Source organism: Ambystoma mexicanum, chromosome 7q (assembly GCF_040938575.1).
Source record: "Ambystoma mexicanum isolate Mex_15411 chromosome 7q, UKY_AmexF1_1, whole genome shotgun sequence".
NCBI classification, from domain to species: Eukaryota; Metazoa; Chordata; class Amphibia; order Caudata; family Ambystomatidae; genus Ambystoma; species Ambystoma mexicanum.
The window spans coordinates 1039174680-1039318858 of NC_090941.1; the positions used below are offsets into that span (position 1 = coordinate 1039174680).

The window sequence follows — 144179 nt, forward strand, 5'->3', positions numbered from 1 at the left end:
AAAGGGGAAAACACTTCTGCAACCACCCTAGACCAAAAATACTAAACAAGGGGAGCGGGTGACACCCCCGCAACACATGTTCAGTATTTATAAAAATCGATCGAATAGTACTGCACGTAATTGGTCAAATTGTAACATTCGATAGATTTTTGTCATCAAAATGGGGAGTACTTTGAATAGAATCGCTCTCCCGACAGTGTTCTGCAAGCTCCCAGCGCCTTTCACAGGGACAGGCACTCTAGGTGCCTGCCGCTGTAAAATGTGACCCAAAAAATGCATTTTTATCCTGTTTGAGGAACAGAAATGCAAGCGACTCAGCAGCGGTTCATACCTTAAAAGAAATGCATGACAGGGTCAGGAAAGACCCTGTCATGCAGTGGCAGCCCCACATCCCGTGCGCGTAGGGTTGCCTACAATTTCTGCACATTTAAAAGTGCACCTTGCTTGGAAATGAGGGATGTGCTTTTAAATTGACAGAAACGCCACTTTATTTGATCAAGGAGGTGAAAAAGGCCATCTGAATGGGCGCGCATATAAAATGTGCCCATTCATGTGTCCCTTGTGGATTGGGCTGCAATTTTTGGGGCGCAAGTGATTTCATTTCTTGTGTAAATAAAAACAAAAAAAAAAAGTTGAGCACCTGGCACCCTGAGGATTCTTTTTTTCAAAACAGTAATTTTTGCAGATTACTTAAAAAAAAAAAAAAAAAAAAAAAAATTTTTTTTTTTTAAAAGATGCTGTTTTTGCACAAAACGGCCATTTTTGCGGCATTTTGCGCAAAACGGCCGTTTTCGCGGCATTTTGCGGGATCGCAAAATCGCAATAAGCTGGAGGGTCTGAGTGGCTTCATGAGGAGTGATCAATATTGTTGGAAAGAATTCAGACACCTACTGGTTGGGGTGCAATTTTCAGTTGTCAATCAGCTTCAGAAAGACAGAAGTGGGTGGAGTCGATTATGGACTTTGGAAACGTGATTGGTCTAGAGGGATCACATGTATGTATAAACCCATGAAACACAAACTACAAATTCACTTATGTTCTCATGGTTAATGTAGTTCATTGTCAGTTTTATGTTGAATTAGTTTATTGTTGGCTGGTAAAGAGTAGAAGTGAGCATAATCCTGTGACCTCGGAGTCTTTAATAGAACCATGACTAATGAATGTGTTGAAAATCTGTATTCTGTCTTTAAATGGTTTATTAAAAAACGATATAAGATAACTAATCTAAAAAGCCTAACAATGCAAATATGTATTCTATGCTATGTTTATTAAATATGACATGTTTATGAGATGAATAAATGCATAACTCATTTACAACCGTTTTTAAAAATCGTGTTTATTGATTGTTACAGAGAAAGGTGTGTTCGTTAAACAGGGATTGCTCCGTTCCAAGATGGCGGCCTAGTGCAGTAAACATAATTACTTTTAAACGGGTTCATAGCGATTTGCCGGAGTTGACTCCCCCTGACGCAGGGTATGGCGCGGCAGCTGACGCTTGCAAGTGACCGCCTCCTTTCCTATTTCAATTTGGTGTCGACTTTGGCGGGAGCCGGCTTCAGACGTTGTTGTGCCGGTGGCGGGGTGACAGCGGCACAGTACATGTTCTGAGAGCAGCTACAGCGGGTCGCACCACCATTGCACCGTCCCCGCCCAACCCGGCCGAGTCACTCCACCGCCACCAGCGGGAGACCCGTGCCGCCGCCGCCGCAGCAGAAACCGATCAGCAGAGGTCCCCCGGCCAGACTGCGGCGCAGCCGTCTGAAGAGCCCACCGCAGACATGCACGTCATTAAAAGAAGTAAGCGCGCGCGGGCGAACGGCCGAGGTAGCCCCGCGTTGACCAACCAAAAATAACCTCCTGTCATCCGTGGGGTTTTCCCGCCCTTTCGTTCACGAGCTGCAGTGATGGTCGTTGGGAGGGGCGCGTGCCGCCAACCGCCTCCCTCGCGCCGCCAACCGGCTCCCGTGTTCAAATGCTTTCTGCTTTCCCGCCTGCTCCTCTGCAACGACCGTACGACGAGGAATTGTTCATACACAAAAAAAACACACAATGATCCTGCTCTCCTCCTTGTGTCTGAACGCGTTGGCTTTCAGACTGCCCGCAGTCGCCGTTTCACCGCAATTCAGCCCGAGCAATTCTATTATCAATGCCCTTTTCATTTAAATGTCATACATGTGTGTGGGGGGGGGGGGGGGGGGGGGGGGGGGGTGTTGTTGTCATGGTCTTGTGTAACTCCTGCCGGCGCAGAGCGGGGCTTTGTCTCCTTGGGCGCGCAGCGGCGCAGGACTCCCGAACAAAGCCTCCCAAGGGGATGCGCAAGCCCAAAACTTGCTCCCTGCTTTGCGTGCCTTTACCCCAGCTGACATTCCCTCCCCCACCCCCTATGCATTATTTGCCCCCCTATACAACGTGAATAAAGGCTGCACATATCCGTTTAAGAGTTTCTTTGGTATTCCTAAAATTGTAAAGCAGCAATGATGATTACATTCATGCTCCTCATCAGAAAAAGTAAATGGGCCAATATAATGTCTTTACAAAGACCGTATATCTCAGCAGCAGCTGGACTTCCCCTCAATCTGCCAAGACACATCGTGTGTGTCATGGTTAGGGAAAGTTACATTCCTACCATTAAATAATATGCATTCACTTTTTTTGTTTTAAATGCAATACTTTTTTTTATTAAAAATTTGCCTTTCATTTGAAAACCTTAAGCTTGTTACAAGAAACTGTTTTTAAAAGCAAAGAAAGGGATAAAGAGAAATATTTTTGATTGGGAAGCAGGGAAAATGTGAGACAAACGAAAGCAGAAATAAGATGAGGTAAAATCTCCAAGTTCTACTAAAATTGGTATCTACACAGGCCTTGAAATTTTGAAAGCAGCAATGCTTAACAGACGGGGGTTCTGGGCCAAGCCTTTTCTCCCAGGATTTCAGAATGCAGGCCCAGAGTGTAGTGATGGCCTTAAAACTGGATGCCCGCAGACAAAGGATTGCCAAGTGCTCGGTTTAAGTCACTTTTTCTAGTAAAACATTTCTTATTTTAAATTCGGCCAGGCCCAAGTCTGGTTTATAAGGAATGCAGAGAGTAAGAATTGCCCCAGGCCGCATCTGCATCTTGGTCTGATTTGCACAAGTTGGAAGCATTCAGTTGCACTGGATTTTAATCTGTCGGATCAGATGCATGGATGCCCTGTTCTTCAAATTCCATTCTGGGATTTTTTTCAAGCCCTTCCGTTTTCATCTAGCTTTTTCTGTTGATTCACACTCAGTAAATGATTTCTTCCAGAATTCCTGCACAAGCGGAGACAACCTGCCCCGATGTTTGTCGCCTGCGTGGAAATCAGTTTGCGCTCTTAAAATCTTAGGGAGGACATGCACTGACCTTATTGGCAAGACCTAAATAACTGCAAATGAAGTGCAGACTGCTTTGCTTATGCGTGTCTGCAGAACATGGTGCGTTTCGTTAAAGGAACTTTTCCCCTTCAGTGGCAAATGGCCATTTTCAGTGGACGGTCTGACCATTTGACAATGCAAACATTGAGGCGTAGTTGGTCCTATACCCCAAATCTCCCCCCCCCGTCCTCCCTTAAGATCTCTTCCACTTAAGGGTTAATATTTTTTTAAAAAACTGCTTTGCTTTGTTAGTGCTGTAGGTGACGGTATAAACTTAAATGAAGCATCTTGCTGAAACTGCTTGTATTTAACTGAAGTTCTTGGGGGACTGCTGTTATTTGCTAACCCTAATGTTGAGGCTCTTGATTGCTGGAATTATACAGTAATTTTCTTTTCTCTTTTAGATGGCCGTGAGGAGCGTGTCATGTTTGACAAAATTACTTCCCGAATCCAGAAGCTCTGCTATGGGCTTAATGCAGACTTTGTTGATCCTGTAAGAACTTTTTGTAATACACTTGTGGCTCCTTGCATTTTGTAGCGAAATACTTTTTCGGAGCTGAGAACCAATGAATCTCAATTGCAACTTGCACCTTGTAATGTCTGAAAAATAGTTCAGAGCGTTTTTATACAGACGTTATCTTTTGTAGCCATCATGCAAAACTTTTTTTTGTTTCTTTAGGCCCAGATCACCATGAAAGTAATACAAGGCTTGTACAGTGGGGTCACAACAGTGGAACTAGACACGCTTGCAGCAGAGACGGCTGCCACCCTCACAACCAAACACCCAGACTATGCCATTTTGGCTGCAAGAATTGCAGTCTCCAACCTGCACAAGGAAACCAAGAAAATATTCAGTGGTAAGCTTAATGATGCATTGAAGGGTCCAGATCCATCATGAGCCTAGTCTATATAAAGCAGGGGTCTGCATCCTGCAGTTTTCCAGTTGGTTTGCACAAAGCCTTTCGTGATTTTGCATTATTGACTAGTCTTGCAAGGGCTATTATGAGTTGTCAAAACAGCTGGGAAGCATCATTTTGCAGAGCTTTGATTGAAGGCTATATTGGCAATGTAAACCTTGAATCAAGTATTTGTAGCCAATCTGTACATTACGTTGGCGCATGTTATAATTGGGGCATCACTAGCCACCGTTGGAACATGTTATAACTGGAGCATTGCTAATCACCATCTTGTCTGAGTTCTTGTGAGTCTCAGTAGGTTTTGTATAAACCAGCAAGCTTCACTGGCCTACTTGGCTTTTGAAACGTTGAGAAAATGGCCTGAGTAGCAAGCCGTGGCAGTTTTACTGGTACCTCCCAATATTTATAAGTGGCCCAATATTTTCAATCAGCGATTTAAGAACCCTTTCTTGCGATTATTTCATTAATTAACACAGTAAACTTTCATAATCCTGCAGCTTTCTGGTTGGCGGATTGAAGCATATCTGAACATGTTTTGATTGAATCAGTTGAATTAATTTCTCGTTATTGTACCCTACTGCACATTTACCCTTTCACTGTCCTTGGAACACGTATATCATTGGTTCATTTTTTACTTGATTTTTTACTTTAGAACGTCATCAGTCCTGGCATTGAAAGGGCTGAAACTATACTGGCGGTATGGAAATACCACAACTGATTGTCCAAAAACACCATATGCATCTCAAGGAGAACCATGTACACCTCTGAACACCTGCTGAAGCCAGAACTAAATGGCAGCTCGAGTCACCCCAGGGCCAAAATGGGATGGTTAGATGCGCCCCTTCCTTAGTTACCACATGTGCTACCATGGCACATCACATCAAATGTTGCTCTGGCACGGGGACCTCAGAAGAAGGCTGACTACAAAAAAAGGTCAGAGCCAGGAAAAGTATTCGGTGCCCCATAAGAGGTAAAACAGAACATATCACTCAGATATTTGGCTCTTTCTATTCTCCACACTTGTAGCACAAATTTGAGGGCCCGCAGATTACTTGACTTTTTAGCATCAGCTGAGATTTACTCCTGAGTTGCATGCTCCCTTGACACTCCTTCTATAAGGACCTCTAGAAGATATGCATAGGCTGTAGTTAGTATTTTCCAACACAGACGTGCGCTTGCAACTCGGCCATAAAGCCACCTTTGCTGCTTCATAAACTGAAGCCTTTTCACAGGCTGAGCTGCAACAAAAATACACCTGCTGGAGTTCCCACTAAATTCAGTCTGAGGTAGACTAGGCCTTGTTACTATTATCAAAGATCTGAACTGTTTTGACATCCTTTTACTATGGAGAGGATTCAGGGGGTGAAGGAGTGCCATTTCCTAATCATGTTAATCCCACTTTCTTCAAATAACGTGCTCCAAGATCAAACTCTTAATCATATGATTAAACGGACATCTGTCGTACATGCATACATAATATACAGACATAAGCATGTGTGGCCATCCTGCAAAAAATATTTCTTTGGGCACCATGAAAGTAAAAGGTGTTTTCTGCTTGCCCTCCCAACCTTTGCCCTGACTCTTAGCCATTGTGAGCTACAGTAGAGACTGGGGGCACCCTTGCCTTTTCCCCTTTCTCGTTCTAATACAGTCATCTTTAATTTCTGGCTCCAATTTGCACATTTTCGTGTTTGTCCATTGGTACCCGCCCTGCATAAACATTACTTATTAATGGGCTAGTAGATTTTGCAAGTCCTTAAACAGGTTGCCTAGACACCTCCAAGAACGTTTTGATTCTGATTCCAGCCATCCCCATAAATTGCAGTGAAGCCCTGATTACCTATCGAGGTTGAAAGGCATAACTGCATGGCTTTTGAATTGTTATGTTAGGCTTTCCTCTATAGCGCTTGGTCGCCTGAAGGCGGCATGACGCTGGAGAGGAAGAACCCGGAGCGCAAAACCATAAACCATTAGAAAAGATGTGTTTTAAGTCCTTCCTTGAGTATTTTTCAGTTCAGTGGGTAGCTTGTTACACAGCTGTGCTGCTACAGAAAAAGCACGTCCACCAAGCCGAGCACGGCAGAAAGATGGGACACACAGCAAGCCAGCCGACTTGTTTCTCAAAACGCCTGGGAAGGTAGCGGGAGAATTTAGTATGCAAATATTGCACCCCCTGTCCATGCAGAGCATGGTGCACAATAGAGTGCCTTAAATTTGCGTTGGGCCACTGGTAACCAATCCAAACAATGCAGAACCAGAGATATATGGGCACCATAGGGTGATTCGCCACAAAAGCTAGTTCTGAAGACACTGCATGCGGAGCATCAGCCCCTTGGGCTGTGCAAGATGGAGTTGGAATAGTCCAGCTGACTGGATATCATTGCAGCCACAACCAGTGGCCGCAAGGAAGATGGTATGAGATGGAGGACTTGTCTCAGAATTTTCAAGTGAAAGACAGATGATATTGGGCATCTGTCGATAAGGTGGACGTCATAACTCCCAGATTCTTTACATTCGCTGTGGGAACAGGAAGGGAACCCGGGCAAGGTCAAAAGGTCGAGATCCATAGTGAAGGGTCGCAAGGGGAACAGGAAGGGAACCCGGGCAAGGTCAAAAGGTCGAGATCCATAGTGAAGGGTCGCAAGGGGAACCAAACGCCTCCGTTTTGTCACCATAACTTTAGCCAATTAAGGCCCATCCACTCCCCCCACGAGTCGGGCACTGATGCAGGCACAACGACACCTCAGTCCGGTCCTGATCTAACTGGATCAGGATCTGGGTGTCGTTGGCATATGAATAGCACCTGACGCCGCAAGAGCGGATGAGGCACACTAAGGCCCAGATGTATATATTAAAGAGAAGGGGTGACAAAGCGTAACCCTGGGGTACACCACACGTGAGATTGGGGTTTCGAAAGAACAGGAGAAAGCAAGAGATATCTTTATATTGTCCAGGCAATGTAACTAAAGAATGAAGAAGAGGGTGGGAACTTTTCATGGGTTTTCCTCAATGTTTATTGGCGAGTCAATATGGCGAAGGACTTCGACTTTACAAATTCTATAACTAACCTGATTGATGCTGTGTGAGTGGTGCAAGGAGTTAATATAGTGTTGTGACCTCAATATTAAATTGTTGGATAAGACTAGGACAGTGTGTGATGAAGGGATGGAATGTAAGGAAAGAGAATGAATGGATGCTGAGCATGAAGCGACGTGAAATGCACTTGATAATGGTCAGAGGGTTCCTGGTTGCCCCTATTTTATCTCCATCTTAAGGAGAGTTTTGAGAAGTGTGTGGTTAGTCCCCAGTCCATCAGTGATCATGACTTACTGACCGTATGTTTTTGGGGTGTAGGAGTTGGGGGTTTGTAGGATGTAATGGAAGAGGTTGCATTGAGGAGTTGTGGGTTTCGTCTAAGATTGAAAGATTATGAGGATCAATGGACTACAATAGCAAGTGCTGATGTATCCTGGGAATACGGACTATAGGGGTCTCCTCAAAGAGTTCTCTAAGCCAGTTGTATGCAAAGGGGATTTGCCATGGTCAAAGCATGTATATGACCAGGATCTAGTTACAAAAAGAAAAGGTATACACAGAGCATTGAAACAGATAAGGGGTGACTCCGGCGCTTGGAAAAAAGGATAAGAAAAATTCGTCAGACCTATAAAAATTGGTGTAGAAGCGCACATTTGCGTCTCCAGCAAGACGCTGAGTGTATGCTTCAAGCGGTCTGTAAGAAAGACTCAGAGCTACATGGGAGTTAATCAACAATGGTGTATTCCGCCACGAGAAGTCCTTGGTGATGGTGCATGAGAGAGATTGGATCAGTCACTACCAATCCCTGTTCTCTGATCCGGGTGAGGGTCTGGCTACTCCCAAAGTCATGGGTAGGGATAGATGGAATTTTGCTTTAGATGACCATGATGTAAGCCTTATGATTGGAAAACTGAGTTGTTTCCCGTGCGGCGGGACCTGATGGGATCTTGAATTATGAATCAAAGAAGCCCAAAGACCATTGGGCAAGTGTTGTGCTAATGATGTTTAGACAAATCATGATTAATAGATCCATACCGGAGTCTTGGAAGGAGGCCTTAATTTTTCCCATTTTTAAAAATGGTGATGGGTCTGATCCCTATTGCCCTTTTGGATGTGATGGGGAAAGCTTTTTGAAACGCTTCTTCTGCGCAACCTGAAAAAATGGGCGGAAGGGAATGGAATTTTGGATCCTAGGCAAACGGGTTTTGTAAAGGGAGTGGGCACCTCCTTAACATCTTCCTATTGAATTTACTAAAAGAAAAGAGCTTGGAGAAGGGATCAACACTGTTCTTTGCCTTTATAGACCTCGAACAGGCGTTCGATGGTGTATTGAGGAATCATCTGTGGGCAAAACTGCATATGTGGGGCTGTCCTATAATTTTCACCTATCAAGGCTTGAAACGGGTGTGCCCTTGCGCCACTCCTGTTTTGCCTATATATTTCTGACTCGGGATTGTCTCAGGTGAATGGTCGTGCCTTTCTGCCGACAGTTAACGGAGCCCATATTCTTTTTGCGGATGACCTGGTCTTCCTTGATTGTACCCCCATAGGACTTCAGTGTCGTCTCCATGCTTTTGAATTGTACCTCAAAAGTAATGGTGTGAAAATTAATGCGAGGAAATCTAAGATTCTGCTGATGAAGAACGCAAGATGGGAAAAGAAAGAGAAATTTACCTGGAGTGTGGGAGGAATCCCCTTAGACGGTGGATTCAATAGTTTACTTGGGGGTTACTGTCAATAGAAATGCTAATGAGGTTGCTCACTATGACTACCTATGGCAGAGAATGATTCCTTTGGTCAATCAGGGCAGGTTACTCCACCGTAAACCTGGTAAATTCACGTTAATACCGATCTTTACCAGCAGAAGGTGGCACAGATCCTAACCTATGGAGCTGAGGCGGTTTTCCGCCTCTCATATGATTGTTGGGAGAAATTGGAGGGTTATTTTTGGAACAAGATATATCTGCCAAATGATCTCCCAATGTGTACAACTATGTTTGCATTGAGACTCTAGTCTCTGGAATCATTGGTAGTTAGGAAGATGGTATCACTATACAGGAAATGTGCCTTGGAAAGTGTTGAAAAACTATTTAAGATCTTGGCATTGGATAAGGTCAATTTGAAGAATGGCGTAACAAGGTGGAAGCCTTTCTTTGGGATAAGGATGTGTCAGTAAATGTTACTGTATAATCCAATCAGTGTGGTTTTGCTCAGATTGGATTACCACTTCAGATCATTGTGGTGGTCAGGGGGGGGTTCAGGGTTCAGACAATGTCCGTTGAGTTGGGGAGTTGATACACTTCCGAAGTTCATGATCAAATTCCCTTTATCAAAACATCGTCCCCTTCTCAGATGTCGTCTACACAATCTTACACGCGAGAGATCTTGTTTAAGAGGAAAATGGCAGAGGTGGAAAATGCAAACTGTTGGTATTGTATGAGTATCTGCCAAGTGCAAACCTCGGAGCATCTGGTAATTAACTGTGAAGCTCTGAGACCCGAGCATTCTTTCTAGATGAACTCTTATGGACAAAATCGGTGGGGAATGGTGGAACTGGATGTTGGTGTTCAGCCCCGCTTGGTTATTGCTGCTATGAAAATGCTTGGTGCTGTGCTATCTGATCAGGAGGGGAAGAGGGAGGGAGGGTGTTAATGGAATTTTGGACGGATGTTGCTGGTTTTAACTGTCTAATGGTCTGTTTTTTGGGGGTAATTAATGGGATGGATTTTGCTTTAGCTCAGGGATAATTTTTGGAATCGAAAGGCTAAAGGTTTATTTTTTTGGAGTAGATTTTGCTGTAGTTTGTGGAATTTTTTTGTAACCAATGTTAAAGGTTAAGTTAATAATTTTATTTATACATATTTGACTTTTAACCAATAAACATACCCAAAAAAAAACAGGCTAGAACTTGATTGGATTTACCGACTTGGGCCAGTCGGGATAGCTGGGTGAGATGGTCAACCGTGTCCAAGGCTGCTGATGGGTCTAAAATCAAGGCTCAGACCCTCCCCACCCCCCTGCAAAGACTGGAAGGGGGGTCTATACTTCTGCTCTCTATATGGTAGAGGAGAGGCACAGAGGACCCAAGCCAAGATTCTCTAAGGTAGCAATGGACGAAGGCCTGGCTTCTCAGGAGGTGATGCTGGCTGGTTCTTAAGTAGTGTGTAGTCCCCAAGCCCCCACAAAGGAATGTCCACACACTATTACTGAAAACAGTCTTAATATTCAAAGGTATGTACACTATCACAATAACACCTTTGTACTCAGAAATCAACAATGGCAAATGTATACAATTCTAAAGTGGTACCACCAATATTATCAGATATCATTAAAGTGCATCAACTATACTGTCAGAATGTCGCACAGATCAATAACGAGGAAACCAGCAGTAGAGAAAGGAGGAAAAGCAAGATGGTTGAAACAATAGGCAGATTTCTGGCCCCTACCACTAGACAGTTCTGTGAGGAGACCCCAATCTCCTGGGCAACCTGTAAAATGAAGATATAGCACAAGCCCAGTCCATATATTGATCAGTCTTATTTTCTCCTATGTTTTTACCCTCCCAATGTACCTGGTGGAGCAGAGTTCTTCGAAGAAGCGTCGATGGATCCTTCTTGAGTGGCCCCCTTAAAAGCAGGAGCCACGGATCGTCGAGAGGCATCGAAGGTGAACTTGGTGTCGATTGAGAAGTTCGAGGGTGCCGAGACCATGGTGTCGATACCGACGGTGTTCGTCGGCGACGTCCTGCGAGGATGAGGTGTGCAGGGCACCTCGGCGTTTGATAGTTCTGGACTGCAGAGTTTCAGAAGAACTGTGTCCCATTACGGGCGTCGAGTCGCCGAAGTCTTTGTGGCCTTCAGGTGGCGGGAAACCCACTGACGGATTCTCGTTGGCGGCCTTGACTCTCTCCGGCAGGATAAAGCGGTCGTCAGTGCGGACAAGGGAGTCCTTCGATTCAAATGTTCTTAGGCAAAGGAGTAGGCGGCTCCGGTCGTCGGCGGCATTGCGTCAAGCGGTCACCTCTTCTGGGGCAACACGACTTCGACAGGCCTCCAGCGGTTACACAAACCTGCGAACCCTGGTCGACGGCAATGGACTTCGGCGACGAAGTCCGGGTGCTTCACTTCGATCTCCTTGGCTGTCCCATCTCCGGTCGGCTGCCTTTCAAGGGTCTGACTTCCAGGGAGCTTCGGCGAAGGTCAGCGGTGCTCGATGGTCCCTCGGAGCACGGGAAGAGGGCCCCTTACCGGGTCCTCTCTCGGATCAGTCTTTGATGAATTCGGCAGCTTTCAGGTCAGGTCGAAGCAAATGCAACAGCAAGTCTTCTTCCAGCTGGGCGTCGTATCGGCAGTTCCAGTTACTCTTCAAGTGTAGACGCAGCTTCTGAACAATTTCCAGTGGTGAGAGGTACCCAGATATACTATCCTGTCTCTCATCCACACTGCTGGGTCACTCAGCAGCCAATCATACAGAAGGGCATTCATGCAGTCAGCTAATCAGGCACATAGTGCATTCAGGCCATCCCGCTCCCTCTCACACTCCAAGGAATGTGGATTGGGACAAGTGCCCAGACATTCAACACTACACACTGCATTCAGGCCAGTTTCGGGCAGGGCTGTCTGTCTTTGTGTCTCATACCAGAAACCAGACCGCCACAACAAGTGCATATTGGTCACACTCCATTCACCCAGGTCCCAACCACAGGGTGTACCCACAACATAGTCACTGGGAAGGCTCCAGCCAGTCTGGACTGGACTTCACAACACCATATATGGAACTTCACCCAACAGCCAGTCAGGGGGAAGGGACAGTCGGGGCTTCCCAGGACTTTGGGAAACAAGTTAACAGGCAATAGAAAGCAAGAGGCCACAGGGGCCATCTTGTTTTCTATCAGGAATCAACTGATTCCAATGGCAGGGCCTGGGTATCCCAAAATGGAGAATACTCAGAACGCCTGTCAAATTCAGCATGGAGCTGCCACCAGCCCATACCCTGCTCTGCGGGCCACTCACAGGTGCCCAAAAACATACACTAGGGGCACAGGGTTGTACCCCCACCCATGGGTGCCATAAGGGTATCCCATGCGTCTGTACACCAAACCAAAAGCAGGAAGAGCTGCACTGCCAGGAGTCCCACATGGACTCCTGGGCAGAAAACAATACAGAACACAAATGAAAAAAGGACTACAGGATAAGGACAGGGAGGCCCTGTCCCTCCAATGCATTTCCAGCTTCATCACCCCCTGCCCCCCACCTGGCCATGTCCTGGACAGAGACCAGGATGCTCTCGGTACCTCTACCTGCTCGAAAGCCAGACTGGGCTGGGTCAAGACAGTCCGATGTTTCACGAAAAGAAGACAAGAGTGGAGACCACTGATTCCAAGAGTTTTATGAGAGCAGGAAGTATTGGTAGGCTGGCAATTAATGGGTAAGGAAGAATTCAGCTACGGTGTTTTTTTTTTTTTTTGTTTGTTAAAATATATATATTTTTTTTATAGTGGAATTACCATAGCAGCCTTTAACGGGTTGAATAAAGACAGGAGGTGTTGACAGCCTCAGTAATCGCCCCTAAAAGTTCAGATGCAATCTCATGACTTAATGGCACAACATCATAGCGCGCACTCTAATCTGCTGAAGGGGCTTAAAAGAAACCCCTCTTCAGAGAAGAGGTGCTGCATGGGGTTTAATTGCTGCATCCTGAGCAGTATAGGTGGGAATCAAAACACTGGCAGATTGTGTTCATGGATATATTTGCCAGAATCAGTTTTTCTAATGAAAAACTGGGATAGGGAATCGCATAACTACTCTGTTGGCTTAAAAGTTGGAGAGGATAGAGACTTAACCACTGAAAAAAGGGTTTTGGTCTGACCCAGAGAAGTTTCAATTTTCTGGGCGAAGTAGGAGTTTAGAAATATATATATATTTTTTTTAGCTGCTATGATTGCAGAGTAGGCCGTGGACCTGGCTTTACACAGTCCTACTGTACTGACTTAGATCTTGCCATGGGCTGCTTGGCCACACTGAAGAAATATGCAGCAGTTTCTTGCTGTGGTGCCTTGACCATTACTAAACCACATTTCCTGCAGAGATTAATGCTATAGCTTATAGGAAATTGCTCTCGGGGTCCCACTTTCACTGCTCTGGTAGTGTCCCAAGTATATAACAGATTTTCCCTTGGGATTTAAATATTCCATATTAAATATGGGTTTGATGAGGGCAAACCTAACTTTGAGAAGCAACGGAGTGCTTTTCAGAGGGAACAGAATAGCTTTCCAGCAGGTGCTAGGATACAAAGGATGGGTACAGCGTGGTGGCATCTAATGGCACAGTGGGTGACATGATGGACTAGGTGTTGAGGAGACTCCTTGACTAGGTCCATCTTTACTTTTCTGAATTGTAGGCACGTGGGGGTGAATTTGTGCTGACTGGGAGGGAGGTTCCATCGTCTTGGCGTAGACAGAGGTCCTTTCATGCTTTGGCGGATTTTGAGTCTGCACATGTCCTGGCTTCTGGTGGTGTGCTGTCCACCGCAGAGTTTCTCAGTGAGATAGCTTGGTGACTGAGGGCGACTGCCTTATAGATTCGTGGGTGCAGCGAGACCTAGTGAGGGCCGGGGTGATGTGTTTTTGCGTAGACCCTTGATAAGGTGTGCGGCTGTGTAGGACACTTCCCGGACACAATGGAGGACTGGAGGTCTTTGTGTAGGGCATTGCCCCGATCCAGGTGGGATAGGACCATTGCTTGAACGGTGGGTGTAAAGCTATCCGGAGGCAGGAAGGGCTTCACTTTCTGTAGGTGGGAGAGCTGATGCCAAGCGGTCTTGAGTTTTCTTAGCTGTGCATCTTGAAGGAGAGGTGTTTGTAGATGTGGGACCCAAATAACTTTGGGCAGGAGGTGCGCTTGGGTGTGAAGCCCTCAAGGTTCATGTTGGTTGCCAAGTCTTAAGTGCTTGGTGGTGTTGGTCAGTAGGAATTCGGTCTTGGAGGGTTTGAGCTTCAAGTATGCACTAGACCTGCAAGACTCAAATCGGTGAGAGACTGGGTTTAAGCCTGGGGAGGTCATTGATGTAGCCGATCTTGAGGTTTAGCTGTTAGTCGTCCACATCAGTGACTGTGGCTGTTGTGTGTGTGTGGGGCTTGGAGGGTCTCCCAGTGACTCCATGTATAGATTGACACTGAGTGATAGATCACTGAGGAGTGGATGGAACTGTGGGACTCCACAGGTGATGGGTAGCATTGGCAATATAGAGGAGTCCATCTGAACAAACTGCTGTTGGTAGGCGAGGTAATACTTGAACAAGAGTAGGACAAGGTTGCGGATTCTCCCCATCCCCTCCCGCCCCCACCCTTCATATCACCATATTAGCTGATGTAGGGTGTCTGGGAGCGCCCGGTGGTCCACTGTGTCAAAAGCGGCCGAGAGGTCGAGTAGCACCAGGAGGCAAGGGTGGCTGTCAAGAATGTTGAGGGCGTTGTCAACCACCTTTATGGTTGCAGTCCCCAGGCTGCATCCGGATTGCTAGGTTTGGAGGCGATTGTTGGTGTTGCTGCAGTTGAGCGGCTACTGTTTTCTTGGTCTTCCCTAGAAGGGAGGGTGGGGGTACGGGGGGCGGGGAGGGTGGTGAAGGGTTGCTTAGGTTGTCTGGATCCAGAGTGGGTTTCTTTAGTAGAGGGAGGATTTGTCCCGTTTTTAGGATTGATAGCAAGGTTCCTTGCGTTAGGGAGTTGTTGTTGTTGTTCTCCAGGTAAAGGGCTTCTGCAGGGATAGTCTTGAGAATGGATGCTGGGAAGATGTCTGTATACGATGTGGCTTTGAGGGCGGCCAGGGTTTCTACCAGGTCCTCTGTAGTGTCTAGAATTTTGTCAGGGTGTGGAGATTTTGCAAAGGTGCGTCTGTGGATGCAGAGCTGGTGTCTATGTGCTGGCAAATCTTTTATTGTCAATTACGGTGTTGATGGCAGTGGACTTCTTTGGTGTGTGGTATGGCAGGGTCAGGTAGCATTTTGATGCAGTTTCTGACTGCTTTGAAGAGGGCTCGGCTGTTGTTGGCTTCTTATGGTGTTCTGATAGTAGGAAGCCTTGGCTGTGTTGGTTGTCAGCATTTTGCACGGAGTTCCTTGAGGAGCACCAAGTTGAATGTGGTTGTGGAGCGGCACCCAGTTTTATCTTTCCTGATGAGACCTTTGTTGAGTTCTTGCGTGTACCATGGTGCTGAATGTTTTGGCATGCAAGTGCATTCTTTCAGAGTTATCGATGGCGGCCAAGATGGTGGCGTAGTCAGGTTGGTTGGGGGTGTTTGGTCCATGTGAGGTGGAGGTTGGCAAGGTCTTCCTTGAGGGCTTTCATTGGGAAGTTTTTGAAGAACCTGAAGTGATTCTGCTGGGAGCGATTGAATGGCGTGGTGTGCAGGATGTTGAATGGCAAAGCCAGGTGGTCAGACCAGTCAAGCTGAAGAGGAGCGCTGTAGTGGAGGGAAGGCAGTGCAGTGGTTGGGTCAAGGATGTTCCCCCCCCCCCTTCTCTTGCCTTGGGTCTTTTGTGTGCTGTGGGAGGCTGAGGGGGCAGAGGATAGTTTGCTTCATTGGTTTGGTGGCCTTGTTGACTGGGCGGTTGAAGTTGCCTAGGCAGATGTTGGCATGTGTGTGACAAGGTTGAAGTCTCCAATGAAGGCAGTGTTGGGTTTGGGTGGTCTGTAGATGAGATGGAAAGTGACTGTTGGGGAGAAGTTTCAGTTCCTGTGCTAATTCCTTTTAACCTGAGGCCCCCAGCACTTTGCTGGACTCTGGGCTTTTTTGTTTTAATCTTCCAAGTGAGTGGAACATTTTACCACTAATTCTGTTTCTGTCTGGTTTTTTTTTATCATTTTATGGAGTTTGGTAACCTTCATATGCGAATACATGCTGGTGTCACCCAACACCCTCTGTGCACTGTCACTGGGAAGTCCCCTGGACTCCATGTTTGAAATACATTTTGTTGAACTACAGTTTCCAAGAATTTCTTTTGTTGGTCCAGCACGCACCACCCTATGTGGGTTGCAACTCCTCATGTAACTTTTTATTTTACAACTGACTTACTTAAATGGACGGTGGCAGTGGTTACTTTCTACTACCTTTTCGTGCTGAGCTACTGTACAGCACCCATGGCTGACCATTTTTTTTCATTATGGCCCTGGTTTTCTTTTTTCGACAGTTCCTTCTGGGCTTTTCCTCTATCCATTAGAGTAGATTTGAGTCCTTTGTGAGTTTTGCCTTTTGGTGGGCTTCAGCCCTGAAGTCCGCTCAGGCTCCAGTGTGTCTGGGAAGGCAGGAAGTGAGGGAGGAGCCTGAAACATCACTGCCCTTTGTCTGTAGGTATACCTGGCTGAAACCAGTTCTAACTGGGCGACTGGCTATACAGCCTGCCACCATATGATTGACTGCTGAGTGAAATGAATGGGTTCCAGCATAAAAGGCAAGGATTTTGGAACCTCAGGTAGTCTACCACTGGAACAAGGAATCCGAAGCAGAAGACTAGCAGAGATGCTAGCAGCACCTTTTGGGACCGCAGAAGCACTGGTGAAGCCCCTCAGCTGTGCTGACCCAGTTTTCAAATTGACAGGAAAGACCTGCCAAAGATGACTTCCTCTTAGGCTGACCAACTTGTCCGAAGACCTTCATTCTTCATTTTGGGCCGTCCCCTAACATCCTGCGACTTTCCCAGACTGTAGAACACCAATACCCGGGGTACCTGGACCATTATCGAGTGCATAATTTCCCAAAGATCTAATCTGGCTGAACTTGCAGCCATCCGTGTGGACCTCCAGAGGCAGGAATTCTTCACCAAATGCCCCTCACCAGGGTTCTGGACCAAGTAAGCAAAGAGAATCCAACCGGCAATGTTCGTTTTGTCTTTGTTCTGAGAAAAAGGCGCCAAAGCAGCTGAAGCGAGCTGAATCCATTGCTGCTGCTAACCACTTCCGAGGGCTGCTGCAGAAGCCTGCCAAAGGTCCCCCGTTGTCGTCACCACGACCAAGGAGCAGGAATCTGGGTCTGCATTGTTGACGTAGAAGGAAGCCAGTTACAATCTCTTCACTTTCAAGGTACGTGGGGCTTGGGTTGTAATGGCCTTGTGCCATTTTCAGTGCTTCCTAGTTTGGGAAGTGCTGTTTTCTAAGTCAGAGTTGACCTCCACTCTTCTGTGCAGGCCTAGTTGACCTCTTCTGTGCAGGCTTAACAGCCTCTGTGCTAGCAGAAGGCTCCCCCTGAGCGCCTGTACTTCGTGAACCATTGACTGCTTAAGTAACATTTCCTCTGAAGATCTTCATCAGAATTGGACTGTCCTTTTTTACTTTGGCTGTGCTGGTTACCCAAAAGTTCATCTTATCCTACTGGCTTTAGCAATGCCTGGTCCTCCCATAGGTTTTAATTGTGAACACTTTTATTGCTAGGAACCAGACAGCCTATATCCTTCTGGAGTGTGCTTGTTAATTATTTGTGTTCAGTTTAACCTTTACTTCCTCCTTCCTCAATTTTGCAAAATGAAGTGCTTTTACTGACGTCGCACTGTGCTGGATATGTAAAGAATAACACAATTTACTTATTGTTCCTCCTTAATTGTTATCCAAATTGAATGTTCTTGTTGGTTGCTGCATTTTAGATTTGCAGGTTTAACTTGTTTAGATATAACTTTAGTGCGTGTTGGTTGGTTATCTGTATGAACTGATGTCTTTGTACAGCTCGCTTAACTCTCTTCTTAGATAAGCCTGGCTGCCAGCCTATATTAAGAGTTTCGTCCCTAATAAGTCCTACACCAGTTGGACTTTAGGTACCTAGCACTGTCCATCGGGTAGAGTGGGAAGTGGCAGGAGAGGACTTGGAATGTTGTTGACATAGTCTGGTGCAGGACCACGGTCTCGTGGTGACTGAGGCCTCTGCCTGTCTTGTCTGTGTTGGATTCTGTAGAAGTACGTCTAGGATGTGGGTGTCGGCCAAGTCTTTGCGATGAAGATGGCGTCACGGTTGTGTAGCTTTGAGGTTGGCGATGTCTGCTGCGTGGGTGATAACTGAGCAGACGTTGGCAACCATTTTGTGCCCATGCTGATGGGCTTGAGTCTGATGTGGGTGAAGTTGCTGCTTTTAGGAGTCCATGAGGACTCTTTTTTTCAACCCATGCACAAATGTAGCCCTTTTTGAAAGCTATTAATACCTGCTAAAAGTGAGTAAACTGTTTGCAAAACGTTCACTGTCTTCATTGAAGTAGTGTAGTTCACAGGACTGCATCCAAAGTTCATATTGCTACCTTCTCCCTTCTAGCAGAGACATGGCTGCAAACCCTATCTTTTTAACCTTCTGCTATTATCTAGAGAACTAATTAACCAGACCAACACAACTTAGTCAATTAAACCCAGGGTTACTGTCTTGCAAGTAATCCTGCCCACATAGATCGTATTCTGTATACACCAGCCACCCTCTGGGAGAGGTGGGACGCATCCCACGAGGGGTGAAAACGCTCCATCGCAAGGAATGTTTTAATAATAATTTTCAAGGCGGCAACATGTACATATATTTACATGTTCAGTATTATGTTGATTGGCGTCAAAGAGTGCACACACATGGTAAGCATCCATATCTTTTTTTTTCTGTATGAGGAAAATGGTATAATTTGACTCTGTCCTGCTTTTTACCACCAACAGGGTGGTGAAGAATTTTCTATTCTGTGAACGAAGATCCCACCATGGAGATGGAAAATGTATAATTGTCGCTATTACTTCATAAACATGATGGCATGCACTTTTATTCTCATGTTGGCTCGGTTGGTGGAAAATAGTCACTAGATTACATGTGATACAAGAACAGCAAGGATGCTTTGATGTGACTAACTTCTCTTACCTCTGTGTTCCTATCTTGTGTTCTGGGCACACACCATTCTGTTTGAGCAGGGAAGCAGCTTAAATGTGCTTTCCCAGGTAAAACATGAAAAAGCTAGATAAATCTCACTTGCTCCTTCCAAGGTTTGACTCGGTGTGTAACTTGATCTACCCTATGGATTTGTTTCTTGTTGGGTCACTAGAATGAATTACAGACAAACCACTTTAGGTGGGGGGAGATTTGGTTGAAGCAGCTTGTGAGGTGATGCTTAATTCTGCTCTTTGTCAATAGCAAAGAATTGCTACCTGCCCCATTCTTACAATCTGAAAACCTTGTTTAGTAGTACGCACTAAATATTTCTGATTAAAGTCTACACTAAAGTGGGTACTTGGAGCATGCGCTATTGTTGAACAGCATTTATTGCAGCCTGTATTAATGTTTCCTGCTGAGGTGTTGGGGAGAATTTTCACTTCTGTGCTAACTTTTTAGAGACCCCCCTGCCCCCCCAGCTCTTTTGCTGGACTCTGGGCTTTTTAATTAACTCCCGATTGGGACTTCTCTTATGTGTTTTCATACTAGGATGTTTTACTGTTAGGGTAAACTCCATATGCGTCTGCTGTTTGCATTGTGACACAGCACCTTTTGTGCAGTGCCACTGAGGTCCCTTGGACTTCTAACTATTGAACAGGCATTTTTGTGGGTGAGCTACTGTTCCCAGGAATAGTAAGATAACTCTTGTCTGTACCTTTTTTGTGGGTCCAGCACACACTACCCTATGTGGAGTGGTCCTTGATCCCACTTGTATTTGTGTATTGTTTATAGCGCTTTAATCCAAAGCGCTTTACAGCTTAACAAGGAAACATCGAACATAGAAGCAAACAGTGTACATGAATCAAACCAGAAAAACAGCATGTGGAACAATTTGCATTTGAGAAGGCAGAGGAAAGGGGAGGGAGATGAAGAAAAGGGAGAGGGCGAGAGTAGGGAGTAGTAGGGTGGATGGAGATCATATGGGAGACGAGTGAAAGAAGGGAACAAGGAAGAGGGTATTGGGAGGAGAGGTGAAAGGTGTCAGGGAGGAGAGTGAAGTGATTTCAAGGAGGACCGGAAGGAGAAATGGGTGGAAATGTAGGGGGGCAAAGAGCTGAAGGGAGCAGAAAAGAGGGACAAGGAGGTGGGGGGGACAAAGTAAGAGATCAGCAGAACAAAGGGAGCGAGAGCAGTGTATAGAATGAGAGAAGAGGTAAGGAGGGGCAAGGTCATGAAGAGATTTAAAGGCAAGACAAAGGAAGTGAAATTTGTTGGGGAGTGGAAAGGAAGCCAGCCTAGGTTGGAAAGTGAGTTGGACTCATAGGGAGAGAGAGCACGGATGGCAGTGGTAGAGGGATTTAAGGGGGGCAAGATGGGAGGCGGGGAGACCGAAAAAGAGAGAACAGTAGAAAAGGCGAGCAAAGATGAGGGAGGACATCAAGAGCTTGGTAGCATGGAAGGCGAGTGGACTTTACGGATATTAAACGGGTGGTAGCGACGTGTGAGAAGTAAGGGAAATATGGTGAGTAGAGGAAAGGAAAGACCAAGTAGAATCCTAGATTCCAGGTGTGGGTGGAAATGGGAAGATTAGAAGGGGGGGGGGAAATGGAAGAGGAGGAAGTGTTAAAAGGGATGAATAAGACCTCAGTCTTGTCAGTATTAAGATAATGAGATGACATCCAGTTTTTAATGGCGGTAAGAAAAGGAGAGGAACAGCTGAGTGGCATCAGCGTAGAAATGATGAGAAATTCAGAAAGAGGAGATGAGGAGTGAAGAATAAGGGGTCTGAGGATGGAGCCTTGGGGAATTGTGGAGGTTTGACCGCCCCAAGAAACGGTGAATGAGCGGTGGGAGAGGTAGAGGAGAGCCAGTTAAGGACTGAGCCTTGGAGGAAAGAGTATTGAGAAGGGGTGATCGACAGTATCAAAAGAAGCAGAGAGCTCAAGGAGGGGGGGGCGAGCAGTAAGGGGGGAGTTGAGGACATGGGTAAGAGCAGAGTCAGTGAAGTGTTAGGGCGGAAGCCGGATTGAGAGGGGGGAAGGAGAGAGAGAGAGGTTGGCGATGAAGGCTGAAAGTTGAGAATAGACTAGTGTGAGTAATTTAGAGAGAAGGTAGAAGTGAGATTGGGCGAGTTGGATGCAAGAAGGGAATTAGTAGAAGGCTTAAGGATGGGGATAATAGTGGCGTGCGAAGGCAGTAGGGAAGGTGGCCGTGGAGAGACATATTGAAGGTTGGGTGGGGGAATAAGAGGGGGTTGGGGGGGCTAAACCTTGGTAATAAGGGTGGGGATGGGATCTGAAGGGGCGGCAGTAGGGTGGGATTTAGTTAGAGGAGAGAAACGTCAGATGGAGTGATGGGAGAAAATTCAGACATGCAAGTTGAGGGGGAATGCAAGGAGGAAGGGGATGGGAGTAAGGAGAGCAGATGATCGTTGGGCAAAAAAGAAACATTTCAGAGGAAGTTAGCAAAGTCGGGAGAAAGAGGGGCTGTAGGAGGGGGGGCGAGGAGACGAGGGGTTGAAAGATACGACGAGGATGAGAGGCTTGGGAGTGAAGGTTAGAAAAGTAGGAGCGTTTAGCTGAATTAAGGCAGGAGTCATATAGCGAGTGATAAGGTTTGGTTAGGGAGACTGGGGATTTGAACCAGCAACGCTCAATACTGAGGAGACGCCGCATGGCTAGGAGATGAGGGAGAGCCAGGGATAAGAAGGCTTACAAGTAGGATGGAAAGAAGAGGAGATATAGTTGATCGAGACTATAACCTTTTTGGTGGCGGTGTTTGGTTTTCATTTACTACCTTCGTGCCATGTATGTGCAGGCTGATTCCTCAAAATGGACCCTGTCTTTCTTGTCGGTTCCTCCTGTGCGTTTACTCTGAATCGGGTTCGAGTCCTTTGTGCATGATGCTTTTGGACCTGAAGCCTGCTCGTGCTCCATGTGTCTGTAAAGGCAGGAAGTGAAGGAGGGTCCCGAAATGTCCTTGTCTCTAGGTGTGCGTGAGTGAAAGCAGTTTTTATTTGCTATGGCTGTGAAAGAATGTGAACTTGCTTAAGGCAAGGTTTTTTAGACTAGAGGCAGAGCTGACCACTGGAGGACAACATCTGACGCAGATGTGAAGACTCCAGCAGCACCCTCCTGGACAGCAAAGTGTCTGGAGAAGCCCTGCAGATGTGCTGACCCTGTTAATGTTTCGACTGGGAAGACCTGTGCCGGACACGTGGACCGACCAACTAGCCTTGGGACTCATTTTTGCGCTACCTCCGACTTGCTGTGACTTTCCATGGCTGCAGAATCCTAATGCCCGGAGACCCCTGACTATCATTAACTGCATTGTCTTAGTAAGTGCGAATCCAGACAAAACTTGCGCTGAGGAAAAGGTACCAAAACCGCAACAGGATGCTGAATGAGGGAGAATCTATTTCTGTACCGCCCCCCCCTCTCGAGGTCTGCTGCAGAAGCCTGCCAGACGTCCTCCCTTTCGTCACCACGACCAAGGACCAAGAACAAGGGTCTGCTACACTGCAACATGACGGCATCCAGCTGGAATTAATACTTCAGTTCACAGGTACTGTGGGGCTTGGGATACATCTACCTGTTTGCCGTTTGCGGTGCTTCCTAGCTGGGGAGTACTTTAAAAAAAAACAGCTTGTGCTTCAAAATGACGCCTATTGAGCTTCTGTGATATTTCTATTTGAACTATTGACTAATATTTTCTAGGAGCATCAGAACTTTGAATCGGCCCATTGACCTTGGCTGTCCTAGCTCCCTAAAGGCCACCTTCCGAACCTATTGGTTTTGGCAGTGCTTGTTCCCTTACAATTTACAATTGTTGAACAGTATTGCTGGGCTAAGACTGCCTACACCCCTCTGGAAGAATCTAACTGTTGGATACAAAATATCTTCTGATCTAACTAATGTTTCTCTCCTTAACTCCATATTGCAATGGTGATCAGTTATGACTGACCTCCAATGATGTCCCTGAATGATGTATAACCTATGAGAAGTTACTCTCCTGCTTTATTGCTCTAGTTAATTTGAATAGTAACTTTGGGATTAATGTTACTATTGCTGTTTTTAAAGATTGTCTAATTATACTTGTTTATATAAATATTTATACTATAGCTTAGTTTTATGGGATACCTGCATTTACTGATTTCATTGTACAGCTCTATAGCTCACATTACCGCTTTTAAGATGAGCCTAGCTGCTCACTCGAATTAACATGTGTAGTACAGGCCTATATTAAAAGGTGGGTTACCTAATACCAAGAGCTGTCTTGTAAAGTGCCACACCAGCTGGACTCTACAAATTACCTAACATGAGGTTCTTAGCCCTATGAGTAAGGTGACTCTAGTTTTGGTGCTAGAACACACTTTCTTTTGTAGGTTTGATTTTTGGTTGCTCCGATTCCATGTTTTTGTTTTTTTGCAGATGTCATGGAGGACCTCTACAACTACGTCAACCCACTCAATGGCCGCCACTCTCCCATGATTTCCAAGGAGACCCTTGATATTGTCCTTGCCAACAAAGACGTAGGTTGCATGATTAGTACTTGTTTTCTGTCCATCCTCGTTTACCACTTAGATGCTGAATAATGGATGTTTTTCTGCACAACACTTTGAGGTCGTGCATTGGTTTTATTGTAATGTTCTACCATTGACAAAGTACCCTTCTGTAAGTGCAATGTATAGGAAACAGTCACTCTTATTGCAAACCTTTGAAAGCAATGTATGCCACTGTTCCTGTGCATTCCAGACTTCTGTCAAGTGGACATAATTTTAGAAACTTGGTGATCTTCCCAGAATTGTGGGGGGCACGAGGTTTTTTTGTAGCCCCAACATATAGGACAAATACCGTTTGTGATCGCCACTTCAACAACCATTAGCACATGACTTGCCTAGAAAGGACGTTGTGTCCTCCACGTACATGACTGACTTGTCCCTGGAATACTCAGCCTTTTTCAAGGGCGTCATCGTTTTGCTCATCTTCAGTATTGCAAACCACACGCCATGTAAACTGCACCCTTCCAACTACTTCCCCTCTGTCGTGCCCACTGCTTTGCTGCCTTTCCCACTGTCTGGCATTCGTATTTCCTCGCTGCCCCTAACCTTGGCTTCCAGACCACAAGCCTTGTCTGGGTTGCCTCTTATTTGGCTAGTCTCATCTCGTATAGCAATGGCAAATCCTCTGCCCCAACCACTCGGCAATGTGTGGTGTCTGTCTCGGATGCGTCATGCTCGAAACTCCTCCTTTGTTGTCCCTCGTCCCATGTGGCTGGCACTAAGCTTCTTTTTTCCCCCTCAGCCCCTTTCCCATGAGCCATCTACATGCGATTTGGTACCAGGTGTTGATGCTGCAGTTCCTGAAGTTACACTTTAGGCTGAAGTGGCGTACTTTAGCAATCTAACCCTGCTCTCTATACTAGACCTTAGTAGACTGGATTACTGCTCCACCCTCCTTATGGGAATACATGCCCCATTATTTTGTGCTAAAAGTGCCTAACTTTTCCACTGCATCCTGTATACTAATATTTTGTAAAGTTCAATAAAACTAAACCCAATTCACCACACTGCTTAGTGACTGGCTGCATTTAATAACTGTATAGTTGGACTAATCCATGCTTGCACCATTATTCATACATGAAACTGTATTAGTAAATTTGCGGACTAAATTAATGCTTCATCTAAGAAACCGGCAATGCACGCTAACCCAAAGGGTTGGCCATACCATGTAAAACTATTTTGTGTCAGTTAAGATGAGTAACAGGTAGTCGTCAACACCATGGAACCATCCTGGCACCTGTTCACTCCCTCCTGCCCCAGACTGTAAACTTGCACTACTGTAAAAATGCATTTGTTTACTGAGCCGAGGTGTTTGCTTCCCACTAGCTCATTGCTTCTTTGACTTCATTAGTTTCTATATACTATAAAATGCATGTGCTCAACATACTCTTTACCGTTTTACCCAAAGTGTGGGTTTGGGGTATGAAGGAGTAAGAGCTGGTACTGAAATGAGTCTAAAATCTGAATGGGTACATATTTAGTAATATTCCTCATTGGGAGAGTCTTAGCATTTAGACTCTGCTTGTTGCTAAATATACTATTGAGTTTAGTGACCAGCAGGTTTTCTGTTCCCTTTACATTTTTTAAACACTTTTTAATGTATTTCTTTAAGCGTCTGAACTCTGCCATAATCTACGATCGAGACTTTTCCTACAATTTCTTTGGGTTTAAGGTAAGTAGCATTTCAATGCCTTTCTGGTGTGTTGTAGTTCCTCTGCTCCTAAGTTTCTTTTAATTACTAGTCTTCACGCATGTTGTGCTATGTCTGCATGGACTATACTTCCTCGTATGTTGGCAAACTATTTCACTCCCTTTGAAGTCGAAAGATATGCTGTCCCTGTAGCCCATTTTGTTTTGTGTACTGGAACACTGGTTTAACCAGAGTCTATTATTCACAGGTTGCCAAACCAAATAAATGCAGTGGTGGTTGGAAATGAGTGATAATCAAGTGTTGCACCCTTCCTCTCTTTGCCTCTGCCAACTCCCCCCCCCCCACCCCCTTGTCCCCCGAATTCCTTTCAGGATTGTTAAAGCAAGGCAGCATAGCCTTGTTAGTGTGACTTTTTTTCTCCCCTTTTCAGTGTGGGGGATGCCCAAACTTTCTTACTGATAACTTGGTGTGCTTTTTTACACACATACTCAAGTTATGCTTCCTCTTTCATGTAGAGAACTGTGGTCTTTCGGAAAAGTACTTACAAGCAAGTTAAGCCTATGTCATCCAGCTAATGGAATGTTTCCAGACTAATTCAACTTCATTTCTATTATGTGCGTCGTGCACAGGTCCCAGAAGATGGGAATATGAAGAGTAAAATGTGATCTTCCGATTAAAACTCATTACATGTTTCTGGTGACGTGTACTGCTTATTTGTAGAGCTGCATGAATGCTGCCTGATCTTGGAACTGCCACAACATCTGTATCAAAACTTTGCATTTAGTACTGTCAAGGTGGGTGTCCACTATCGAGATTTGGGTCCCGTCACCTACCCTCTGTTGCCAGGAGCCATATCCATCTTGGTTCGATTGTCTTAAAACCACAAACCCACCTGTACTTGCATGTGGTGGTATTCAATGTTGAAGCTATGCCTTAGAATGTTTCCCCTCCCAAATCTGGTTGAACCTACTCTGATCGACGAGACTCTTTTGAAGTGACACCTACTTGGCTATGCACCCCAATTTGCAGAGAGAAATGGCCACATAAAAGTACTTAAGCACTTGCTAAGCATCTTAATTTGGTACATTGAATCCTTTTAATTGTGTATTCTGATAACGTTTCGTACATGTGGTTGATGGGGCATTTTTTCTTTTTATAGACTCTAGAACGGTCCTACTTGTTGAAAGCTAGTGGAAAAGGTGAGTAAGATTTGTCACAGCTCTGGGGGGACGGCGATGGGTGCATGCTCTGACCTGACTAATGACTCTTGAGCTTTGCTCTGCCATGTAATGAGTTTCATGTCAGACCGTCATTGTCTAAAAGTGCCTAGAACCTGTCTGTGGACAGAATGGAAAACCTTTATTCAGTGGTACCCTATGAAGGAAAGGTTGGTGTTACACAGGTGTGTAGTGGCATCCTTTGGACCTTTCCCACCAGAAGGGTTTCAGTAAGCGAATATTTTCGCCTACTTTTGTTTGTTTGGCTTGATGCTCCTAATGCCACCCCCTTTGTAGGGCCTAGTCCTGCCAGTTTAGCCTCTTCATGAAACTGATGCTTTTGCATCACCATTTCAGTTTGTGGGTTACTGTAGCACACTGTTAGCGTAACTCTTGGTCACAGATTATTCCTTTACAAAGATTTGGTTAATTGGCTTCCTTCTGGAGCTGTCCTTTGTTGGCTCTTAAACACGCTGAATATAGTCCTTTTTGGATGCAGCTTGTGGTACTAGGTCTTCACTTTTATGAGCCCCATTATTGAATCATTAATTGAAGCTATACAGCATTGTTCCCAGTTAGGCAGGCACTATTGCAATTATGACATTTTGGTATTGGCTCTTTGTCCAAATTATGTATGCACATTTCTTTTCTGCTTCTGTAGTGGCAGAGCGTCCTCAGCACATGCTGATGCGAGTGTCTGTTGGCATTCACAAACATGACATTGAAGCTGCAATTGAAACCTACAACCTTCTGTCGGAGAAGTGGTTCACTCATGCATCCCCCACACTCTTCAATGCTGGGACAAATCGCCCACAGCTATCCAGGTAACGATTTTTCTACTCCAACTTCATCTAACTGATCTTGGATATTATGTTTTTTGTAGCCACAATTCTTGCACCTATTTACAAACTAATTTTGTTAATGTATCCCAGGCTATTTGTTCTCATGGCTTCCTAGCGCTACACAACTTGGCTTTTTTTATTTATTTTTTATACCACTTTGTGACTGGAGGTTGGGTTCGATTTTCATTTCTACCTGTGAGATACCCAGAACCTTTTGCTGAACTTGTGCATTCTTTTTGACTTGTTCCTTGAGTTGGGAACCTTCACCACTCGAACATATGGGTATCATTTTGCTGGCTCTTCAGTGTTTTTTGAGATCCTTTCCTATGACCTTTTTGCACATCTACTTTTTACTGTGGCAGCACACAGCACTTTCTGTGCTGGGTTGCCCCTTGGGCTTACCTTTTTGTTTTCTCTTGATTTACTGTGGGTGAACTACTGTTCCCCAGGGTAGAGGCGTATTTCCATCCCCTTTATATTTTGAGAACAGACCAGCCCTGTTGGGTAAGATGTGAATACTCTTTTCCTCCTCGCCTCTTGTACTCTTTATGGGTGACCTTTGTGTATGGATTTATAGTTGCCTGTAACTTTTGGGCTTTGGCTGGGTTGCACCTTTGGGCTTTAACTCGGCTGGACTGCTGTTCTCAATGGGATTTCCAGCCCCCTGGAGTGCTGGGGAGGTTAACACTATCCTTCTCATTGACATTGCAACGTTTGTTACAATAGCAAGTTAACTTAATGGCTGGTAGCAGTGGTTATATCTTAAGGACGTATCACTCGCAGGCTCTCAAATGAGCTGTATGTCCAGGGGGGTCACCATTCTGCTAAAATGGTTGTATCCCTTTTTTTGCCTTTTTAAGTATACTTGTTGAGTCTTCCTCTGCCGTTTTAATTGGGGGAGGTGCTGGTTGGTTTTGTCTTTGGCGGGAACCCTTTGTTTCGCGCCGAGGCTCCAGTGTCTGGGAAGTCAGGAAGCAAGGTAGGAGTCCAAAACTCTGCAGCCCATTGTCTTCCAGTTTGCCAGACATGATTGGACAGCCAGACGCCCCTTTCTGTAAACCGCATGGTGAGTTTGCAGGTGTTATGCTGGAGTTTCTGTTAAGTGGTCTGATTCTGCAAGCTGCTAAGTCGACCACTGGAACCAAACCGAAGAGGAAGAAAATATGGCTAACAAAGTCCAGCGACTGGAGTGTGCTTTGTAATCTAACCTGGTGTAACCATTCCTTCAAATTGACCTGGTGTCCCGTAGACCACTCCACCCCCAGAGGCTGGTGGGACCCACTAGTCTCAATGTGCATTTCAAACCATCCCTCGACGAGCTGTAACCTTACTGTGCTGCAAACCGCCAATATCCAGGGACCTCGAGCCAGTGTGCGGTGCATGGTCTCCCGAAGATGATTCATGCTGACATGCTGGACCTCCAGAGACATGATTTGATTCCCTGCAGTCCCCTCACCAGAGTACTGGGTGGAGAGAAGAGCATCAGATATTCGTTACGGGTACCTGCAAAAGGGCGCCACATCTTCAGAGCTGTTAGAAACCTCGAAGAATCCTTTGTTGGCAGCCTCTCCTGTCGGCAGGGACCAGATACTGTGTTGCTGTCGCAGGAAGGCGGCTCATCTCAAGCTCTTTCTTCGCTCGGGTATGGTTTTGGCTTCATTAATACTAACCTCGTCTTGTTGCTCCTTTGACTTATTTATGTGTTTGGGAGTTTGCCCATACCGTTTGCCTAGGCCAAACGCTGAAACACCTATAGGGATCCTTCTTTGAAGTTCCTGAACACTTTTCACTAACTGAAGCAGGTACTTGTTCGAGATCCTCTGGAATAGACTTTCCTGCATCTGAACCCTATCCTTCTACAGCTGGATTTTAGACCTCCTCTAGGGTCCCTCTTCTACCTGTGAACTCGTGCTCTAGAATGGGGAGGTACTTTAAAAGAAAAGGCTTCTGTCTTGAAAATAAGTGATTTTTATTCATGAACAGAATAAGTTGGTGTCCTGAAGTTACTGTTTGTTGCTTTTGAATCGCGTTTCACTCTTCAAAAGTTATTATGATGGTACTGTTTTATTATTCTGAAAAGCAGTGTTAAAGCTTAATAGGGGTTGCCTCCCTTGACTAGCAGAAGTGTTCATTGGGTTTTGCTATCCCTGATTTGCTTAGTGCATATTTAAAACCATCTTGGCGTGATTACTTGTTACAGTTGCATACTACCCTTCTGAAAAGTATATTGGTCCTTACATTGAACTGCTGATGACCTTTCTTAAGTCTGCAAGAGTTCTTAAACCTAGAATTGTATCCTACACTTTCTAAAGGTGTCCTTGTTTAAACGGTCTATTCCTGTATTAGAAATAGTCTATATACCAATAGTTATACTGACCCAGAATAACTCCTGCTCTTCTACTGTACCGTTGGATTATGCTTACCCTGAATTGCTTTAATGCGCTTCTAAAATAGTTTAGTAGGTTGTTACTTGTCCATGAGTCGCTTACTGCCCTCTGAAAAGTATCAGTTCATGTTCTATCTCTGAACTGTGTGCTACAAATTAACAGTTGTAGAAGGATACATGTTTTAAGTTATATACTTGTGGTGTTGGTTTAAGTGATTCTGGAAGTGAATAACACTGTTCAGACCAATCGTGTCTGCTTCCCTTGATACTCACTGTATTCTAAAAGTCTGACTAGACAAGAGGTGGTTTGGGGATGGGGGGGGGGAGATATGGTAATCACAAATGTACAAAGAACTGCTATAATGACCTTGTGACAATCCTACAATGCAAGTGCACAACTAGGTGATGTCAAAGGGGTGGGAAGTAGAGGGGCAAGTGCTGGTAGGGCCGAGGTGGCCAGGGGAAAGGGGGGGGGATTGAGTGTGGTGGACAGGGGACCAAGTTGAAAGAGTCCGGGTAAGGGTGCCCGAGGGCAAGTGCTCATTGGGTGTGGGGGTGCTGGTCTGGCCCCTGTATGACTCTTTAAGGGACCAGGCCCCAGTCGCAGCAGCCGAGAGTTTAGCATGGGAGAGGGAAAGAGGAGAAAAGGAAAGCCGTTTCTGTAAGATCTGGCCCAAGTCGGGGATGGAGGGGCCAGCCGAGGAAAGTAGTCTATCTCTCTATCTGCTTGGAGAAACGTTTGACCTGCAGAGTTGGAGCAGCAGGCACCAGACAGTCTTGTGGATGATGCATTCATTTGATCCCTGCTGTCACCGGGAGCCAGTGGAGAGTTTTTATGGAATCGAGAAATGTAGTCCCTGGGTTTCAGGCCAAGCATAAGTTTCAGTCCTAGTCTGGTTAGTTGAAGGGAGGAAAGATGCACGTTGAGGAGGCTGAGAGGCTATTGCAGTAGTCCAGCCTAAAGAGAACCAGGACTTTGTAGACCTTGAGCTTCTGGGGGAAGGTTAGCAAAGGTATAATGCCCCTGCAGAGCTGAACTTGGCAAGGTCTATGATGTGTGGAGAGGAGGGGTGAGGAACCAAGAAGTCTAGCCAAAGAGTGATGTGGGGACACGAGGAGCGGGCATCCCAATGAGTAGCATCTGTCTAAGGCAGCAATCTTTGGAAGAGCACCATGCCCGAATAGTATTCGGGTATGAAGGAGGAATAAGAAGGGGAAGACACCCTGAAAGAGCTGTCTGCATAACACTAGAAATGAGGGGAGAAAATGGACCTCTGAGGTGCCAGGTAGATGTTGAAGAGCCATGGCGATAGGATGGATCCCTGAGGGACGCCACAGGTAGCGAAGAGGTGGAGAGAAACGGACCCATTTGCACTTGGGAAGGTTTGTTAGAAAGGTCAGCTAGGCCAGTGCCCTGTCCTTGATGCCTGGGTATCATGGCGACTTAAGAAAATGTTGTGGTTGACTGTCAAAAGCAGAAGAAAGATGAAGGATCAGAACAGAGGGTCCAAGTTGGTCTTCATGGGTGTTCAGCACCATTTTGGTGTGGAGGGTCAGTTGGGGATGACCAGCTTTTCCATGAAGGAGGTGATGGAGATGGGGCGATAGTTAGCCTTGCAACACATTTTTTTTTTTAGGAGTGTGCACAAGAGGGTGCTTAAGGGCTGAGGGAAGGAACCTGTGGCAAGAGCAGTTGCAGAGGTCAGCCAAGGCTGGGGTGAGTGGCAATGTTGGCTTTGATGGTTCTGGAGGAGCAGGGTAGGACCTGTTTAGAGGAGACTTTCATAGAGCAGACAACTCTAGATCTCTGGTGCAATGGGAGAGGGCATTGGGGGCTGGGGGAGGGCAAAGGTCTGTGGTTGGGGGGGTGCAGGGGGAGCAGGGAACAGTTTGGAGGAAAAGTGGGAGGCCAGTTCAGAGCACATGGCCGTGGAAGAGTAGGAGACTGCAGTACGATTGGCAAGTTCCTTGCAGATTAGCAGTGTTATTGGTGGCTCCAGAGATGCAGGTTTGGACATGTGCCCTCTTATTGGAGCAGTGGCAGGCCAGTTTGTCGGGGGTGAGCTAGATGTTTGCCACTTCCCCTCTGCCACTGTCATTTGAAAGCAGTTAAGTCGGAGTCCTACCAAAAGTTGCATTTGGAGTCAGGTTTCATGCGGATCCTCATGACTGGGCAAGGATGTCTAGGGTGGAGTTGGAGGTTAGTTGGAACAGAGTCAGAGGAGAGCATTGAAGGGGTGGAGCAGGGATGAAGGAGGAAGCAAACGCAGCGACTGACGCTCACTTCATGGGTCGAATGACTGTTGAGGAGACTGGCAGGGTAGGGGAGTGTCAGTGAGGGTGGTCTGCGATTAAAGCATCCAAGGTGTGCGCTAGTTTTACTCCTGAATAGCGTAATTACATTCTTAATGTTATATTGGGTTTGACTCCCCTTGACTGGCTGAGGTTTGTTTTTATGACTTATGTTCTAGTATGTACTTGACCAAGATTTATATTGCCTACTTGTATGTAAAATTACCTATTTTTACAATACTTGGTGTATCAGTTTATTTGGACCATATATATATGCTACAATTGCCTTGTAACAATCTACAGCTTTCGCTCCCTCATAAAATGAGCCCGGTTGCTCGGTCTACGATACCGAATGTCTTAAGATTTGTATTGCCTCAATATAGTTTTATGAAGCCCTCATTTGGACGTTAGAATGACTGTCCTACAACCCCCACGAGTTCTGGGGACTTTCTCACTACTCCAGTAACATTTCAGTTGCTGTGACAAGCTAACTGCTGGTCGCAGTGGGCATACTTTAATGACGTTTGTGTTAATATTGCACACAGGCTGTAAAACAAGCTGTGGTAATGCGCAAAAGGGTCACCATTCTATTAGAATGGTGGCTTTTCTAAATGTTGCTGTTTGTATTGTGCTTGTTTTGTCTTGGGTCTTCTGCTGTCCTGGGTGGGGGAGGTCCTGGTGGAAGTTTTGTCTTCGGTGGGAACCCTTTGTATAGACTGAAGGTAGGAAGGGTAGTGAGGAATCAAAACTCTGCAGCCCTTTGTCTTGTGTGCCTGAGCGAAACCAGTTTCCCACTGGGGTGACTGGCGGTTCCATCTGCCCCTTTCTGTAAACTGCAGGGAGAGTTTGTCGAATTTGTGTCTTCCGTATAACTGTCCAATTCTGGAAGCTGAAAGTCGACCACTGGAGCTGAATCTGAAGAGTAAGATCAAGAGGAGACGGCTGTAGCTGATTCCAGCGACCAGAGATGCCGGCTATGTAACCAGAGCCTCTTCTGTCTTGAAGACAACCACTCGGACCCAGTGACTATTGACCTTTTGGTCATGACGACCTGCAAAGCAAGCCATCCCACGACATGTGGGCTGCAAACCGCCAACATCATGGCACCTTGAGCCTGAGTGCTGTGCAACATCTTCAGAAGTCAGATTATTGCTGAAATCTTGGACTGCTGCTGGACCCCTAGAGACCTGAATCCCTGAAGTGCAAAGTGCTGGACTGAGAGTGAACCGAATCCGACCGGCGACAACCATTTTTCATCTGGTACCTTGAAAAGGGCACCAGAGCCACATGTAGCAATGAAGAATCCTTTATTGGGAGCCTTTTTTGTCGACTGCTGCAAGGTCCCATCCAGTGTCCGTTCTGTAGTCACCACAACCAAGAATCCAGAGACTGGGTCCTGTGCTGCTGCGTCTGCAAACTTCTTACTGCGGAGGCACTGTCTATGCTTGGGTAATAAACTTAAAGCCTTGTCGATCCTGTGTGGCTGAGGGTGGGATTTCTCCCGTGCCGTTCAGCCAGGTCTAAAGCTGTAACGCATCTAGGGAACCTTCTACAAAGTCCCTGAACACTTATTGTTCGAGATCCTGTGGCGCTCTGACTTTCTGCATCTGAGCCCTATCCTGAACCGCCTACTGTTGGCTCCTGGACCACCAGGGTCCCTCTTCAGCCTGATATCACGCATGCGTTATAAGTAACTGTTGCAAAGTACTTACTTGTAAAGGTGTTGCACACAAACGTTTCCTCAAACAGAATAAGTTGGTGTCACTAAATACTTAACTTTGAGTTGCTTGTTGACCCTCTAAAAGGTTATTTTCTTTGACTTGTGTTCCACTGAAGTAATTGATTTGGTATTTGTTATTCCTGAAACTGAATAGTGTGAAGGCTACCAAGTGTTTACTCAACTTGCTGCTGCCATTCTAAAAGTGTAACATTGGGTTTTGCTTACCCTGAACTACTTAGTGCCTGGTCTAAAACGGTGTTCTCACCTAGATTTGCTTTTTGCCCCTCTGAAAAGTATTTATTTACTGCCCTTAAAATTGTGTTCTCTTCTGAAAAGTATAATTGGTAGATTCCTGTAAAAGTTTGACCAATAAGCTGCTACCCACCTTGAATAGCTTAGTGCCTTCTAAATGTGTATCCTGAGTTTACTTCTACATGAATAGCCAACTGCCCTTCTGAAAAGTGTGTACTTTTTGAACTGTTCTAAAAAGTAATTTGAGTAACTGTTTACATATGTTGCAAGGTGTATAGTTGTAACAGTGTTGGTATAACTAGTGTTCCCGAGAGTAACACTATAGGTTACCATTAGGGTCTGCTCCCTTGAATTAGTGTAATTCTGGTTTTACTCTCCAGGAGTAGCATTCTGCATCTAAATGTGTATCACTAGGATTTACTCGCCTTTCAATTCATACGGCTATTTTAAATAACATTTATGCTTTAGTTTGCATACCGTTGTGTTGGTTTTATAATTGTTATGAATGATAATAGTACTTGGCTTTCCAAAGAGGTCGCTTTGCCTGTGTATACAATAATCCATTATTTATACGATAAATCGGTGTTTCTTTGAACCCATCTACAGCATGTCTCGATAAGCCGGGCTGCTGTCATTGCTGCCAACGTCTAGGTGGTACAGCCTTCTAAGAGTATTGCCGTTTCGAAAGTCCCTGGGTGGACTTTCGAAAACTGTCCTTACTGGTGCAATCTGCCACAATGCTTAAATTGTGCTTTGTTTGGTTACAGTGCAGCTGAAATGGAAGCCTAGTTAAGAACAGTCTTGACTAGAGGCCAGGGCCAGAGAGGAGAAATGACTGATGTAGGGTTTCTGAACTGTGAAGCAACAGCTTGCATATATGTGGAGTGTGATAGTTGAATGGGGCTTTCTAGCAGTATTCCTGCAGCCAAGCCATTTCTTGACTGTTTTGTTGTATTTGACATTGGAACCTAGTTTACAGTATATAAACACTAAAACAGTAAGCAGAGTAGTTTCAAATGTGGGTATTCAGGATTGGTGGTACATCGTGGGTGGTGCGCTCACAGCCCATGATCTTTTGTTTGGACCAGAGGAAGGAACTTGAGAGTTGGGTTCTGCATAGGACCCACATGAGCAGAGGGGATGGGTGCAGTTTGAGAGCATGCAAGTAACCAGGTTTAGTGCTTTTTAGGGGGAGGAACTGGTCCTTTGGGGATAGCGGGTGTAGCAGGTGTACGATTACACTGAAGCAGAAGTTGAACAGTGTGTCAAATATGCCCCTACTAGGGAACCAGGGTTCCGGGTTCTTCTCCCGCCACCTTTCTGTTCATCCCTGGGGTTATTGAACACACTTCTTTAACCAAAAACACATTACAAGCCACAGATGCCATAAGCACATGTGGTAGCCCTGTGTACTTTGTATTGGCTTTTCTGGCTTTATTGCTTTATCTCCCCACCAAGTTTAATCTGAGCCAAACCTCATTGGTCCTGTTTTTGTGTGCTGCCTTAAGCATGCTCACAGTGAAAGGTCTAGGTCTGTTAGTCATGTGGCTTGGCTGGTGTCATTTTCTACATTAATCAAATGGAGGTTGTTGCGTCAGAGACCTGGGCGTGTGGTGGTGGAGGTGGTGTAACATGGCAATCTCTCGTCCTTCTTTTCGATATGAGAAGGTGACCATATTTTGTCACTGGTCCCTTTGATGTCCAGATATCTGATTTGGTAGGGGTGGTCTGCCTCTCAAAAGACCAGAATCAAACACTCTGCTCCTTATTGCTGAAGCCCAACTGCATTGCTGGACCCAGAAGTGTCCCTATGCTGCCAGGACACTGAAGGCTCACTTTAACCAACCTGACCATATTCACTACAGGCAAATGCTCTGGTTCAGTCACCTAGAAAGCTACAGAGGCCATGCTGCCTCAAATCCTGTGACCACACCTTAATGGCTGGCTCTTCAATCTTTTTCGTGGGGGGTTTTCACCAATCTGACCATCTTCAGATGCTGGCTGAGGGTGATGTGGGAATCCTGCATCGCTGCTGCTCTGGAAATTGCCAAGAATGGTCCAACCCAAGCAAGTGCCATCTGCATCGGTTTCTGGAGTCTACACTGGTGGTTAAAACGTACGTCTACCAAAGAACCCAAGAATTCATAGAGCATTGCCTGCTAGACCAGGCACAAGTTGGCTTCAGACCTATGTGAGGGACAGAATCGGCTCTCCTCTCAATATGGGACGACCTAAAAACAAACGCAGACTCAGACAACAGCACCGCCCTGATTCTCCTTGATTTGTCTGCAGCCTTCGACACTCGACCACGCCATCCTCATAAAGAGATTAGAAGGACTAGGGATAACAGACACTGCCCTACTATGGATCAAATCCTTCCTAACCGAACAAACAATATGGATGAAACGTAAATCCAAACCCAGAGTCTCCACGTGCGGAGCACCACAAGGATCATCCTTCTCCCCGCTTCTATTCAACATCTACATGTACCTATTAATCAAACTCGTCAAAAAACACTGCCTCACATGCTACAACTACGCCGACGATACTCAAATAATCTTCAACATACAAGACACCCGAGAAGAAAACGCCACACTAGAGAATTGCCTTCGTGACGTACTCAACTGGATGAACCTCAACCATCTCAAAATCAACCCAGGCGAAACAGATAATGATTGTTTCAAAAAAGGGAGGAGACATCAACTACATCCCCTGGCCAAGAGAGCTCGGCACCACACCAGAACCATCAACTGTAAAAAACCTAGGGGTCCTGATGGATAAACCTCACCCTGGAGCCACAAGTAAACTCAGTAATCAAGAAATGTTTCTTCCTCCTGCGAGCAGCAAAAAGGATCCTACCGTTGAAACACTTCATCATCGCTCTGATCATGTCCAGAGTAGACTATGCCAATAGCCTATACCTGGGCATGCCCGAACGACTTCGAAAAAAAAAAAAAATTCAACGCATAGAAAATGCAGCAGCCAAACTCCTCTTCAAGCTACCCAGAAGAGAACACATCACAACCGCGCTTAAAATACTACACTGGCTACCGCTGAAACAGCGAACAAAGTTCAAGGCCTTGTGGATCACGCACAGAGCAATACACAAGGCGCAGAATTCCTAAGTAACAAACTACGCCTACATCAACCGACAAGAACACTAAGGTCAAGCACCGACATATGCCTGGAAACAAAACCCTACAACAGAAAAACTCGGAGGATCGTCTTTCTCTCACCAGGCACCCAAAACTTGGAACGACTTACCTAAGAATATACAGAATACAACAAACCACCTACCATTCAGGAAACTCCTCGAATCATGGCTGTTCAAAGCGTAACCAATATGAAGACGCACTAGAATGCCCATACATTAAAACAATGATGAAAATGACTCCAACCTCGGCCACTCTCAAATTGGACAAACACTCAAGCCAAAGAACCAACCACTCGACAGAGCATAAGACATCATGGAAAACTGCCACAAAGAAAGGCTACAGAGACTGACCACATACCTAGACCCAGACGAAACCTGACTCTCCCGCTCGTACGTACCGGACGAACACACCCAGACCGGCAGACGCATCTAGATGGACGTTGGCCTGAGTCACATCTGGATAGGATCGATTGAAGGATAACATGCCCGCGCCTAGAAAAAACATGAATTCTAGCATGTGCCACACTCGGAGCCGTGAACACCAGCTTGCGTGGCGTGAGTTAGCTTGCCCACACCTGGACTGATCTCTTATCTAGACGCGGCGCAGGCTAGTGTTTAAAGTGTGAATGTTGGCACGACCACACCTGTATGGAGCCCTAAACATTGGCCTGCGACGCGTCTAGATGGGAATGTGAGGGCCAACAAGTGCCACACTCCTCAGAACTATGAGTGCTAGCATTGGTAAAGGTCAGGTAACCCACTAACCTATATAAGCTCATACTCATCTCACTCAAACATCTCTTGCACCACAAGCCGCACACACTTCACAACACTGCAACAACACAAGCCGGAACAAAGGCACACGCGGACTGACTCCGATCCGATACCCGCACCAAAGCTCAGCACCCAGTGTATACTGAGTTGAAGCTGCCAACAGCACACCACTCCTCTCACTATGCTACTCCCTTCTTCAACCTACTAACCCATACCACCTTATAGTTTACAGATCCGCCTGAGCACCAATTCCGTTGGTGACGGTGCGCGGTTAACATTTAAAACCCATGTATGCATCTTGCAGTACTGCTTACCTGTGCCACACTATTATTGTCCTGCCTCTCTGGTGCCACGAGTCAACATTTTTCTTTTTGGTCTTCTCTGGGCCTCTTATCTTCATGACATTTCGAGGCTCTTCCGCCAGTAGAAAAATACTTGGAAGTACTTCTCTCCTGACAATGCAGCCCTCATTTGCAATACCGGCCCCTCTTCTGAACTGGGATGTCCGAGCAGACCAGCATTTTAAGTTGCTGCTTCTTTTTCATCCCCCCTGTCCTGGGCAAGGAAAGGGGTTGGAAAACTCCTACTTCCTGCCCAGACCCTCAGGAGCATAGGTGGGAGCACCCAAGACAACCGCCAAAGGCAAAACACAAATCACACACAACACTCCCCCCGACCCCCTGAATGATTGAGTTAATAAACTACCACGCTAGAAATGGCAAAAAAAGGAACCCCCTTTAGTTAGTACTTGGGTGCCTCTATTGTGCACCACCGGGACTATGGCCATAGCCTGTGGTAGAAAAATAACTCAATAGTTGGTACATAACTAGGAGGTTGTCTGTGATAGTCACAGGAGCAAAGCGAAGAGGGTGGGGGGGGAATTCAAGGTATCCCTTTGGCAGTCCACATGTGTGCCATCTCTGACCATGATTTGCGAGCAATACTAGCTCTCTATCCTTAAGAACTGTAGTTACTCTAGGATGAAGAAAATCTTTTAGGAAGACCCAAAGGTTCCCAGCAACGCTGCCCATAAGGAGCAGTGTGCTGCTATAGTAAAATACAGATGCCTTAAAGATATGTGGGGAAATATATACTCTATAGAACATAGTTCCAAAAGACAGCAAATGAGTGGAAAAATGCTCCACTCATTCAGGATTAAGGAAAGGTCTAGAAGTCCAGCAAAAATGCTGTGGGTCTCACTAGGAGAAGGGATGAAGCATCTCCCTAACAAGGTGGGTATGGAACCAGCATAGTGCTGATCCCATGTGAAGTGTCTGTTAGCGTCTGGTACTGTCAAAAGCTGCTGAGATGTCTAGGATGTTGTGGGCTTTGTCAACCATCTGTATGGTTGATATCTCCGTGCTGCATCTGGCTCTGAAACCCAGATTGGTAGGTTTTGAGGAGGTTGTTGGTGTCCATTGGTTTCTGCAGTTGCGCGGCTACCGCTTCCTCAATCTTATCTAGGAATGTAAGGTGGATAATGGGGCAATCGTTACTAGGTTGTCTGTATCCAGAGTGGGCTTCTTTAGTAGAGGGAGGATTTGTTATGTCTTTAGGGTCGATGGGGAAGGTGCCTGGAGTTGGCGAGCTGTTGCTGATTTCCAGGTAAGGAAGGGGAGCTTCTCCGGCGAGGGTCTTGATAGTCTGTATATGATGTGGGTTTGAGGGCAGAAAGGGTTTCTAATGGGTCCTCTGTAGTCTTGTGTGTGGTCCACTGTGTGGGGATTACATGAGGCGGGTCGTGAGGCGAGTTTGTATGAAGAGGTGGTGTCAAAGCTTGCTGATTTTGTTGCTCAAGATTGATAGCGTGGATTTGATTGTGTGGCATGGCAGGGTTGATCCAGTGCTTGACCATGAAGGCTCTGCTTTTGTATGACACTGCTTGGTGTTTTGATAGTAAAGGCCTTGTCTGTGTTAGTTGTCAGCGGGTGCCAGGTCAGATGTTAACATGGAGCGGTGCTAGGTTTTCTCTTTTCCTGGCTCTATTGCTGAGGTTGAGTTCTTGCATGTACCAGGGTGCCGACGGTTTTGGTTTGCGGGCACTTTTCGCATCAAAGGCTGAGAAGCTGGCGTTTGAGTGCTTCCAGTGGTGAGTTGCAGTTCACCAGTAAGTTCTTGAAGAACCTGAATATTGGTCTGATGGGTTTCCCTGGGAGTGTTGGCTGGGGGTGGTGTGCAAGATGCTGAAGGGCATGGCTAGGTGGTCAGACCAGTCGCGCGGGAGAGTGACTGCAAGGCCTCCACCTGTCTTGTTCTACTGGTGTTTGCTATAGTTTGGGATAAGGACGTTCAGGATGACACTTTAATTGCATTGACTTTGACGAATTCGTGGGACGTTAAGGGTTTGCAGGACTGAAGGTGCTGGACAGATGGGGAACTTCAACAGCTCTACGCATGCCTGCCTGATATCTTCATTTTCAGTCTGTGTTCTGCTTCTCAAGTCCCAATTGGGCGCTAAGGTTCTTTCGTGAGAGGCCCCTACATTTGGCTTGCTCTGGTAAAGGCCTTATGATTTCCATCAGCTGTATCCAGGTTGCACCCAATTGGCTCTTGCGGGCAAACTGCAGAGAAGGTGGGCCTGTCCTGCTGCCTCCCTATCTGACCTTCAATTCAACGTGCGTGCAGCATCATTTGACCCAACTCTTATGGGGCAGGCAGGGCTTGTGATTTCCCTTCAGATGCTCACACCCGCATAAATCCTCCCCTTTCCTCTGATTGCCCCCATGAATTAAGTGGTTATTTAATTCCTCCCCCAGGAGTCAAAGATCGAATTATTTCCTAGTTTCTTGAATGGACCTGCACCATTGTTTGACCCCCTATATAGTATTGTAAGAAAGTGAGTTAAGAACCCCTGTAGCTGCGTGCACAAATGTTATTAAAATGGGTAAATGTATATACATTTTATAGGCATGTGATGGGAATTAACAGTTTTTTAAGTGTTCAAATGGAAATGGTTTTATGACTGTGCTGACCTGTCGATGTGTGGCTTGTATAGATGTCTCGTATTTCTAACTGGGGGGGGGAAAAACAAAACTGCACAAGTACTTGAATGCAAGAAAGTGGGCATTGAAAAGTCAAAATATTTTACCATGTGTAGAAACACCGTTTTCTGTGTTTCCATTTATGAACATCTTATGGCTACGCCCCTTAAATGTTACTGGCTCGATGTCTTCTGGCTGCCTTGGGTGTTTTGAGCCTGGGTAGGGGGGGGGGGGGGTGGCGTAGGCAGTGATGTTTGGGGGGGAGGGGAATTCTGGCTGTCTGCTCTCCAGGTGTGTTTGGGTGAAGTCCAGTGGCACTGTGCTTCTGACGGTCCCTGGTCCCACGTGTATGCAAGCTCTGCTGGGAGGGTCTGTGCTCATTTCAGGTCTTAATTTCTGGCCTTCCTTTTGTGCCAGCTTAGTAACATCTTTACCTTTGCTCTCTTGACACGCCCTACCTTTCTTTCGAACTGTCCTGTACATCTGCATTTAGTGTTCTAGGATTTAGAAATCCGAAATGTCAACAAAAAAAATGCTTGTTCTGTGGAACATGGCACTCATTTGAGCCCCCCCTTAGGCCTTTTGTGACGTTCAATCTTAACTCATATTTGGTTTTAAGTTGGAAGCCTCGATGCTGGGCTCATCTTAAAATAGTGGTGATATAGGGAGTCGACGCAGACTGGTAATTGAAAGATAAAAGCATTTTGCATTGGTTAAACTACTGATAAGAAAGCCAGGGCGCTGTATGCATTCCTTATGATACATGCAGCAGCCACACGTGTGCGTCTGCATCTGTGTATCTGTCTCCTTCGGGTGGGAAGGGCGGCTGTGTGCTGCTCACTCTGGGTGCAGTTTCTGGCTCGGCAGCGGAAGCCTGCGGCGGCCCAGCGCCAATCGTGTCGCTGGTACTGAGGCAGCAGCCGAAGGATGCTGGAGCCAAGATAGACCGGGCAGGCGGGCGCATGCCTGCGCCCATTAGCAACAGTAACATGCAGCGCCCCGAGAGGGCAGTGGGCCTGCATCCTAGGAAGTGCTCGGGCGTGACCAGGGATAGCGCTCTGGTTCCTTCCTGTGGCTACGGATCCATGCACGCAAATGTAACTGACGGCGAGAAACATCACCTTGCCTTCACCTGCCCAGAGGCACAGAAATGTCTCACTTTATATAATATGGGGCATTCTATGCTGGTGTAACTTTGGCTTTGAGTAACATTCAAGGAATACCGAATAGTTGGGTTATCAGCCAGATTTCGGCCAAATACTTACTCTAATTTGATATTCGGTACACCTCTAACCAATGTCCCCAGGTCCTAAAACGCCACTAACCTGACTTATGGTTTGTGTTGGTTTAATTTGTCGCCCCTCATTTTGTGATGAAGTGGTCTCATTTATAAGATTACGTGTGCTTTAATGTTGGTGTATGAAATAAAAATGTTTTCCATGGGACTGGTTGTAGAGTAGAGCAATGTGTTCACGATGAACTTTTTTTTTTCCAAGCTGTTTCTTGCTATGTATGAAGGACGATAGCATTGAAGGGATTTATGACACGTTGAAACAGTGCGCTCTGATCTCAAAGTCTGCTGGCGGGATTGGCGTGGCTGCAAGTTGTATTCGAGCAACAGGAAGCTACATTGCCGGAGTAAGTATATGGTGTGATTTTCTTTCAAATTTTCAGTGAAATGTTTTTGGGTGCAAGGTGGATACACAGTCGTGCCTCTGGTAACAAAATATGGCCTTCCTCCCTTTTTAGACCAATGGAAATTCCAATGGCCTTGTCCCAATGCTGAGAGTGTACAACAATACAGCTCGCTATGTGGATCAAGGTGGTAACAAGGTAAGTTAATTTTGCATGCATGTTGCTTCCCATGTAGCATCCCATCAGCTTGGTTCCCTCTTGCAATTACATTATTTTAAATGCTGGCACTACTGAAGAATTAATGCAATAAAATTGCTTCTACCATTTCTGAAAAGGTACACAGATGAGCTGAAGGAGTGGATGGTACTATGTCATTGGTGGTCTATCCCTGGCAATGCACTGATTAATATTGGCAGGTAGCCACTCTGCAACACATCCTCGGCTTCAGAGTTCTTGCGTTTTTTTTTTCTAACTGGGTTTGAGCTTGTGGCTCCTGAACAGACTAGTTTTATTGGCGTTATCTGGTGTAACACACTAAACACTATGGATGTAGTGTGGATCTTGGTAAGATATCCCGGTGGTTTGTCAACTCCCTCACCCCCCATCCCCCAACTTAGTATCAGCCTGTACTAACTCAGGATGTTGATCGAGTGGTAGAGCAGTCAGGCGTATCTTAAAAGGAAGACCTTGACCACCACCTTGGTCACATTTTACCGAGTCCTACAACTTGACTTTCCATCTTTCCTCTACTCATTTAACATCCCTCTTTATATCAATACGACTTATTTATATTCTCCACTTCCTACTCCTCCCTCTAATACTTCTGGTTCTACTCTTGACCTCGTCATTTACAGTTTCATTTATCTGCTCTTCCTGTCTACTTATCAGATACTCCCTACTTTCGGCTTCCTTGCTCCCACCTACTCCTTGTACCTCCTGCCTCTCCTCAACTAAGACTTTCTATAGGCGTGACCTACGCAACCTCAACTCCTCACATTTCCATGATACCTGTCATCTCTCACACTTTTCTACTCTCTGCGGATGAAGCAAAATATACTCTGCATGTCTTGCTTCTAGTCTTGATCAACTTTACCCTCTTTCAGCCCATTCCAAATCTACCCAACCCTGGCTCGCTTATTTCTCTTCTATGCGCTGTCTCCTTCCCCACCTTGAAAGGCACTGGCGCAATCTCTGTTCTCCTGCCCACGCTACCTATTTTCTTCTCATGCCCTCTACGATAACTGTATAACCTGCTAAACTCACTGTTTCTCTGATCTTCATAGTCCATCCACTCATCCTTTACGTCTTTTTCAAACTTTAACTCTGCTTCTTTCTCCTCCTACACCTGATCTGTCCAATTCATCCCTGTCTGGATATGATCTTGCTAATTTCTTTAAAGTTCACTCCCTACGCCAGGATATTCTATCCTCACCTTATAACTCTCCCCCCTTTTTCCAAACACTCTCGGTCCTTATTCATCTTGATATGTCTGCTCTTGACACTGTGGATCACTCTTTGCTTCTGGATTCTCCTTCTTTGGTCTTCATGGGTCTGTTCTTTCGTGGTTTCATCTTACCTATCCAACCGTAATTTTGCTGTCTGCGGGGTGGCAACACCTCCCCATCCTTTTCTCTTGATCACGGTGTTCCTCAAGGGTCTAGTCTGTCTTTTTCTATTTTCCTTATACTTTCTTGCGCCATTATTTCATGAGTATCTCACCATTTCTATGCTGATGCTCTGCTCTTTCTATCCTTCTCCGCTGACATTCATCACTCTCCTGCCTCGCTGCCATCAAATCCTGGATGACCTCTCATTTCTTCACTTTAAATGCTGGAAAGACTGACTTCTTATTCTTTCCCGCCAACACCCTCATGTCAAAACCTCGCCCCCCCCCTCTTGTGTTTCTTTTCTCCCTCTAATCTTTCTCCCACTGCCCGCAATCTTGGTCTTTATTTCGATTCTAATCTCTCCTTTGCCCATCTCCCTTCCATCCCGCGCCTGTATTTCATCTCTACAATATTAAGCCTGCCCTTTCCTTACTTTTCAAGCCACAACTTCTTGTCTCTTCACTGGTCTTCTGCCGACTATTCTGTTCTTTGGTCTTCGCTGCTCACGCCTTGCTCCTCTATCATTCTTCTGTTTGCTCGCTCTTCTTTCTTACTGGTTCTCAATTCTTCCTTACATCTCGGCTGCTTGTCTTTCTAGTCTCGGCTTAAATATAACTTTCTTCAATCTCTTTACGGACTGCTCCTGACTTCCTTGCATCTCTCCTTATTTTATTCTCCTTCTCGCGCCCTCCGCTCTGCTGGTTTTTTGTGCCCCCTCGGCTCAATCCCGCTTTCGTGCTTTCAAGATCCTTGCCCCTCTTCACTGGAACATGCTCTCTCTTCGCTCTTCCTTTCTTCTGTTCCGTTACTCTCCTGCTTCAGTCCTCTGATACTGGCTGTACATGAACGCTGATTTGCATTTCTGATTTTATGTACTGTTCGTCCTATGTAAAGCACTTTGGACAAAGGTACTATATAAAGCACAAAAATAAAAATGTGCTATAGAAGTACACTGAATCCAGCTGGACAGGCACATCAAAGAAGCAAATAAACATAAGTATATATTATTGTTACACCAGAATGACTTTAAATTTTGACGTTTATACTAAAACACTTAAGAATTTTGGTTTGAAGAAAATGTTTGTGTTGGATTCTCCGTGGTGTTGCAGCTCTGGACCATTTCTTGGACAATGGACAGGATCTCCTAGCAGTCTCAAAGGAGGACCTGTAGCATGAATTCTTGGTTCACTCTGGTTTTGGCGCCTTTTCTGCAGCACCAACAAAACACGGATTGCCCGGTCAATCTTCGCTTCCTGCAGTCCCACGTTCTGATGCTGAGTTGGATCGATCTCTGGAGTGTCCTTATGGGTTCAGCAAAGATTTGGAACAGTTCGACCTTCCACAACGATGCACTCCATTGGGTACTGCAGCTCTGGAAACTCCTAGGATCTCCGGAGATGGCTTGTTTCAAAGTGCCTCTTGGGACTGGTTGTTCCCACCATCCAAAGGGAAGGAACCATCCTTCTGTCGCACAGAACACTGTTGGGACAGCAGTGGTCGCGTCACGGTGTTGCAAAGGGTCTGCGGGCACCTCTGGTCTTTGTTAGGTAGAATTTTCAGTTTAGTGCTAAATTCCTCCCACTAGAGACACCCAGCTCTTGCTGAATTTTGCGACTTTGTACTTCTGTTTGTGTGTCTGACAAACTCCATAGGCATCTTTACATTGACACACTGCACCTTCAGTGTAGTGGCACAGGGAAGTCTTCGATTTCCCAAAGGTTTAAATACCTTCTCTTGGTGAAACTGTTTCCAAGAGCAGTGAAGTGAAATTGACTTTGTAACTTTCTAGACCCAGCACACACAATCTTACATAGGGTGCTGGAGGGGTTACTTAGTTTCCCCTTTGTCTAGTTTCTCATGTAACATTGTTGTTACCCTTTCTGCAATTAATGGCTGGTGGCAATGGTTTACTTTTTACTACCATTTGGGTTTTTACCGCGGGGTGCCATTGCAACTTTGGTAAAGCACCCATGGGTGACCATTTTGGCAAAATGGCCCGGTCTTTTTTTGCCATTTCGTGTTGGAAAGGTCCTTCTTGAGATTGACTGTGTGCCAAACCAGGTTTGGTCCCTTTGTTTCCTTTGGCGTGATTCAAGAGTGAAACCCCCTCTGCCTCCAGTATGTCTGGCAGGGGCAGGAAGTGAGGGACGTGCCCGACACTCCCTGTGCTTAATCCCCTTGGTTACAGGAATGCACCCACAGGTGATTGCCTGCTGGCTGTCCATCGACAGCCACCCTGCTGTGTAATTGACAGCTAGGCTGGAATGAATGGGAGAAACCTGCTTTTAAGGCGAGGCTGTTGGCTTGGAAGGCAGTCGACCACTGGACGAAGGAATCCCAAGAAGAACTTGGAAGAGACGCTTGCTGCAACTCCTGGACCGTTGGTTTGCCCGTTGAAGCCTTGCTGCTGTGCTGAAGCTCCGAATTCGCCTCAACTAGAGAAGCCCTGCAAGGACGACTTCTCCCTTTCAGTTGGTGGGACCAATCAACTCCATAAACCCGTCTGGACATCCCCCTCGGAACTGGCTGTACTTCTGCTGCTGAGGAACACCAGATTGTGTGCGTTGCTTTTAAGTCGGCCCAGAGTGCCAGAAAGAGCCTCCGGTCTTCCCTGAAGCAGGAGTGACCAAGCCTGAGCCACCAACAGACTGCTAGACCACAGATGCAAGGAAAGTCCAGAGCAGTATCGGAGAACACTGGTGTTGCTATTTACTGTCGGACGCGAGGAGCTGAATCGAACTGTCAATTGCTGCCGCTGACCTTCCCATTGCAGAGCAGTCCCCAGATCTCCCTCCTATCCCCACGACCGAGGCGCAGGAACAGAAGCCAGGTGGAACAATTTCTTCTAACCAGAGCTACTGTAAAGTCTAAGAACCTACCTCTTGTTTAGCCTTACTTGCTCACAGTAGAGACTTGTCTTGGTTACCTTGCAGAGTTGCTATAGCTTTGCCCCTCACAAGCCTCCCAGCTTGTGGCCCTTCAAGCGTTTTTAAAAAAAATATATATTTTTTTTCTACAAACATTTCAGGACTTTTTACCTACCTGCAAGATCTTCAGCTCTCCAAGGCATTGTGCAATTAACATTGGCTGTCCTGACTCCGAGGGACCCTGCTTTACCTCTGACTCTGTGCTTTAACCCTTTATTTACTCTGCATTGGAAGTGTATTGGAAGGTTTGACTTATTTGTTAACCTTTGTTTTTATTCCTTTACCTTTTACACCAAACTAATGTACCATTGAAATCAATGTCCAGTGTCCTACCTATTAAGTCACCTGAGGGAGTAGGAAGTGTGCCATCCCCAATGGATGTTTTAGAGAAACTGTTTTGAAGAGTATTGTTACATATATTGCTCCCTTCTGAAAGGCTTATACAACTTTCTTTTTATCAAACCTTGAGTGTATGTGAGTAACTGTAATGTGAAACTGTCACATTACTGCTCACATTGACCGCTCCTGAGATGAGCCTGGCTGCTCAGCCACACTAACAACCTGTGTAGTTCAGATTTAAACCATTGGGTCCCTATTGCTAGGAGGTCCGGGTTATTGTAGTGCACCCAAAGGGTACTGCGTACAATTTTGCCTACTCCTTCACTTACTTTAGCTTCCAGTGGTTGACTTGCTTTTCACTACAGAAGCCTTGTCTTGTATACAGTTCCAGCACAAATTCCTATGCAATCTCCCTCAGAATTTTACAGAAAGGGGCGTTTGGCTGTCCAATCTGGAGAAGGGCGATACTGGGTATCCCTTTGGCAATACACCAAAGGTGGATACTGGGTATTTATCTTTTAATATCCCCAAGTAACTGCAGTGGGATAATCTTAGAGGACCATTAGGATACCAAGCAACTTGCCCATAAGGAGCTGTGTGCTGCATTAGAAGAATACAGATGCCTTTTAAGAGCTATGGAGTAGACAATAGTACTTGTAGAACACAAAGTACAGAGTTCCAAAAGACCAAGCCCAAAATAATGAATGAGTGGAAAAAGGCTCAAGCTTATTTAGAATTTAAAGAAAATGGGGTCCACAGAAGTACAGCCTAAAGTGCTGGGGGGAGGGGCTCACCGTGCTGGGGGGCTCACTAGGAGAGGGGGATGTAACATAATAATAATCTCGCGAACGGTTGTTTTTGTCTTTTTAGCGGCCTGGTGCATTTGCCATTTATCTTGAGCCCTGGCATTTTGATGTCTTTGAGTTCCTTGACCTGAAGAAAAACACTGGGAAAGAAGAGCAGCGTGCCCGGGACCTCTTCTATGCTCTCTGGATTCCTGATCTCTTCATGAAAAGGGTAGAAAACAACGAGGTGAGCTGCCAGCAATGCATGCCCATGCAGTTTTATTTTGACTAGTGCAAGCAACTGTATGAGAGTCTGGAGTGGTATAACTTTGTTACCTTTCTGTTAGGATTGGTCCCTGATGTGTCCCAGTGAGTGCCCAGGACTAGATGAAGTTTGGGGGGAGAAGTTTGAAGAGCTTTACGAGAGGTAAGTTAATAACTCCCGAGATGGCCAGGGTGGACTGTATTGCTTTGTCACCTTGTAACTTAACTGGGGTTTTGGAAAACTCTACAAGCAAGGAATGTCCGTCTTGTAAAAGACTTGAGCCAGAACATCAACCAGTTCAGTGAACCTTTATTAGTGTATTGCTGCTATTTAGTATGGCCGGCTATATAGATATTTTTGACAATTTAAATACTATGCTCCCACTGCCAACTTATTTTTGAAGTCTTGTATGTGTATGCGCAGGTCTGCCTTTACTGCAGCTTTTTGCTGCTAGATGTGCTGTAATGAGTGGATTCGTCAGTGTTAAACATTGTACAGGTGATGGTTTGTCTTTCATGGGTTCTGCCTGGGTATTTATCCACTTTCTAGAATCCCTTGAATGTTCTTCTGAAAGACATGAAACATGCCAAATATGAAAGTGGACACCCTCCCTTTTTCTTTACCTCCTGACCTCCATTTATATATACCAGTACTTAGAGAAGTGTAATGTTGGCTTGTAGGTATTGAGTTGTTTGAAAAATTACAATCATGAACAATTGCAGTGTTTTCTGGAAAACAAATGTATTCCTCTTAGAATTTCTGATGAATTAAGTACTTTGGAACTCCTGGTGTGCTGTGGGGGAAACTAATCTATAATCTAAGAAGATTCTGAAGTATCCTAAGAACGTACATTGCATTTGTTTTATATGAAAAGGAAAAACTGTCCAAACCTGTGAGTAGTGTTTGCTACCTTAAGAAAAATGTATAATTTCCTGATTGACACTTCAACAATTGTGATCGCTTCAGAAATATGCATCTGTGCTAAGTTACTACCTTTGGCAGGGAGCTCTACATAGAGCCTGTTTGATGAAATATAGTAACATGGTGTAATGGACAGCTAAATTCTGCTGATTAAGAATGTAGTTTAAATCTCCCAAGACACTTGAGTGCTGTGAAATTGGGGGGCGGGGTGACACTAGGAGTGCCATTACCCTCCGTTGGTAAATGTCGATTACGTCTGGCCTCAAAACCCTGTTTCTATTTGAGTATATGGCTGAGCTGGAAGGGTTGCGCTTAGAAGCTGACTCATGCAGTGAATGATTATACCTTGCTTCCCTTCTAGGTATGAGAAGGAAGGACGAGCTCGCAAGGTAGTGAAGGCCCAGCAGTTGTGGTATGCAGTCATTGAATCTCAGACTGAAACTGGCACTCCCTACATGCTTTATAAAGATGCCTGCAACCGAAAGAGCAACCAGCAGAACCTTGGAACCATTAAATCCAGCAATTTGTGCACAGAGATTGTGGAATACACTAGTGACTCTGAGGTAGGAAAACCTAAAATTGAAGGCAAAGCTATTGTTACAAAGTAGAAGCACTGATAATTGGCACATGAAACCAGAAAAAAGCCAGAGGCTACATTTTGGAACTGGTACTAGTTCAGTGTTCATCAATTGCCAAATTGTGTGATTTAGGGCTAGTTGACTTGTCCACTACCTGCCATTGTAGAGTCTGTTAACAGGCCTGTACGGTGTACTGTTTGAAAAAAATATCCTGTTCAGGTGGTCCATTAAACTTTCTTGGTTATGGGTTATTCATGGGCTACTGGCTGCACTTCATCTACCTCAGGAATTGGTATGGTTCATCAGAATCTCTACTGGTGCGGAGGTCTGGAAAGTTAACCTTGGTGTCTTCTGCATGGTTTAGTCTAACCACTAACTTTTGGAGCGGCTTAGCAGTACGAAAGATGCTAAAAGATAGACAAAACTCTTTGGGTAGCAGTGGAGTCTCCCTTCATTCAAGGGAGAAGGCTAGGCGATGGGTACACATGGTCCCAATAGATAGCACAAAGGGAAGGCACTGATGTACTGAAAAATATATTTATTTTAGTATTCAGGACAACTAAAGTATTCCCAATCCTCTCATACTTTTTGGTAAACAATTTAAAGGCATGGTCTAGTAAAAAATGTTATTTAAAAAATAGATGGGCAACATAAAAAAATACTAGCATTCTCTTTTTTAAAACTTCCTATGTAAAATTTTGAGCTATTCAAGCTCAAAATTCGCAAAAGCAAGCACATGGGCGCATCCATTTTGTGAAATGGATGCCCTCTGTGCTGGCTTTTGCGGCACTAATGAAGGAAAAGCCAGCCAGCTGTAGTAAACCAAAGCTACCGCTGGGTGGCTTTCCCTTCATTAGTGCTGTACGCGGAGGACTGGGACCGGAGACCAGAGCAGGAAAGCTGCAGCTGAATCTCGGTAAGTGTTTTTTATTATTTTTTTTTTTATTTTTAAATAAGCACTAGCTGGAGGAGCCCGGAAAACTTAGAAATAAAACAGGCTCTCGGGTTTTCCAACACAACCGCTGCGGTTTTTCTTTCTGAGTTTCTCAGGCTAAGAAAAACCGCAGCGTTTTCCAACACAATAACGTATTTATGTTTGCGGTCGCTTCAAAAGCGACCGCAAACATAAATACGTTTTTAAACCTGCTGTTTTATTTCTAAGTTTTCCGGGTTCCCCCAGCCCGGAAAACTTGGGGAAAAAAAAAACCCCAGCTAGTGTGCACTTACCGAGATTCATTCAGCTGCAGCTTTCCTGCTCTGGTCTCCGGTCCCCGTCCTCCACGTACAGCACTAATGAAGAGAAAGCCACCCAGCGGTAGCTTTGGTTTACTACAGCTAGCTGGCTTTTACTTCATTAGTGCCGCAAAAGCCAGAGGGCATCCATTTCACAAAATGGATGCGCCCATGTGCTTGCTTTTGCGAATTTTGAGCTTGAATATCTCAATTTTACATAGGAAGTTTTAAAAAAGAGAATGCTAGTATTTTTTCTTTGTTAGCTATCAATTTTTTAAATAACATTTTTTACTAGACCATGCCTTTAACTGCAACACCCATACTCCCTCTAAAGGCTAACTTTTTTTTAATAGTGTGGCACCTAGAGAGAAGAGGTTAAACTTACCCAGAGGGCCAACATGAATACAAAAAAAACACTACTTCCACAGTACTGGGCTTTAACCACTAGTGGCTGCACTATATCCTATTTGAGTGGTGTATAAGGCAGGGATATAATACTTATAAATCACAGGTAATAACTAAAATAGTCTTTTAGTGAAACTCCAGGGCTCCTGGAAAAAGGGTAGGTACTTTTTTCAGTCACTTGCAGGAGTTCAAAGGTTTGTCCTGTTGATGCCATTTGACAAAGTTAGAAAGTATGCCCATGGGAAAACTGTGTCCCTTGATTAAGTCGCAAGTCTGTCCCACAGTTGTGGCCGAAGAAGCTACCAACCACAGTTAAACTCCAGAGGAGATTGCCTTTAAGATCTGTTCCAGGATTGGGAGACGGCCAACCTGAGAAGGATGACTGGCAAGCAGGGTTCAGGCCAATGGAAATCCGCGGTTGCTGGGAGTCTTGCAGCAATACCCCACTACTCCAGACCTGGAGGAGTGACGTGGGTCCTGAAGGAATATATTGTACTTGGTCATTCTAGAGTTGTTGTCTCTGAGACAGTGAGAGAACAAGTTGTACAGGGCTGTACGAGTATCTGGTACCTAGGAACATGAACCATGCACTAGCAAGGGCCCATGTGTCAAAGGAATCTGTTACTAGGGCGGTAACCAACCAGCCAAAAGCGACTGGGAAGGCACCAGGGAGCGTGACCAGCCCAACTGAGTGGTATTTTTGGGCAGCTCAATGGGCAAGGCAGGCTGCCATCCAACAAAGGGCATACCCACAACTGGAGCAACGGATGGTGACCTGGGATGGCCCAAGACATAGTAGGGCAGAGTAGCACCAACCCAGCATTCCTCTAGGCTGTTTTACAGGAGGCAGCAGTTCCCAGTTCAGCCCGGAAGGAGTGGGGGAGGGGGAAGGACCTCAGCAGTAGTAAAAAGAATCCTGGTCAAGAACAAAAGGGTGCAGCCAATATGGCTAAACCAGGTCACCCATGTAGCCTCTTCATGGCAATCCTCTTGTAAGTCTTTTTATTGGACATGCCAGGCTGGCAGACATAGTATGCTTTGGCTAGCCACCTCCACCCATCTGGGCTGAACCATTTTAAACCACACTAGAGTTAACTGGGCATGACCGTTTCCATGTCAGCCCAGTTAATGTTGGGCCTTTCTCATAGTTCACACACGATTGATCAAAATACTACTTTCATGAGTAGGACTTAACCCCTGTGGCTATCCTACTGGTAATTTCGGTTGATTTGGTAAAGGACTGTGCCCCTGGTGAAGCCAAAATTAAATTCAGCTGCCACCAGCCTACCACTCTTCCAATAGAAGTACCTATGTGGCAGTCAAAGATGTAGAGAAGCAAACCTTAGATTTCTAAAACTGGGACACCACTTTTGCTCTAGATTGATGTAAATAAACTGCAAACAATGGTTGCCCAGCAATATATTGTTACAACAAGCTTAAGTAACATACACGTTTAGTATCGATCCATGCTCTATGGATGTTCGATCGTGCATGTGCATATGTTGCATTTGTGGCTGGAGTGCGTTAATTGTAGACCCTGTTTATAAGGGATGATCTCTCTGTACCTTGTGGCAGTTGGGAAAGGTACTCTTCTCCCTTTCCTCCATTGCTTTCAATGAAGCCACCAGCTGATCTGCTTTTTGTCTGAATTCCTGTTTTGGAGAGTGGGGCCCTTTTGCACCATTCATTTACCCCCCTTATTTTGTACTCATCCGTCCTTATAGATGGTAACTGGATGGCCTGTTGCACTGTAATTTCTGTTTCAGCACTGAAAACATTATAGCATGACACATTATTTTAAAGAATGCCATTCTTTGGGCATGTGATATCACACAATGGCAATACTGGTGAATGTGTAGAGCTAGATCTTGTATGAATGTATCTGGGACTATAGCCACTGTAAAATGGTAACTGCTTTAATGAGACTTGACTGCTATATGAAGGTAGTGTCTGCTCGATTGGACCCACCCCTCATTTTGGTCTTATTTTAGCAATCTTTTTTTTCTACATAGTTCTATAATGTAGAATTTACAATTACATTTCAAACTTGAATGTACGTTTGGAGCCCCTTTGCTTGTGTTTTTTGGTTTTGTTATAGGAACACCCTTCACACGTATCTCCCTTTCATGTATACCTGTAATCAAATTGACTTGCCACTTTCAAAAATTAAACCATGCATGTAACAATTGCAGACCAATGTGTCACTACTTGTGTTGTCCTTAAGAGCAACTCCTTGAAACTTCACTTCTGGCGACACCGAGGGTTGAAAGGTCATGCAATACTGCCAGTGTCCTGTCAGTCCCACTAACCTTGAATTTTGGTGGCTTGACCTCATTGGCCTACAGAAATGTTTTACTGGCCCTTGTGCTCGACACAGGTTTTTTGGTAATGTTCTAAGGTTTTGAAATGGTCCTATGAAGTTAAGAATGGTTAGTTCTGATGGTGCTTGGCAGGTCTCAAAGTGCTGGAAGATTCCCTTTATGGCTCACCATAAACCTTGATGGCTGTCTGGTTGTAGTCCAAAACATCCGGAGAGCCAAAGTATGCTGATCACTGTTTTACATGTAAGTTGTGCCTGAAGTGTGCTTCAACTCTTGCAGGTTGCAGTATGTAATTTGGCCTCCATCGCTCTCAACATGTATGTGTCATCTGATCGCACTTTTGACTTTAAGAGACTAGCTGAAGTCACCAAAGTGATAGTCCGAAATCTGAACAAAATTATTGAAATTAACTTCTACCCTGTGCCAGAGGTAAGTGACTTGAGCAGTTTAATTTATGTATGCACAACATCTATATGTAAGATATATATCGTCCTTTGTGTCTTCGGTGGGTCAGTCTTGTATACTGTACATTTTTTGGGGTTTTTAAAAAAAAAAAAGATTGCCATTTGAATTTTCAGCTCGCTCATGCTGTGAATTGTTACAGCAACTTAAAAATAAGTTTAGGATTCAACTCTTAGAGCAAACTGTTTTGTCTGGGGTGCAGGCTGGCCACTGGATAACCTCATAACTACCTTTTAGCTCCCTAAAATAAGGCCAATGGGCAAAGGTTTGCCATTTGTTTCCTTCTGTGCTGCTGTTGCGGACTGGGGCATCAGCTGTGCAGGCAGCACAGAGGATCTCACTGATGAGCTCTGCATATAAAAAGAAATGTCATTCCAACATATGCCTAGATAACCATAGGATGGGCTGGTGGCAATGGATTAAATTGCTTTTTTTATGCCCTTCCATGCACTTGTTTCTGTCATACTCAAAATGGCAGTGCCATGTGATTATTTTTTTTTATTTGCCTTGTTGGCCATCCTTTATTTTTGTCCTTCCTACCATCAATCTCTTATGGTTGTCCCAATCTTTTTTACAGCCATGGATGTCTGTTGCTGGCTGCTAGAATTAACTTTTAGAACAGCCCCGAGTCGCCACCCTAACAGGGAAAATACACTTGGGTCTCACCCCCTCCCTACCTCCCCTCTAGTGGGGGGATAAGGTAGTGTTTGGGGGAGGTGAGGGGCAAAGGTGTAGCAGGGGGCTGGAGTGTGAGGGTTGGCAAAATTGAGAGGTGTGAGATATGATGATTGTGTATAGGCGCTAGTGTTTCAAAGCGCTTCAAGGCAAGGGAGGGAACAAGGAAAAAACAATGACATTCTTACAGGTCATGAACAGTAAGGATGTGAAATTAGCTCTTACTCGGCCTGATGACATTTCAGAGAGTGCAAGACATAGATGAGGAAGTGAGTGCAAGACCTAGATAAGGGAGGGGAAGAGTGGGAAGGAAATGGAAACAGACGGGCGACTACCGTACTAGGCCTGAAGACGTTTCTGGTAGAGCCTGAGAAAAACAAGAGGGGTGCAGAAAGGTAGGGGAGGAACAAAACTAGAGACTATCATACTAGGCCTGACAACATTTCAGATAGTGCTGGAGGGGAGGAAAAAACAGTAGGGTGAGGAGACTGACAAAGTTGCTATCATACTAGGTCCAGGGACAATTCTGATAGAGTAAGTGCATAGAAGAAAGTAAGGGGAGGAGAGAACAGAGAGTTAGCAGTCAAGAGTCGAGAAGCAAGAGGGGATGGATGGAATTGCAGAAGTCAGTAGTAACACAATGTTGCAAGCCAGGATACAAGATGAAGATGGGGGGGGGGGGGGGGCAGCATGATTCAGGGCCACCGTGAGTACAAGATGCAGAGGAAGTTCAGCATGAGTTGATAAAGGGTGACACACCATGAATGACTGAAGTCCATAAAAGTCAAATCCAGCATTGGCCACAAGACGGTGATGGTGATATCAGGACAGGACACTCCCCTGCAGAAGTAGGATTGAGGTGGGAGCAGGGTTGACGAATCGAGCATAACTGGCAACACATGTGCGAGAATGGTGGGGGCACAAGGGAACATCATGGGGGGACCAGAGGGGGTGGGGATGGCCTGTGCGGACAGGGGGAGTAACACATGTTCGTGCATGCATACCTGCTGTCTGAGCAGGGGGTCAGGCCCTGGATGCTCCGGGTCCAAACAGGAATTGTCTGCCTGTCGCTTAGCACGCCCGGGCAAGAGACGCCCTTGATCTAATAGTTAAGAGCAGGAAGGAAGAGGCAGGGCTAAGAAGTTTGGTGTTTAGGCCAGGTGACCTAGATCCACTTGCACCCCATCTGTAAAGGAAAAGAGGCTGGAGGGCTCCTTAAGTAGGGAAAGGGTGGCAAGCTGGAAGGCACCAGGTGGGCGGTGGTTAGGCCAGGTGACCTAGATCCACTTACACCTGCTCCCCCAGATGCTCAGGTGGTTGATCTTTCAACTAGCTCTCCAATGTGCAGCTCTGGCTTGGGAGTAGCGAGATCTATGTGGAGGATGGAGCGTGGGGGGGGTAAGGAGTGGGTTGGACATGGGTGGCAGAGGGCCATGTGACTGGAGGGTAGTTGGGCTGTTTGAAGACGAGGGTTGGGTGAGTGGGCATTGGTGGGCTTGGCGAGCTAGAGTGCAGTTCTGATTTGTGGGGTGTTTTAGTTCTCATAAATGTGCGAATTCCCTTCACCTTAGAGACCTCCAGCAACTTTGCTGGATTTTGAGGATTTACCTGGAAAGAGTGAGCCTTTCCCACCCCCTTTTGTTTTTTTGATGCATGTTTTACTCTCGTTCTTTGATTATGGAGTTTTAAGATGACTCCATAGGCATATTTTCATGTGTTACACTGCACCCTCAGTGCAGTGACACAGTGATGTCTTTTTTAGACTTCTCAAAGGTTTAAATACCTTCTCTGGGATAAACTACAGTTTCCATGATTTTACTAGTCTTTTTAAATTCCCAGTCCCAGCACACACTAACTTCCTATAGTGCTGGAGGGGGGTTACCTAGTATCGTGTCAAGAAACTCGTGTAGCAGTCAAATGATGCCCTTTTCTATCAATGGCTGGTGACGGTGGTTTTAGAGCAAACCATGATTTTTCCCGACCATGAACACTGGTAAAATCGTGCCATTGTTTTTCAAGATGGCCCCTTAAGCCTTTGTTTAAATGGGTCCTGTTCTTTTTTTTTTTTTTTGCCATTTGTTTTTGGAAAGGTCCTTTGTTTCCATGCCTTTGGCAGGCTTAAGGACTGAAGTCTGCCCTTGGTGTCTGAGTCTGGGGTGGGCAGGAAGTGAGGGAGGTGCCCGACTCCCTGTGCTTAGTCTCCTAGGAGACCCACATGCACTCTAGTGCGATTGGCTGATTGTCCGGCAAGGACAGCCACCCTGCTGGGTGAGTGACAGCTAGTCTGGAATGAATGGGAGAAAACTGTTCAAAAGGCAGGAATGGAGTCGACCACTGGAACGAAGGCACCGAAAACAAGCTGGTAGAGGACGGCTGCTGGAACTCCTGGACCATTGGTTTGCCTGGTGAAGCCCTGCTGCAGGTCCAACTTGCCAAGGTCATTTCGGCAGAAGCCCCTTCAAGGACAACTTCTTCCTTGAGTTGGTGCGACCAATCCACTCGTCAGCCACCTGGATACCATTCTCAAAGCTGGTTGGGGTTAACCAGGGGGAAGGACACAAACTTGTGTGCTTGAAAAACAGCTACTCTAACTGAAGTGACTCTATTTTTTTGTTAGTTTTCCGACAATCCCGTGCAGTGCAGGACTCCCTCCCCCGTGGCCCCCCCACTCTTGGCCTCACAACTGAGGCTCTGGAACAGCGAGATCTGCCGGAATTGCCAGGAACCAACGTCTTCAGCTGCATCTTTTGCTTAATACTAGGGTACTGTGCCAACCCGATTGAGAGAACTCGTCTCTCGCGGTGAAAGTTTGTGGAACTCTCGCGACTTACAGGCCTATTCAGCTTGTGGCCCAACATATGATCCTTTTTCGTACAAACTACTTTTGAGAACTTTGGCAAACACTTTACCGTTTACTTCAAGAACTGCCTACCGTTTACTTCAAGAACTGCTTTCCTATCCAAGAACACTGTAAGCTATTCTACTTGCAACTTGTGCCTTTTTACTCCCATTGAAGTAACAAATGCCATTTGCTCCGATTTCAGGGGAGCTTAATGTGTTCAGAAATGTATTGCCATTGAAGTGTGCTTGTGTAATACGTTGCTTCCTTCGAGTGAATGATTGCGTAAATTGTTTTACCAAGAAACCTCAAGTATAAGTGTCTACTTGAACCACTGATTATAAGACCTGTGTGTAAACTTGTACTACTCGCATTCCCTCTTGAGATGAGCCTAGCTGCTCGCTACCACAAAACTAACACAATTATACCAACGGTTGGTTTTTTCTTATTCCTGTAGTCCTGATTGTATGGGGTGGTCCCAGAGGGTACTGCATGCAATTCTGCCTAACATGGGGCATGGTGTAGGTCTTGTGGGTAGGATGCACCCCGTAGTTGAGAGTTCACACATGTATGGACGGTGCAGCTATATCCGATTCCGAGATCACAGGTGGGTGCCAGTACCTGGAGTTTAAAGTTTGGGAGCGGGGTGGGATTTGGGGGTGACTTGAATGGCTGTTAATGGACTTTAGCAAAAGTCCACCCGCAGGTACGACTCCAACCATCCCTTGGGATGTAGGCGCCAACTCTTAGTACAAGCCTTTTGCTCAAAGGTTTGGTAGCACTGCAGTGCAGCCAGGCTTATTTTATGAGTAGGATGTGAGCTGTAGGAGAATAAAATTGGTAAATTAGGCCCAAAGAAACACTTACACTTCTAGTTATTGCTAGATTAATAAGTACTATTATGACTAAGCAATATCACAGAAAACATTAGCAATACTGTAGGTGAGGAAACCAATAATGGGAAGGAATACACATAATAAACACAGTTCAATAGTAAGTAATAATCGGCTCACTACTTTCAATTGCTTGTAATACTTTCCAATGATCTCAATACTTAACTAGTTATCCATCCATAACTAGTTGAGAGTTCTTCAATTCAGTCAGCTTGGGGTGGAGTGCAACATGAGGTATATCGGCAGAAAAGGTAAAGATCCACATGCACTCTAGTGTGATTGGCTGACTGTCCGGCAAGGACACTCGCCCTGCTGGGTGAGTGACAGCTAGGCTGGAATGAAAGGGCCTTGTGGACTGGAAAGCAGTCGATCACTGGAACGAAAGAACTGAAGATGAGCTGGAAGAGGACGGCTGCTGCAACTCCTGGACCATTGGTTTTCCCTATGAAGCCCTGCTGCAGGTCCGAATTGCCAAACTCAAATTCGACAGGCTCTTTCAAGGACAGCTTCTTCCTTTGACTTGGTGGGACCAATTAACTCCTAAAACACCGGATACCATTCTCAAGGCTGGTTGGGTTTAACCAGGGAGAGGGACACAAGTTTGTTTTCTTGAATCTACAGCCACTGGAACTGAAGTGACTCCATTTTGTTTGCTTTCTTCAATGATCCTGTGCAGTGCAGGAGTCCCGCGACATACTCCCCTTTGTCCCCAGGAACAGTGAGGCCCAGGAACAGTGAGATCAGCAGGAACTGCCAGGAACCACGACTTCAGCAACATTTGTTTTCTTCATACAAAGGTACTGTGCCAACCCGATTGAGAGCACCACTCTCGCAGAGAAAGTTAATGAACATTTCCCAACTTACAGGCCTAATCAGCTTGTTACCCCACACATTCTTTCGCCTAAACTACTTCTGAGAACTTTTGCAAAGACTTTACCGTTTGATACCAGAACACTAGCCCATTGACTTTGGCCTGGTCTATTGACTTGAATTGAAACTATTTGCACTGCCTAGAAAGTATATTTAATCTATTCTACTTAATGTTGTCCTTTTTGCTCACTGTTCAGTAACTGAACTGCCATTTTACTCCTTTTTCAGGGGAGTTCAAACTGTACTTGTATTGAAGTGTATAGGTCTATAATAAGTTGTCGTCTTATAGTGAAATGTTTTATAAATTGTGTAAATTGTTGTTTTACCAAGAAACCTTGAGTAGAAGTGTCTACTTGAACCACTGTGATTGCAAGTCCTCTGTGTAACTACATGTACTGCTCACATTCACTCTTGAGTTAAGCCTGGCTGCTCAGCTTGCTACCAACAAACTGTGGTACGGACTTATACCAAAGGTTGGTCTTGCTTACACCAGTAGTCCCAATTGTGTGGTGGTCCCAGGGGGTACTGCATGCAATGCTGCTTAACAACCTGCATCTGAGCCATCCCACACGTTGAAATACCCCAGTACCCTGGGACCTCGAACCACTGTGCGGTGCACAGTCTCCCGAATCTCACAAACTTCATGGGCATACTGATGGATATCCAGAGACAAAAATAGAGTCCGAAAAGTCCACTCAACAGGTGGACTTTTGCTGGACCTTTGTAACAACGAGAACTCAATCGCGATTTTCTGTCTTCTGTGCTCCTTAAAAAGGCGCCAAATCCTCAACCTTCAGCCACAAGGAAAACCTTGCCTAGAGCCTTGTCCATTGATTCCCTACTTCATAGAAAGTCCAATCTAAGGTCTTGTTTTCAGTCACCACGACAATCTGCTGACTGCGTGGTTTGGCTGCAGAGCCTTAAAGTTGTCCTGCTGCAAAATCTTCTCTGCTGATGTGCTGTGTTGGCTTGGGTATGTGTTGGGCAAAGTTTGTATGCAGTACCCTCTGGAAACACTACAAACAACTCTGGTATAGGAAAACCAACCTTTTGGTATAAGCTTGTACCACAGTTTTGTTAGCGTGTTAAAAGAGGGTCAATGTGAGCTGTAGTGGAGTTGCACAGAATCAGTTACAAGTATTCAAAAACTCTTCAACTCGAAGTTTCTTGGATAAACAAGCCTTCTTCAGAAGGGAGTAATATAACCCTTAACTACAATACTCTTAATATCTCTAAAGCGGTAGATACCCTTTTGGGATGGCACACACCCTCGGGTAACTTCAATTGCTAGGGTGCTGGGAACATTAATATACCACTGTTTCAGTTAGAATTGTGGAGTAAGATGTCAAAGGCAAAGATTTAGAACATACAAGAGAACAAATGTTCTTCAGCCGGCACATTCTTTTGGATCCACAAAGTCTTTCAATACAATAGGCTAAGCCAAAGTCTTATATGGGATGAGGCACCTCTGGTAGGTAAATGGAAAAGTCTTTGCACAGTGTTTTAGAAGTCTTTGAAGAAAATAATCAAATGTTGGGCCACAAGCTGATGAGACTTGTGAGTAATAGAAGATGCAAGCAACTCTACAGCAAGAGGTAAGCTCTCAGATTTTGTACAGTACATTTAAAGATAAAAGAAAAGATGCAGCCGATGACTCCTGTTCCTGTGCAGCTCTGCAGGCCTCACTGTGCCTGGGCCTCAGTTGTGGGGACAAGAGGGAGGACGTCTCACTCCTGCAATGCACTGTGACGTCAAAACTTGCAAACTTCATGTTCAGTGGCTGTTGAGTTTCAGCTCCTTGCATCTACCGCAAATGTCAACACCGTGGTTCCTGGCTGTCGAGATGGACTCATTGCTTCTGGGGTCCTGCACTCTGTTGGGGCTCGGTCAGACTTGCTTCCTGGATGTCTGGAGCTCTTGGCCAGCTTACAAGCAGCACACAATCTGGCTATACGGTTTCCAGCAGCAATTCAGTGGAAATTCAACCAGCTCCGAGATGGATGTCCAGGTGGCTTACTTTGGAGTTGCTTGGTCCCCCCCCCCCACTCCAAACTCACTCAAGGGGACAAGTCGACCTTGCAGGGGCTTCTGTCGATGCGAACTTGGCATTTTGGCAATGCAGCAGGGCTTCACCAGGCAAAACGGTCAAGGAGTTTCAACAGGCGTTCTCTTCAAGTTCTTCGGTGCCTTTGTCCAGTGGTCGACTCTGCCTTCCAAGCCAAAAGACTCTCCTTTTATTCAGTTCTCTCCCATTCATTCCAGCGTGGCTGTCCTTGCCGTGCAGTCAGCCGGCCAATCATCAGAGTGGAGACTAAGCACAGGGAGTTTCGGGTACCTCCCTCACTTCCAGCCTACCCAGACATGATGGGGCCACTTGTGAATCCCGACAAAGCAAACAATGGGACCAAACCTGGTTTGGCACGCAGAGTTAATCCCAAGAAGGACCTTTTCACAAAGAGATGGTGAAAAGTCCAGGGCCAATTTGACAAAAATGGCACCTTGGGTGCTTTACTGCAGTTGCAAACGCAGCCTGCTGTAAATGCACACCTTGATAGTTAAAACAAAACCACTGCCATCAGCCATTCAGTGAAAAAAGGATAACATAAAAATGTTACATGAGAAGCTAGACCAAGGGGATACTAGGTAACCCCTTAAGCACCCTATTGTAAGATCGTGTGCTAGTAAAGTCCATTTCAGTTTACTTTTCTTGGAAACAGTAGTTTAACCAAGAGAATGTATTTAAACCTGAAAGACTTCCCGGTGTCACTGCACTGAAGGTGTTGTGTGACACAATGTAAAAGATGCCTTTGGAGTTTCAGACTCCACAACCAAAAGGGATGGTGTACAAAATCACATTTAAATACATGAGTGGAAGGGGGGGGGGTCTCACTCTCGGGTTAAAAAGTCCTCAGAATCCAGCAGTTGCTGGTGGTCTCTAAGGTGGAGGGAATTGGCACATGTCTGAGAATTCTCCCTAACAGTATGTACTTAACCTTAAGTCTGTTAGGATTTCTGTGTAGCTGTGGGGTGTTTTCCCATTCCCACTGCTAGAATCCTGCTAAGATGTCTTCTGTGAAGCCCCTGGACCCTCTTAACTCTAGAATTAAAGTACTCGTCTGTTTGCCCAGTCTTCCTAAGGAACTCTGACTTTGCTACTTAACCTCTTCTGACACTGTCTGTTGGTCACTAGATCCTAGTGACCTCCCGACCCTCTTCTGCCATTGAGAACACTCCCAAGAATAAGGGAATTGATGAAGGGCCTGATTCATGGAAGCGTTTTATAATGGCGCAATCCCATCGGATCATGTTCTGTGAATCAGGCCCTAAGTGTTTAAAAGTTCCTTACTTGAGAAATGTTGGTTGGTAACTAACTCTAAGAGTGAACAGTTACAAAAGGTCTTATCTTGGATGTGTGATGCACTATCTTGGATGTGTGATGCACTATCTTGGATGTTTGATGCACTATCTTGGATGTTTGATGCACTAAGTATGGTTAAAATCTTTCTTTCCTTGGAAACCGTTTTTCCATTCTAATATGAAGTAGATGTGAAGGTATATTACTCCCCTGTGATTAGGTTGTGCCTCTTCCCTAAAGTAATGTGGTGGTTTTACCAGATTATTCCTGCTAGTATAATTGTATGAGTGTCCTCAACTGGGTCTTGCTTCCCCTGTCTTGCTGCTAGCCTGTCCAGAAGAAGTCTATTAGGTTGCTGCCGATAACAGTTATTCAGTAAAGTGTAACATTGGGTTTTGCTTTCCCTGTGCTGTTGTAGACCAACTCCCAGAGAGTCTTTGGTTCTAACTGTCTCTCATAAGTCATACATAAGGATGGGTTTTACTTGCCTTAGCGTTGTGCCTTCCAAAAATGTTACAAGTTACTGCTGATCTCAATGTGTTGACCTGATTTCAAAGGCACCTGTAATTGAATATTACAGCCTTGGGTTTTATTCACCTGGCTTAATTTAGCACAAAAATAGGTGGTATGGCAAACCTGTGGATGATATCGGACGCTGGGAGGATTCAATAATCCACGGATTTGGCTGAGTTGCTAGAGGTTTAGATTCGTCATCCGGTCAGAAGAGTCATGGTGGTGTTAGTCATTTGTTTATGATCAACAAAAACACCATAGCAATCTAAAAACATTAAGTTGGCAGATAATGCCAGTTTGTTCAACATAGGTGAGTGCACACAGCCGACGCGCGTTTCGACCGAAGTCTTTTTCAGGGCCAATTGAGTAGAGATGTGGCTCTGGATAGAGCTGGTGAATGGTCGCTCCCCCCCCCCCCCCTCCCCTACCCCGGGTCAGGGTACTGAGGAAACTGTCACCACGCTCCGGCAGGTGACGGGTTCCTCGGCTCTCCCACGCCGACACAGCACCAGAACTGGTTATCCAGCCTCAGTGGCGGATTACGATTTTATTTGGATTTTCTTCACTTTCCTGTAGTTTAATTTGAACTGCGTTTTAGGTGCTTACACTTGATCACAAACTGCATATATTGCATTTTAAGAAAGTATTTGGGGCTCAATAAGAACCCCACTCCACAAATATCAAGCGCCACAAAAATGAAAAACGAGTACACACTCAAGTGTATTCAAAGAGGGTTGCCCTATATGACACGTGTTTTGGCGAATCACTCGCCTTTTTCAATCAGGGCAAATGGGTGAAAGCTAAAGGTCAATTTTCAAGTTAAATGGTGAGGTTCATGGGATAAATCCTGCCTTGCAAGAGGTGGTCTCCTTCACAAGCGTCTGACCTTTAGCTTTCACCTATTTTCCCTGATTGAAAAAGGCGAGTGATTCGCCGAAGGGCAACCTTCTTTGAATACACTGGAGTGTAACTTTATCTGTGGCGCTTTATCTTGAGTGGGGTTCTTATTGAGCCCCAAATACTTCTTTGCACTTACAGAAGTAACTCCATTGACCAGCTGCCATCGTCTTTTCAGCGCAGGACACGGATGGTTGATATTAAAGAAAACCCCCAAACCACTAACTATATTGCATTTTAGTAATGGCTGCTTAATCTTGTACATAGTTTCGAGGCTGAATTTTGCACTCCTATGTTGCTTCACCTATTTGAGTGCTGTGTGGCTCACTGTACTATTACAGCTCCCCATGTCTCGATGTCAGCCTTGCTGCGCTAGGCTACTTTTAAATTTCCATCTTTTTCATGCAAATGTTAACCTCTGGTTATTTCCCTTAAGGCTGAATTGTCCAATAAGCGTCACCGTCCCATTGGCATCGGTGTGCAGGGCCTGGCTGATGCCTTTATCCTGATGAGGTATCCATTTGAGAGTGATGAAGCTCAGCTACTGAACAAGCAGATCTTTGAGACCATTTACTTTGGAGCTTTGGAATCCAGCTGTGAGCTTGCGAAGGAGCTTGGGCCATATGAAACATATGAGGGATGTCCAGTCAGCAAAGGGGTAAGTGCTGCCTTAAGTTATGAAACTACTTTTTCTACTCGTGCTTTGTGGGAATGCACACCGCAATCCTAATTGTGGCTGGCTGTGGTGTCCAAGTAGCAGTAAAAGCCACTTCTCACCTGGGTTTTATGTACTGCATATATATTGCTTTCATTTTCTCTAAAGGTTAGTCTGTAAGCTAATTGGGAGCAGAAGAATCCCAAGTGATTTTTTTCAATGGGAATACCCTGCTCCCTATGGCCAACCGTGTATGGTTTAAGATAGTTTCACCAAGGTAACCTTTGTTTGAAGTCCATATCTTTAATGCAGGGAAGTATTGGGGATTTTTCAGAGACTTCACTGGACAGCCAGGCATGCATGATCTTAACACATTAATACATATTTAGCTATGTTGATTAAGGTTGTCTTCAGAAGCAGACGTGATGGTCTTATTTGTGTAGGCTACAGATAAAAATTAGCTGCCAATGGGTGCAGAAGGAGGGTAGTTGGAACAGGAAAATTGATAGGTAAGGTGGCAACTGTATGCCTGGAGGCTGGCGTTAGCTAGGCCAAGGCAAATGCTTGTGAATGGGAAGATGGGTTGCCTGCCATCTATAGTGGGAAGGTAGTGCTGGCACTGAAGACTGGAATGAGCCTGTCATGGCATTTAGGGTCAGAGGGAAAATTATGTCTGGTAGCCCCAGCATGTAGGCCTAAAGTATCTTGGCAGTCGTGGTACATTTTGTGGTCCCGTGGCTGCACCCCAACCCTGCTAGAGAAAATATACCGAACCCCCCCCACCCCTCCACATTCTAGATCTAGAATGTGGTGTATGATTTCCAAGCTGCATATAATGGGGGGCAAAAATGGCCATTAATGTGATGGCGGGGTTGACTTGGGAACATAAGGCAAATGTGCCAATGCATGGAAAACCTGCTTCATGGGCAATTGCAGACACCAGAACAGACCCAGAAAAGCAGCACATGTGAATCTAAATTTTTTTTTAGCTTTTCACAGGCTTGTTTGGGCTTTCACTTTGATCTCCTGTGCAGCTGGGAGAGTACTAGTGGAGGGTGCACATGCAGGCATTGGTTTGTGATTCACGCCCACCAAGCAGAAAGACTAGATGTAGGCATGATGGTGATTGTTGGATGCAAAATAGGGCAAAGATGGCCATATTGTCCTTGTGAATAGTAATGTAACAGCCCAGATGGCATGAAAATGTGCTGAGGTACCGTTTATGGATGCAAATTAACCAAATAATTTCGTTAAATGTGACGGGACTTGCTTTTAATGAATTCTAGGCCAAACGCTTTCCTTTCGGTTGTATACGAATTGATCGTTTTAAAACTGCTCAAATGACAATTGACCTTTTCACAATTGACCGAATTGTGAAGGTCAATTGTACCATATATGTGGGGGGGAAACCCCCACCCAACGCCAAACCCCCTCAAAACCCATATATATATATCAATTGTGACCCTTTAAATTCGGTCAATTGTTCATTCCAACAATTGTAAACGACCAATTTGGGTAATACCGTCCTTTCACTTTCTGCTGCTCTGATAGGATTGCTGCATAAGTCCAGTTGGAAACCTTGTCCACGGAACTGAAAGTGGATTATTGTATATGGTGACTGGACACTTTTTATATTTTTACTTTGTAGATCTTGCAATACGACATGTGGAACGTCACTCCTACTGGCCTGTGGGACTGGGCAGCTTTAAAAGAGAAGATTGCCAAGTGAGTGCCCCAAACATGTAAAATGCATGTTGCATGAGATGGTCCTATGTCCTTGCTCCCATAGATTCCAGTGCCAAAAATTTACATAGATCTATATAATTTAGTAATTGTTGTAGGTTATTTTGTCATCAGCAGTAACTACCTCCACGCCTAGGGCAACCCTGCTCATGAATGAATTCTTATGCTTTTTGCACCTTTATTTTTAGGTATGGGATTAGAAACAGTTTACTTCTTGCACCCATGCCAACAGCTTCTACAGCTCAGATATTGGGTAACAATGAATCCATTGAGCCGTACACCAGCAACATCTACACACGCAGAGTCCTTTCAGGGGAGTTTCAGGTAAGGATCTGCTACAATTCATGCGTTTCTAAGACTATACATCTTAAAATCATCAGTGTCCTGTATCCATGGATCTGTTATGTTATTGTGGAAAGCACACCGTCTAGGTTTGGAACCTGTGGTCTACTTTTTCATGTAGTTCTAATACTTTGATTATAGGCCTTCATGCTTTTTTTTTCTTATAGGGGCATGGTGCAATACTTCATTCCTTCTCAATTATGCCCTTGATCTATCAGCCTAAATATTAGGCTTCCTCACTTAGATGTTTGTCTGAATGTTTGAGGAACTTTGATTTTCTTTATTCATAGATGCAGATATATTTTCCTTGTGTACACTTTCTTTCAGAGGCAAGGTAGTATTTGATTTAGTCGTGGCCTTCCCTTCGATTTGTTCGTAAGCCACATGTGCCTCAAATGTGTTTTGTAAGCATTCTTTCTTGAATGCTTCTCAATGGATGCATCTATTGGTTGGCCAAAACATTATTTGCTATTTACTTGCTTCAATTGACTATATGCAGTCACGCCTCACCACATCCCCATCCTAGATTCCGGTTCATAGTCTTTCCTGCCATTACAGCCCCCCAACCCACCTCTATTCCTTACAAAATGTTTCCCTAAGTTCCTGCCCCTCTGGCATGATTATTTGTCCTATATGGGTTTGGTGGGGCTTAAGTTTGTAGTGGTGACCCCTTTTTTGTTGGGCTGTTTTCAGGCACCCCCATGATGGTGGCAATTTCAACCATTTGAGAGCAAGGACTAAAGGACTGAAATGCCATGAACCACTGATTTTAAGCTAATCTCGATAGTAAAGAATACTTCAATGGATTGCTTTTCTCCCGCAGATTCCTCATCTGATGGCTATCAGCTCTGCTGCTTCGGAAAACTTTGACAGGGGGCGTAATGGACCTCTATAGTCGTTCCGTCATGCTCTATCATCGGCACCGGGCGTGATGTATGTATACTGCATCACTATGCCCCATACCTCTTTCTTTTTTCCACATGCTGCTGTGAGGAACACAACCAGAGTCTTCAACTTGTGTTTCTTTTTTTTCAGTCAAAATTCTTCTAAACCTAGATTGCGATATGTGCTGGATTTGGGTTTTTTAAAGGTGCACCGACTGCCATTCCCAAATGATGACGGGGGGACCCCCACCACCCACATTTGGCTGTGGTTACTGGGAAAGGATCATTCTGGAGCATGACGGACATCCGCTCGTGCAAGACTTAGAGGGAACACCAAACTTGTTTTGGGCCGACCGTCTCTGAAATAACCAGTGCAGTCTATTCAATCATCTGAGACTGAAGGGCCCACCCCAAGAAGGGAAATGATGAACTCCAGGCCAAGAAGCGGTCCCACTTGAGGAGCCACTCTTCCTCGTCTTTGCACAAGAAGTGCCACCTTTTTTTTTGACACGCGTCCTGCTTGTCGGAGTTGGCTGACAGGTGGGAAGATTTCCAGAACCAGATGCTGGCTATGTTAAGTGTGGGCTGATGCCAGTGCGCCCCGAACAGCAAGTAGCGGTGCATAGTATGCCCAACCCCTCACATGCCGGACTCTGGAGAGGCGTTCGGGCTTGATGCCCTTAACACCCAGTCCTTCCCGAGGCCAACGTGATACCAACGTTCCTGACGTTGGTGGTACCTAAGCACCAATCGAGGCTGGCGGCTATTTCGTCGGCGCTGAAAGATGCATAGGGCCGACTATCTGACCCTTTATACCCCCCCAACCCCGCCCTCTCCAGGTCATGACTCTTGAGTGCATGGCAACAACCACGGCGTTTATCAAATGGGAAATCTATCCCATTATATACTGGGGCTGGAGGGGTCTTATTTTTGTTCGCCGAACAGGCAGTTCTGTCATTGCCCCAAGTGCTGCATGATGCCATCGGCCTGGACACTTCTCCAGATCTAGATCTCCAACAGGGCCAGACCTTCACTCCTATTCTGTTCAGGGCCCTAGTAGAAAGGGTGGTAGACACCCTATGTCTCAAATCTGCGTTGGTGCCTACTTTGGGCTGCAAACTAATGGACCTACTGGATGAGGGTCCTGTGAAGCATCGCACCATGCCACTCAATTTCCCCCAGTCAGCACTACATTTACGGGTAAGTACAGGCCAGCAAGAGGAATTCATTGTTGGGGAGAATTTTCATTCTGGTGTTTAATTCCTCCCTCCTTGGAAATCCCCAGCTCTTTTGCTGAACTTTGGGACCCTTTTATTTTTAACCTTGGGGTGACTGCCAATTTTCTCACCCAGGTGTTTTGGTTCGATTTGAACACTTTCTTTTGACTTTGGAGTCTGACAAACTCCAGGCCTTACCTTTACATTGTGACACACTACACCTTAAGTGAAGTGACGCAGGGAAGTCTTCTAGATTTCCCAATGGTTTAATACCTTCTCTTGGTTAAACTACTGTTTCCAAAAGCAGTGAAGTGAAATTGACTTTATTTAAACTTGTAACTTTCTAGACCAGCACACACTACTAAAATAGGGTGCTGGAGGGATCACTTCGTATCCACTTTGTCTAGTTTCTCATGTAACATTTTTGTCACCCTTTTTATGTTGCCCTTTCTACAATTAATGGCTGGCAGTGGTTTACTTTTTCCTACCATTGTTTCTCTACCATGGGCTGCAATTGCAGCTGCAGTAAAGCACCCATGGGTGCCCATTGTCAAAATGGCCCGTCTTCTTTTTTTCACCATTTCTTGTTGGAAAGGGCCTTGATATTTACTCTGTGCCAAACCAGGTTTGGTCCCTTTGTTTTGTCTTTGGTGGTATTCCTGGTGAAGCCCGCCTCTGGCTCCAGCGTGTCTGGCAGGGCAGGAAGTGAGGGAGGTACCTGAAACTCACTGTGCTTAATCCCCTTGGTTACAGGAATGCACCCAAAGGTGATTGGCTGGCGGGCTGTCCTTGGAGGACAGCCACCCCCACTGTATGACGGCTAGTCTGCAAATGAATTGGAGAAGCCTGCATAAAAGGCAAGACTTTGTTTGGAAGGCAGAGTCGACCACTGGACGAAGGAATCTGAAGAACAAAGACTCTTGCTGCAACTCCTGGACTGTTGGGTTGCCCGGTGAAGCCCTGCTGCATTGCTGAAGCTCCAAATTCACCTCCTAGAGAAGCCCTGCAACAGATGACTTCTCCCCTTGGGTTGGTGGGACCAATCGACCCCAAAGCGAACTCGTCTGGACATCCTCTCTGAGCTGGCTGTAGTTCCATTGCTGCTGCACGAACAGATTGCCAGGGAGAGGAACACAGAATAGAGTCTCGTTTTTAAGTATGACCTGAGCTACAGGAAGATCCTCCGGACTCCCACGAAGCAGGACTGACCAAGCCTGAGCCACCTCAACAGAGTGCTGGACCCCAGATGTGTGAAGTCCAAAAGTTATCCGAGAGAACCATGGTGGTGCTATTTGCGAGAGCCGTGAGTAGCTGAAACCTGAAGTGCTGCTCATCTGAAGTTAGCACATTGCTGCTGCCAACCTTCAATTCATAGTGCAGGAGTGCCCAGGCGTCCTCCCTCTTGTCCCCACGACTGAAGCCCAGGAACAAGATCTACAGACCTACACAGGAACAGAAGCCAGCTGGAACCACTTTCTTCACAACTAAGGTACCATAAAACTAAGGGGACTTAACTCTTGTGTAGCAGTACTAGCTCTCTGAGACTTGTTTGCTTTTGCAGAGTTGCTTGCAGCTTTGTCTCCCAGCTTGTGGCCCTACAGTGATTTCTACAAAGACTTCCAAAACATTGTGCAAGACTTTTACTCACCTGCAAGACGTGCTTCAGCTTACCTAGACTCTTGCTCAATTAACATTGGCTGTCCTGGCTCCCTGAAAGACTCTTACCTCACTGTGCTTTAACTGTCCCTCAGGAAAGGGTTAATTTACCTCGCATTGGAAGGTTTAAAACGTATTTACCTGCTTAAGAATATTTGTTAACCATTTGTGTTCCTAAAAACGGTTTCTTTGACACAACTCAGTATTGCTCTAAATGTGCCAGTCCCGTGTCCTAGTTATTTAAGTCACCTGAGTGTAGGAAGTAGCTGTGCCATCCCAAATGGGCATCTACTGATTTAAAGAGTATTTTGAAGTATATTACATAATGTGCTCCCTTCTAAGGAAGGTTTAATCAAGTCATCTTGAGTGTTTATTTGGATACTTGTCACTGTGAATCTGTTATAACCCTACAGCTCACATTGACCCCTCTTGAGATAAGCCTGGCTGCTAACATCTTGTGTAGTACATGCTTATACCAAAGGTTGGGGTTAACTATTGCCAAGAGAACAAGGCTGGCGCAGTCTCCCACAGGGTACTGCATCCAATCTTGCCTAATGGCCATCATTTCTGGCTTCTCGCCCTTCTCCGGAAGGGCTTGTGGTACAGGCAGCCACAATACGCACCAGACCTGCAGCCTCCACTTCCAGATGGAGGGTAAAAGGTTCGGCACAAAGGCCCAGAAGGTTTTTACTTCGGGCAGCGTGGTGCTGAAAGCTACCAATGTAGCCTGTGGATTTGGTTTATGGAAAGCTGTGGAGCATGCAGCCGCGTTTGTCCCTGAAGGTGCAATGCGGAATGGATTTGTACAGCTGGTGGAAGATGGGGAAGGAGGTAGTGAGGCATTCGCTGCAAACGGGCCTGGACTTGGTCAATTGAGGCCGTTCAATGGGATCGGCAGTAGCCTTGAAGAGATGGGCAGATTTTAAAACTTCTCCAATTTCAGAATGGGCTTCTGAACATGCCTTTCGAAATTCCTTTTCAGCCAGTAGATTGACTAGCCGCAAAATTGCTTGGCCTAGCTACACTGCCTTCCAAACATGCATCTTTGTGTCTAGAGCAGAGGCTGTAAGTGCTACGTGCCTTAGGGAAGAAAGACATAGCTTCCACAGACCAGGCAGGTGTTTCATCCACCCTGGGAGGGGCAGAGGGGCTTCTAGAGGCCAGCAAATGGCAGCGGAGGCAGCTCTGCCCTCTAAGCCGCTTTTGATTTCATCAGTTGGACAGTTGGCAGAGCATTGGCCTCCGTGGCAGGAGATTACTTCTGGCGCCCGGGCACTACTGCTCGTTCGGTGCTTTTTCCACACAGACCATCTAGAGGTTCCCCATAGGAGGTTGACCTCTGTGCCAAGGGTATTAACCACTCTCCTCAGGAGATCCGGGGGTCCATGTATTCCCTTACTTGGATGACTGGCTGATCCGAGGAAATGCGGCGGGACACAGGTTTCCTGTAGATGAGAAAAGTCTAATGCTGTACAAGCTGGGATTCTCCCTGAATTTGAGGCCAGTTCATTGGAGCAGTCCTAGACACTCCGGTAGGGAAGGCTTTCTCTCCTGAGGTGAGTGGCAACAGCATAGCACAGATGGTAGAATTGTTTCGGAACCATGCCACATTACCAGCGGCTTCCTTCCTCTGCTTCATAGTCTCATGCCTCCTGTATTTTTCGTGCCAGAGGCCATGTTGCGCATGGTATCCCTTCAGTGGCTCCTGAGAAGTTGATGGTCTTAGTAGCTCTGATCCTCTAAGGGTTTCCAGGTCAGTGGACGACTACCTCACCTGGTGGACTGACAGCAGCAGTCACATGGCAGGGGAGCCCCTCTGGCCTCAGGCCTGAGTTGTCACAGATGCATCTTTTAAGGGTTGTGGGCACTCACTGCAAGGACTTGGCCTTTGAACAAAAGTCGAGTTCCCAAATATGGGAACTCGCGTCCTCTGCACTCTATGGGTGGCTCAATGATGAGTCCTATTTCTATTAAATAGAAGATTTGGTAATATATTAGAGATTAACAGTAGAATGATCAATAATTGTTCAATTGCATATGTATAAATATACACAGACTAAACGTACATTAGTTTAAATCCAGTGATTTATTTAGGAGCCCAACGCGTTTTGTCAATTGGTTCACTTCAGGGGCAATTTTCATAATTTTCAAACGATCTCTGAAAAACAACATTCAAATAAATCCACATAGAACAAATCATCTCAATGCAGAGTATCTTATATATTACAAAGGTAATCAAATCAGTCATATCATAACGCCTAATTTTGTGGATAAAGATCCAAAAAGAAACCCATATCCCGCTCATTCATTTTTTCAAAAAGTGAATCACATATAATATCTATTTAGTATGTTGTGTTAAACCCAATAGTCAAAGTAATTGCTGTCAAAAATAGGGCGTGTCAATATTCCAAGAGAACATTTACCTATGGTTTAGATTATAATCGGTCATCAAAAAAATAATTTTACATCATAGAGAAGGTGGGAAGTAGATCCTGTCTATTTGCGTCAGAATATGCTGAGGTCCTATTCGAAAAATATGCAAAAAAATATATTGTAAAAAATAATTAGAATGGATAGGTAGGAAAAAGTAAAGATAGTAAAGGCATAGCTGTATCTTACCAGCAAGGGTCTCAACAGTTAACGAGTAAATACTGAAGCGGGATCCAATTTAGTAGTGTGGTCAGCCATTTTGTTCATCAATGAATGGGCCAGGGAATTCCCCTTGTTCTAAAAAGAAATCCGAAAAAAAGGAAGGGTTAAATGACCCTAGTGGGCTTAAAGTCAAACAAGTATCAAGTAGAAGTACACTCACGTTGGACGAAACAGTGTAGAAGAAAAGGACAGTCTTCCGTGGGGAGCTGTCTCCTGGCAGGATCCGTTACAAAGGAGGTGACTGGAAGCGGTCCTTAAATACTCAAGTATAGCGATGCAAATCAACGTACTGCATCGAATGTGTGACGTCAACGGTGTAAACACCGTGACGTCGTCACGTGCATGCACAGTTGTGTTAAAGCAGGAACATGTACATTCCGATGTAGTGTCTCGGTAAACACACAGAATATTTAATGGATGCTGAAAGCAAACTCGACTGGCAGAAAACATCTGTATGTTTAACGAGTAAAAGCATCTAAAGCATAGTAATGGCCAATAAAATCGGATGATGCGCATAAAGTATTATGGGATAATAGTATGAAGTAAGTGTGGTCAACATCGTAAGAGTAATAAAGGGAGGAGATAGTAAAAAAAAGAGAAATTGAGAAAATAGTGTAAAAAATGTAAGTCATGTGTGGGATACGTCTCAAAAGATCAGTCGTATAGGTTTGAATTCACATGTCCCTAATGCTAAATCTATCTAATTTGTGATAAATGGTAAAAATGACAATCTAAAAATCGCAACATAATCAGAATCGTTCAGTTTTGTAAGGTATTTACAATTGTATACAGAGAGATGAAATGGAAAAAAGACCATTAGTAACAGTGAGACTGTCTTTACGCAAGGTCACAATCTCAGACATATCGTGAGGAAAACATCAACAGGAACAGTGGGGTTATTTAAACTGGAGTTGGACTCTGAATAACGGGAACAAGAATCGTAGACCTGGGGGGGAGGGGGTTGGGGAAAAAAAGTCTGCTGAAAGTAATATGAATGTGTAATATTTCGGGAGGTTAATTATCTAGATTTGTCTTATCTCTGGTAAGATTTATAAGAAAGGACCCATATGGAAGTCTTTGTTTAGACCCAATGGGGCTAATGCATCAAGTTTGTGGATCCAATATAATTCTTTGTGCAAGTCTTTTTGCATTATCTCTTCCCCTGGGTAAGTGTTTCATGATTTCCAGGACCACCCATCGATCTGTGATATGTCGGTTCTCATTGAAATTCCTAAATACTGGTGACTTCTGATTGCCTGTTCATATTAGATTTGTGCTTGGTAAGTCTTTCCTTTATTTTTCTCTTGGTTTTGCCTACATAGTATTTGCCACAGGGGCAAATAATATGTAGGCAAGGCTGTAAATTAGATTTTTTTGTCACAAGTTGCAAAATCTTTTAGAGGAATTTTCTTGCCACTGTTGGGGTCGGATGTGATCTCCTTTCAAAATATTAGAACAATTTTGGCAATTAAGACAGGCAAATGTGCCGTGTTTTGGTTTACAGGAACATTTGCTGTTGACTTTTGTTTTTCAGCTCTGATCAGTGAGTCTCTGAAGTTCTTGCCCCTTTTAAAGGCCAACATTGGAGGTTCCCAAAATAGTTTGTTGAGATTGCTATCAAACTTTATGATGTCCCAATTCTTTAGAATAATCTTTTTGATCCGAAAGATTTGACTTGAAAATTTGAGTGTATCAATTTCATGTTTTCATTTCTTGGCTTCTCTTTCAACATTTCTTTTCTCTCCAAGGTTGCAGTACGTTCAATAGCCTTATCGATAGTATGTTCCGTGATCCTCTTGTCCTAAACCTTGTTCGCATTTTTCAAATTCATGTGTCAATTGGGTTGCATCAGAAGTGATTCTTTTAGCCCTTAGGCATTGGCTGTACGGTAGATTCTGTTTCAAATGTGATGGGTGAAAACTTGCGTAATGCAGGATACTATTGGCATCCGTAGGTTTTCTATAGATTTTGTGATAAATGTGTTGTCTAGTCTGGCGATGTCAACATCCAGGAAATGTGTTTGTGGATTGCCTAATGTAAACTGAATCTTTCTGTGACACCCATTGAGGTAGACAAAAAAATTGTTGCAGTTCCTCCTGTGTCCCATTCCAGATGCCATAAATGTCATCAAATTGTTTCCAGAAAATCAGGTTCTTGTTCCAAGGTTCTTTGTTTAGAATAAATCTTTTCTCAAAATGGTACTTAAAAATATTTGCATATGCAGGGGCCACTGAGGAGCCCATTGATGTGCCCGAAATCGGAGGTAGAATCTGCTGGAGCGTAAAGAATGATTTCAATCGCAAATTCTTAAATGTCTTGGGCAGCTGGCAGCCAGGTGGCACATCAGGCTGGAGTTGCGAGCCATCAAGCTTAGCTCCGAGTCCTTTTGCCTTGTCTCAAGGGGGAAACATGTCCTGATTCTGACTAACAGTGGCCATGCACTACCTGCACAAGCGGGGTGCCAGGCACTCTCACCCCCGCTGTGGTTCCGATTGCTGGAGAGCCACATCTGTCTCTGCCGTGCATCTGGCAAGGCCGGAGTATGGCTTGTCAGATGCTCTAAGCAGGCGGTGCAGTGTGTCACACGAGTGAGGTGTACCAGGAAGTCCTAGAAGTCTTATCTCGTTGGGGCAGCCCGTCAGTGAATCTGTTTGCCACGGAGTCAAACGGTGCAGACAGTTTTGCTTGAGGGAATTCCCAACAAAGGAGGGATGCGTTTCTGGTGGTTCAGTGACTACAGTTTTGAATGACACAAGTTCCGACACAAGTGTTTTGTTTTTTTAATGGGGGGGGGGTGTCCTCCCAACCCCGTGGACAGTTTGTGGTGGATTGGACATGTTCCCATCATCCCATGGGATGTTGGGAGGTTTCGGGCAACCATCTTGATCGCCCCAGACTGGGTGTGGAGAACCTGGTACTCAACCTCTTCTGTCCCAGTAAAAACCAGGTGCTCCACCCAAACCCAGTACCTCCCCTTAAGCCCCGCATGTAGGTTGAGGTATGACTGGGACCTCTCTGAGAAGTACTTGAGGTGTTGCTGGCTGCACGCAGACCTGCCTACCAGGTCTATGTAGGTGAAGATTTGAGGCATGAGGCTGGCAACGCAAGATTGACTGTGGTGACCTGAAGGCCTGCTGAGATCAGTGACAGAAATCACTGCAGCGGTGGTGCAAGAGATGGTCAAAGTATATTTTACGGCCTTGTCTGTGTTTAAAGGTTCCTTCTTCACGATCTGGTTATGGCCCAATTACTGAAGGGCCTTGTAATGGGTTTCAGCCAACTCACTTTGTTGTCCCAGTCTGGGACTTGAATCTGGTTCTAATGTTCCTTATGGCGGCTCCGTTTGAGCCCATGCTTTCCTGTTCATTATGGCTGCTATCCTTGAAGAGCGCCTTGGTTGCAATTACATCTGCCAGGAGAGTTTGCGGACTTCAGGCCTTGTCTTGCAAGCCCCTGTTCTACGATTCTTTCGGGAAAAGGTGTACCTTACAGTAAGACCTGGTTTTCATCCTAAAGTGGTATCTGAATTGCACCTTTCTCAGGCCATAGACTTTACAGTTTTCTACCCTCCACCACATCCCTCTACTCTAAGGGGGAGCGGGTCCATCGCTTTGACCCCAAAAGACTTTAGCTCTTATGTTGCTAGGACTTCCGGAAATCTGACAAGCTGTCCCTGACCCATTCTTTTCCTGCAAAGGTCTGCCTGTAACTAAGCATACACTATTGCGGCAGATCATCCTTAGTGCTGCTATGCTGCAGGCAAAGAACTTCCTTCAGGCATCGGGGCACCCTTGACTAGAGAGTCTGCCTCTACAGCCTTACAGAGGAGGGGAGTTCCCAGTCGGGACCCTTGTTGTGCGGCCAGATGGTCATTCTTGCACACATTTACTAGACCATATTGTCTGGATGTTGCCTGTGGGGCTTGAACATGCTTTGATAGGGCAATGCTGCAAAATCTGCTTCTGTAATTTCTGCCCACCCCTTGCTTGGGGTCGATCAGATAAGGAATTTGCAGGAGAAGAATCAATAGAAGGATCATTACGGTGAGTAATTTCTCAATCTAGAAGTATGTGCTATTTTTATATAGCTTACCCTACCATACAAGGAATTTAATCCTAACATGGATCCAATGTCCCTTTGCTGACGCCCTTTATTTTGAAGTGCTTCTCTATCAAGCAATGACTTCAAATTTTGTTTTGGGGGTCTTCCACGCCCACCCTCTACCATTACCTCAACCCCCTGCCCACCCGTCTAACCTCTTACCCCAGTATATATATTTCAATGTTGTCTTTTAAAATTACTTAACATGGGTGTTGGTAAAACGCAATATCATATTCGGGATCTGAAGTGTGGAAAGTGTTGCATTCTGCAGAGCAGACTGTTGTCGTTTTTTTATCGTGTAAGCTGTAGCTGCTGGCAGCCTCTCCTCCAGGCTGGGTATCGGGTGCCAGCGCCGAAATACTGCAGAAGCAAACTAGTCCTTCAGACCCTCAAACAATTTCTCACAGCAGCAATTCACAACGGAGTAAACCAGACTAGGGGAAGTGGATAAAATATCTGGTCAGGATTCCTCTGCTACCCTCAAACATCGGTCTGCCTCAAAATTCTGGAAGACCCGCAAATAAATTCTGGTTAAATATCCATTAAAATATATCTTGGCTCTTTATAACTACTTAGTCCTCTACTGCCTTCGCCCTAAGCCTGAAGGCAACTCAATGGAAATGAAGGATGTTCTTGTAAGCTGCTGCTTCAACTCACTGCTGACTCTCCAGATATTTCTGACATTTTGCTTGGCTTACTTACATATATTTAAATGCTTCTCTGCTCTCAACTGCTGCTTCAAAACATTGCTTTTGCTTGCTTGTGGTAATTTTATACAATACTTTAAAACTAAAATGTCTCAGTTCATGTAGTATAGAGTTGTTCCTAACACGTTTACATGCCCCAATGCTTTTAATCCATGCACTAAGGTTAGCTCCAGTTTCCTCTAACTGGATTCTGAATTGCTAGTCTCTCACTGCACCTTTGCGCGAAGAAACTTTTTATTTGATTGCGCCAGGATAAGGCATACCGCTGCTAACTGCTACCGCATTAACAGCTGACCGGCACGGTTTTCTTCCTGCGCAACACGGCACCGATGGATGCGCGTGACGCGGCTTCCTTTCACTCAAATGCATGCCGGCTCACATTGCAAGGTCCTTTAACGCTACACGAAACAAGCCCGGCGAGCTCGCAGCGAATGCAATATAAATGCTCATCTAACTTAACGCGCAAAGCCTTATTGAAGTATACGCATTCTCTGCTGATGCTGGAGCACGCCCCGGTTCATTACATACACTTAGATTGCTCACAGTGCAAATGACTCAATTTTTTCACTAATGCGACTTAACGTTTTTCAGTTTGATCATAAACTAAAACTCCCTAAACACTAACAAGAAATGGAAGGTGCATGTTAGTGTTTTAAAGAACTTTTCCTTGAACAGAACTTTTTAAAGCTTAAGTCACTTCTGAATTTAGGTTCTCTGGCACTTCTGGTGGTCTTGAAAATTGGTATTTTCTCTGGTTTTTACAGGAACTCGTCAAAGCTGTGACCTCTCGAGCAGATCTTGAATGAAAGGCAGTTAGAACCTATCCTGAGTTTCCAAACTTCATCACAGTGGTCTCTAAACTAATCACTGCTGTGCAGGAAACTCCAGCTACTAACAATTGGGGGTGGCTATTCACAGCCCCTATACATTAGGAGGCTACATAGATATTTGATTGTAATTGGGGCAATCAATTGACCCTAATATCTTGCCATTGTCGTGGCCACAGGCACCTATTTTCAGGACCCACTTGAGGTGACAAACTACAGTTAGCCCGTATAACAAACTTGTGAGAAACCTGGCTTAATCCTCCAATATTATATGGACCAAGGCCCCCTGGGTCACCCCTCACTCATTCGATCCTTGGTAGAGTTTACAGTGAAGGACACCTTTAGCATTACCAGAGGAGCGCTGGCCACTCATATTAGTTCTGGACAAGGTGCTCCTCTGGTTTTTGCTGGTGGTTTTTGAACATTTTGCTGGTGGTGAACATTTACTGGAAATGAGGGATTGGTGACTTGGCTACATTTATCACTGAATAACATTGCAAATACAAGCATGGTGTGATATATGCCCATGTAGCCACATTAGTGCTGGTGGGATCTTAATTCTGATAGTTCAGAGAAAAGGTTTGGTCTCTACTACTCCCTCCAAGGACTGCAAGGTGGCTCTCATCCATGGGAGACTCGGGGCTTCGGTCACTGAAGCTCTGTTGTAAAACCCCTCCTTGTCCCACATAGTTGAATGGTACTGTAAGCTCAACACTAAGTTTGTGGGTGGATTGGGCTCATTTTGCACAAAATGTACTGCTGTCTTCACCCCATTTAGGATCATTCCCTTGTGGAAGCTGACCTCAATGGCTCGTATAGCGCATCAGCTTGTGTGAGGGCTACCTAGAACAGCATGTGCCCTAGATATGTTAGGGGTTCAGGTACTAGTTCACTGGAATACTAGTAAGGTGAATGGGGAACTCTTGCCGCCTACTTGCACTCAAACCCTCATTCATAATGAATTTGGCAACTTCGTCGGCCATCTCTTAAGGGTGGGGTTGTCTCAGGGCGTGGTGACGGGACTGCTCTGAAGGTGAGCCATAAACACGTTAATAATATGGAGGTGGCAACAAGGAAAAGAGAACTGTGCCGTAGGATAGCCCACTTTCAAAATAAAAAAATGGACAGGGCTCCCAGTCTCATATGAACTATCAGAAAATTGCGTCGGGAGCATCGGAATTGGCTCCGACAAACTAAGGCAAATAGGGGACGGAGAAGCCATACTATTCTATTTTACTGCCTTTTGGGAAATAAAACGGTAAGGCTCCTCAATTGCTACTCCAAATAAATGCAGTCTCGGGGTCGGCATGGGTCTCGCATTTTAAACCAGCTTTTGCACACCCTCAAAGGGAGTGCGGGGGAGTAGTGTGAAGGCAGCGATTCCTGAATGAGTCTTGAGTGAAGCTCACCGATATAGGATACTAGCTCAATTAGCTCTTCTAAGGCTCCAGGTCCTAATGGCCTGACTAATCAGGTCTTGAAGTCCAGTAAGGAGATGTGGGCTGCCACTCTGGTCTATATTGTTTGCTAATATATTAGCCTCTGCAGTCTTTCCGCCTTCGTGGTCCAGTGCTCACGTTATTCCTAGATTTAAGAGGCAATGAATGTGATCTGTCGACCTATTGCTCTCATTGATGCTGATGGCAAAATCTTTGCCTCAATTGTCTTGTATCATTTAGAAGGCTGGGCTTCGGATACTGGGAGAATCTCTAAGTGGCAAGTTTTAGGAAACGCATGGGGGGGGTGGTCAATGGGTTGGTAATCGACACAATGCAGCAGCTGGCATGGAGTGGTAGATGCACAGCTTTTTATGGAGGTTCTGCCTTGCTAGCAGTGGCCTTTGATGCTCTGGTTAGTGGGTTAATGTGGAAGAAACTTGCCAGCGGTTTCTTCCACTGGCAAGTTTACCTGCTGTCTCCTCCACGCAATTATTGAGCTACATTCCAATACTGGCATACAAGTATGATTGAATAGTAATGGACTTCAAGAGAAGCATGTCTGTAAGGGGGGATATGGGACGTGTTGCACCCTGTATTTTCAACCTATATTTGACCGTCATAATGGATGCCCTAGTTGAAGCCTCATTGATTTCCCCGAAACTGCTTCACCTCAACTTTTTTATTAGTGGCTTGCCTATGCAGATTACTTCAGTTGATGCTATTGAAGTAGGCCTGCAATGACTAATTCTTTTGTTGTTTAGAAGGAGGGGGGGGATTCTTAACCCTGCCAAATCGAGAGTAATTAGATTTTCTAATGGCACAAAAAAATGCTCTCTGAAATAGTATGGGCGACTCATTACATATGTTTACTCATTGAATTATTTGGGGTTTACTGTATTTGGGAGATCAATGGTGTCTCATGGTTCAGTGAAACCAGATTAAAATGACAGTTAGGATTCTCACTCTAATCTGTGATTAGATAATATGAATCTAAAATCATTCATAAACTTCTTTATGGTAGGAATTGAGATGTATCCATTTGCCACCTTATGGTAGTAGAGGGGAGGATTTGGAAATGTATCCTAAATGTACCTAGGAGTCTCCCTGTAGTGGCCATCTATTATGGCTGGAGTCTTGTATCCCTTACTGTACGTGAACACTGGAATGTTCTGTCTTTAGTGAGCAATCCTAATACCGGTTGGAGGTAGACTATACTTAAGATATCTTATGTGGCACGCTTCTGTCCTATATTGGAGGCTTTGAAAGCACTGAGCCTTCTGATTCTTGACGAGATTTGCTGTTCCTCACGTGATTTTGTAGAATATCCAAGTAGGATCTGGTCACTATTATATCAGCCCGACTGGATGTCGACAATTGATAAACTTCACTCCTATCTTACACTGGTACAGTTGAGCGAGGAACATAAGCGAAGGAGCATCTTGGCTCCATTCCTTAGTATATACCCAGACAAAGTGACTCGAGCTGTCTTTATCTGCTTTCTTTGGAATCTGCTTAAGAAATTATGCTAAAACCTAGCAGGATTTCTGCAGATATGGCAGTTTGCAGGTTCTGTGACTGCTCTGACCTTTACGTAAACTGTCTGGTAAAATGGGGTACCCGAGTGATTCTTAGATGGGTTAACTTTGCAATAGATGTCTGGCGGGTCAATTGTAATCTCCGAATTGCATCCTTTAAAGCATTGAACTTGGATGAGTTTTTAACTGAAGTTTTAACAAATGTAATGAGTGCCTTTTTAACAGTCGTTTTATTATGCTACTTTTATATGTATTGAAACTAATGGTCTGAGTTTTTGTATTGTATGCTTATAAAGGTTGAGAAAAAAAAACTCAACCATAATGTAAAAAACATGAAGGATACAAGATTACATAATCATGAAGGATACAAGATTACATGTATGCAGGGGGTTTTACAAGTGGGGAATACAGATTGCAGGGTGCTACCAGCCTTGATTGCCTGTGGCTCTGCATCGGTGCTCAAGTCCCTGGGTCTGCATTATCAAACTAATCTTCCCTTCACTGAGTGGAGGCAACATTTGTAGGGTTGGAGGCGTTTTTCTCCCTAGTCCGCACTTAAACCAAACTGGGGATAAGAGCCTTCTGCAGCATTTATTTGATCCCTTTAACCTTCCAACATTGGTTGTACTCTGTAATCTGAGGCTTGCAGCTTTTGGGGCCCCTCTTCCTTGAGCTCAGTCTTTTGGCTTTAACATCCACCAGTCTGTGTGCCTGGGGTAGGAGAAGGCAGTGGAGCAGTCTGCATATGTAATAGGTTGGTGTCCCCAACCTTCTTCTCCCCTCCCCGGCCAACACTTCCATCAGTGTTACATGTTATTAAAGTGCTGCTTACTGCATGTTGGTAACATGGCTCCTCCTGAACGAACAGCAACCCCTCATGTATTGTCTAATTCAGATCCATGAAGTGGTTATTGAAATTCAATTCCCTTCAGTAACGGCATGGCTTTGTTCCCTCTTGATGCTTTTTAGATCGTAAACCCTCACTTGCTGAAAGATTTGACCGAGAGGGGCCTGTGGAGCGAAGGAATGAAGAATCAAATCATATCTTGCAATGGCTCCATTCAGGTAAGTGTTTATGTAGTGATTTTACTTGCACAAAACCTAGCATTTCCTAGATTCTTGCTTTGAAAACACATGCCATCTTTAATCTACAAAATTGTGGTCCCCCTCAGTCACTGAGTCCTAGAATCTGTCACTCGGGTGTACATATGAGCTGGGGCACTAGAGCTGCTTGTGTCCTCTTTAATGTTTTAGTGTAGAGTTTCTTCTGCACCCTTTACTTTGCCAAAGACTTTCACACACTTCTCCTCAGACATTTGCTTACTTTTGTCTGCATTGCCTGATCATCAAGAGTAGGGTTGGAGTTGGGAATCAGGGAAATGGTTTAGCGTGCTATATTTAAGGAGGGAGGTAAGGAAAAGGTTCTGGTAAGATGAACATCAGTTAAAAAGGGTTGCAATTGTTCGGCAGCCCACTTCGTAGTCCCCTTGTGCATGGTGCTGTATTTTCTGGGTATTTGATTTTCCTAACAGCCAGTCTTTATGCCAATCCTGACGGTGTGGCTCACTTTGTGCTGTCTCTTAAGAGGTTTTATGACTATAAACTGGGGCACCCCGGAGGTACTCTGTAGTCACGCGCTATTGTGTCTAGGCTAATTGGTGAATGGCAAAATAAAATCCATGCAAGGCCACAAAGAGGTGGTTTGTTTTCGTCTGACATGGGGGCGGGGGGTGCCATGACTATCGCTTACCTCTGTTAGGCGCTGGCAATCTTTGGATGTGTCCAGAACTGAGTTTGTAGTAGGTCTCAGACAGGTGTGTTAAAACTGGATTCAGGCATCAGGAATTCCTCACTTTGAGATCCTTCCAGAATCCATGGAGGGACGGTCTGCCATTTGCCGACAGTCCTGAAGTGGTTCCTGTGATTGGGTGCTGGTCACTCCCTCCCTCTTGGGATAAAACGCCTCCTCACCCCATTACTCTCCTTGTCCACTGCTAGAATCATGTACTTGCATTACTGAACAGTGCTGCTTGAGGAAGGACCAAAGTTTTTCACCTTGTAGATTGCTCTGAAGAATCTACCAGTAAAGTTCTGTGCCTTCAGGACAACTAGAATGAGCCCTCTGTGGCACTCCTTTCCTCTGATCCGTTGGGAACAACTGGATCACTGCTACTGACAATGTCTCGTCTCTTTGAAGCTCCTGACTGCCTTTATTGGCCAAAGCTGCCCCCCCCCCCCCCCCCCCCCCCCCGAGCTCTGATGCTCTTTGCCAATCTGATCAGAGGATAAACATTGGTAAAGTACACTGGTTCCATCTCCTCACCTGGCAAGCTCCAGAGGCCAGTGCTGCCGTCACTCTTCTGACTGCACCACCAACTCTCATTGCGATCCTTCAGTGGCTGGCTCCTCTGTTGCACTAAGCAAAGCCTGAATAATAGTTATTCCCTGCACTCTCTTCACAACCCCAGCATCAGAATCCAAGTCCAGAGCCAGTGTATGACGTAGGAACACTGCATTGGCTAGAACTGCAATCTTTATCCTGTTTTGCACTTCAGCTCCTCTTGCTCAGAACTGGAAGTAACTCAGTTATTCACAAGGGTCTTGGGAGTCCCTCCTGCAATGGTGTGCTGTTGCTGCACCGGTTCGCTGAGCACACTAGTAACCACTTGAAGCTGCCTCCTACAGCCCTGCTTTTCCTGTCCCAGTGTATTTCTATCCAGAAGTGCTGCTGGTGAGTCTTTTCGATTGTCGTCCAGAGAGACTGAGGCTTCCCTCCATAGAATTTCAGGAACAACTTCTTGGGACAGTTTTATTGTAACTTTCTGTTGAATGCCACACACTAACGGCATTACTGGTCTTTTGGTATCTGCTTGTACATGCCTGCTTCGATAGAAAAGCCTTTACGTATGTGTTGTCTTTCCTCCCTAGGTGGGGACACTATTTGCTCTAAAGAGCACTTTTTAAAACTGTATTTACTGACCGATGCATTGTGGCATAGTCTGGGTGTCTGGTTAGATTTTATATCTAATGGCATGTAGAAAATGTCTTGTATATTAAATGTGTACTGTACCTGTGTATCCACGGAACCGTCTGGGATGCTCTGCCATGACTACCGCTTAGGGCCTGGTGAGCTTGAGTGAATCGTTAGTAGTATCGGAATTGGTCAAGTATTTCCAAGGACCCTAACCACAGGGCCTTAAGATCCTCAGTAATTAAGTGTCCATTTGGAGACAGAGTAGTGGTGGGGGTGTTACAATCTGTGTTATGGTGTTTGTTTAGTGTCTAGATTCAAGATCAGGGCTAAGGAAGGGGTTCGACTTGCCAACTTTCACCATTACCTGTGTTTAAGTGTGGGGTGGCAGTAGATTATAAAAACTGCTTACGGGGGGGGGGTTGCGTATAACTACCCAATTTTACAAATTTGAGGAGGTGAGAAGATCTATGATCAGTGAAGTGTCTTTTGGCTAGGTAAGGGTTCCGGGGAAGAGGGGTTTACGGGGTAGCTTAAGACAATGGATATAGTTAGTTTGCTGTAGAGTTTGGGGCGGGGGGGTAATGTGGGAGGGGAAGAATGTTTAAAGTGTTACAAGATGCTGTAATGACTATTTTACAAGTTGGAAGTAAAGTTAAGGGCTGAATGTGTTTGTAAATGTTTTGTTGTGGTCTTGTAATGTGGTGTCTGGTAGTGTGGCATGAAAGACTTGGTACTTTTTGTTTCAAATGAATGATATGGCATTTGTAACACGCCTATACACAAGTGGTTGCCCAACACGTACTGGCCTTTCGAGTCCTAGCGCGGTACCAGATTTCTGCATGAAGTATTCCACGATGATCTGCACTTGTGGCATTTAAACCGAATGTGACTGGTGAAGAGGCCCTGTCGGAGCACTGAAGTGCACAAACTATGCAAGGGGTGCTTTGGTTTCATCTGGCCGTGACCACAATTGGCTGTGAAATGGCTCATCTCTGTGCTGCTTTGTTTTTTTTCTTCAGAGTGTTCCTGAGATTCCCCAAGACATAAAGGAACTTTACAAAACAGTGTGGGAAATATCACAGAAAACCATAATCACAATGGCAGCAGACAGAGGTGCTTTTATCGACCAGAGCCAGTCGCTAAACATCCATGTAGCTGAACCAAATTATGGCAAGCTTACCAGCATGCACTTCTTTGGATGGAAGCAGGTAATGGAGATTAATGACTGGTTCAAACTACAGTTTTAGCTCTTAATCGGGCTTAATGTTTTATGTACAAAATTCTAGTTTTGCAGTGGTGTTCGGTGTAACTACCTATATTGATATTTGGGCCTGTGCACAGGTTTGGGACCTTCAATTACAGAATGCCTTTCCATCCTGTCCTTTTTCAAGGTAGGACACCCCTTCCTTGAAATGGGACCAGGACAAAATGATCAGTTTCTAAGTCTTGGTTTCTTGTTGTGAAGCAGTTCTGCTTCAGCAGTGTTGTGTGATATGAGGTTTGTAATGGTTGCAGTCAAAGTGCAACACTGGTAACCTTGCGCAATCTGGCATGCAACGAACTGGTGCAGCCCAAAGCTGTTTTTACTCTAATTTTAGCATTTTCAAATTGGCTGATTATGCTTCTTTTTATTCACAGGGCCTTAAGACTGGTATGTATTACCTGAGAACAAAGCCAGCAGCTAACCCAATCCAATTTACCCTCAATAAAGAGCAGCTAAAAGAGACTGTGCCTAAGGCAGAGAAGGAAGAGAAAGAAGAGAAGGAAAGAAATACTGCTGCCATGGTGTGCTCTTTGGAGAACAGAGATGAATGTCTAATGTGTGGTTCATAATCTCAAAATGATTGATTGGAGCTACTCATTTTGAAAGGGTGTGGTAAATTGGACTTGCGATCCAGCTGTACAGTTATGTTTGAGGATGGTAAATGGGCAGTCTGTCTGCACCTCCTGTCGCTATATATGTGGAATATTTTTTTTCCATGCATGAACTTTGTAAATATCCTTATTGCACCTCCTCAACAGGAGTATTTTTGTATTTCTTGGTCAGTAACCACTATTTGTGATGTTACTGCAAATGAACCTGTACAGAATCAAATGAGTCTTGTGTACTTTATTTTGGGAGTTGGGTGGCATGTGAGGTGGACCTCTATTGATTCTGGCACCATAATGGAAACATGAATACTTGATTTGGGTACAAATGACCATACATTCACTAAAGACAACCATTTAATTGTCCAACACACCATCGGTGCCGAATGCCAGATACACATACATAATGCAAAACCATCATTGTTATCACAAACGTGATCAACAAACCAAGTTTTTCAGATATAAAAGAGCTTTACTGCCTCAACATGTCCCATCTAGTAAAGTTGACAAAAGTGAAGCAAAAAGAATTGGACAGCTATTGTGCAATCTTTACTTGTTCAGTGCTTTCTATTGGACAGAACATTTCTTTTAATTTAATAGGGCCAGGTTTGAGTCTTCCACCCTCTGCCCCCTGGATCTGTTGATTCCACCACTGGTCAGCTGATAGTGACTGTCATTGATGTAAATGGCCTGCCATTTAGTTTTCAGTTCTTATAGCCGAGCAGGAGATGACCAAATGCTGCAATGATTTGTTGGCGTCTTTGTGGCGGCACAGTCTGCAACTAAAGTCAGCTTCGCTCCTTGCCACCCCTGGCGCTCAAGATCTCTCTAGTTGGAAATGGGTTTAGTCGGAAGCGCATAAACTGTGCCTGATGGTAACTGCTCAGAAAATTTGACCAATATTTGGGTAAGGAGTTGTGAACAAGCTTCCAAGAGGCCTTTCCCGTAACACTAAACTCTTTCCTGCTGTGTTTGATTCCAATCTACAATTTGCATTTTACTTTTGACGGGTTAGTGGTTAACATTTCCTCAGAGGAATCGAGGTCCTTCAACATTGCAGTACAAATCTGCCTCCATTCACGTAGCGCACCTTCTGCCCCTCCTGAGAGCCTCTTGCAAGATTTCAAAGCCCATTGGTGGTAATGGTGTTGTACACTTCTCCAGCATTGGTTCTTTCATGGATTCACATGCTTAGAATATTCCCTGTCGACAAGACTGGGAACCCTCGGTAAGCTTAAAGCCTTTTCCCGTAGGAAAATGGTCGTCACTTTTGTGTCCTATCTACGTCATTTTGGGCCGTGCATGCAAGCCCCACTAGGATGTAGTGGTATAAATGCCCCGCCCCCGGGGCTCCCTTCAGATTTCAACCGTCTCCAAAGTGGGAACACCTGGTGTGTTTTCTACTTGGTTAGGTGGTGCTGTTGCGGTTTTTCTCCTAATGTCGGGAAAAGCACTGTTCCGCCCGTGCGCTACGTGCGGACTAAAGGTCTATGAGGGGGACGGACATATGGACTAACTTCTTACAGCTTGGATAGGAGTTCCTATTGGGAGGTTAAGGACCTTTTTTCCAAAATTGGCCTCCATGTTGCTGGGAGGGCAGAGCTTCAGCGGTGTAGGTGACAATTGGTGCGACCTTTATTCGGTAAATAGTAGACTCAATGTAAATTTACAGTATTTTTTTCAGTATTCTCTGTGCCTGGGCAGCTAAGGTCTGTACTTTGTTTTGCAAGATAATCTCGCTTGGGGCATCGATTGAATATTTTATGCACATCCCCAAATAAGCCATCAAGCTTCCTTGGGAGAGCGTCTTGCTGTTCATATACCAGGAGCTTTTGTTCCTTCCTCTGCTGCCCCATGGTTCCAAATTTAGTATGCAAGATTTATTTGGTAATCTTTAGTCATTGTCCTGAAGGTAGTATTCCTGTAAGGTGTCGCAATGCCTCTGTAGGCCGACCGGAGTCTGGTCAATAAGGACAAGGTTGTCTGCATAAAGGATGCCAGCTAATTTCAGGGGAAACATCTTGCGCTCTGCAATGCATTGTGAATGTCTGATATGAACAAAGCGCTGGAACTAGAGAGCTTGCTTCAGAGCCTTCATGGTCTTAATGGGCTCTGAGAGCAGGGCCCTTGCACCCAATCATACTCTGAAAGAGGTCTCTGAGTAGAGTATGGCTTCAACCAGGTCTTCCGGGCACTTCCACTCTTCAAGCTTTGACCACAATGTTGTGCGGTTGATTGTGTAGCAAGCCTGGGACAGGTCTATAAAGGCCAAGTAGAATTTTGTGGATTTCTTCTCCTTTATACGACTAAAGAATGTTAATCAAAAAGACGTTTAGGCTATGCCCAGATTGCCTGATGTCGTTAATGTCCAGTAGACCCTCCATTTTGAGAGGGCCACCAGTATTAATGCGGCAAAGATCTTCCCTGCAACATCCAACAAGGCTATAGGCCTATATTTGGTAGGGATTGTCCAGTCCCACTTTTTGAAAATGGGAATGATGTTTTCTGCGAGGAGGGAACTCCTTACCTTTTTGATTTGATCAAATGGCACGCACAAAAAAGGCCCACTGCTCCGGATCCTCTTAACATGCCGTTTGACATCCTGTCCGGGGCCCTAGAGTTGCTGGTTTTATTGATGAGGGAAGGGCTGTTCCCTTTTGTGGTCTCGCAGCTCCACCCTTTAGAGTGTGTAGGCCTCATGGCAAGCTTAACTGTCTGGAATAGTCGTAAGAGTTCCTCCCCAGGCGCTAGCCGAAACTGCATTTGACATTGCCTCTGGGTAGGGCGTGGCGATTGAGCCATTAATCCTCTGCCAGATCTCACTCGTATTTTTGGACTCCATGCTACTTGGCATGTTTTCGGCGTCTCGCTGTAGCAACTCATGTTTGTGAACGTACCCAATTTCGATAGTTTTGTTTCAATTTCTTGCAGGTCGTAGTGTCCTGTTTTTTTACACTCCTCAGTTTGGAGTTTTAAGATCTTTTCCTGTTGGCCATGGCTTGGCCGAAGGTGTGCAGTGTCTGCAATTGATGGAACTCCACAACCAGGACTCCAGATAGTCAAGGGTTTGCTTGATGGAGAATACTTTTTCTGTGTTCACCTGGGCTTTAATTCAGTCAACAGATTGATTCTTTCTGTATTGACAAGTTTTTCTCCCCGCTGTCACACCCAACACTTGGTTATTTTTGGTATTTCTTTTTTAATTCTGAGGCGTGCAAACTAGTTTCAAAATATTATGGTCCCTCTGCAGTTTTCAGAAGCTTTAAAATGTTATGTGAAACAAAAGTAGTGCCGTCTAGTCAGTTTTCCCAAATTAAACTTGGCGGAATGTCACCCTTGGTGTTACTGTTTAGCATGTAGATTTTCCTTGGTGACCACTCCTCGCAGCACCTGAGGCCTCTCGTTTGGCTTCGGTTGCTGCCCAGTTGAAATCTTCAATATGGCGTTTTCCTTTATCAAAGAAGTGAATATTTAAGACCCCACAGATTGTGAGTTACCGGCCATAATTCTGATGCTACATCCACAGTCCATTATTGATTCTGAAAATTGAGCACTCCTGGGCAGGTGTTCCAATAACGGTTAAACGGGATCAAGATGTTCAGAGTATGTAGACTGGGACCCCTTCAGCCTGTTCGTAAGGACCTGGCTGTACGGGTTTCAGTTTTCAAAGGGCAGGGCTTAAAGATTGACTTTGTATTTCAATGCTATTTTAAACCAACCATCGGTCTCCATGTGTCCTTTCACGGCGTGGTTAAAGTAGACTGTAAAAGCAGTTAAGATGGGTGTTCTTCATCCTTGTTTTCTCGATGCAAATTCTATTGTAGGCATCAATGTCCAAGTCGCCTGGTCCAAATAGGTGTTTGAACCCTCATGTATTCCAACTTCCTATAGGTTCTTGAGTTTGTTTTTCCTTGGGCTGTTATGCTCTGTTGGTTTTGGTTGGTTACCGGGACCCCAACCAACTCCAATTTTCATATGGAGTATCACTCCTTTCGTTACCCTGTGGGTGGGTGCTGTGGCTCACTTGATGGTTCTCCAGCGTAACAGTGGCCGATAGGTTGCCAGGCCTCATTCATGTCCCTATTTATCATTATTGGGTGGGCAGGGGGGGGGGGCAATATCACTGGCTGTTCCAACCTGTCTTTGTGAATCTGTCTTGGACCATCGTCACCCACTAAAGGAGCAACCAGAGAGCCTTCAGTCCTATCTTGCTCCTTAGAAAAATGTTTTTTAGTTCCCTTAAAACCATAATTCTCCAGCATGGTGTCTGGCATGGATTCACATGCTTCTGAATATTCCCTGTCAGGCTGGGAATCATTGGTTAAAAAAAATCTGTCTAATGTCTGAACTGTTGTTCTCAACAACCATCACTGAGCTCTGGGTCATCTGCCCCACCCTGCACCCCCAGCCAATGACTGCCCTCTACTGAAGCCCCTCCTGTGGCAGCCATTTCAGATTTTTACCGCACATTCAAGTGTTGGGAGTCCTCTTCCAAAAAGCGAAAACACAGTAAAAGCTCAAGAGCTAAGCAAGAGTTCTACTATATTTCGTTCAATCGAGCCTTGTGCTCTATTGATCATCCTTCTGATTAACGAGGACCTGTTTTTCGGATTCTTCAGCGCCCCTCAAGGGTGGATTTCATTGAGTTTCTTCGTGTAGGCATCCAAAAGATTCTTCAGACCTACGCCACGTGGATCTTGTCGGACGAGAAGGATTCCACCTCTTCAAGCTTTGCACCAACTGCAGAATGTTTTCAGGCGATATACATTCCCAGTGCCTTTACTGCATGTACCCGATGCTCAAGGAGGAAGATTGTGCATTTTGCTATGACCTCACGACAAGCATCAGCGTAAACGGCTGAATGAGTGGCTGCAGGCCAAGGCCTCTGCACTAGGTGGGTCCCTGGAGCATGCTTTCCCTTATCTGGGAAAAGCTGAGCGGGCTTGTAAGTTCTTTGAGGGTGCCCGTCCCGCGGGGGACCAACAAAAGGTCAAGCACTGCGAGTCCACTACCGTAGGGAGCACCGCTGCAGCAGGCTCCTCAGCAGTCGGGGCGTGTTTCTGCATCTCCTTCTGCATCGGTCTCCAGCCAATGCTCTGGTTATTCATCCAAGTTGAAGTCTGATCACCAGTGCAAGCTGAAGGTGACTCCGGAGGCTGCCAAGGACCAGTCCGTACGGTATGCGGCCTACCCTTGCCGGAGAAGGCCCCGAAGAAGGCCAAGCAGGGCAAGGTGTTGTCTGGAGCGACCATGAAGGCCAAGTGGGACAAGGGTCCTGGCTTGACTGGAAGTCCCAAGTGCACCAGACGAAGACGGCTCCCTCCATTGAGGTGGTGGTAGCGTCCCTCTCTTAGGTCGTGGGGCGCCACCATCCAAGAAGAGGAAAAGGCACCCGATGCCTCCATGCTACCGGTCTCCTCCCTCTGTTGCCCCACTGGTGAGACTGGGATGGACACAGCGACGACGGGCACGGAAGACTGGGATGGGGGATCTCCCGTCGCCTCCTCTCAGATCCTCCCTGCTGTGGCTCAAGCTTGTACCTTTCTGGACTTCTTCCCTGACAAGATGTCGGAAGCGTTAGATTGTGTGGCGTCGGACCACGCCATCATGGTGGCCACGGACATTGCCAACATGGGTTTCTGCCAGATGGGCAACTGCGTTTGCCTTTGCTATGGCTGGCTCAAGGCCACCAACTTTTGACAGGAGGTCCAGAGAAGGGCTTTGGACATGCCTTTTTGAATCTTTTCGGGAACGCTGAAGCAACAACGGCTGTACTTTCGGTCCTCAGGAGGCAAGTCTTCCTGTTCAAAGGGTTACGGCAGAGGCTCCTTTTAATGCCAACCCTCCCCATCCTTGGCCTTTGAGACCAACAGGGGCCGCTCCAAGGCCTTCGGAGGACGCTGTCGCCACCAAGGACTCACAAGGCGGCCCGTTGACCTCCAAGTAAGAATGAACCAGCCAGGACATCTGGCCCCAACCTGTGCACCCTGGTGGGAAGCTGGCTGGCAAACTTTGTCAGCATGTGGAAGACCATGTCCACTGACTTAAGTGCTGGACGCTCTCACTCATGGAAGGCAGGAAAACCACATCCTTCAATTGCTGTTGGAGGTTCGGGTCATGCTAAAGAATAGGGTGATGGAGCTAGTTCCATAGCGACTCCGGGCTTTGAGCGAAAGATTGGAGGCTGGGGGCCCATTCTCGACCTACGGCGACTAAACAAGTACATAGTCTCAAAAGTTCTGGATTGGTCACCCTTCAACACATGCACGGACAGCGAGTAAAGGGAGACTGTCAGTTTTTTGAACAGGAGGATGCTTACTTCCACATCCCCATTCACAAGGGACACCGCAAGTTTCTGTGCTTTGTCATTAAGGGAAGCATTACCAATTCAAGGCTCTACCCTTCGGATTGAGTTCAAGTGCCTGGCGCCGGTGGTGCCTCATCTGCGGCAACAAGGGATCCACGTCTACTCTTACTTGGACTGGCTCATCTGGGCCAGCTCAGAGCATCGACGTCGACCACGCAGTGAGGGCCGTCCGCCTACTGATGAATCTTGGGTTCAGTGAATTACACAAAGTCCTGCTTGACTCCATCGCTGGATCCGCTGTTCCTGGGATCCCAGCTTAACGGTGTCATGCCTGGCTTCACCGTCTAAGGAGAGTGGCAGGCATACTAGGCAAGGTGCAATGGCTGCTCACTCTGAAGATCGCAACAGTGAGGGCCATCAAGTCTCTGCTTGGCATGCATTTATCTCGTCACTCTGCAGGTTACTGATGCGCCCACTGCAGGAGTTCCTCGACACACGTTGGCTTCAGGTGTCTGGAAGCTTCAGGACAAGATCACTCGACGAGGGTTTCTGACCGGCGCCATGGATTGTGAGGTGTGGTCCCCACTGCACCATGGAACATAATGACTGATGCTTCCCTGGAAGGATAGGGAACCCAAACTGGAAGCCTTCCCCACCAGAGGCCTATGGCTGCTGGGGAATATGTTGCACATTAACGTTCCGGAGCGAAGAGCAGTGTTTTGGGCCCTCAAATAGTTCCTACCGTCCCTCAAGGCAAGGTGGTGCAGGTTTTCAGACCATACCACCACAATGTTTTACATCAGAAAACTGGCGGCACCAGGTCCCCAGTGCACCCCAAAGAGGTGCAGGACTTGGGCTGTTGCTCAGGGTATGTTCCTCATACTGTTTCATCTGGCTGGAGTGAAGAACGTGGTCACCAACTCTGAGCAGGGAGCTTCGCTCTTGCCATTGAGTGTGCAGTTCAGCAGGACCTAGAGGAGAACCTGTTTCTCAAATGGGGCAATCCCCAGATCGACCTGGTGTTTGTCGCTGTCACAAACAAGTACCATAGGTTTCCCAGCAGGTTCCCCCCCACGAGCATGGGGAACACATTCTCATTCCCTTGGAAGGCCTCTTTCCATATGTGTTCCCTCCAATGATGTTACTTTGAGTCATCAGTCAACTCAAATGGTGCCGGATGAGCCTTGGCCTGGCCGAGGCAGATCTGGTGCCTGAACCTTCTCCGCATGTTGGTGTCCCCACCGTCAAGCTTCCTGTGGTCGTGGATCTTCTTGCCAGGGAAGGAGGCGCCATTTTTCACCACAATCCAGGGTCTCTGAACCTGAAGGCCTGGCTCCTGCAGCGCTAGAATTTGGTGGCTACGATCTTCCGGGGGACTGCACTCAAGTGGAAGAGATTTGCTATTTGGTGCTGTTCCCAGAAGATTGACCCAATGAGGGTCAAGGCTCCTCGGATACTTTCATATTTGCTGACGTTGGATGGGGGCTGCCCCACACCTCAATCGTTCTACTGGCTGCTACATCCTACTACACCAGATCCCCAGGACGACCATCCTTGTGGTCACACAGATTGGTCAAGGAATTTGTCGAGGGACTATTCTGCTTGTTCCCACCGGCGAAGGCTCCGGTCCCAGCGTGGGAGCTCAACGTGGTGCTTACTAGGCTCATGGGACCTCCGTTCCAGCCTATGCATTTTGCACCACTCAAGTATTTGTTGTGGAAAACAGCTTTCCTCATGGCCATCGCCTCTGCAAGACAAGTATGTGAGATCCAGGCCCTGTCATGCAAGTGGCCTTACTTGACTTTTCATGAGACGATGGTGGTGCTGTGGAAGCACCCCTCCATGCCCAAGGTGCTATCGGAATTTCACCTCAACAAGCCCTTGGTCTTACCTGTTTTTTTGCTGCTTTCGCCATCTGAAAGGACTTTGCACTTGCTGGATGTGGCTAGAGCACTTTTTTTATGTGGCCTGCGCGAAGAGTTTCTGGATAACGTATCAGCTTTTTATGAACTTTGGCCCTCTGTACCATGTGAAGGCCCTGTCCAAGGCTTCCATTTCCAGGTGGCTCTCTAGCTGTATCACTCAATGCCACCGGTTGGCAAACTCACTGCTGCCTGGCTGTCTGATAACCCTCTACCAGAGCAATCGCTGCAACAATGGCGTGCCCCTGCTGGACATCTGCAGGGCTGCTATGTGGAGGTCGACATACACTTAATGAAATTCTACTGCGTCGACCGGGAGGAGTCCAGAGTCGGCCAAGCAGTGCTGCGCAACTTGTTTGCTTGAACCTGGTGAGGTAAGAGATTGCTTCTGCTGAGCCTTGCCACCTCATGTGGTTAATGTGTACAGCTATATATTCTTGATTCATGTACAAGTGAATCCATGCTGGAGAAGGAAATGTTCTCCAGCATGGGTCTGGCATGGATTTGTGTGCAAATCCTCCCGCCTGCAGCTCTTCTCTTGGTACTACTGCCACTTTATGTGCTACCAGATATGAAGATGGCTGCCAGAGGGCAGTCATTGGCTGGGGGCAGTATGAACCAGAGATCAGTGATTGGTTTAATGGAGAAACACAGTTTAGAAACAAAACAAACCTTTTTCTTTAACTGAGGATTCCCAGCCTGACTGAATATTCATGAGCATGTGAATCCATGCCAGACCCATGTTGGAGAACAGTTGCAGGTAAGTAACTTGTTCCTTAGTCACCAATGTTACTTTTTGGAACTGTTCAGAGGTAGAAACCTAGTCTTGTGCTAACAATTGTTAGAGAAATGACAGTGCCACTGCTTAACTTGAAGTGGCTTGCAATAAACCGTCAAATGATAGTTCAGCTATTGGTGTTTAAACTATTAAACAATTTCGAAGCATAGGATTAGATAGTTTAACCATTCCTACAATTCTAGGGTAAGAAAGAACCCCTAGCAGACTTTTAAGAAAGGCAATGGGCAGTTCAGGGTAAGAAAGGACCTAGTAGACTGTTCTAGAAAGTCTCGAGGCAGATCGGGGAAAGCAAAACCTAAAGGTACACTTTGAACTTGGTTAAGAATAATAAAACCGTACCAACACAATTACTTTTAACAAGAATGGAACACCATTTGAAGTAAATAAACTAATATACTTTCTAAAGGAGCAACTTGAAGGTAAATTATACATTTTGCAACACTCTTCAGAGCTAGTTACAACACTAACCCATTTACAAGTAAGTACTCTACTTTTCAGGACAGAAGCCTCATCTGAAGCCCTTCCCTATTCTAAGCATGATTGATCTCAGAGGCAGAAAAGGACCTTAGTGCTCTAGGAGCTAGCTGTAGGGAGGTCAGGATAGGGTTCAGGCACAGAGTTCCAGAGGAGATCATCTTTAACAAGTATTAGCTTCTGAGTTAGAAGTTTTCAGGGACTTCACAGAAGACTGCCTATATGTGTTCTAACGTTAGGCCTGGGCGAATGAGGGGAAACGCCCAAACACTCGATTCACCCACTCAACCTCATAGGATTCGCACAGGGCTTGAGGTAAATATTGCCCAAGCCAACACAGTACCTTGGGAGATAAGAGCTTCTTGGTGGATGCAGCACAGGAACTGGTCCCTGGATTCTTGGTCTGGAGACGAAAGAAATAGACACCGGATGGGCAGCAGTTGCCAGCGGAGACTTCAGCAACCGATTTGTTCAGTCTCTCTCGGCTCTGGCTCCTTTTTACAGATTAAGTACCAATATTTCCAGTCTGCTTCTCTTCACTCTTGGTCCTGCACCCTGGTGAGGGGACTTGAGGCATTTGAATCCTGCCTTTGGAGGTCCAGCAGTCTGACAGATTTTGAATTCAGAAGACCATGCACTGTGCTCAGCCTTTCCTGGTATTGGTGCTTTGCAGCCCAGTAAGGTCACGGCACGTCAAGGGATGGCTTGTTTTGCAGGTCTTCTTGACGCCAGTAGATCTTACCAGACTCTGGGTAGTAGTTGTCGCATTAGGGACCACCAGGTCGATTGGAAGAAAAGGTTGCAGCAGGCTCTCTGGTAGCTGGAAATCGCTACATAGGTCTTTCTTAATCTTCCTCTTTGGATTCAGATCCAGTGGTTGACTTGCTTCCAGAATCAGAGTTGAACTACAGCACAACTTCTGCAAACTCCCTCCTGTTTACAGAAAGGGGGTGAGGAGGTATGGCTGTCCAATCAGGCCAGTTTACCACTCAGGCCAAGCCAATTCCTCTACTGCCACCTACCTTCTCGGTTATCCTACCCATGAAGCATTTCAGTTGAGGCTTTTGCCGCTACTTTTCCACCCCCCTGGCTGACTCCTACCCTGACACAGCCCTTTCCATGCTCCACTCTGCTATATCTGATACACTCTGTTCTTGCCCCTGTCATGAGGATCTGCTTGAAGCCCAAAGCCAAGTGCAACTCTTGGTACAACTCAGACCGTGTCACCCTTAAACGGAAATGTAGGGTGGCCGAATGGAAATTGTGTGCGTCCGGTTCATCCTCTGACAAACTGGCCTACTGCCTGCTCCAAAGGCAATACCGGCTCTGTCCGCACCAAGAAAAGAGGCAACATCCAAGCCTGTGTCTCCGCGGCATCTAACCTATCGGCCAAACTCTTTAAAATCTGCAAGGAGCTGGCCAATCCTACTGCAGTCTCTACCTTTCCTGGCTTCTCATTTTTTCTCAAACTCTGGGCATCCTGTCCTTCCGCTCCCGCTACTCCCTGCTCTTCCTATGGCCCTTCATCAGCCACCTCTCCTCCCTCAGTCTGACTTCCCCTGTTCTCCTCAGATGAGGTTTCTAGACCAGTCCAATCTATGAAAGTCTTGTCAAAACAGGTTCACCCGTGTTCCTCTAACCATCGACCACAGACACCCTGGCTCCTGCTCTGGTTGATTTATGCAACCACTCCTTCACCACTGGAGTCTCCCACTCCCCCGCCCCCCTCCTCCTTGAAGCACTCCCTTGTGCACCCTCTTCTTAAACCCTCTGCTGACCCTTCCTGCCCAGCCAACTATTGTCCTATCTTCATCACTACTTTCCTGGGCAAACTCCTGGAAAAGCTGGCCATATCCCAGCTTAATCTTCACTCTGAATTTGTTGGGTGTCTCCATGACCATCAGTCTGGCTTCAGAGCTGCCGGAAGCACGGAAACCGCTTTCTTGAACATCTGTGAAGACCTGCTCTCCAACATATATTCTAACACCCCGTGTCCTCATCCTACTTTATCTCCTGCCTTTGACACGGTTTACCAAGCCATTCTGCTCAATGGTCTGCAATAACCTTGGTATCACCGAGCAGGCTGTGGCTTGGCAGTACCCTGTCCTTTCTGACCGACCCTCCCAGGTCCAACTTGGGGCCACCTTCTCCTCTACCTGTGGTGTTCCCCAGGGGTCTAACCTCTCTCCCTGGCTATTCAACCAATGCCTTGCACTTCTTGCCGACCGCATTGCTGCTCTCTGCCCCAACTTTCAGTGCTATGCGGCTGACTCAACTCATTTTCAGGCTTCATTCTGTCACCTCTTCTCTCATCTTGGAGTGTCTGTCTGCCATCCAGGAGTGGTGGGCTGCCAATGATATCTACCGTAATGCCAGTAAAACCGAGATTCTCCTCATTGGCGCACCCACCTCCTTCTTTCTTGTCATTCTGTGGCTGGCCTCTCTGCCCTCTTCCTGTTCCCACCTTTTGAGGCTAAAAACCTTGGTCATCTTCAACTCCACACTTTCCTTCTTGCCTCACATATGTGACTTCTCTCCTCACATATGTGACTTCTCTCTAAGAAGTCACACTACTAGCTGCACCTCCTGAGGTATTCTTCCTTTCCTCTCCTTCCCCCAGAAGCTCACTAGCCTAGAGCGAACCAGATCTCTGGAGACAGACTACTGCAACAGCCTTTCTAATTCTGCCTGCCTCTACTCTCCAACTCAACCAAAACAGGATTGCAAGACTTGTCCTTGGCCTCAAGCCCAGAGATCGTATCTCTCCAGGACTGAAATCTCTGCACTGGCTCCCAGTGGCTACAAGGATTAAGTTCAAAACCCTCTGCGTTGTCCACGAGGCCTACTGGGGTCTCAATACATTCAACTCTCTTCCTAAATATCTTGTTCTCGGGCTCTTTGTTCATCCGCCTCCAACTTCCTCAGGGTTAGTCGCTTCTCCAAGCAGCGAGTTGGTGGTAGATCTGTATTCTGCTGGGGCCTCCCTGAAACTTGAGGAGAACCATCTCTGGTTCCGGAAGCACCTCAAGACCTTCCTTTTTGCTTCTGCTGACCTCCTGGCTGTTTCTGAAACTGCACTGGCACCTGGCTACCCTCTGAACTCAGGCCCAGGTTCCTCCCTGCCATCTGCACACTTGCATTGCCTGTTAGAATTCTCAGAAATGTGCTAAACCCCTTCACCTTAGAGACCCCCCAGCAACTGTGCTGTATTTTGAGGACTTGATTTTTTTTACCTGGAGAGTGTGACCCTTTTTCCCCCCACTCGTATTTTGATGTGTGGTTTACTCTGGTGTTCTTTGATTATGGAGTTTTAGACCACTCCATAGGCATCTTTTCATGTGTCACACAACACACTCAGTGTGGTGAAACAGGGATGCTTGTCGAGGTTTCCCAAGGTTTAAATACCTTCTCTGGGATAAACTGTTTCTCTGAGAAAGTAAAGTGAAATTGACTTTACTAGTTTTTTCAAATTCCTAGACCCAGCAAACCCCATCTTACAATGGAGTGCTGGAGGAGTTACCTAGTATCCCCTGTGTCTAGAAACTCATGTAGTGGTCAAATGCTACCCTTTCCTCTTGAAATGGCTGGTGGCAGTGGTATTACAACGAACTACCATGATTTTTCCTGGCTGTGAACACCGGTAGCGTTAAATCGCGAAGCCATGTTTTTCAATATGGCGTCTGAGCACCCTTTGTTTAAACCGGTGCCAGTCTTTTCGCCATTTCTTTGTGGAAAGGTACTTCTAGAGTTTTGCTCTGCATGCCAAACCAGGTCTGGTCCCCTTGTTTCATTGCCTTTGGCGGGCTTCAGGACTGAAGACTGCCTCTGGCGCCCAAGTGTCTGGGGTGGGCAGGAAGTGAGGGAGGTACCCGAATCTCCCTGTGCTTAGTCTCCTAGTAGACCAGAATGCACTCTGGTGTGATTGGCTAGCTCACTGTCCGGCAAGGACAGCCACCCTGCTGGGTGAGTGGCAGCTAGGCTGGAATGAATGGGAGGAAACTGGATAAAAGGCAAGTCTCTTGGCTTGGAAGGCAGTCGACCACTGGAACGAAAGAACTGAAGACGAGCTAGAAGAGGAGGGTGCTGCAACTCCTGGACCATTGGTTCGCCCGATGAAGCCCTGCTGCAGGTCAATCGCCAAGTTCATCTTGATAGATGCCCTGCAAGGGTGACTTCTCCCTTTGAGTTGGTGGGACCAATCCTCTCGTAAGCCACCTGGATACCATTCTCGGAGCTGGTTGTATTTTCCGAGTGCTGCAGGAAACTGAATAACCAGGTATAGGGACACCAGTTTATGTGCGTGTCTACAGCTACTGGAATTGAAGATTTGCAAAGTGCCAGCTTTGACCAGTGCAGTGCACGGGTCCCCTGACGTCCTCCCTCTTGTCCCCACAACTGAGGCTCAGGAACAGCGAGATCTGAAGGAACTGCCAGGAACAGAAGTCTTCAGCTGCATCTTTTTCTTCATTGTAAGGTACTTTGAAAACCTGACTGAGAATTTACCTCTCACTGCGAAGTGATTTGAACTTTGGCAACTTGCCGGCCTAGTCAGCTTGTTACCCTTTCTTTTCAGAACTATTTCTGAGAACTGTGGCAAAGACTTCCGTTTAATAACCAGAACTGCTTTATCCTATACAAGACTTTAGCCCATGGACTTTGGCCTAACCTTTTTCATTGAATTGCCTCCTCCGGTGAACACAGTATTTGCACTGCTTAGGAGTGACTGTAGTCTTTTTATTAACCTATGCCTTTTTGCTCCTCCTTCAAAGTACTCTGCCATTTTGCTTCTCCTTCAAAGTAGTTTATATGCCTCAAACGTACAGTGTAAAGTACTGAAGTATACTTTCATGTGATATAGATTGCCTCCTCCTAGTGCCCGTTTTATAACTGACTGTTTAATACATTAATGTGTTTTACCAAGAAACCTTGAGTAGAAGAGTTGTTTTGAATACTTGTGATTGTAGACCTCTGTGTAACATCCTTACAGCTCACATTCCCTCTTAAGATCAGCCTGGCTGCTCGGCTCTGCTACCAGAAACTGTGTAGTACAGACTTATACTAAAGGTTGCTTTTGCTTACACCTGTAGTCATAGTTGTGTGTAGTGGTCCCAAAGGGTACTGCTTACAAACTCTGCCTAACATGGCCCCCCTGGGAACTCCTGCACCCTGGGACTGTTTCTGTAGCCCTACAGCCCCTACTAGCACTTGACACCAGCTGGCCACACTTTTATTTATTTTTACTGTTATCCTATACTGCACCGCCCCCTTTCCCCCCTTGCACTTGCGCGATCTCAATTTCACCAGGCCTAGTAGGATTGCGGTCTCTCTTCCCCTCCCTTGCATCGTCGTGTCTTGAAACACTTGTGTATAGGTGTGTTTATAAATGCCTTATATCATCATAACTGGTTCCTTTCAGGCAAGTGTTAGACAAAGGGCTGCAGAGTTTTGGACTCCTCCCTTTTCACACTCTGGAGCCTCTGCAGAGAATAACCAAGTATTCCCGCGGACGACCAAACTTCAACCGAGGTTGTTCATTCCTAGAATGGCAGAAGACCTAGGAATCCACAAGCAGACGAGAAATGTTAATGCACAGGACCACCACCGTTCTGCTAGAATGGTGGGTTCCTTTTTTCAATGAGGTTGATTTTGACAGCCAGTGAGTAATGACTAAAAGTCAGAGTAGTTTCACTGCCACCAGCTGTTCAAGTAAACTTGTAATTGTAACAAAAAATCAGGTAAGAAAGGGGATACATTGTAGCCCCTCACTCTGCACTCCACATAAGGTGGGGTGTGCTGGATCCTTAAAATCAATGTAAAGGGGATGTGAATCCCACTTTACCTCTTGAACTGTAGTTCACCCAAAAAATGGGAGAATTAAAAAGGAAGCCACTGCATTTAAAATGTGTGCTTCCATAGTACATTTTAGTAAGTCCAAATTTGCAGGAAACTATAACTCCAATCATACACTATGGAGGGACATAAAAACGTCACCATTAAAAGAGTAAGACTAGGTGGGAGGGGAAAAGGATTCCCACTCACCTAGGGACAAGGTCAAATAATTACAAGCAAAAGGTTCTGGAGTTCACACAGGCCAGGAAGACTTATTGAGATGAAAACCTTACCTTGCGGTGTCATTTGCATATTGATGAATCTTTAGGACAGCAGTATTGAAACTGGGGGTTGCACCCAGCAGTAGGCCACGGGCGCTTCCCTCGGGGGGCTGTTAGCCCAGCAGGAAATGTAAGTAACACAACTTTTTTTTCAATTGCAAGAAATGGGTAGGGGTGGCTCACATGGTCAGGCTGAAGCATGAAACTGCACCAATAAAAAAGTGGCCCGCAGTTGAAAATGGATATTCATTCCTTTAGACAGTTGGAATAGTAACTTTGTTAAAATGTAAGTAAATTGTGATATTTAACGAATATTTATTCAGCAACAATGGTCAAAATTATTAACTGCATAAGAAGTAACTCATCAAACTAGCCCACATTGGCCAAAAAGGTGGCCCATTTTGACTAGCCTTTACACTAGCATTTTTGGTGCAGGCATTGCCCTATTGCATAGGCCAGTCTGAGCCTGGCGGCTCATCCATAATGGCAAGGGGGCGCCCACCCAGTGGCCACCACACGCATTAAGGAGGAGCTAATGAGCCAGTCCAGTGAAACAATGAGCATTCGCTCAGCTGTTTTTACCGGCTGAGGGGAGTGCTCCTGGACTGGCTGAACTGTCAAAGGGAAACAGTATTTCCCTTTTACAGTTCAGTTCCCCAGCCGCACATGCTCACTGAGCCATGCAAGGCTGGGGCGTTTTGCTTTGCCAGCAATGCCTAGCTCATTGGAAATGCTGGCGGGGCACTGCATGGCCGTATGTGCGAGGGGGCGCTCCTGCGCCTCCTCACAAATATTGACAGAGCAGCCTGGAGCAGGGCATTTCAGCACCCACACGCAGGCCAATGCAGAAGGTACGTTTTTGTTTAAACCTGTGTTTGAATGAGTCTATGCTTGTGTTATGAGTGAGTGTATGGTGATGGATGCTTGTGTGAATGATAAGAATGACTGCTGTATGGATGTTTGTTTTGGTCCGTTGTGCTGATTTTGGCAAGTGGTGGATAGAGGGGGGAAGGAGGGGTTGTACAACAAACACATTTTAAAAATGCCTTTGTTGCACAATTCCGCCTACTCACCTCCCAAAATCAGCTCTCCTGAGGTGCTGTAGAGCCCAGGGGACAGGGATGGTATTTGTGTACTGGATTTCTTTCATGGATGTTCATTCAAAAATACTTTCCCCCTTGGCCTTGCATACACACATAATGATGTTGATTGTGTTTGGCCTAGTGGGGCCCAGGGAACCGGGATGGTATCTTTTTACTGGACATCTACCATAGATGTCCAGTAAAAAATGTCATGCGAGCCCCCTGGGCCCACAGCACCAGTTGCCTGTTTGGCTTTTTACCCATTTTTTTTTGTATGCTCTACAATGCAACATTTTAACCCATTATTTTTTTAGAATTTATGGGGGGTGGGGGGGCTCCCTCACAGTGCTCTGTCGCTATGGCCTTCTTATGCCCCTCCACTTAAACAATTCACCATCCACCACTGGCCCTAGGACTGTTTTGGGAACGGGATGGGGGGGGAGCCCAGGGAATCTGGTGGGAGCAGGATGGGTGGGAAACCATGGGTTAGTGGTGGGAGCAGGGTGGGGGAGAGCCCAGGGACTGGGTAGAAGTGGGATGAGGGAGCACAGCAAGGTGGGTGAGCCCAGGAACTATACTGGGAGTAGGGTGCGATGACAGCGCGCAATACATACTGGCCATTTGGCATTTTGGGACATTTTGAAGACCACTGCTTTAGGATGCAGTCCTCCACAAAAAAGCTTAAAATCCTGTAGCGGATGGGGTCTTTTGCAGCACCACGTGTGACATTGAGGGCTGCATCCGGTTAAAATGAAGCTGGCCACTGCAAAACTATTTATGGAATCCTGAGACTCAGGAGTCCTAAGACTGTTGTCCCTGGCGTTCTTGGTGCACTGACATCCTCATGGGAGAAGGAAGATTGATGCTTCTGGAAATCAAGTGCTTTGGCTGATCTCCAGTTTGTAGGAGCTACATCCAAATTCTGCTGGAGTACTTTTGCAGGTGGAGTTCTCTCTATGCTCTGAAGACAAGGGGTTCAAAGATGGGTAGGTGTAAAGACTGGAGGGGGGTGTATGTACTTCTGCTCTCTATAGGGCAGAGGAGAGGCACAGGGGACCCCAGCCAAGATTCTCTATTATTGGTAACGTAGTCGAGCAATACAGCCCTAGCTTCTCAGGAGATGATGCAGGCTGGTTCTTAAGTACAGTGTAGTCCCCAAGCCCCCACAAAGGAATGTCCACACAGTTGTGCTTCATCTGAGGTGAGCTTTAAGCTAATCATTCCCCCAAAGACAATGCAGTCTTATATTGGCATGGTGCTATTCTGCTTTGAAAAGATGATTGTGGAAGTCCAGTCCTCAAACTTTGCACATGCCACTAGCCATTGGCAAGTAATAATTGTATGCTGTGTAGCGCTAAAGATCTGGGAGGTATGAGTGACTTTTTAGGCATGGCTAGTGGCTTGCAACTTAATTTACTTCTCTCTCTCCCTCCCATCCCCCACTCCATGCCTGATTAAAATTATTTACTTGGGAGTTTTAATCTAAATTTAGTATCTAAACTGAATTAGATGTTTTCCTCTATCTGGCTACAGATCTGTGTTTTGCATCTATACTGCAACCCGTACACCCTTGTTGTGGCTGCTATTGTTACAATATGTTTGAATGGATGTCCTCTCATGTATTCATCTTTGATAATTGTCTTGAAGCTTCAGCTGCTTTGAAAAATAAATTCTCGTTAGAGGGCGCTGTGCGGTAGCATCTGACTCGATTTCCCTCGAAGACCTCTGTCCGATTGTCGACGTCCTCTACAGTATATGTAGCATGCGCAGCGCCTGTTAGCTTCAGTTTTTCCGATGCACCTTTCGCTTTTAAATTACAGCGCACTCTGGTTCAATAAATACAACTTCATGTCTTCACCATCCATGCCCAAGGTGGGTCTTGAAAAATACTGCGGGTAGAAGATGTCAATCGCTGACCCCTACCACGTTTGCCTGTGGTGCCTCAGTACGTAGCATCGTAGGAAGGAGTGCAAATCCTGTCAGGCGATGACTGACAAAGCTCTGAGAGGGCGCAAAGGTAAATTGACTGGGCAGAATTCCAAAATCACTGTCTGTCATGAAAAAACCTACTTCAGATGAGTCTAGATTCTCCTCGTCGAAAAAGATCGAAGAAATCTCAATCGAGAATTTGTTTGCGTCATTCATCTTCCAGTAAATCAAAGAAAAATGTCATAGGTCTCCTGCTTCCTCGAGTGACTCCTCCCCCGAGAGAATAACATGTCCAAATAAATCTGACTCCCCCAGCAAAATGGGAAGAATTTCGGAGGGAGATAATGAAAATCTTCGAGGGCCCCCACTCCTCGAAAGATCAGAAGAAAGACCATGTTTCGGTCGAACTGCATGGAGGCCACGCAAAGTTTTTAAGGCTAAACACTGTGATGTGCAATCACGAGTCTGGGACAAAAGCCTGACTAACATCGAGAGCTTTTGAAGCCTTGAAAGAATGAAGTGTCGATGACCTTGCTGATTCCTTTCAAGGGTTTTGTGGAAGACCTCTTTGAAGAAAACAGTCTGTTCTATCGACACCGGAACCTTCACCTATATCTAAGCCATTGACGCATAAGTTGGAGACTTTGACACCATTGGCCTTGAGGCCTACTCTGAAGAATTATTTTTTCTTCCGAGCAACACAAGAGAAATGGTACATGACTCTACCACAAATATCTGTTTAAATCTTTCTTGATGAAGTACATGAACTATCTTATCAGTTTGGTCTTCAATATGGCACTCTAAATGTGCCAGATGTTTATTTTTGAGGAATCTAGACTTGAAGGGCTCTATGACCAACTACAAACAGCCAGTGTCGCATCTAGACAGAATTATGAAAGATAGCACGTACCACACTTAGATGAAATTGTGAACATTGGCCTGCATCACATCTAGATAGAATTGTGTACCTCTATCCATACTGTCGCTATGTATACGTATGTTGCCATGTACGTCCCCACTGTCCTGCTCACGTCCCTGGTCTTCGGCGCTTTTACTGATAACCACTATATCTATCACACCACTACGCTTACTCACTTTTATACACCATCATTCAACTAGAACACAGCTATACCCCTGATAATTAGGCCTAGCTGTTCACATACGAACACGACCCCCATGAACAACTCATTGCCCTAATAAAACACAGCTAGCTGAAGCACATTCCGGCTAGCTTAGGCATTGCTCAGGCCTAACGCAGCCAGCACCCAGTCTGGGTGTCCACCCACCAGACTGAACAAATCAACTGATTTCCTCAGCACCACACCTATCGCTATTAAGCAGCTATCACCCAACAATCACACCAGTTGCACACATATCCGGTGCACCCACATGACACTCTCTCTACTGACGAACTATGGTTCCTGAGGGTGTTTAACCTACCAGTGCTTTGAGGTCATACCAATGATCTACAAGGCGCTATATAAATGCCAAGTAACATAACAATCTCCTGAGCTGGAATTTGGAAAGCCAGATCCTGCAGATCATGCTCACAGCTCCATATAGACAATTGATGAGCAAGGTAGTAGAATGTTTGGGATGGAGTAGACCTGCTCCTCTTCAACAGGATGACTTGATGGATATATGTTCCTCATTCTGGGCCACTATCCATTAGGAAAGTCTTGCCTGGCCAGGAAAATACTGACTCTCTATTGGTGGACTACATTTACTACGTGGAGGGCCAGCACTGTGGCTGGTGTGGCTTGTTGCCAGAAAGGCATTTCAACGCCAGCTGCAACATGTTGAGCATACACCAGCACGTCTTCCAGTACCTGTGATGGCATCCCATTTCCCCCCCCCCTCACTGTCCCACTGTCATCTTCTTTTGGTAACATTAGTGAGAGGTGGCATTTTAACTCCTACACATGCCAATGGATTGCACTAACAGAAGAGAAAAGGACATTGCAATCAGTTTTGGTACTTGGAGGTACAATGGAAGTGACTTTAGACTAGGTCACCATAAGAAAGCCAGGTTGCAAATAACTTTCTTGTGAAAAATACCTAAATTTCAGTATGAGAACATATGTAGCAACTCTATAGTGGCATTAGGATTGTTTTTATGAAAGCATGATATGTTTACATAAGCTATGAAGTGACATCACTTGCAGAGTTGCAGATAAGGCACCGTGCGATTAAATGATTTACCCAGGATCGCACACTTCAGTTAGTAGTGAAATCGGGATGCAGACAATTTAGTTTGTTGATGCCAATGCCATTTAGCTCACTGTTTTTGTGAAAAGGTTCTTGTGCTGATGCAGTCCATTGGTCACTCTATTTAGGGGTGTGCGGGGCATAGTGTTTGGTTGGGGGCAATGGACATGGGGCACAGTGTCTGGATGTGGGTGTTGCCCATGGGGCATAGTGTGGGATAGTGGGCTATGTGGTACAATATTTATCTGTGGGGTGGTTCCCATGGGGCATTGTGTGGGGGTGGGGGCTATGGGGCACAGTGTCTGGATGAGGGTGGTGGCCATGGGGCATAGTGTGGGGGTGTGGACTATGGAGCGGTGTCTGGTTGGGAGTGGTGGCCATGGGGCATAGTGTTTGGTTAGGGCATGGTGGCATTGGGCATAGTGTGCCTTGTTAGTCAGTTTACAGGTCTCCCTTGTTAACTTGCTTCTACTATAACACTAGACACTGGAAGAAATCCTTGAACTCTTTATATTCTGCTGCATGTTGAAACTTTGAGCACTCTCTGAACTGCCTTTTAGCTAGGGTTGTGTTTTTGGAATTCAGATTTGCTATGTAAAGGAACCCTCTCTAGAACCTTCAACCAGGATAGTTACACCAACCACTTTACTCCCTTAAAGTGACTGTACTGTATATGTTTGAAGATTAAATGTATTACTGTATGAACTGACCACAGGTACATGCAATAACTGATAATACGATAACATTCTTTTCCCTTTCCAACATTGCTACAAATGTAACCTCGAACAAACACAAAAGTGAAGTGTATTCTCAAGTGTTCTAGTGTAAATGTCTCAAGTATTTTAAGTGATTCTTGTGTGTGTGAGATATATGATTTTATGTATATATTGGTAATCACAAGTATTGCATCTTTGGAGGATCTAAAGGGGATGTCAACATGGGTGTGCCTGTAACACTATATGCGTAACTGAAGATCTAATGTCTTTCCGCAAACTGCTGAAAACTTGGCTCTTCCCCCTAAAACCAACCCGTACGCAAACTAACCAAAACTGAATATCATCTCCATGACACCAACCCAACAAACTACTATATCTTGAATAACAATGAGGCACATAGCAATACACAAGATCCAAGCGAGAAAACGACAACTAATAACTGCTAATGTAAACTAAATAGACAAACTGAATAGAACGAATAAAGTAGACCATAGCAGTGAAGCATAAAAAAATAAAATAAAGAATAAATCGTACGATAAAAGTAATGAGGTCTAAACTAATGAAATGGATGTAATGAGTGCAATGGACAAAATAAAGAGAAGATAGAAAGATGAATACAAGAGACTGATGAGTACACAGACCGAAGACACCGACTGTATAAATGCATGGCATAAATGGAAAGTACAGAATAGATGATTCAAATGCATGAGACAAGTGTAGTGCACGAAACGGATGGTGCAGAACGAATCCGGTGCGTATGACTGACCTGTCCTGAATCGAAAATGCATGATGAATGAAAAGTGAATGGAGCGGTTGAAATCATTAGAATGGATGAAGCGCATGCAACGGATGAGTGCGCAGAGCGGATGAATACGTTGAGCAGAAGAGTGTAGATCAGATGAGTGTATAGAATGGATGAATGGGTTGAGCGGATGAGTGCGTAGAGCGGGTGAGGGGCTAGAGCATGTAGAGTGGATGAGTGCCTAGACCAGATGAGTACGTAGAGCCGTTTAGTGCGTAGAGCGGACGGAACGGGTAGAGTATGTGGATGGACGTATGTGAAATAAACGGGTGACGTAGGTGGATGGAACGGATGTGTATGTGGACGGAATGGGTGACGTATGTGGAATGAACTGGGGTAATATGTGAAAGGTATGGGAAGTATGTGGATGTAGGGGGGAAATACGTGGATGGAGTGCATAAAACAACTTAGAAATACACGAAACAGATCAGATTTCATGGAACAGATTCAAATGCATGGAGCTGATTCAATGTGCGTGGAGCGGAGTGGACCGCATAGAATTGCGCAATATACATGGAATGGTTTGGAGTGCAGGGAACGTTTGAAAGAGCATGTAACCCATCATATCACACCACCACGCTTACTCTCTTCTTTACACCACCATTCAACTAGAACACAGATACTATGACACCATTCGGTATAGCTGTTCTCATACCAACATCTGCCGCATACTCCGCATCACTCTAATTAAAAACTGCTTGTTACACCCCCCCCAGCCAGGCGTTCTCCTCGGGCCTAACGCAGCCACAATCGGTCTGGATAAATTCTGCCAGAACGAACACATTCTCTTGATCTCTCAACCGCCACACCTACCGCTAAGAAGCAGCGATTACACGATTACTGCACCAGCTGCACACATAGCCGGTGCCCACACGCACCTTTTGACTCTCTCTACTGACATGAACTTCGGTTCCCAAGGGTGTTCAACCTACCAGCGCCTTCAGACATAACAATGGTACATAAGGCACTATATAAATGCAAAGTAACATAACACACTGTATTAGTTAAAACAGTCTTTATATAATTAAGTTCAAGGTTATGTACACAATCGCAATAACTCACTTTGTGCTCAGAAAATCTACAATTGCAAATATATACAGTTCTAAGCGGTACCGCAATTATTAGCAGATCTCATTAACGTGCATCAACTGTACTCTGGTTAAATGTCATACAGATCACTTAATAAAGGCAACCAACAATAGACATAGGAGGAAAGCAGTTGGTTAGAACAATTGGCAGAATACTGGCCTCTACCGTTAAACACAGTTCTGTGTGGAGCTCCCCTCACCTGGGAAACCTGTAAAGTAAAGATATTTCTCCAGCATTGGATCTTTCATGGATTCACATGCTTAGAATATTCCCCGTTGTCAGACTGGGACCCCTCGGTACACATATATAGCCTTTTCCAATAGGAAAACTTCCAACACTTTTGTGTCCTATCTACGTCCTTTTAGGACCCGCCTACGCATGCTCCGTAGGCCGTCCCTGTATAAGAGGCCCGCCTCCGCCTGTTCCCCTTCAGATTTCAACCGTCTCCAAAGTAGTGGGATCTCCTCGTGTTGTCCTACTGTTTTGTACTAGGTTGCGTCATTGGATTTCGAGTAATAATGTCCTCTGTGCCAGGTAAAGCGCTGTTCCGTCCATGCGCGACATGCGGCTTAAAAAAGGTTTACGAGGGGGACGGACATCGGATACCTGCGACATATGCAAGGGGTTTTCTCAAAAAACCCTCAAAGACCCGAACCGACGCCTGGTGGCATGGCTGAATGATGGAGCGGGGGCATACCCCCCCTCGGAGGTGGGCTCCACACAGTTGGCGAAAACCTCACGCCGCGCGGCCTCGTCGGAACCACCGCCGAAGAAATCTAGACCGTCGGAAAAAGAGTCTTCTGGAAGTCACTCCACTAGAGACTCCTCGGCAAAGAAATCATCCTCATCAAAAAAGCATGAGAAGGAAAGAAAACCCTCCTCTGGCGATCATCACAGATCGACCACGAGTCGAGAGTCCAGTAAAAGCGGGCACAGTGTGGAGAAGGCGGGATCGCCGAAACCACCTGCGAAGTCTTCGTCGACGGCGGTCCAGTCATCGGCCCCCTCCCTGCCACTGGCACAGGGGGCATCCACCGTCCCGTCGACGAAGCCCTCGTCGACGGGGTTCCTACAGGAGGCCTGGAGGCCTGAAGTCTCTGACCCGACCCCCCCCGGAGCCTTTGCTTCAAGAACAAGCTATGTTGCTGTCCTCGGAGGACGAGAACGAGAGAGTTGCCGGCCCAGCAGACCTAGGGCTACGAGCGGCTGACAAGTCGTCGACGAGGGCATCCGTTACACCGGTATCTGCCCCTCTCCTCAATCCTCAATCGTTTCTGTCGTTGGATATTCTGTCCACGCTTCAGTCCTTGTTGCAGTCGTTGGACTAGCGACTACCCCAGGCAAGCCTGCCACAGTCACTCGTCGACGAGCCGGGCCCGTCCCGTCAACCGACGCACCCACGCATGCAAATCTCAACACTGGCACAGGAGGAAGGTGATCTACCAGATTCGGAGTCTGACAGGGGAGCCATGTCGGATATCTCATTATCCCCCTCCAGGGATCCTACCTGGGAGTCAGAGGCGGAGTTGGAAAACCTCAGAAGCCCAGCTCACCCGTCCCCTCCGGACGACATTGCGTCATTCCATTCTATGATGGAGAAGGCATGCAAAGAATTCGGTCTGTCCCAAGAAGAACAGAAAAAGGATTGTTTTTCGTTCGACCACATGGGCAAGAGAAGGAGGTCGGTGTTCTCGATACCAATACTAGACCACGTATGGAAAGAGGGGTTGCAGACAATGAGACACCCATTCTCAGAACCAGCAGTGAAAGGACGCCTAGAAAAGAAGTTTAAGGCTCCAGAATCGACCCCCAAGTGTTTATCCTCCCAACCAACACCGGACTCGGTGGTGTCGGCGGCAGCAGCGAGGAAGGCAAAGGCACAGCACAAGTGCACGACTCCTCCTGAGAACGAGGCGAGACGCCAAGATGCCTTTGGCAAGAAAGTGCTCTCCGTGGGAGCGACCACAGTAAAGGCCGCAAACTCTCTGGCAATTGTGGCCAGATACGATAGGGAGATGTGGCACAGACTAGCTCCGCTGCTTGACCATCTTCCAGAAGAACAGAGAAAGGCGGCGATGCTACTGGTCCGAGAGGGTGAGGAAGCCTCAAATCACGCAATAAACATCGTGGTGGATCTCGCTGAGTCAGGCTTCAAGCAAGTCAACAATGGGGTGGTATTGCGTCGACAGTCATGGCTTAAGTGCGCCTACTTCAGGCCAGAAGTGCAATACAAGGTCTTAGATATGCCCTTTGAGGGAGACCTTCTTTTCGGTGAAAAGGTGGACGAGGCCCTAAAAGGGATGAAAGAAGATTCGGACACGGCACGTTCATTGGGTGCCCTCCAGAGTGGCAGAAGTTACAAGTCTTTTCGTCTCTTTAGAGGGGCTTCAGGTAATTCAAGATTCTCTTCTGGAGACAGATCCTTTGCCAGATCCCTTACCCCTCCCAGGGATACCGACGTGCCTCACAATCGGCTAACTGTCGACGAAACTTCCAGTCTTCCAGAAAACCACCATCATACCCGTCGTCGTCGAGAGACAACCAGAATAAAGATCAGCAGTGACATACCCACACCGTTCTGGGGGGAAGAGTTTCAGCATATGTCGACGAATGGGAAAGGATAACGACGGACCAATGGGTGCTAGACACCATAAGAAACGGACACTCTGCAATTCAAACACAACCCTCCGCAAATTCCTCCTGCGTTCACCGCTCAGCCCCATATGAAGGTACTGCAACACGAGGTCACACTCATGTTAGCGAAGGGCGTGATAGAATTAGTTCCAACATCACAGAGAGGTCAAGGAGTCTACTCAAGATACTTCGTCGTAAAAAAGCCGAACGGCAAATGGCGTCCCATTCTAGACTTACGCGATCTCAACAAGTCCTTAAAGAGCCTGAAATTCAAGATGCTCACTCTGCAGGAGGTGATCCGCACAGTTCAAAAGGGAGATTTCCTGGCATCCCTGGATTTACAGGACGCGTATTTCCATATTCCAATGTGTTGGAAACACAGGAAATTCCTACGTTTTGTAATAGGGCAAACTCACTACCAATTCAGGGTTCTTCCTTTCGGGCTCAAGACCTCCCCCAGAACGTTCACAAAATGCCTGGCTCCAATGGCTGCCTGGCTAAGGAAGCGAAGGCACCACGTATACCCATACCTCGACGACTGGCTGGTAAGGGGGTCCTCCCCAGCGTCGACCAACACAAGTCTGCAAGCCACCATGCAGCTTCTACAACGGCTAGGATTCGCCATAAACTTTGAGAAATCCTCTCTGCGACCATCGAGAACGATGGTATTCTTGGGGGCACAGTTCGAGACTCAGCTAGGTCTGGTGAAACCTTCCCTCGACAGGACCTCAAGACTCATTCAACGAGCGGCCCAACTACGGCGAAACACCAGGATCTCAGTGAGAAAGTATGTTTCGGTCCTAGGGGCCATGGCATCCTGCATCCATCTGGTGAGAAACTGTCGACTATTCATGAGGCCAGTCCAAGAATTCCTTGCGGACCGATGGACACAGGCTCAGGGATCGTGGTCGGACAGGATAACCGTCGACGACGACAAGCTACGTCGGACCCTTCAGTGGTGGCAGAGTTCCCACAATCTGAACAGCGGTGTGCCCCTACAGGAGCCGGAGTTTCAGAGCACCATAGTTACGGATGCGTCCCTAACCGGATGGGGAGCGCACATGGGTGCTCTCCAAACGCAAGGTCGCTGGTCTCCAACTGAGTCACTCCTACACATAAACGTACTGGAACTCGGAGCGGTACGATGGGCTTTGCAGGCGTTCCTACCACACATCAAGAGTTTGCGAGTGCGAATACTGACCGACAATACAACGGCCATGTTTTATCTGAGGAAACAAGGAGGGACACGATCAAGGACTCTTTCCATAGAAGCCCAGAAAACATGGCATTGGGCAGCGAAGCACGAAATTTCCCTCGTGGCTCATCACCTTCCAGGAGTGAGGAACGGCCAAGCCGACTCCATCAGCAGAAGCATGGCCCAGATACACGAGTGGAAAGTGGACACGGGTCACTTGAGGAAAGTGTTCGAGAAATGGGGCCAACCCCCTCTGGACGCCTTCGCGACCAAAGACAACAAGAAATGCGAGCAATTTGCAAGCAGATGGCCCCAAGAGGGGTCGGTGGGGGAGGCGTTCTCCTTCCCATGGACGGACATGTTCCTCTATGCTTTCCCCCCGTTTCCCCTCATACGGAAAACAATACAGTGGATACGCAGATACAATTGCCGGGTGATTCTAGTGACACCATACTGGCCGAGGCAACTGTGGTTCTCAGACCTCCTCCATCTGTCGCTGGAACATCCCATAGCCTTTCCGAAAGTCCCGTACCTTCTATCCCGGGACAGAGGCACGGTGTGGCATCACGACCCGGACAGTCTCAACCTTACGTCCTGGCTCCTGACTTCTCGGAGTTCGGCGCCTTAGACATTTCAGAGGATTGCCAAAAAATTCTACAGGCGGCTAGAGCCCCTTCTACAAACAAATCCTACTCCTATAAGTGGCGGAGGTTCTGTGAATGGTGTAAGGGGCAACAGGGCCTACAACCGTTGTCGGTGACGCCGGAACAAGTTCTACCTTACCTGCTCCTCTTAGCGGAGAGGGGATTATCCTTCATATCGATAAAGGTGCACCTGGCGGCCATCTCGAGGTTCACAAGGAAAAGGCAGTCGTCTCCTCTATTTAGCGACAGACTTGTAAAACACTTCATGAGGGGTTTATTTCGAGCTTTTCCCCCAGAAAAACGTTTCCCCCCGACTTGGAGTCTCAACACAGTGTTGGCAGGCTTAATGAAACCGCCTTTTGAGCCTATGGCCACGTCCGACATAAAATTAATTTCGTGGAAGTTGGCATTCTTGATTGCTATCACATCAGCTAGAAGAATCTCGGAACTGCAAGCGCTGGTCGTAGACCCGCCATACCTAAGATACTTTAAGGACAAAGTAGTCCTGGCAACTAATCCTATGTTCGTCCCAAAAGTTCCGACAGTGTATCACAAACACTCGTCCATTGTTCTCCCTACTTTCTTCGCCACACCATCATAGGCAGCAGAAAAAGCTCTTCATACCCTGGACGTTAAGAGGGCTCTGAAATTTTACCTACATCGTACAAAGGAATTCAGGTCTACTAGACAACTGTTCGTCGCGTATGGTCCGTCGACGAGAGGAAAAGCAATCTCTAAACAAGGATTGGTTCGATGGGTCTCAACGACGATTGCGTTTTGTCACTCTAAAGCCGGAAGGCCACTGCAAGGACATCCTAGAGCCCATTCTACAAGATTGATGTCCTCCTCAACAGCTTTGTGGGCAGGAATTCCGTTGACGGACATATGCCAAGCTCTGCATGGTCAGTGCCCCACACGTTTACCCGCCACTACTGCCTTGCTAGGCAGCATGCGGACGAGGTGCAGATGGGAAGAGCTGTCCTGCGCCATCTGTTTCAGTAAGGTAAGCTCCACGCTGTGGAGAATCTGTTGTCTACCTTTTTAATGACAGTTCATTTTATGTGGGTAAGTTTATATGAGGTAACTTATTCCTACTGTACATATGCATTGTGTAGTATGTTGAGGGTATATTACATTACATTCTCACCACCGTCTCAAGTGTTACTGCTATACAATCTATTCTAAGCATGTGAATCCATGAAAGATCCAATGCTGGAGAAGGGAATAGTTTCTTACATGTAACTCCATTTCTCCAGCATTGGTATCTTTCATGGATTCACATGCGCCCGCCAACCTCCCCGGAATGTAATGTATTTAATGGATAAAATTAACCCTTCCTACTTTGGAGGGGCCGAAATCTGAAGGGGAACCGCGGGGGCGGGCCTCTTATACGGGGACGGCCTACGGAGCATGGGTAGGCGGGTCCTAAAAGGACGTAGATAGGACACAAAAGTGTTGGAAGTTTTCCTATTGGAAAAGGCTATATATGTGTACCGAGGGGTCCCAGTCTGACGACGGGGAATATCCTAAGCATGTGAATCCATGAAAGATACCAATGCTGGAGAAATGGAGTTACAGGTAAGAAACTATTCCCATCACAAGCCCAGTCCATATATTGTTCTAGAAGTTTTATTTCCTTCTACAATAGTTCATACCACCCCAATGTACCTGGAATAGCAGAGTTTGTTGTCGGGTCATTGACGGATCCTTCTTGAGCGGCTCCCTTTAAAGCATGAGCAATGGATCGTCGAGATCCCATGAAAAAAGTGAACTCTGTGTCGAGGTGGCCGCTTCGGTCCCAGTGGTGCTTGTCGTCGACTAAGCGAAGGCGTCCTGCAAGGAAGAGGCATGCGGGGCACCTCGATGACGATAGTTCAGGACTGCAATGAGTTTAAGAACTGTTGCGCAGCAAGGGTGTCGAGTCGTCTGGTGTCTACGGTCGTTGGGTGGTGGGAAACCCTGCGGCGGATGCTCCTTGGCGCGTCGACGGCCTGGCCTTCTCTGGTGGGATAAGGCGGGCGGCGCTGTGCAGCGCAACCGTGAATCAAAAGTCTTAGGCAAAGGAGCGTGCGACTCTGGTCATCGGCGGCACGGCGTGAAGCGGTCCCCTCTTCTGGGCAACACTGCTTCGATGGGCCTCCAGAGGTTACAGCAAACTTGCGAACCATGGTCAATGACGGTGGACGTAATCTCAGGTGCTGGTCTTTGTTCTCCTCGGCGGTCCCAGTCTCCGGTCGGCAGCCTTTCGAGGGTCTGACTTCCAGGGCACTTCGGTGAAGGTTAGTGATGCTCGATGATCCCTCGGAGCATGGGAAGACGGCGCCTAACCAGGCCCTCTCTTGGATCAGTCTCAATGGCTTTCTGATTTTAGCGAAGGGAGACAGCAGTCAACCTTCTTCAGGCTCGGCTTCGAGGTTGAGCATCAGTTTCAACTTCAGCTTCTGAACAATTTCCAGTGGTGAGAGGTCCCCAGATATACTATTCTGCCTCTCATCCACACTGCTGGGTCACACTCAGCAGCCAATCATACAGAAGGGCCTTCATGCAGTCAGTCAGCCAATCAGGCATACAGTGCATTCAGGCCATTCTCCTCCCTCTCAGACACTCGCAGCAAGGAATGTGTATTGGGACAAGTACCCAGCCATTCAACACTACACACTGCATTCATACTAGTTTTGGGCAGGGCTGTCTCAGTCATTGTGTCAAAGACCAAAAACCAGACATCCACAACAAGAAGTGCATATTGGTCACACACTCCATTCACCAAGGTCCAACCCACAGGGTGTACCCGCAACATACATTCACTGGGAAGGCTCCAGCCAGTCTGGCCTGGACTTCACAACAACACCATATATGGAACTTCCACTCAACAGCCAGTCAGGGGGAAGGGACAGAGTCTGGGCTTCCCAGGACTTTGGGAAAACAAGGTAACAGGCAATCGAAAGCAGGAGGCCACAGGGGCAATATTATTTCCTATCAGGAATCAACTGATTCCAATGACAGGGCTGGGGTATCCCAAAATGGAGGCTACTCGGAGCACCTGTCAAATTCAGCATGGAGTTGCCACCAGCCCATACCCTGCTCTGTGGGCCACACACAGGTGCCCAAAAACATACACTAGGGGCACAGGTTTGCACCCCACACCCATGGGTGCCATAAGGGTATCCCATGGGTCTGTACACCAAACCAAAAACAGGAAGAGCTGCACTGTCTGGAGTCCCATATGGACTCCTGGGCAGAAAATAATACAGAACACAAATGAAAAAGGACTACAGGACAGGAGGCCCAGTCCCTCCAATGCATTTCCAGCATCGCAGTAGGCAACTATATAGACGATGCTACATGTAAACAGAACAACCCTTAATCCTTTCTTTGTGTCTTTGCTCCCATTGTCCCTTATCTCAGAGGTCTTACCTTGCTGCAAGATGGAGGATGCAAATCAGGAACATGGGCTCAGAGCTGGGAAGAATACAAACGATCAAAACATCTCGTCAAATTGAAGCAAACACCATTTCTTAATAATCGCTAGCTCCAAGATAATGGCTCCAATGTTTCCTGTACTGTTGACTTGATGTAAGATTAGTCAACTGAATTCGCCAAAGGCAAAACAAACACACACACCTATATAATCACACATCTACCTCTCAGAATGGTAGAAGGGCTAACAAAGAAAAAGTACAACCACTCTAGTAATGGTGAAAAAAAGAAGGGCGGTCCCAAGCTGGTACTTGGGTGTCCCTATTGTGCACTGGGGAGGTTATGGGCATAGCCTGCGGTACAAGAAATGCACAACAGTTGGTAGAACATGGCCACTGCCACAACTAGGTGATTGTGACGAAGTCACAGGAGCAGAGGGAAGAGGGATACTAAGTATCCCATTGCCACTCCACTGAAGGTGGTGTGTGCCATTCTCTCAGAATATAGAGTTTTGAGAGAGATACTAAGTATCGCTCTTTCATTAAGAACTGTAGTTACTTGAGGATATAAAGAAAAATCTTGGGGGACCCTACGGGTCCCCAGGAACACTGTTCAAAGAATGGAGGTAGATTACATAGAAAAGATTTCAAAAGACCGAGCCCGCAAGAATTAATGAATAAGTGGGAAAAGGCTCCACTCATTCAGGATTTAAGGAAAAGGGTCCAGAAGTCTAGCAAAAGTTGCTGGGTGGGAGGGTGCCTCAATAGGAGACGGGATGAAGCATAAAAATGATCTCCTTTACAGCTGCATGTGGATGCATGCTTAAATTAACATCCTGGGACACAATATGGTACGTATTAAACTGCCCTCAGAACTCCACATATTCAATCAAGCATACAACCACTGAACCAGTCTTCCCAGTGCTGAAATTGGGTCTCGGGCACAACATGTATCTGATCATGAACAGACACTTAAAGCAGCATCTTCGGGTCTACCTGCAGTGGTGCTTTAAGTGTTTGTACAGGCTCATTCCAAACGCAAGCACTAATGCGCAAAGAAACATGCGCAGTGGTTGCTGTACAGGACCCTGTCCATTTGACGCTCAGAACATTAGATGGAAATTTGGGGAAAGTGTATCGGGCCCCAATTCCTTAAAGTCCCTATTTGAACAGGATTATAGGCAGTCGGACTGGGGCATAACAATAGGTTTGCCACCAATGGAGAAAGTAGCCCACAGTCGCAAATGGCAATTCATTAAGTTTTGTGACAGAGTAGTACCCAGCCAGGAGGGGGGGGGGGTAGGGGGGCATGGGGTGGGTGGGCTATGTGTATGTAAATCTTTTGGAAATTGTACCTTTTTTATAGAACGTTTGTCCAGTAACACTGGTGAAAAGTAGTAGCTGCAGACTGAAGGAAATCTCCAGACCAGGGACAATACTGCTCAAAAACTGGTTTACTTTGACGAACAAAAACCTGCATGTCTGGCCTGCATTTCGGGCATGCCCATGCCCTGTAGGCCAGTGTGAGACCGCTTATAGGAATGTGGATATTTCAGTTAGTCGCCTCCTGATTAATGGGCTTCTTTTGTGGGTGCGCTGCAACATCTTCTACATACATTAATTGTTGGCGCACTGTGCATGCACAATGTGGAAAAGCGAAGAGAACTCTGTGTAACCTACTGCTACTGGGATATGGTGCAATCCGTTTCTTCCTTCAAAATGGGAGATGGGTGGTGCTGGCACTCCCTCCAAATGGGCAAGTCTGGGCACCTATCCCATGAGGGCATTCAGAAATAAGGGAATGGATGTCCAACTATTAGGAACTCCCTATAGGTGCATCCCTGCAAGGAAGTGTCCTATAAGAGAGAGAGAGAGAGATGCTGAAGAGGAAATATATCTGGGTGCCCAGAATCCTTTTTTTGTTTTGTTGTTGAGGCGGTAGAGCCTGATTTCATGATCCATTATCTACAGCATTCAGAAGAAATGGAGACTGCAGCTCGATCCCCGAGTGGTGCTTGACCACAATGGGAGATCTGGGGGTGTTATGTCAACCCCAGTTAGGTTTGATCTCATGGTACTAATAAGTTTTGATTTTATTCATTTATTCTTCCTCTCATTACAGCGAGAGGCCACATGGTGCACATGGCACCTGCCATTCACCGCTTGGGCACCATGATCACCACCAGCTTGTGACAACAGCCCATCACTCAGCCACTCATCACCATTGCCAATCATACACCATAGCCAATCATACACCATAGCTGATGGCGCTGCAAGTTGACCGACACCGCCATCACGTTGGAGTGCCCCTCGACTCCTACATTGGGGTATTGACAATGTTGTACTCACAATTGTGCATGATTCCACCTTGTTAGGAATCCTTTGGCTCCATATTGAGCCTTTCGTTTTAATTATTGTATCCGCAGTGACGATTCCATTTGGTCTCTCCCGGAACTCCAGCCGTATTTATTACGCCGCCTGCCATTAGAACTCCATCCTATCAACTGTCTCACAATAGGTAAGCTGCTTTGCCTACACCACCATACATTTCTTTATATATGGCTATTCACAGCCCCACTTACCATTCCATGATCTCCTTTGACAGGAATGGCCGCTTCACAGAGGATGAATTCTCCTACCCTCCTCAGTGTACATAGACACTAAGATGCATTGAGCCACTGCGCTCCCCGGATCCGGTAAGCACCGGAATCCCCTTGTTCTCAATAAGTATATATTTACTTCTCTACTGCTAGGCTGTTTTAGAATTGACTGACTCCAGATATATTCTCTGTCTGTTTACCTCAACAGACTACATTTCTCCCACATGAATATCACGTCCTGATGAAGGCCTATACCACCAAAGCTCACCAAGCTTATCTTTAATATGGCTGAAACACTGTCGTGTTGACTTGTTGTTTTTTGTTGTTGTTCAACTGTAGATTGTTTCCACACAATTATGCTGATTACCATGCTATTACTCCACTAAGTTCTCTAGTTTCCTTCCCAAGGAACACATAGAGAATGTATAAGCAATAGAACTTTCTTTCAAATATTTGACATTTGATCCATGTAACTCAGGTACTACACCGTGTAAATTTGTAATGTTGAATATCCTATGCTCTAGAAATACAAGTGTACCTTGACACTCACTGCAAACAAATTAAATCTTAACTGCAGTATACGGAAATGTCTTTATAATTTTGGTATGATTCTGTGTCCACCAAATCAAATTGTGGCCAATCCAGGACTCGGTTGTTCTTTTGTCAGCAGTTAGATTTTCATGACCTTGCTCATCTGTGTTTATTATATAAATTGTCGTTACTACTTTTTGTAAGGTCCCTTCACCTATTGTTCAAAGTGTGGGGAGCCTTTTCTGGTGGGTACCTGCTCAAGTGGACCTCGGTGCCCTTTTGCTAGTAATTTGTGATTCACAATTCCGGTCGCATGCCTGGGTAACAAGGGAGTTTGCCTGGCCCCCTTACTCCGTTAAAAAAATATATAAAGGAGTTGTGTTACTCGTGCTAATATCATGCACCCTTGTCGTAACGTTGAAAGGTAGGATCAATCAATACTTCTGATACTCCAAGTCAAGTTATTGAGCTTTTATTTCTACATTGATTCTTAGAAAAATGCCCTATGTGATTACACGTGTTTCGACAATCTGTCTTTTTCAAATCAGTGCTAATCATAAAATAAATAGCAAGGAAGGTATTAATCCATTTCAAAATATACAAAAAATGCACGTAATCAAAAAAATATGTTTACAACATTGATGAATGGCCATTTGAGGGAGGGGAAAGGGTAGGATTGTTAGGGTTGAGAGAAAGAAATATTTTTCCGAAATAAAGGAACAGAAAAAATAATAGCAAATAACACAAAACAACAATGAGAAAAAACAATTATGAGAAATTGATTAGTATTGAAAAGCTTCCCGATGATTGAGATTGTTTTGTTAAATATATCGCTCACTGTTGTTTCTTACCTAATCTGTTTGTTTCAAAGTTCATAAGTTGAATGCTTTAGTTCAATGGTCATGGGTTAAATCCCTGAAAATTAAACATCATATGGCTCATTAGTGAGTTTATCTTCCCCACGATATTTAAACTCGCTTTGGGTAACATGTTGAGCCATCCCTTCCGTTGAAAATAATTAAATTACAGAAAAAGGGACTTGTCCTACATCTCTCATAATAACTCAGTATTCTCCAGCATTGGATCTTTCATGGATTCACATGCTTAGAATATTCCCCGTCGTCAGACTGGGACCCCTCGGTACACATATATAGCCTTTTTCAACGGAAAACTTTTGACACTTTTGTGTCCTATCTACGTCCTTCTAGGACCCGCCTACGCATGCTCCGCAGGCCGTGCCAGTATAAGAGGCCTGCCCCCGCGGCTCCCCTTCAGATTTCAACCGTCTCCAAAGTAGTGGGATCTCCTCATGTTGTCCTACTGTTTGGTACTAGGTTGCGTCATTGGATTTCGAGTAATAATGTCCTCTGTGTCAGGTAAAGCGCTGTTCCGTCTATGCGCGACATGCGGCTTAAAAAAGGTTTACGATGGGGACGGACATATGGACTGCATATATTGCCTCCACCCTCACCATTCGGCGGATACCTGCGACATATGCAAGGGGTTTTCTCAAAAAACCCTCAAAGACCGGAACCGACGCCTGGTGGCATGGCTGAATGATGGAGCGGGGGCATACCCCCCCTCGGAGGTGGGCTCCACACAGTCGGCGAAAACATCGCGCCGAGCGGCCTCGTCGGAACCGCCGGCGAAGAAATCTAGACCGTCGGAAAAAGAGTCTGGAGGTCACTCCACTAGAGACTCCTCGGCAAAGAAATCATCCTCATCAAAAAAGCATGAGAAGGAAAGGAAATCCTCCTCTGGTGATCATCACAGATCGACCACGAGTCGAGTAAAAGCGGGCACAGTGTGGAGAAAGCGGGACCGCCAAAACCACCTGCGAAGTCTTCGTCGTCGTCGGCGGCCCAGTCATCGACCGCCTCCCTACCACTTGCACAGGGGGCATCCACCGTCCCGTCGACGGGGGCCTCGTCGACGGGGATCCTACAGGAGGACTGGAATCCTACAGGAGGACTGGAGGCCGGAAGTCTTTGACCCGATTCCCCCGGAGCCGTTGCTACAAGAACAAGCTATGTTGCTGTCCTCGGAGGACGAGAACGAGAGAGTGGCTGGCCCAGCAGACCTAGGGTTACGAGCGGCTGACAAGTCGTCGACGAGGGCCTCCGTTACACCGGTATCTGCTCCTCAATCCTCAATCGGTTTTGTCGTTGGATGTTCTGTCCACGCTTCAGTCCTTGCTGCAGTCGTTGGACCAGCGACTACCCCAGGCAAGCCTGCCACAGTCACTCGTCGACGAGCCGGGCCCGTCCCGTCAACCGACGCACCCACGCACACCAATCTCAACACTGGCACAGGAGGAAGGTGAGCTGCCAGATTCGGAGTCCGACAGGGGGGCCATGTCGGATATCTCATTATCCCCCTCCAGGGATCCTACCTGGGAGTCAGAGGCGGAGTTGGAAAACCCCAGAAGCCCAGCTCACCCGTCCCCTCCGGACGACATCGCGTCATTCCATTCTATGATGGAGAAGGCATGCAAAGAATTTGGTCTGTCCCAAGAAGAACAGAAAAAGGATTGTTTTTTGTTCGACCACATGGGCAAGAGAAGGAGGTTGGTGTTCTCGATACCAATACTGGACCATGTATGGAAAGAGGGGTTGCAGACAATGAGACACCCATTCTCAGAACCAGCAGTGAAAGGACGCCTATAAAAAAAGTTTAAGGCTCCAGAGTCTACCCCCAAGTGCTTATCCTCCCAACCAACACCGGAATCGGTGGTGTCGGCGGCAGCAGCAGCGAGGAAGGCAAAGGCACAGCACAAGTGCATGACTCCTCCTGAGAACGAGGCGAGACGCCAAGATGCCTTTGGCAAGAAAGTGCTCTCCGTGGGAGCGACCACAGTAAAGGCCGCAAACTCTCTGGCAATTGTGGCCAGATACGATAGGGAGATGTGGCACAGATTAGCTCTGCTGCTTAATCATCTTCCAGAAGAACAGAGGAAGGCGGCGATGCTACTGGTCCGAGAGGGTGAGGAAGCCTCAAATCACGCAATAAACATTGCGGTGGATCTCGCTGAGTCAGGCTTCAAGCAAGTCAACAACGGGGTGGTATTGCGTCGACAGTCATGGCTTAAGTGTACCTACTTCAGGCCAGAGGTGCAATACAAGGTCTTAGATATGCCCTTTGAGGGAGACCTTCTTTTCGGCGAGAAGGTGGGCGAGGCCCTAAAAGGGATGAAAGAAGATTCGGACATGGCACGTTCATTGGGTGCCCTCCAGAGCGGCAAAAGTTACAAGTCTTTTCGTCCCTTTAGAGGGGCTTCAGGTAATTCGAGACTCTCTTCTGGAGACAGATCCTTTGCCAGATCGGCTTACCCCTCCCAGGGATACCGACGTGCCTCACAATCGGCTAACCGTCGACGAAACTTCCAGTCTTCCAGAAAACGACCATCATACCCATCGTCGTCGAGAGACGAGCAAAATAAAGATCAGCAGTGACATACCACGCACCGTTCTGGGGGGAAGAGTCTCAGCATATGTCGACGAATGGTAAAGGATAACGACGGACCAATGGGTGTTAGACACCATAAGAAACGGACACTCTCTGCAATTCAAACACAACCCTCCGCAAATTCCACCTGCGTTCACCGCTCAGTCCCATATGAAGGTACTGCAACAAGAGGTTACACTCATGTTAGCGAAGGACGTCATAGAATTAGTTCCAACATAACAGAGAGGTCAAGGAGTCTACTCAAGATACTTCGTCGTAAAAAACCCGAACGGCAAATGGCGTCCCATTCTAGATTTACGCGATCTCAAGTCCTTAAAGAGCCTAAAATTCAAGATGCTCACTCTGCAGGAAGTGATCCGCGCAGTTCAAAAGGGAGATTTCCTGGCGTCCCTGGATTTACAGGACGCGTATTTCCATATTCCAATGTGTCGGAAACACAGGAAATTCCTACGTTTTGTAATAGGGCGAACTCACTACCAATTCACGGTTCTTCCTTTCGGGCTCAAGACCTCCCCCAGAACGTTCACAAAATGCCTGGCTCCAGTGGCTGCCTGGCTAAGGAAGCAAAGCCACCATGTATACCCATACCTCGACGACTGGCTGGTAAGGGGATCCTCCCCAGCGTGGACCAACACAAGTCTGCAAGCCACCAGGCAGCTTCTACAACGACTAGGATTCGCCATAAACTTCGAGAAATCCTCTCTGCGGCCATCAAGAACGCTGGTATTCTTGGGGGCGCAGTTCGAGACTCAGTTAGGGCTGGTGAAACCTTCCATCGACAGGACCTCAAGACTCATTCAACAAGCGGACCGGCTACGGCAGAACACCAGGATCTCAGTGAGAAAGTATGTTTCGGTCCTGGGGGCCATGGCATCCTGCATCCATCTGGTGAGAAACTGTCGACTATTCATGAGGCCAGTCCAAGAATTCCTCGCGGACCGATGGACACAGGCTCAGGGATCGTGGTCGGACAGGATAACCGTCGACGACGACAAGCTACGTCGGACCCTCCAGTGGTGGCAGAGTTCCCACAATCTGAGCAACGGTGTGCCCCTACAGGAGCCGGAGTTTCAGAGCACCATAGTTACGGATGCGTCCCTAACCGGATGGGGAGCGCACATGGGTGCTCTCCAAACGCAAGGTCGCTGGTCTCCAATGCAGTCACTCCTACACATAAACGTACTGGAACTCAGAGCGGTACGATGGGCTTTGAAGGCGTTCCTACCACACATCAAGGGTTCGCGAGTGCGAATACTGACCGACAATACAACAGCCATGTTTTGTCTGAGGAAACGAGGAGGGACACGATCGAGGACTCTTTCCATAGAAGCCCAGAAAACATGGCATTGGGCATCGAAACACGAAATTTCCCTCGTGGCTCATCACCTTCCAGGAGTGAGGAACGGCCAAGCCGACTCCCTCAGCAGAAGCATGGCCCAGATACACGAGTGGGAAGTGGACACGGGTCACTTGAGGAAAGTGTTCGAGAAATGGGGTCACCCCCCCTCGGGACGCCTTCGCGACCAAAGACAACAAGAAATGCGAGCAATTTGCAAGCAGATGGCCCCAAGAAGGATCGGTGGGGGAGGCGTTCTCCTTCCCATGGACGGACATGTTCCTCTATGCTTTCCCCCCGTTTCCCCTCATACGGAAAACAATACAGTGGATACGCAGATACAATTGCCGGGTGATTCTAGTGACACCATACTGGCCGAGGCAACCGTGGTTCTCAGACCTCCTCCATCTATCTCTGGAACTTCCCATAGCGTTTCTGAAAGTCCCGTACCTTCTATCCCGAGACAGAGGCACGGTGTGGCATCACGACCCGGACAGTCTCAACCTTACGTCCTGGCTCCTGACTTCTCGGAGTTCGGCGCCTTAGACATTTCAGAGGATTGCCAAAAAATTCTACAGGCGGCTAGAGCCCCTTCTACTAACAAATCTTACTCCTATAAGTGGCGGAGATTCTGTGAATGGTGTAGAGGACAACAGGGCCTACAACCATTGTTGGTGATGCCGGAACAAGTTCTACCTTACCTGCTCCTCATGGCAGAAAAGGGATTGTCCCCCTCATCGATAAAGGGTACACCTGGCAGCCATCTCGAGGTTCACAAGGAAGAGGCAGTCGTCTCCTCTATTCAGTGACAGACTGGTAAAACACTTCATGCGGGGTTTATTTCGAGCCTTTCCCCCGGTGAAACGTTTTCCCCCGACATGGAGCCTTAACACAGTGTTGGCAGGCTTGATGAAACCGCCTTTCGAGCCTATGGCCACGTCCGACATAAAATTCATTTTGTGGAAGTTGGCATTCCTGATAGCTATCACATCAGCCAGACGTATCTCGGATCTACAAGCGCTGGTCGTGGACCCGCCCTACCTAAGATTCTTTAAGGACAAGGTAGTCCTGGCAACTAACCCTATGTTCGTCCCGAAGGTTCCGACAGTATACCACAAACACTCATCTGTGGTTCTGCCTACTTTCTTCGCCACTCCATCATCGGCAGCAGAAAAAACTCTTCATACCCTGGACGTTAAGAGGGCCCTGAAATTTTACTTACATCGTACACAAGACATCAGGGCTACTCGGCAACTGTTCGTCGCATATGGTCCGTCGACGAGAGGAAAAGCAATCTCTAAACAGGGACTGGCTAGATGGGTCTCGTCAACGATTGCTTTTTGTCACTCTAAGGCCGGAAGGCCACTGCAAGGACATCCTAGAGCTCATTCTACGAGGTCGATGTCCTCCTCAACAGCGTTATGGGCTGGGATTCCGCTGACGGACATATGCCAAGCGGCGGCATGGTCAGTGCCCCACACGTTTACCCGCCACTACTGCCTTGCCAGGCAGCATGCAGACGAGGTGCAGATGGGAAGAGCTGTCCTGAGCCATTTGTTTCAGTAAGGTAAGCTCTTCCCTGTGGAGATTCGGTTATCTACCCTCTTAAGGGCGATATACTTTATGTGGGCAATGTTATATGACTTAACTTATCCCTACGAGAGATATGCATTGTGTAGTAGGGTGAGGATATATATTGTTACATTACATTTTCACCGCCGTCTCAAGCGTTACTGCTATGCAATCTATTCTAAGCATGTGAATCCATGAAAGATCCAATGCTGGAGAAGGGAATAGTTTCTTACCTGTAACTCCATTTCTCCAGCATTGGTATCTTTCATGGATTCACATGCGCCCGCCAACCTCCCCGTATGTAATGTATGTGAGAAATTTAACCCTTCCTACTTTGGAGGGGCCGAAATCTGAAGGGGAGCCGCGGGGGCGGGCCTCTTATACTGGCACGGCCTGCAGAGCATGCGTAGGGGGGTCCTAGAAGGACGTAGATGGGACACAAAAGTGTCAAAAGTTTTCCTTTGAAAAAGGCTATATATGTGTACCGAGGGGTCCCAGTCTGACGACGGGGAATATTCTAAGCATGTGAATCCATGAAAGATACCAATGCTGGAGAAATGGAGTTACAGGTAAGAAACTATTCCCTTTTGAACTGCCAATATCCATATTAAGATTTGTTATGCATCGTAATATCTCTCTATTTCCAAAAAGGTATCACCACGTTTTCCCCACGTGTAGATGGACTGTGTAAACTAGACCCCCATGTTGGAGCCCTCTTAGCACGCTTACCTGCTACCAACGAGCGTGTTTCGTCTCTAACAGTCCCTGTGTGTTCTGTATCTAGGTGCTATTGTTATTGTGAGCTCAAGTTACTGGACCACTTGGTCCTACTACTGTGTTTACCACTTCCGCCCTAATTCTTGTACAATACGATCATTAAATCATTTGATATTTTGTCGCAAACTCAAATGCTTATTTTATGTGTATCAGTTTTGATTTATTAGTACGAGACGGCGTTTTGACCAAAAAATTGTTGCTCGATATTTTACTATTAAATTGCTTTTACTGATGGTCCCTAATCCGGCACTGATTTATATTTGTTATTAAGGTCAAAATAGTATTTACGATAAACAATACACAACTAAACTTCAATCGTAATACTGTTCCTTTTGAGTTCCTGGCAGTCCCTTTTCTATTTTTAAACCTCGCGGCCATATTTTGGGTAAACCTCAATGTTAACTGTGTGGGTCACGTTCTCCTCAGATGTCGCGCCTAAGCTTTCGTTAAATTGTGTCACTAAACATGAATAGGCATGTATTAAATGGATGTTTGCTGTGTGCAGTCAGAGTTTACATAAATGTTTTGTTGTAAATAACAAAAGTATTCCTACAAACTGGGTTTTAAACAGTGCTGTCCCATTTCCTATTAATATTCCAACAATGGCCTGTAGTTAATTAAAGTTACAAAAAACCTGGTGTGCGACATATCTTTTATGTTTGTTCGACCTTCCAAATTATGGTACCTTGAAGGGAAAAAAATTAATATACATTTGTAAGTAAACAAGTACTGAATACAACAGCTTTTGACCACAAATTATTAGTAACTAGGTTAACCATTGTATTCCATGTTTAGAGAAACAAGGCCATCTCATGTTCTGAATTCAGGCCTCTTTCCACTGAACGAAATTTGCAAATTAATTTTGCTTCTTCTTGCCGCAATTTCATTTCAAGATTTCCTCCTCTTGGTCCCATGGTCACTCTTTTAAGTCCAATGAACTTTAAATGTTTCTTCTCAATTAGTTGATGTTTTAGTTGCCAATGTTGAGCTAAGGGTAAGTTGGTATCCTGACTACCAATGTTAGAGATGTGTTCCCTTATTCTTATCCTAAATTCCCTGATAGTGCTACCTATATATATATTTCTTCACATTGACAAATGATAGCGTAAACCACAAACTTGCTTCTGCAATTAATTTGATCAACTATACTATCTTGTGTGATATACCATGTTTGTCCTTGAAAACCACTGTGTTATTCTGAGTGTGTTTGCACATTGTGCATGTTCCACATTTCCGAAATCCTATTGGTGGTGGCGGAAGCCAATTCAATGAGGTTACTTTCTCTTCTGGAAGGAGTGAAGGGCTTAGGATATTTTTGATGGTTTTGGCCCGTCTGTACGTCAACGTAGGTGTATCATTAATGTATTTTTTCACATTTTCATCAAGTTGCAACAGATGCCAATTCTTCTTTAAAATCTTTCTCAATGCTTTATTATTTGCACAGTAGCTCGTATTGATTGCGGGGAAATGGGACTCTGGAAACTTTTTGGAAGTAATGCATTAATGCACATACTTCAATACCACACAGACTGTATCGTCTTTATTAAAAATTCATTAGGCTAATGGGCATAGGTATCGCACCATTTCGTGGCCCAAAAAGCCAAACGCGGAACAAGTTACTGTGCTTTACAGTGCAATTCCGTGGAGGGTGTTTGAGTAAAATATTGTAAACAGAAGTAAACTCCACCCTGCATGCCGAAAGTTGCCATAGAAAGAGCGTTATACGCAACATCCCCAAGGGGGAATACATTAGGGCAAGAAGAAACTGTAGCACAGAGAGATCCTTCACAGATGAGTGCAACCTACTAGATCGAAGATTCAAAAGTCGGGGATATCCCCATGAGAACTTGGCAGAAGCAAGAAAACAGGCCTGTCAATTAGAAAGATCAACTCTACTCCAGCCCAAACCCAGAAGACAAAATAATCCTATGATCAGATTCGTAACCAGATATAACAAGGACAGCTATGCATTCCAAAAAATCTTGACAAAGCACTGGGGATTACTCCGCATGGACGAACATATCAGATCGCAACTGGAAACATATCCCAGTATGTCCTACAGAAGAGCACCAACGCTAAGAACTCTATTAAGCCCCTCTTTTCTGTCAGACAAAAACATTACAGCACAAGATTGGCTCAGCAAACGTACACCAATGGGTTTCACGAAATGCGGGACTTGCGCCATGTGCAAGTATGCAATCCAGACCAAATGTGCAAAATTCTCAGGCTGTCCAATCTTCAATATCAATGAGCACATCAACTGCAAAAGTAAATATGTGATATATGCAATAATTTGTGTTTGCAATAAGATATATATAGGCAGCACTATCCGTGAGACACGTTTCAGGATTAGAGAGCACATCAATAGCATACATTCACAAGATCCGAAACTGCCACTGGCAAACCACTGGCAAAAGTATCACCAAATGGACAATAAGAGTGACATCAGATTCATCGGACTGAAGATGGTACGGCTGGGACCAAGAGGAGGAGACAGAATTCAGAAACTAAGACAAGAAGAAGCACGGCTAATATGTCACTTCAGATGTGTTAAAAATGGCCTGAACAAAGACCACGATCTAAATGTCTTCCTGTAAACATTTCCTCTCCTCTTCCTATTTTTCTAACTTGAGGGCAACTCTATGCCCAACCCATGTCCTTGACACACATACCAATTTGAATCTATCCCCACATCACAAGGAATCCTTATGTGGCCCAGGGTCCAATAGTCTCCCCTGCACACACAAACTGGAACAAGAATTTCCCACCAAGCCCGAGTATCCTCATGGCTCTCCACGTATAGCAACACTTTCTCGCTTATGCGCCTCCCAACGCTAATTTCCCCCCCCCTCCCCCCGGCAACCAGCCAATTGCCATGGGCCAATGGCCCAATGGCCCCATACAACCTCCTCTCGGATCTCATCGTTCCGAACACTACAGTACCAGCAGTGATCCACTGAGCATGCGCAGACACTACAGGACACGCGCATGCACAGTGACATTCGCTTGAACACTATGCCACTGAGCATGCGCACCCGTCACACAACGTGATTCAGCTAGCTCACGAGCGCCTTATAATGGCGGCCCCCAGCGCGGTGGAGTAAAGTAGCAGACCACTGCCCAGGAACGCAGACACAATACAAAGGTAAGCCTCCCCGCCCGCCCTCATGGTTAGCAGACTTTCCAACCAGCAGGGACTTTCCCATAGACCAGCTCCCCACTCGAGCGACCCGGAACAACACCAGCCCTTCGAGTGGCTGGCCACACACAAGAGCGTCTACCCAAGAGCCCTTGATGTCAATCCAGACCAGCTCATAGCACCAACCCAGGGGCCCCAAAATGGACCCAAGAAATCCGCCAGGGACGACCCACACGGCCAAGAAACACACACGAGCCGGATTTTGCACGTGATGTGATTTCGACGCCGCCAAGAACACTCACTAGCTGGGAACCAACTAGTTACTAATCAGGTATTTCACACCACAATGCTTTTTCAACCACCGTTATTGTACTTTCTTATCACAGGGCCCAATAGGAGCCAGGACTGCCGTAAGGACAGTTCCGAATTGAACAACACCCCACTGAGGGCAATCGGCAAACAGACTAGGTAAGAGGACTCCACCTCTTTAAAGAAAAACCCCCCATTTCCTCCCCTTCTGCCCACTTGCTAACCTTCTCCTTTTTCTTTTCCTCCCCTTCTCCTCGCTTGCATGCAACAATGCTTTTTATAAATTAACACGTCAATGTTTTTTGATGTGATGCTATGTTTTGCTATTATTTGTCACTTACTGCACATCACCCCTACATCACAATGGAACATAATATAATCTGTCACACAATTGTCACAAATCACAAACACCTGTCACCATTGAACACTGTTCAGCCTTGAGAAAGACCCTACGGGTCGAAACACGTGTCGGCTGACCGCAAATAAACGAATCACTTCGTACCAACTAAAGTGTTATGGATATCACATCTAATCTTTACAACCAAGATAACCGGGAGCAAAAAACCTTTTCCACGTGTTAAATATGATCTTCTGAGTTACTGTGTTTCAGGGGATGTCAGTAGCAGATGTCTTACTGTTTCGATCTGTGCTTTATTTTTGCATTTATTTGGGTTCGAGAGGTCTCTGACTGCCTGGATTTCGTTAGTAGCCAGGAGATTTAGGCGTGCTCTGAGAAACACGTTTCTTAGTGCTTTGTTTGGAAATTTCTCAGTGAAATCCTGGGTCTGGGTCAGCTTTTTTGCATTTGGTGGAAGGTGGGTTGTCAGTTTGTTCTTTGCAGCAGTTTCTAATGTAGGTCAAGCTCTTCCATTTTATTTTTTACAATTAGCGGTTTTTGGATCAAGTCTTCTTCTGTGCATTGTGTCATAGCCAGCTAGTCTTTGTTTTCGTTTGCCCATATGTTCAACATTTTGCAGTGGTCTCCTTTGATCTCAGAGTTTATCAGATTGTAGATCTTGGGTTGTCCGGGATCAGAGCTTTCCTAAAGAGCATCATACTGTTACACTCGATTGTTGCTTTTAACGAGAGCAAGCTCAGCTAGCATCTGATCGTGGGCATTGGGGTTGACTTTGGCAGGTTTAGAACAGTTCTCCTGAAGTATCCTCCCAGTTTCACCCATATGGTCTTTGGAATGTGCAGCATCATGTCAACCCCATACGTTAAGCATGGTATCACCTTTTCTCTGTAGAACTTAATGGCTGGTAGAAGGGAGAAACGGACAAATGTTTTGTCCAGTGCTCGAGTTTGCAACGTGAGTTTCCTTGTTTCATCCCAGAGTGCACGTTGCATTGTGTTTTCCATTTTTGAGCTATCCAATGTGACTCCTAGGTACTTAAATTATTTGTGAGCCATCCGGGTGCCATCTTAGTTTTTCTTTTCTCTTTTTTGATTTTTCCAGTGACATGACTTTTGTTTTTCCCTTGTTTATTTCTAAGTTGTTTGTACGAATGTACTTGGACAGATTGTCTAATTGTCTCTGCAGACCGATTTCCGTGTCATCTAGGAGGATCATGTCATCCGCATACAGCAGTTGGGATATTGTTGTTTGGCCAATTTTTGGTGGTAATGATCCTTTTTTTTCTGTCTCTTTAAAGTCTCCCAGTTATGCAATGAAAAGTGCCGGGGTGAGAGGGGAGCCTTGTTTTACCCCTCTTGTGGTAGGTAGGTATTTCTTCCGATAACAAGCCCTGTTGGCTCAGTCGCACTCTGATTTTGGTTTTGGAGTAGAGAGCTTTTATCAGGTCTAAAGTCGCCGATGGGCAGTTCCAGGCTGAAAGTTTGGTCCATGGTTTTTCTTGGTCGACCTGGTCAAACGCTTGAGCTAGGTCAATGAACGCGAGAAAGACATGAACGCGAGAAAGACCCTTGGGCTCCCTTCCATGTTCTTGCTTTTTATGATGCTCAGAAGCATGGTGTTGGCCGAGGTTCCGATGTTTTTCTTGAAACCTGCTTGGAACGGGTCAGCACATGGTGAATTTTTGGCCCAAGTTTGGAACCGATATATTAGTAGGGCTCCAAAGACCTTCCCGATTATGTCAAGTAACGCGAACGGGCGGTAGTTTTTCAGGTCTTCTTTGCTGCCCTTTTTGAAGAGTGTCCAGGATGGTGGTATAGACTTGGACTCCGTACACCTTGCAAAGACCAAGCTGATGAAAGTTGCCCACTCTGCTGGGTGTGTCTTTAAGTCAAAGTTCGTTATCCCGTCTGGGCCTCTTGATGTTTTCATTTTACGTATAACTTCTTCAATGGAGTCTCGATCATCCCAGGGAGTGGTATTTTCGTCTTGCTTTTGGGAGATGCTGTTAGATGGTAAGTGAAATAGGGTTTTAAAGTACTTTACCCATACTGGGCGTCATCAGTTGTGGATTCTGTTGATCTTATGAATGACCAGAATTCACGAGAATTGTGGCCGCTCACCAACTTCAGCATTGCTTCAGAGTCTTGCTGGTACAATGTTATCTGGTGGCTTTTGATCCAAGACTTATATTTCTTAGTTTCTTCACACAGCTTGTTCCTGTAGATTTTGGACTTATATTTTAGTGCCATTCTTTTGATTTTTCACAGTGCGCGTCTTTTCTCCACCAAAATGTTGTTGAATTTGTGTTTTTCCATGTTTGATGGCAGATTGGATGTTTTTCCTGGTGGGCTTATATAGTGTTAGCAGCGGTTGGTAGTCAGTTGATAAGATTTTCAGCTCCTTCCCTGTCAACTGTCAGGGTTCTGTAGTTTTTTTGTAAATTCTTTGACGTTCCTTGCACTCAACATGAGTCGGGTGCCACAGGTGTTACTTTCGATATCAGTGTTAACTGTTTTCTGGTTGATCTTAGATTCCCATGTGGTAGTCGGGAGATTGTGGTTGCTGAATTTGGTCTTTATCACCGCAAACAGTTATTAGTGACAGCCTGGCACATGATGCAAAAATATAGTCCATTGTCGCCGAGGCGTCCTCTCTTTCCTAAGTTGGAATGTTGAGGAGTTCTTAAGTCCATGAGTTCTAACCATATAGCGCCACGCTCCTCCGAAATTGACTTTTATTTCCTTTCATCGCCAGGTCTTGTGTCCTGCATGTTGCATTTAGGTCACCACAGATGATTGTGTGTCACTTGGTATTCAACGTAAGCATCATCAATTGTTTTTTTTCCATCATCAGGAGATCATTTTTGTTAGCGATCGCTTGGGGATTCCAGTAGGTGTTGATGATTATTACCAGTGTATGGTCCTTTCTTCCTGATTGCATGTTAATGTGTTCCCATTTTATGAGTGTTACCAGTAGGGAGCTGTTAGCTAGGAGGGTCTCTTGGAAGTGAATCCCACTTCCTGAGCGGACAGCAGATATAAGTCCTGAAGAGGGATGGCCTTGTAGGGCCGGTGATATTTCAAGGATGTAGCCGTCTAGAGTTGGTGTTTCGACCAGCCAAGTTTCTTGAAGACACAATATCGAAGGCTCCCAAGTCTACATCGTCGGTTGTAGTCAAGTGATGGGGATCTCTCGTATTCCATGATCCCATCCTCAGCGCCACTTGCATAACCTTGGGTGTGGTATATGTTCGGGGGTTGTTGTCGCGGGGAGGCGAGTTACTCTTTTTTTTTTGGATGGGTATTTATAATGTAGCTGACTGAGAAACAGCATTCCTGCTGCTCAGCGTACACCAGTATAGATGCACTTTTAATATAAGTGGCTAACTGCCACAAACATTTATTATCCCCGGCTTCACCTCTATTCCTGCGTAACTTTACCTTGCCTAACTATTTGGGAAAGGCCAGTGAACTCCACTGACTGCAGGTTTCTGGAACCCTTACTCCACCCATGGTTTGGACTGCTTCCTTTTTTTTGTACCCACTCCCCCCCTTTTTTTTATTTATTTATTTTTTTAATTATAAATCAACCAGCCCTCATGAAGTCGATGGCCTTTCTGAGTGCCTAGCTCATGGACTAACCACTGTTCAATATGCTATGGCAGTTTCGTGTTGTTGTGATTCTCCCCTCACCACCTATGGGACAATCCGAGTGAATCTTAAGTGGTATCCCTCTCAGTAACGTATTTTCACAGCATCACTCACCTGACAACAGCCTGGTCCCTTAACACTACTTCACACCTTCCTCTAATTCAACCTGTTTTCCTGTACTCTTATAGGACCGCAGTCATTGGTCCAGTCTACTGACAGTCATGCAATCACAAAAGTTACTCCTTTCCTGAAGATTCCATGCTGCTACCTACTGGCAGACCCCTGAAACTGCAGCGCCACCCAACCAATAGCCAATCAACATGGCATCATGTTGGGAATTACTGCTTTGATGTATAACCCCTTGGGTCCCAATGTGCCTATATAATGGCTGGTTAAACAGGATCAAACGGCATTATGAATCTAGTAAGGCATGAGGGTTACGTGAACATTAGTGTGGAACAAAATGATATGGCCGAATGCAGTTACTAGGATTAACCGGTTTGAGTTCTTTGCTTGCTGCTAGTACATATGATAGTTTATTTATATAGCGCCTATGCACAATGTGTTTCAAAGTGCTTCAAGGCAAGGGAGGGAACAACGGAAAATACAATGACATTCTTACAGGCCAGGTAAGGATGTGAAATTAACTATCATACTTGGCCTGATGACATTTCAGATAATGCAAGAGCTAAGACATAGATATGGAAGGGAGGGGGAGAGTGGGAAGGAAATAGAAACAGAGCGGCGACTACCGTACTAGGCCTGATGACATTTCTAGTAGATCCGGAGAAAACAAAAAGTGAGGGAGAGGGGTGCAGAAAGGAAAGGGAGGAACAAAGCAAGCGACTATTGTACTAGGCCTGATACATTTCAGATAGTACTGGAGGGAGGAGGGGCGGGGGGCAAGTAAAGGACATGGGAGAGGAGACAGACGTGGCTGCTATCATACTAGGTCCAGGGACAATTCTGATAGAGTAAGTGTGAATAAGTAAGGGGAGGAGATGGGAGAAGGGGAGCGGAGGAAAGAACAGAGAGTAAGCAGTCAAAAAGAGTGGAGAAGCAAGAGGGGAGAGCGAATACAATTGCAGAAGTCGGTAGTAACACATAATGTTGCAAGCAAGGATACAAGATGAAGATGGGAACAGCATGATTCAGGCCACCATGAGTACAAGATGCAAAGGGAGTCCAGCATGAGAGTTGAGAAAGTGTGATGCACCGTGACTCAATGAAGTCCATAGAAGTCAAATCCAGCATTGCCATAAGACGGTGATGGTGAAACCAGAATGTATCAGGACAGACTCCTGCAGAAGTAGGCTGTGGGGGCGGGGGAGCAGGGGAGAAGAATATACTGAACTAATACTCATCTGGTTTTGGCATGGCTGCCAACACGCCCTGGCTTCCCCTGGGTGTACTCACTGGCTGGTTCTCCTCCTGCGGCAAGCTGGCAGCAGTTCAGCATTGCCTCCTCTGTTGCCACGTCCATTTCTCTGCATCTTGCGGTCTCTGCTGGGCTCTGCTGCTTTGTGTTTTCAGGCTCCAAGTAAGGCAAAGGCTGCCTCCAAACACCAGAGAATGCCCAGGAGCCCTCTGTTGGCATCTGGCATTCTCTTATCGTGCCGGTTTGCGGTCCGCTTGCTAGTCTTCGCTTACTGAGCCAATCAGTTCCACAGCCCTCTCTCCAACTTCAGTCTTTGGGCTTGTCCTTAGAGTAGCAGCTCTGCTTGTTTAAATCGCCAGGTCACAGGTATGCGCTCTTAACTAGAGCGTAATCTGTGTTCCAGGCTGTCCTTGTTCTGCATTACTCTGTTCATCTTCCTCGTTGCAGTTTTCTGGTATTATGGGAATGGAAGTCAATTCTTGAGATTTTACAGGTAAAGACTGGGTAATTGTTCTTTAAAGGCAAGTCAGTTGCAAATGACTTGTAGGTAAAAGCTGAGAATGTGTTTTCATTCATTTTAGAGGGTAAGTCCGATTGTGATGCCTTGCATACTCCTCATTAGGTATTCAGCAGCCTTCCTAGGTGGATGAGGGAAGGTGTAACAGTATGCCATTTAGGCATTAGGCAGGGATGCCCTCAAAAGGAGGATACCATGTCTCATCTGAAGGCGCCATCATATTCTCCAGGAGGTTGTCTCTTCCACCCCGGCCTACCTTTCATGTGATTCATCCTCATATAGCTGCCCCCAGGGTCAGGATCAGGTAGTGGATGCTGGCACATGGGGGGAGGCCATCGCTGCGAAAGATGTGTGGACAACATCAAAGACATCACAATACAAAGAGGAACAGTGCTGATATATAGGGGAGGAACACATGGCAGAACAGTGGCAGTTGGACAATGAATATGAGATGGCAGGAGGAATGATGCTGCATTACAAAATGAGCTATGAACATTGGGGCAGGGACCGAGACACAAGGTGAGAAAGATGATGGCAAATTTGGAGCACTCAGTAGCAAAAAAAATAAAAAAGGTTGGGGGAGACTTATGGAGAAGTAGGGAAGGAAGAGAGGGTAATGTGAGAATCGGGCAGAGGAGATTGGTCGAGATGTAGCAAGAGGGCAAGTAAGAGAAATTGAAAGGGTGAAAAAGTTGGCAAGTTGGGGGGGGTGAGAATGAGCAATATGGAAGGAAGGGGGAAAAGATGCAGCGAGCAGGTGCACAGCAAGAGGACACTGCACCCCCTCTGATGCATAACCCCGCCTGATTTTAGACATTAATGGAGGAGGCTCTTTTACGGAAGAGGAAAATAAAACACAAAGAGATTAGTAAGGAGAGAACAATATTCAATCATCTGTCATCTCATACGAACAAAATTGACAGTGGCGCAAGCAAAGGACCCTTCAACAGAATCTGTCCTCCCATTAAGTACTATGGACGTCCGTAACACCAACCCATGGTACTTTCGAAACCCCCATCCCACACAGGCATCGAGCCCTCCCCATTACACTCAATGGGTTTTCTGATCTCCAGACGCTCCCAAGCGCAGACCACTACCCCAGTATTCCATGCCAATTGTGCTCCTCAGTCGGAATCCACAGCATTGTGAGGGAAGTGGGAACCATGCAAGTGAATGGCAGGAAAGCTGTAAATCCGAGCAAGCCAGTGACGGGACACTCAAAATGCAGAACAAGCAGAGGGGAAAAAGCAAGGCAGTAGAAAACGGTGGCAGAACCACCACAAAGTGGAACAAGCAAGCCACATTACATGTTAAAAGTACATCTTTTGGAAAGCCACAACGATGCAGCAGTCACAAAGGAATGCCTGTCACTGGCAGAAAAGAATGTTGAGCAAGCAAATTTCAGCCAAGGAAAGAGAAGAGGAACCCTATGCAGAGCAAATGGGCAAACAGACGACTAAGTTGCAGGAAAGAAAATCAAAAAGGCAAACCACGCAGGACCTGAATATGTGTGGGAGCAGACCATGGTGAGCGATTGTGAACAAAAAGGTCTTCAAACATGAATGTCACGGTTACCAGTCAATTGGTCGACACCATTTGGTCGACAGGACAATTGGTCGATACCATTTGGTCGAATGCCAAATGGTCGTTTTTTTTTTTTTTTTTACCCCTTTTTTGGTTTTTTTGGGGGGGGTCCCCCCCCCAACCCCTTTTTTTTTCCCCACACGAAAACCCACAAAACACATATATATATATATATATATAAAAAAAAAAAAATTCGACCATTTGGCATTCGACCAAATGGTGTCGACCAAATTGCAGTCGACCAGTTTGTTGTCGACCAATTGACCGGACACCGAATGTCACACAGGCCAGTCAATCAAGTATTACCCTCGTTCTCAATCTGAATCCCCAATACATTTCCGATTTTAGAATTCGAGTTTATCAGGGAAATCACTTGATCACACAGCAGATGCTGGAAGTCAGTTTTCCGACCTCAAACAATGGTAAATGGGACCAAGGCAGTGCTGCCCTTGTCGAAGAAAGGGTTACTTGAGCGCACATCCAGTTCAGAGGCCCAAGGTGGGGTGAAGTTGGGGGTGCGATGGTGTTAAACAAAAAGAACAAGGACATCCGTGGGCTGCAGAGAAAAATAGCAAGGAGTGTGCAGTGATTAGTAGTCCACTGGTCATCAATTCAGTGGTGCACATTTGGAACAGCTTACCACTGATCAAGGAACCATTTCTTGACAACCCTTCATAAAAAGTGTTCCTGTATTCAAATCTCCATCATCTGAGAAATAGCGAGAATGTGTAGGCCTCTATTAAGTAAACGTGCGCGTGAAAGGACAAACGCTGCAAGCCTCACATTTAGGAATCAGGCTTTCCCAGAATCTGAATACTTGCGTTAGAGCAAGAGTCTTCCAGTGCACGAACACACAGAAACGTAAGCAGTAGCAAAAAACACAGGTAACAAAACTCCCAACAGTAACCGGGATAAGGAACAAGTTACTTACCTGTAACTATTGTTCTCCAGCATGGGTCTGGTATGGATTCACATGCTCATGAATATTCCCCATCACCAGGCTGGGAATCCTCGGTAAAAGAAAAACCAGTTTCACTTACACACTGTCTTTCTCCTTTAAACCAATCGCTGTCCTCTGGGTCATACTGCCCCCATCCAATGACAATCCCCTCCCTAAGCCCCTCTTCTGCCAGCCATCTTCAGATTTGGTAAGTACGTAAAGTGGCAGTATGACCAGAAGAGCCGCATAGGGGATGGCGTCAGGGTTCGCATATGAATTGCAAGACCCATCCCACCGAGAAGTACATTGTTTAGCTTGCTCATCCATTCTAATTGATGCTATTTAGCACGAGAATAAAGCAAATTCTAGATGCATGACAATCTGTCCACAAGAAAGGTGCATGAAACTTGCTTAAGTCAAATATATTCACATATGGCACTTTGGATATGCCGGAGTAAATAATATACTAGACTAATTTGCAGACAATTGATTCCTTGGAAGGGGAACTATTGGTTCCTACTTGTTGGAGCAGGTTCATGCAGTGTAAAATTAGCCGAGTCTCTGCAGAGTATAAAGCATGTTACTGTGACAGTGATGAAACCCTGCTTCGAGTGGATTGTGTCCTCCGACGTATTCCACATGTTTTGATAGATATCCTTCCAGCATTACATGCTTCGGAAAAAAAAGAATTCGGCAGAGGGTGCTGTGCTTCGATGCGGTCGACTGTCCCTTGAGGGCTTCTCATGGATCCTCGGTGTGTCTGTGGTACCTTGGTGTGGAGCATAAGACAGAGGACTGTGAAGTTGATGACTGGTAAGGCTCTGAAAGAGCATAAAGGGAAATAAGCGCTGGGTAGAACCCCCCCCCCCAACTAAATCCCCCTCAACGACACCATTGAAAAAACGATTGTCCGAGTCAAGGAACATCTCTCCTCGAAGGAAAAGATCAAAGAAACATTCATGCTCCAGAAGCAGGTTGCACGATTCTTCGTCCTCATCGGGGGAAACTAAGAAAAGGCACTATAGGTCGCCTTCTGCATCTTCTGAATCTTCTCCAGAGCGAAGAATAACTTGTCCAACAAAATCCTTCACTACTGCTCAGTGGGAGGAGGAATTCAGCCAGGAAATGCTGAAAATATTCGAGAAGAAGTCCCTGATGGATGTAAGTTAATATCACGAAAACCAAAATCTCGAACTACAAAATCACAAGCACAATGGGTTTGTATTTTATAATTCAAGATTTGTGGGCGTTTTGTTGTCCCCTGCAACACTTTGGGTGATACAGGATTTTAAATACAGTATTTTTGTTGAATACTGGCCCTAACCCCCCTCAAAACAAAAAGGAAGCTGACCGGAATTGAACTAAGTCCAAAGTCTGCATGCCCTCCAGCCCAGGATGTAGGCTGGAGACCCCTCGAACCGTTGCATTATCGACACAATGCAGAAACGTCAAAGACTCCATCTAGTCGAGGCTCAATCCCTTCGAGAGTTCCATCGGCACCAAAATAGATGCATACATCGTCGAAGTCATCGACACCTTTGCCTTCAAACACCAGCAATTGCAGCAAGAAATGGAGAAAACCTACAAACCTTTGCCAAGAAAAGCTTTCTTCAAGTCCTTAACCTCTATCTATGAGAAACGGAAGCCGTCAGACCAAGACACTCCTTTTGGTTTGGAGTTTGGCACTCCAAATGTCCTTGAGGCACTGATCTCAGAAGTGTCTAGGCTAAAAGATCTATATGAAAATCTGGGATCACCACTTTACCCAAGCTTGTTTGGCAAGCCAGACCCGGCAGACAATGCTGACCAGGGTAATTCATTTCCTTGGATGGGGCAGACCTGTTCCACCATTTGAGTAAGGTGATCTAACTGACATTCTTGACGGTGTAAAATTAGCCCAGTCTCTGTTCAGGGTATAAAGTATTTTACTGTGACAGCGATAAATCCCTGTTTTGGGAGAACAGGGTCAAATGCAAGTAAATCTACAGTGATGCCCTAAAGTGCAATGTGGTAACTCTAGGCCATTCCCTTTGCTACCAAGACAATAGGCACTGAATTCATGAGCAAAATGGTCAGTAGGGGACCTTGCTCTGAATATGACCTGAACAAAACCAGGTTTGGCATTGTATCAGATCCCTGGTATGGGCACATGCACTGATGCTAAAGTTTTATTTGGGTCCCCTGCTGTATACAGGGAAAATATTTGTACTTCCTCTGAACAGCCAAAATGTATGTAGCACAAGACAAATGTTGCAGCACACACTTCTAGCATAGGAACCCTTTGGTCTATGCTTGGCTTACTCCTTTGTCCTTTTCCCCCTTCCTCCACCCTGCATGGGCGTCCCTTGCTAGGGACGGGACCGGAACCTTTTTCACCAGAAAAATAACTTTTCCCTTTAAATCCATAGGGGCATGGCCTTGGGAGCATGTGCTGCTCCCTTAATACTGGCACCACACCTCAGTACTCTTTTCTGTGTCAACTGGAGTGGGCCAGTTTCACCAGCACTTGTGGATGAACCTTCCTCGGCCTGTAATTCCACGCGCTTGCATCCAATAATTATTTTTCTTATACTTTGTATATTTCCAGGGATACACCGTCCACCGGTGCCCCATCCTGTCCCTGGCACATGTCGTCTGGGGCAGTCTTCAGTAGGTGCCTGTCGTGTGACGGTTCATTTCTCACATCGGACCTGCACGCCCTCTGCCACTGGGAAGGCTGCTCGGCGTGCAATGCGCTCTCTCTGGTCCCTCAATCAGTTGGCTCGGTTAAGGGAGATGTTCTCCAGGTTCCTGATGGAGCACATTAAGAAGTACGTGTGGAGGAAGACCAATAAAGCAAGTATATTCAGTACAACACCCCATAGGAGCAACTCCTTCCCGCGGAAGCCTACAGATGTGAGGGGCCAGTTGGGCCTGGTCACCGGCAAGAAGGATACCAAGGTTGCGACACGTCCCATGGGGCTTTGCCCTATTACCAGGCATACGCCTGAGGGGGGAGGGGCACCTAAACGCAGCGCAGAGAGCACTACCGACACCATGGCCGAGGGCCAACAGCCATCCAGGCATATGCCTGAGGTGCAGGGAGGGTCAGAGCATATGCCTATGAGCAAACAGGCTGAGCCCAGGCCTGTGTCGACCACACGTCCATGTGCAGAAGGCATGGACAGAATGGCGGCGTGCACAGACAAAATGGTGGCCAGGCCGGAAACCTGCCAAACTGGCAACCAGGCCAGAAGGCCCCTTTTCCGGTGAACCTCTAAGGTGGGAATCCACTGCAAGGCCAGAATGGGTACCTCTACCTTAGGTTACTTGGTACAACTTACCCGACAGTCACCGGACAAGCACGCTACACGGAAGTGTCATTCTCGCAAAGTAGAGGCAGACAGCAGGTGTTCGTCTCCACAGAAGACACTGGTACAGGAGCGCACCTTACCACCCTGCGAGGAGCGTTTCTTTGAGAAAGTGTTAAGCTCACACGGTCCCCTCAGATGGGAAACCTTCTTAAGGTCATCATACAGGACATGATC

At 46.0% G+C, this 144179-nt stretch overlaps 1 protein-coding gene across 1 annotated transcript; it reads left to right on the forward strand.

Moving 5' to 3' along the window:
- The first annotated feature begins 1390 nt into the window (after window positions 1-1390).
- Window positions 1391-87395, forward strand: RRM1 (ribonucleotide reductase catalytic subunit M1). Its single transcript, XM_069640353.1, has 19 exons — window positions 1391-1797; window positions 3797-3885; window positions 4072-4249; window positions 23649-23749; window positions 25392-25451; window positions 26590-26629; window positions 27309-27471; window positions 42545-42686; window positions 42798-42881; window positions 48427-48588; window positions 48689-48768; window positions 49889-50090; window positions 54344-54493; window positions 65005-65226; window positions 66872-66948; window positions 67155-67290; window positions 83296-83391; window positions 86320-86508; window positions 86939-87395. Exons 1-19 carry the CDS (start codon window positions 1779-1781, stop codon window positions 87131-87133), a joined length of 2385 nt encoding a protein of 794 aa, XP_069496454.1. The 5' UTR covers window positions 1391-1778; the 3' UTR covers window positions 87134-87395.
- The last annotated feature ends 56784 nt before the right edge of the window (window positions 87396-144179 follow it).

Excerpts from the sequence above, each read along its gene's own strand:
- RRM1 (XM_069640353.1), top strand. Across the intron at positions 54,494-65,004 it reads ACTTCTACCCTGTGCCAGAG|GCTGAATTGTCCAATAAGCG; the intron begins GTAAGTGACTTG and ends ATTTCCCTTAAG. Across the intron at positions 86,509-86,938 it reads ACTTCTTTGGATGGAAGCAG|GGCCTTAAGACTGGTATGTA; the intron begins GTAATGGAGATT and ends TTTTATTCACAG.